At 45.7% G+C, this 131051-nt stretch overlaps 1 protein-coding gene across 6 annotated transcripts; it reads left to right on the forward strand.

Annotated features, from left to right (window-relative positions):
- Nucleotides 1-19775: 19775 nt before the first annotated feature.
- Nucleotides 19776-119703, forward strand: SYT17 (synaptotagmin 17). 6 transcript variants are annotated; one of them, XM_034939957.3, is made up of 8 exons: nucleotides 19776-19874; nucleotides 24480-24497; nucleotides 25150-25298; nucleotides 32112-32260; nucleotides 35234-35853; nucleotides 74315-74435; nucleotides 75959-76114; nucleotides 118248-119703. In XM_034939957.3, the coding sequence occupies exons 4-8, from the start codon at nucleotides 32113-32115 to the stop codon at nucleotides 118442-118444; spliced, it is 1242 nt and encodes a 413-aa protein (XP_034795848.1). In that variant the 5' UTR covers nucleotides 19776-19874; nucleotides 24480-24497; nucleotides 25150-25298; nucleotide 32112; the 3' UTR covers nucleotides 118445-119703. The 6 variants fall into 6 exon arrangements, with proteins under 6 accessions (XP_034795848.1, XP_003830613.1, XP_008954266.1 ...); XM_003830565.7 differs by lacking the exon at nucleotides 19776-19874 and adding an exon at nucleotides 19969-20391; XM_008956018.5 differs by lacking the exon at nucleotides 19776-19874 and adding an exon at nucleotides 19986-20391 and having other exon boundaries at nucleotides 24475-24497.
- Nucleotides 119704-131051: the final 11348 nt, after the last annotated feature.

A 131051-nucleotide genomic window follows, 5' to 3' on the forward strand; every position in this document is an offset into this window, starting at 1 on the left:
CATCCCATAGCTTAGCTCCCACTTATAAATGAGAACATATGGTATTTGGTTTTCCATTCCTGAGTTACTTTGCTTAGAATAACGGCCTCTAGCTCCATCCAAGTTGCTGCAAAAGACGTTATTTTGTCCCTTTTTATGGCTGAGTAGTATTCCATGGAGTAGATATACCACATTTTCTTTATCCACTCATTGGTCAACAGACATTTAGGTTGGTTCCATGTCTTTCCAGTTATGAATTGGGCTGCAATAACCATAGGTGTGCATGTGTCTTTTTCATATGACTTCTTTTCCTTTGCTAGATACTCAGTAGTGGGATTGCTGGACCGAATGGTAGATCTACTTTTAGTTCTTTAAGGAATCTCCATACTGTTTTCCATAGAGGTTGTACTAATTTACATAGAAATCAGTAATTTTTAAGAGCTCACCCAGGTGATTCTAAGGCAGCCAGAATGGAGGACCATTGATTCAGACCCTAGAGCAGTGGTTCTCAGTCTTGAGCATGCATCAGAATCCCTTGCAGGGCTTATTAAAACATAGATTGCTGGGTTCCAGCCCCAGAGATTGTGACTCAGAAGGCTTGGGTTAGGTGCTAAGAATCTGCATTTTTTATAAGATCCCAGATGATGCTGATGCTGCTGGTCTAGAGACCATACTTTTGGGAACTACTGCACAAAGAGAAAATAGTCATGAAGCAATGATAAAAGGAGATTTCTATAAGATAATGAGGAAGCAAAGTATCTATTGGGCAGGGAGGAGGAAAAAGAGAGAAGAAATAAGGTAAGAGATTAGATTCAAGAACCCTCACTCCCTATTTCCTGGAGGAGGTAGCAAGGACAAGTGTGTTGTAGAAATCTCCAGAGAGGTTTAGCGGGATCTGAGAGAGTTGGGGGTGTTGTCCAGCTTTCCATGGCACAACCTAGAGAGAGGTTTAGTATGTGGCTCACACCTGTAATCCCAGCACCTTGGGAGGCTGAGGCAAGAGAATTGCTTGAGGCCAGGAGTTCAAGACCAGCCTGGGCAAGAGAATGAGACCCCATCTCTACAATAAATAAATTAAAACAAAATTAGCTAGGCGTGGTAGTGTGCACCTGTGGTCCTAGCTACTTGGGAGGCTGAGATGGGAGGATGGCTTACACCAGGAGTTTGAGGCTGCAAAACTCTCTCTCTAAACAAATTTTATGTTTGATATGGTTTGGCTCTGTGTCCCTACCCAAATCTCATCTTGAATTGTAATTCCCATGTGTCAAGGGAGGGACCTGTAGTCCCCAGGTGTCAAGGGAGGGAGGTGATTGGATCATGGGGGCAGTTTCCCCCATGCTGTTCTTGTGATAGTGAGTTTGTTCTTACAAGATTTCATGGTTTTACATGTGGTTAGAAATTCTTCCTTCACTCTTCTCTCTTCTGCCACCATGTGAAGGTCCTTGCTTCCCCTTCCCCTTCCACCATCATTGTAAGTTTCCTGAGGCCTCCTCAACCATGTTAGAACTGCGAGTCAATTAAACCTCTTTCCTTTATAAATCACCCAGTCTCGGGTATTTCTTTATAGCAGTGTATCAATGAACGAATACAATATTTAAAAAGAAAAGAAAAAAGGTGAGAGATTGCAGGTCTCAGAGTAATGTGCTTTGGCAGGGCACCACATTCAAGATGGTGTGGGAATGGGAGATGAACAGAGGGAAGATGTGGAGTGGAGATGAACTTAAGGACAGCCTCCTGGACCCCGGACTGGTGCTGAACTCCCCAACCCCAGGGGCTTACAACACTCCTCGCATTCCAGACCCAGATGAGAAGAATTATGGAATTAAAAAATCTTGCTCATTTTGCACAACTGAATCATAGGGGATAAGTGTCAAGTTTGCTATGGAGTATTTCACAGTTGACTAAGTTGCACCAAAAGGTTTTGGTAAATAAAGATGATCTGTCTGAGACTAGAAAGGGTCTGTGCCTTATAAGGCTTGGGTTTGCAGGGGAGGGGTTGGTAGGAGGCTCAGATATACCTATAAGGATCCCAAGTAAGACCTGATAGGCAGTTAGGTGGGGGTAGACATGGCTTTCTCGAAGAAGCTGGCTGAACTGACAGCATTAGAGTCAACTTGCAATCAAGGGGACCAGCCCCATTTACTAACTACATGGTTACTCACTGCAGCATTTTCTTTGGAGGTGGGAATTGAGAGGCAGGAAATGTCTCTCTGGGTCACTCCAGATCCAGGGGAAAGGCTTACAGTTATTGGCTGAACTTACTCCAATGTGAAGATTGAAGGGTATGCACTTGGGTGTTGGATGCCATTCTTTCTGAGACTGTGGTGGGGGATCCACTCTCCTCATCAGGGAGGTCTGGTGGTCAGGGAGGCAAAATGTGGTCTATCAGTGAAGACAGCCCAACCACAAAGAGTCACTGTTTTGTTTTGTTTTGTTTTGTTTTTTTCTGCAAGACGGAGTCTTGCTCTGTCGCCCAGGCTGGAGTGCAGTGGCACGATCTCGGCTCACTGCAACCTCTGCCTCCCAGGTTTAAATGATTCTCCTGCCTCAGCCTCCGGAGTAGCTGGGATTACATGTGCACGCACCATGCCCAGCTAATTTTTGTATTTTCAGTAGAGATGGGGTTTCACCATGTTGGCCAGGCTGGTCTCAAACTCCTGACCTCGTGATCCGCCCACCTCTGCCTCACAAAGTGCTGGGATTACAGGCGTGAGCCACAGCCCGGCCCCACAGAGTCACTATTAACTCAGGGTATGACAGTCAGGAGACACTTCCCCCTTCCGAAAGCCCAACACCGCTCTTTCAATTCAGCTCTCTCTTTATCATCCTTCCCCTTCTCCCGGTTTCCGTGCATTGTATACATGCCCTCTACCAGAGGGGTGAAGCCTACAAAGCCATGAATGCTGGGCAATGGGAGCATGAAAGCTTCTTTTTTAAATTTTGAGACGGGGTCTTGCCCTGTCATCTGGGCTGGAGTGCAGTGGCACAATCACAGTTCACTGCAGGCTTAACCTCCTGGGCTTAAGCAATTCTCCCTCCTCAGCCTCCCAAATAGCTGGGATTACAGGTGCCTGCCACCATGCCAGCTTTTTTTTCTTTTTTTTTTCTTCTTTCTTTTTTTTTTTTCTTCTTTTTTTTTGTAGAGACTTGGTCTCTCTATGTTGCCCAGGGCAGTTAAACTCCTAGTCTCAAGCAATCTTCCTGCCTTGGCCTCCTGAAGTGCTGGGATTACAGGCATGAGGCACTGTGCCTGGCCAGTGCTTGGAAACTTCTGAGCTAAGCAGTGGCATGGTTTGTATTCTCCATATCCCGCCCCCAGGGCAGTGCTGGCTCATAGAAATTCATGCTCATTGCACCTTGTGGAATAAATGATCCAAGCAACGTTTTAGGAAGACCTGGGAAAGTTTCCTCTATTTTAGTGCATTCTCTTCTCCGGTGACCTAAAACGATTTCTGACCCATCCTGTCTCTGAAGGATGGTTTATGCTTCTTCATTTTTACTGATCTCCTGTTTGGCTTATTCACTAAGATGAGTGGCTTGAGCTTCATTGGTCTTAACTCTGAACCCACAGATATCTAGAACAATGGGGAATCAGTTAGGCTTTGACACTGAGCCCCACCAAAAATGCTTTGGTTGGCCTATCTTTGACATTTTTTCCATGATAACTTTCAAGGTTCATCAATTTTAACATAATTTGACTATTGCAAAAGGAATCAAAATGCAGCTCAAGATATAGTGTCTTCATTTGCCCTGTGTTGAGACTTCAGGGGTTAGAAATAGAATGATCAGGCCAGGAGAGGTGGATCACTCCTATAATCCCAGCACTTTGGGAGGCTGAGGTGAGAGGATCACTTGAGTCCAAGAGTTTGAGACCAGCCTGTGCAATATAGCAAGACCCTGTCTTGACAAAACAAAAACAAAAACAACAACAACAAAAAACCCAACCAGGTTTGGTGGCATAAACCTATAGTCCCAGCTACTTGGGAGGCTGAGGAAGGAGGATTGCTTGAGTCTGACAAGTTGAGGCTGTAGTGAGCTGTGATTGCACAACTGCACTCCAGCCTGAGTGATAGAGTGAGACCCTGTCTCAAAGAAAACCCCAAACTGAACAAACAAAATAAATAGAATGATCAAATGTTGTTTGGTGTAGCAGAAACCCTCTGTCAGATCTGGATTCAAATCCTACTCTGTCACTTACTAGCCGTCTGGCCTCATTTTCTTTTTTTTTTTAACGGGAATAGTAGTTTTTTTCTGTCTCTGTGCCTGGCTTGCAGAGTTGGTGTGAGAATGGAAAGGCATACCTATATGCAAATATCTTAAGGCAGTGTTTTGTCAAATAGTAAGGGTTCAATAGACGAAAATTGGTTTTGCTTTGTTTTGTTTTGAGACAGGGTCTCACTCTGTTGCCCAGGCTGGAGTGCAGTGGCACGATCTTGGCTCACTGCAACCTCTGCCTCCTGGGCTCAAGCCATCCTCCCACCTCAGCCTCCTGAGTAGCTGGGACTACAGTTGCATGCCACCACGCCCGGCGAATTTTTGTATTTTTTGGAGATGGGGTTTTGCCATGTTGCCCAGGATGGTCTCAAATTCTGAGCTCCAGTGACCCACCCACCTTGGCCTCCCAAGGTGCTAGGACTACAGGCGTGAGCCACCGTGCCCAGCAAAAATCGTTATTACTAAACACCATGAAGTGGTGGCAGCCCTTGTGATTGGGGCTCCATCCTGGATGCTACTCTCTTCATTGTCTTCCACCCAAGTCCCACAAAGAATACTGGAGTTATTTCTGGGCAAGGATGAGAGTAAACACCATGAGACACTTTAAGAATATACTATTTTTTTAAATTTAATTTTTAAGTTTTTGAGAGACAGAGTCTGACTCTGTTACCTAGGCTGGAGTACAGTGGTGGCACCATAGCTCATTGCAGCCTTCAACTCCCAGGCTCAAGCCATCCTCCTGCCTCAGCCCCCGAGTAGCTGGGACTGCAGATGCACCCCATGATGCCCAGCTAAAGAATAAACTCTTAAACATGTGAATTTCTTTTCCTCACAGAGTTCTCTAGCCTCAAAGATATTTGGATTTAAACTTGCAGAGGGAAGTGGCTGTCTTGATCTTTTGGTTTTTTTGTTTCCGATTTTAGTTCTTAATTCTGTGTAAGCGGGTGTGCTGTGGATGAAGGAAGAGGTAGTGCAGGAGTGACTCAGAGGAGGAGGGGAGAAGGTACTGTTGTCCCCTAGGTGGGACAAGGAGGAAGAAATTTATGTCATGAGGACAGGACTGGTGATGTGAGCATAGGACCTGGGCAATGGCGCAAGTCCAGTGCTCAGAGGGATCCCCTACTTGGTTTGATGCATTGCTGTGGTCATCTTGCAATCCTTAATAATTTTGAATTAGGGGTCTTGAATTTTCATCTTGCACAGGATCCTGCTAATTTTTTGTAGCCAGATCTGCACAAGCGTAAGTCTGAGAAGTGGAAGGGAACTCGCGTTGAGCCGCCTACCATGTGGGTCATCCAGGGACCATCACCTTTGCAACACATGCCCTCCCAGAGTCCTCAACACGTGTATGTCCCCTTGAATGGAGACAGAAGACTTGGATGGGTACAAGGCTCACTTTAATCAGAGGTCTTGCTATAACCAGGGCACTGCCCCATGAGCATCTGTTAAACTGTCACTTACAATACCAACTGCCCTTATCCCCAGAGTATCTTGACCCATTATGATTTTTCTGCACATTGGAATAACATAAGTTACCTGATGTTTCTGTCTCATCATTTTATTTCCTTTTGTGGGACCTATCCATCTCTTGTTCTACATGTTTCTAGTGGGGCTACAAATCTTGGTGCACTACCCCTCGCCATAGGCACGGACACGTGACACAGGCTGGGCCAATTGCAGTGCTACATCCTCCTTTGCACCTGCCATTGATCCAGGGTAGCACTTTAAGGGCTACCAAAGTTGAGATTACCTCCATCCTCCTTTGATTGCATTGAAATGGAAATTGCAGGTCACTACAAGACAGGCAAATCAGAGCATTTTACTCTTCCTCAATCCCCAGTAGTCACAATGCAAGACTTTGCTTTCACTATTCCTGTTTTCTATGTGAATGTGGCATTTGTCAGTTGCTTTGATGGGCAATGGTCCTTGGAGCTGGTGCAGTTCACTCAGTGATGAGGTCAGACAACGATGGCTCTGCAAACATGACCAGAAAATCATTTCAAAAGTCAGAATGTTATGGCCCCTTTTATTGCCTTACACAGGGCAGAAATCAGGCCATTTAGAAGTATTCATTAATTTATTTATAAGCTTCATTTATATTTTTGAGACACTGAAGGGACCTTTTACATTGATCTTTCATAGAAACATCTAAAAAGGAAGGAAGCATAATTCTCAAAGACAATTTGACAGAGGATCCTTTCAACATAGAATTTAAAAAAATTTAGCAAGAGCTTTTCATTTTTTTTCTTTTTAAAAACACCTTTGTTGACATATAATTTACATACCATAAAATTCACCCATTTTAAGTGCACAATTTAATGATCTACAGTGATTCACAAAGTCATGCAACCATCACCATAGTACAGTTTTAGAACGTTTCCATCACCACCGCTACCCCCCCAATCTTTTGTGCTGTCTACATTCATTCCCCATTTCCCATTCCCAGCCCTGGGAAACCACTAGTTTATCTTGTGTCTTTATAGATTTCCCTTTTCTGGATATTTCATATAAATGGAGCCATACAATATGTGCGGGTTTTCTTAATTTTTATTTTTTGAGGCAGGGGCAGTGGTGCAGCTGGCTTCTTTCACTTAGTATGATGTGTTTCAGGTAATCTAAGTTGAAGCATGCATTAGTAGTTCCTTCCCTTTTATTGCAGAAAAGCATTCCATTGTATGACTATACCACATTTTGTTTATCCATTAGCCTATCAATGGACTTCTGGATTGTTTCCACTTATTGACAATTATGAATAATGCTGTTGTGAACATTGGCATGTAAATCTTTGTGCAGAGTGATGGCTCTTTAGACAATACTGAATTCTTCCTCACCTAGAGAAACAAGCTCTTCCTGGAATAGTACATAGGTAGAACTCATTGAGCCTTATTTGAGAACAATGGATAAAGTGTTAAAACTCTTCTGCTACTCTTGAGAAGGCAAAATTGTTATGGGAGTGTCAGAAGATCTCAGGCTTTACTTAGGACATTTTCCCATGTTTCTCTTAACAAAGAGGGACAAGACCCAAGTAGGGCCAATTGGGTTTTTTCTGGATAGATATAGATGGATGTCTGCAAAAATATCTTTTCTCATTGGGATTGCTGTGCTAAGAAATTGTAGAGCTGACATCCATTAGTGCAATTTGTCCGCTTTTGTGGAAGGAGACTGTCAACAGAATTCATTCATTCATTGATTCATTCATTCATCTGACAATATTATTGGGTAGCTTCTACATGTTAGGCACTGTTCTAGATATTAGTGATTCAACTGTGGAAGAAATAAAACCCCTGTGCTCAAAGAGTTTACTTCTAGTTGACGAAACATACTACAAAAAAATATAAAATATATATTTTTATATGATATGTCACATGGTGATATGTATTATGGAGAAAAATTAGGCAAAGCAGGGGAACTGGGAGCTCCTAGGCAAGAGTAAAGGTTGCTATTTTAAAGAGAAAAGTCAAAGAAGATTGGACTGAGAAGGTCAAGTATTATTTAATGCTGTTTAACAAATTACCATACATTTAGCTGCTAAAAGAACAGATATTTATTAACTTACAGTTTCTGTGGTCCAGGAGTTGGGCATAGCTTAGCTCGATCTTCTACTTTAGGATCTCTCACAAGTCTTTAATCAAGGTGCTGGCTGGGCTGTGTTCTTATCTGAAGGCTCAATGAGGGAAGGATCAGCTTCCAAGCTCACGTGTTTGTTCACAGAATTTCAGTTCCTCTAGGTCTGCTGGATTGAGGGTCTCAGTTCCTAGCTAGACACCCTCATTTCTTTGCCATGTGGGTCTGTCCAACATGCCAACTTGCTTCCCCAAAGCCAGGAAGGGAGGGAATCTGCTGCCAAGACAGAAGTTACTGCCTTACGTTGCCTAATCACAGAAGTGACATCCATCACTTGTGATAGGTCCTGCCCACACTCAATGGGAGGAGATTACACAGGGGTGTTAATACCAGGAGGAGGATCACTGTGGGCCATCTTAAAAGCTGCCTGTTATAGAGATGAAGGAGTGAGCCATGGGGGATTTCAGAGGGGTGAGTGAAACAGGCAGAAAGTTCAAGTGCAGAGGCCCTGGGCTGGGAGCTTGCCTGGTGCTCGAGGAACAGCAAGGAGGCTGGTGTGGCTGGAATGGAGTGAGGGGATGGTAGTAAAGATGAGAACAAAGAGGTAGATGATGGAGGGCCAGGTTATGTGGAATCTTTTTGACTTTACTTTAACTGAGTAAATTACTCAGTTAAAGTAAATTTACTGAAGGGCTTTGAGTAGAGGAATGACATAGTATGACTTAATGTTTCTACAGCTCATGTGGGCTGCTGGTTGAGAATAGAGTATCAGGTAGGAGTTGGTGATGGAGAAAATGGAGAGTCCAGTTAGGAAGCTACTGAAATAATCCAGGGGAAAGATAATGGGACCTCAACATCTCTCATGGGACCTCATGGGAAATGATGATAAATTGTCAGATTCTGGGTATATTTGGAATGTAAAGAGGACAAGATTTAACAGGGCTTTTCTGATTGGGTGTAGGGTACAAGAGAATCTATATCTATATTTTTATATCTATATCTCAAGGATGGCTCCAAGGGTTCTGACTTGAGTAACTTGGAGAGGGAAGACAGTGGAAGAAGCAGGTTTAGGGGATTAAGGGGCAGGTGAGAAATTTGGTCTTGGAATACAAAACTTGTTATGCTTCTTAGACAGGGGTTGGAATTTTTTTTTCTGTAAAGGGCCAGATAGCAAATATTTTGGGCTTTGCAAGCCATACAGTCTCTGTCACAACAACTCAACCCTGCCACTGCTGCATGAAAACTCCCGTAGAAAATGTGTGTTCCCAATAAAACTGTATTTACAAAAAAAAGTGAGAAACTGTGTTTAAGCATAATTTGAATATCCTTTCTTAAACATGCAGCTGGAGAAGAAACGGCAGTTATATATGGTGCCTTGGAGTTCAGAGAAGGCATCCGGGCTGGGAACACATTTTGGAGATTTGTGTAGATAGGCCAAAGGAAAAATGAGAAGTGGAGAGGCAGAGAACCAGCTTCATGGTTTGAGCTCCTGAGTCCAGATCTATCAGAAACTCAGGTACATCAGTAAGTCATGTAGATTCTAGCTGGGCAGCTACATGCCCAGCCATAACTCTATTTCCATAAGAGAAAGGAAGATGGACTTTGGTGGGTACCTTGCATTTTCTGCTAGATAGCAGGGCTCTAGAAGGCAGGCAGTTGGTCAAGGCAGAAGGAGAGAAAGACAGAACACCTTGTTAATGTTGGTGTTGGCATGACTAATGGGTGCCCTCAATCATGATAGGCCCCAGACCATCACATGAGACCTGATCATTCAGAGGAAGGGGAACTATATGGCAGAGTGGGTACCACATGGCAGACACTATGCCAGCAGCTTCCAACTCCTTCACTTCATCTTGCATGTCATACGTCCCAGGAAAGCAGATTACATGCCCACTTACTGATGAAGAAACCGAGGCTCAGAAAACTGGTGAGCAACATAGTCCCTATTTGAACTGAGGTCTCTGTGACTCCACATTCTTTCAACTGTGTCCCACCTGCCTTGGGACAGGGTCTGTCTGCCTTCTGGTCCTTTTCATGCTCCCTATGGAAGCGGGCTGAGCCCTCACGTGTGTGCAGGGGTAAATGCATCTATTCTAGATCCTTGCTACTTAATCTGTGGTCTGTGGACTAGCAGCATCAGCATCACATAGAGCTTGTAAGCCATGCAGAAACTCCCAGCAATCCCATTACTGGGTATATACCCAAAGGAAAATAAATCATTCTACCGAAAAGGCACTCGTATCTTCATGGCAGCGCTATTTACAGTAGCAAAGACAGGGGATCAACCTAAGTGCCCATCAGTGGTGGATTGAAAAAGAAAATGTGGGAAATATACACCACAGAATACTATGCAGCCACAAAAAGAATACAATAACATCCTCGGCAGCAATAGGGATGCAGCTGGGGGCCATTATCCTAAGTGAATTAATGCAGAAACAGAAAACCAAACACAGAATGTTCTTACTTATAAGTGGGAGCTAAACACTGGGTACACATGGACATAAATATGGGAACAATAAGCACTGGAGACCCCAAAAGGGAGGAGAAGGAAGGGGGGCAATGGTTGAAAAACAACCTATTGGGTACTGTGTTTACTATCTGGGCAACGGGATCATTATAAGCCCAAACCTCAGCATCATACAATATACCTATGTAACAAAACTGCACAGGTACACTTGAACCTAAATTAAAAAAAAATAGCTTTTAAAAACGCAGAATCTCAGGCCATGACCCAGACTTATTGACTCTTTCACAAGATTCCCTGAGTGAAATGCACAGTAAATTTGAAAGCTTCATGGTTCTCACACTTCAGCCAGCATTAGAATCACCTGGAAGATTTCTTGGCCCCTAGAGGCTCTGATTCAGTCCGTATAGGAAGGACCTGGGATTCTGCATTTCTGACAAGGTCCCAGGTGATGCTGATGCTGCTGGTCCAGGGACCATGCTTTGAGAACCACTGGTCTACAGAGTGCCTGGTGCCAGGGATCTGGGCTCAGCAAGCCAAAATCCCTGTCTCAAAGTTGCTCACAGCCTCATGCCCTCCTCCCTGCCTCTAAAGGAAACACCACATCAGATCCAACGCTTCTTCCCTTTTCATAAGTCCCAGGAAAGCAGATTTCACATGCCGCCTCTTGTAACCACATCAGTGCTACCAATGCTTATGCCTACACTGAAGCTCTCTTTGGTTTCTGCAGGTAAATCCTACCTCTCTTCATCCTAGCAGCGGCGGAGAGAGGGAACAGGTGGTCACCAGCTTCCTGCTAATAACCCTTCATATGTTTGCAGCCCATTATTAAATTGCCCTCACATTTTCCTTCTTGAAGATTACATAATTAGCTACCCTTTTCTGAATCATGGGGTGGAGAGGGTTTGGCTGACTGTAGCTACCAGCCTCAGACAGGAACATCTGTAGTGGAAATTCTTGAACCAGTGTGGAGGCTGGAGGTAGGATGGCATGGGGGCTTCAGAGGGTTTCAAAGGTGAGACCATCAGACCCCTTCCCCTAAGCAAGATCCTTAGGAGTGATATCAGCAGACAGCATGCAAGATGAAGAGATGTCTGGTAGGACGCAGGGACTGGCTGGAGGTCAATCATCATGGGTGAGTCAAACACCTTCAGGGCTTTATGGGCACCATTAGGCCCATCCTCCCGCTCTGTGCAATCTCCCACCCTGACCTGTTTTAGCCAATGGAACATCCTTTGGGGTAGGGGGCCACGGGTGCAGCCTGGCTGGTGGTGGGCATTGTCCTAGGTAGGAAGTGTGTGCACATCACCAAAATGATGTCCCAGCATGCTAAGGTCAAGGTCAAAGTTTAGACCACCTGCGTCAGCATCTCTAGGGAAGCTCGTTAGGAAATGCAAATCCCCAAACCTCACTTCTAAATCTACTGCATCACAATCTCTGGGTGAGGAGTCTGAAAATAAGGAGTTCCAGAATATAGCACAGCTCCCTACTCTCTATGCACAGTCAAGTTTGATGAATGGCTGTCCTCCTGTCTGATGTGTTGTTCTGTCTTGTCAACCTTTCTTTCTTGTTTTTTTTTTTTTTGTTTGTTTTTTGACACGGTCTCACTCTGTTACCCAAGCTGGAGTGCAGTGGCACAATCTTGGCTCACTGCAGCCTCAACCTCCTAGGCTCAAGTAATCCTCCCACCTCAGCCTCCCAAGTTGCTGGGAAAACAGGTGCACACCACCACACCTGGCTAATTTCGTATTTTTTGTAGAGACAGAATTTCATTATGTTGCCCAGGCTGGTCTTGAACTTCTGGGCTCAAGTGATCTATCTGCCTCCGCCTTCCAAAGTGCTGGGATTACAGGTGTGAGCCACAAAGAAAACAAGAAAATTGTTCAGAGAAAATAAAGTACCAGTATAATGGCTAGTAATAATATAACCTGTCTGTGTGATGTGTTTATATTTTCAAAATAACAAATAGTACTAGCTAGCATTTATTGAGTAAATAAATGGTGGCAGGCGCTGTGCTAAGGGATAAATCTAGATTGGCCCACTCAATCTTTACTTCCACTAAACGGTGGCTGTTAGTATCCTGTTCACTGAGGAGGAAGCTGAGCCACACAGAGAAGCATGTCCAAGGTCACACAGCTAGTAAGTGGCAGGCTGACTCCGAAGTCCAGGATTTTAACTTCCATGTTATCCCTTCTTCCTCCCTAGCATGATCTTCTCTTCCAACTATAAAATTAAAAAAAGAGGGGGCCGGGTATATCAGCTCATGCCTGTAATCCCAACACTTTGGGAGACCGAGGCAGGAGAATCGCTTGAGCCCAGGAGTTCGAGACCAGCCTGGGCAACATAGCAAGGCCTCATCTCTGCAAAAAAAAAATTGAAAATTAGCCAGGCATGGTGGCGTGTGCTTGTAGTCTGAACTACTTGAGAGACTGATATGGGAGGATCACTTGAGCCCTGGAGATCAAGGCTATAGTGAGTTGTGACTGTACCACTGCACTCCAGCCTGGGTGACAGAGTGAGACCCTGCCTTGAAAAGAAAAGAAAATGAAAAGAAATAAAAATAAACTTATGCTTTTAAGCAGAAGAAACAGAGAACTACTACTCGTGAACTACATGTCAGTGTTTCAAGTATATTTTCCTCTTTTGCTTTATCTTTCACCAGCCTGGTAGGGGAGTATACCCATTCTGCAGATGAGGAAAACTGAGGCTCACAGAGGTGAAGTGACTTACTCGAGGTCACACAGCTATCACGTAAGCAAGGCTGGACTAGAAGTCGGATCTTTTTTTTTTTTTTTTTTTTTTTGAGACGGAGTCTTGCTCTGTCACCAGGCTAGAGTGCAGTGGAGCGATCTGGGCTCACTGCAACCTCCGCCTCCCGGGTTCAAGTGATTTCCCTGCCTCAGCCTTCTGAGTAGCTGGGATTACAGGTGTGCACCACCATACCCAGCTAATTTTCTGTATTTTGGTAGAGACGGGGTTTCACCATGTTGGCCAGGATGGTCTTGATCTCCTAACCTCGTGACCTGCCCACCTCGGCCTCCCAAAGTGCTGGGATTACAGGCATGCGCCACGGCGCCTGGCCCAAGTCAGATCTCTTGCTATCAAACCACACAGCCCGTGTGGAGGATGGAGATGAAAGGAGTCGGACTTCCATGTGGGGTTACTTGGTTATGTCTGCTCTTGGGATCATAGTTAACAAGAGGCTGCCATTCCTATTTCAGACTAAGCTATTTAATTAGCCTGGGGCCTTCTTACTTCCCTGGCATTCAAAAACACTGCCCAGGGTTACAGGTATAGCTAAAATAGGATCTGAATAGCATGTTTGGGAAGCTGTATAATTAAAACTGACTTAGGAGACAAGTGCCATCAGCTTGTATGGCAGAAATAGAAAGTCACCTAACCAGAATCTGTGTTGTTCGTATGGATGCGAGGGGCTGCTTTTGCAATTCTGGTGCTTTTTAATTATAATAGGTATTTTCAGGACCGTGGTTTGCTTTGGCACCTCTAACTACCTATCTAAGGATCCTGAAGAGAAGACCATTATTATATGCTTGTCTCTGCCATCCAGGGCTGGGTGGGTGGGTGTTCAAGGGAAGAAGGTGAAAGGCCTGGTTCCTTTTAGAAGCTGGAGATAAAAATGAGCCCCTGGATACCTTCAGGAAGTGACTGAGGCCTCATTCCCTGCTCATCAGCTCTGAATGTCATTCTGTGTTAAGAGGGGTTGAATTCCAGAACCGTCTAATCTTCCCATTGCACATCTCTGCCTGAGTGTTCCAATGTGATCTCATCGTGGCCATGTTTTTTGTTTTTGTCTCCCAGCAGCTGTTCTTAGAGAACTAACTCCGCCCCTCTCTGCAGCCCTTGTGGGATCAGAGCTCATGGTGCTCACACATCCCTGTCCACCTGGTCACTTGGTCCAGGCCGACCGAAGCAGAGTACAGGGTCCTCTGGACAACAGTAGGCATGAGACCTAAGCAGGGCCCGAAGTTTTCCATTAGATTTGGTATAAATATCTCTTTTCTTGCCGGGCACAGTGGTTCATGCCTGTAATCCCAGTGCTTTGGGAGGTTAAGGTGGGAGGATTGCTTGAGGCCAGGAGTTTGAGACCAGCCTCAGCGACATAGCGAGACTCCATGACTACAAAATAAAAATTTTAAATTAGCCAGGTGTGGTGGCAGCACCTATAATCCCAGCTACCCAGGAGGCTGAGGTGGGAGGGTTGCCTGAGCCCAGGAGTTGGAGGCGGCAGTGAGCCATGATTGCATCACTGCACTCTAGCCTGGGCAACAGAGTGAGACTCTGTCTCAAAAAAAAAAAAAAAAAAAAAAGGAGTCTCTGGGCAGATCAGCTGAGGTCAGGAGTTCGAGACCAGCCTGCCCAACGTGGTGAAACCTCGTCTGTACTGAAAATACAAAAATTAGCCAGGCATGGTGGCACAAGCCTGTAATCCCAGCTACTTGGGGGGTGAAGGCAGGAGAATTGCTTGAATCTGGGAGGTGGAGGTTGCAGTGAGCTGAGGTCGTGCCACTGCACTCCAGCCTGGGCAACAGAGCAAGACTCTATCTCAAAAAAAAAAAAAAGTCTTTTCTTTTTGGAGCATAAACTGTAAGAATATAAACTGAAGATCACTAGTGGCCATTTCCTGCCATGTAAAGCAAACCTACTCTAGGAAGAAAATATAAAAACCCTGATTTTCAGAGAGATGCTGTAAAGAGGTGGGATATATATAGAGAGAGTGAGCTCTTATGACTTCAGTTGCATCCCTATTTCCAGCCATGCCCACAGGATTTGCTCTTGGACTTTCCAGTTAATGAGCCCATAAATACTTTTCTGCCCAAGTTGGATTGAATTGGACTTCTTCCAGGAACCCTAGATAATACATATCTGAGACTCATATCCAGACACAAACTCCTCCTCCTCCTGCAGCACACCTGCATCTCTCTAGCCTTCCTTGCCTTCCATGACCTCATCACCTCTCACTCTGGTACTGCCATTGGCTCACTGCCATTATCTTGGTTCAGACTCGCATTACTTCTCACCTAGATTGTTGCAACCATCTCCTCACTGGCCTCCCTGCCTCCAGGCTTGTCTGCTCCATGTCCAAAGACAGCCAGGTGGACAGACAGACAGACATGCACACAGCCCTGCCAAAATCTTTCTGATCACAATCCTCTCTGCTTTTCCATGGGGTAACTTAGGAGGCCGCCTGACATCTGGCATCTGCTACCTGTGGAGCCACACCTGGCACCCACCTCTCCCCAGTTCCCATTCTCACCTCTAAGCTAATGCAGAAGCTACCTTCAGGGCTTTCTTACTACTTTCTGTGTCATGAAACCCTGGGCAGTCCATCAAAGCCTATAGAGCCCTCTTGGAATAACGTTTTTAGAATCGTAGAATAGAATACATAGATTGATAATGAAATTATAATGAACACTGATATACAGTTATCAAAATATTTAAACAAATTTAAATATGGTCATGTCTTTGCTTCTTTGTTAACACATTAAATAGACAATTTAGAGGTGGGCCTAATAACTATTTGTAATTTTCAAGCAGTAAATAACATAAATGAAATTTCAAGTCATTTGCAACAACTGCAAGTGTAATGAGATAGACTACACATGATCTTTGTTGGTGACAAAGTCCTGAGTAAGTGCTAAGCTTGTTTTGGTTGGTTGCCTGCAGTCATAATGGAAGGAAACACTAAATTTCAGAAGGAGGTTGGTGACGATGGCGATGTAACTTTTTTTCTTTCTAAGTTCATGGACCTTCCAAATAAGCCCCACTCCCCATCTTTGGTTCTTTGGGACTCAGCTTAATGTCAGCCCCTCTGGGAAACCTTCTGTGATCCTTCATCACACGAGGTTGGGGCTCCTCACCTGTAACCCCACAGTCCCCTGAGCCTCCCTTTATCACACCACAGGTCACATATAATTCCATGCATTTGTCTACCTCCCTGATTGGGGCCTTCTTCATTGCGATCTGTAAAGGTGCCAGCTTTGCAGGCACAGCCTTGATCTGAGTCCAAGTTACATTGAAAAGCTGGACTTCATGTCCCCGTGAAAGGCAGGAGAGGCTTGCAAAGCAGTGGGATCCTGGAACTCATTGACACTCCCCTGATGAAGGACTTAAACTGATTTCTCGTCCATTCTTTCATCTGACGATGGTGCAGCCATGATGAGTTGAGCCTTTATTGCTAACCAGATCTGCATTTTTGTCCTGTCCCTGTCTCTTGTCACCTGTTTACCTTGGGCAACTCACTTTGCTTCTCGTCTCAGGACTTCAGTTTCCTCACCCGTAAACTGGAGACCATGACAGTACCCATCTTGTAAGGCTCCAGTAGGGATGAAACAAAAACGAATGTGAAGGGCTTAACACTCAATCATAATAACCAGTTGTCTGAGAGTTGAAAGTGTCCATGTTAGCTGTTGTTGCAACCCATTTGCTCATTCAACAAACATTTATCAAACACCTATTTTGCCAGGTGCTTTGCATACATTTAAAGCATTTCATAATACCAGAGGCAGGTTCTATTATCCGCATTTTAAATAACCTCTTCTTTTGCTCGAGAGGTGCTTAGTATTCTTGGACAGTTTCAGGTCATAAGGGATTAAGGTACCAAAAAATTTTGGGGATGGGGTCATCCCCCTCCTCCAAGATCAGGCATTATTAGGCAACATGGTGCAGGGGCTAGGGAAAGGATTCAGGTTTAGGTTTGAATCCCAGCTCCTGGAAGCCATACACACCCTGCAGGGCAGACACATTTGACGGCAATAATTGAACTTAGCTTACCCTGCGAACGACCCTATGGTCTAAGAAGAATGTGTATTCACAGTTCAGAGCTAAGGAATCCGGGAGTGGCCAACCTGGAGATTCACTCCTTATCTATGAAGGATGTCTGGGTCCCCTGCCTATCCCTTGGAATGCAGGCTGTACAGGCAATTGAGGCCCTTGGTTTTGGGTTAAAGAGCCAAAACCCTTGGTTAAAGGGCCAAAAGGAAGTTGCTTAGATAGAAGGTGCTAAGCGAAAATGCTATATAAACTGCATGCTTTTTATATAAACATGCTTTTTATGTAAACAATCGAGGCCCTTTGTTTTGGGTTAAAGGGCCAAAAGGAAGTTGCTAGGTGGAGGGTGCTAAGTGAAAATGCTACATAAACTGCATGCTTTTATATAAACAGCAGAGGTTCTCCTGTCCAGCCAGCTGCCACTGGATTGTCCCTGTATGTAAGTTCCCTCAATAAACCCTGTGTCTCGTTCACTGTCTCTAGGTCTCTTTTTGGCCTCCGGACATGGTACTATTCCTAAAGGAGTTAACAGTGGTCTGGCATGACACGCCTTGGGCAAATGACTTCATCTTTTTTTTTTTTTCGAGATGGGGTCTTACTCTGTCATGTAGGCTAGAGTGCAGTGGTGTGATCTCAGCTCACTATAGCCTCAACCTCCTGGGCTCAAGCGATTCTCCAGCCTCAGTCTCCCAAGTAGCTGGGACTACAGGTGTGAGCCACCAATGCCGGGCTAATTTTTGTATTTTGTAAAGAAACTTTTTGTAGGCTGGTCTTGAACTCCTGGCCTCTAGTGATCCACCCACTTTGGCCTCCCAAAGTGCTGGGATTACAGGCATGAGCCACCATGCCTGGCCAACTTCACCTCTTAATGCCTCTTTTTTTCTCACCTAAAGAGTGGGATAGTACTTGTGCCTACCTCATGGTAATCAGAGAATTAAAAGATCAAAATTTGTGTAAAGGGCTGAAAACAGTGCCTGGTACACAGACCTCAAAAAGGGTTAACTTTTTTTTTTTTTGAGATGGTATCTCATTCTGTCACCCAGGCTGGAGTGCAGTGGCACGATCTCAGCTCACTGCAACCTCCGCCTCCCAGGTTCAAGTGATTCTCCTAGCCTCAGCCTCCTGAGTAGTTGGGATTACAGGCACCTGCCACCATGCCCGGCTATTTTTTGTATTTTTAGTAGAGACGGAGTTTCGCCATGTTGGCCAGGCTGATCTCCAACTCCTGACCTCAGGTGAAAAAGGGTTAACTATTTTTACTTATGGGAACACCTAGCAAATTCCTCCAACTCCCTCAAGTGCCCCCAAGGAGCACCCGTTCCAATAGGCATCCTCCTCCGTGAGGCTCACTCCCCACCTGGCATGCCTTGCCATCAGTGCTGGAGAAAGATTGTGGATAAATACCACAAAGTGGTTAGGAGTGGCCACTTTGGGTTCACTGCTGGACTTGTGGGTTCAAAGGTCAGTGCCCTGGGCTACCAGCTGTCAGGCCTTCATAGAGGCTTTACCTGTCTGGACTGCAGTCCCTCATAAATTGGAGATAATCATAGCACCTCCCTCAGGAAGCAGAGTGAATAAGGGCAACAAAAACAATTACGGAGTGCCTACTCTGGCTGGACAGGTGCTACCTGATAGGAGTGATCAAGGTACTGCAGGTTGAAATGAAATAAGGCTTGTGAAGTGTTGAGGCGTGTATGCCTGCAGAATCATAAGCACTCAATATGCGTTACGTGCTATATGCTACAAACTAAATATATCATACTAAAAAATGTATAGGTCTGCTAGATTTTTAGACAAAAAATATATGCATCTGAATATCCATCTTTTGTTACTCCCATATTCATTTTCTCATTTATTCCCACAAATCAGCCCTGGAGGATAGGCAGGGTGGAGATTTTCTCCTGTTTTTACTGAGGAAAAAGAGGCACTGGGAGGTTAAAATTAAAATGCTGATAAGCTGGTGTCCGGCAACAGGAGATGACTGGGCATATTAAAAAGAAAACCGGCCCGGCGCAGTGGCTCACGCCCCTAATCCCAGCACTTTGGGAGGCCGAGGCAGGCAGATCACTTGAGGCCAGGAGTTCGAGACCAGCCTGGCCCACATGGTGAAACCCTTTCTCTACTAAAAATACAAAAATTAGTGGTCGTGGTGGCATTTGCCTGTAGTCCCAACTACTCGGGAGGCTGAGACACGAGAATCCCTTGAACCTGGGAGGCGGAGGTTGCAGTGAGCCAAGATTACCCCAGTGCACTCCAGCCTGGGTGACAGAGTGACACTCTGTGTCAAAAATAAAATAAAATAAGAAATCCAGCGGAGGGCAATGTTCCACCTCGAATCTCTGAGTGGAGAGCCAGAGGCCTTGGGCTGGGAGGTTTGATGGAGGCCTCTGGGTCCAGGGCGCCCCAGCCACGAGGACAGGCAGGAGGGCGGCGGTGGACACGCCCCGGGGCGCACGCTCGCTGGCGGCCGCCTGCCCGTGGGCAGAGGAGCGCACGAGGCCGGGCACGACGCTGGGTGGCGCTGCCGGGCCGCCCCGCGCTAGACCTGTTGCGTCCAGGGCGCAACTCCGGCAGGTTTAGGGTAAAGGGGCGCTCCGCTCTCTCCGCGCGCCCCCTGCAGCCCTGGACGCAGCACCTCCGTTTGGGACGCCCTACGCCCACCTTAACTTGAGGCTCCCATCCACGCAGCCTCTGCAAGCCTCACCGCAACCGTGCTAGGCGCGTCGGGTGGGGCGGGAATAAAGTTTTTCCAACCCAGTTTGGGGAGAGGGCTGGATGGGAAGGACCCTCCCTGCTGCAGACTTCATGGCAGGCTGCACTATGTCCCCTCGGCTCCACGGCTGCCCCGGGGGCGCTGCTTTCGGTAGGTGCCAGCCCCCGTGCCAGCAGGATGGGCTGACCTGTGTACCGCCCCCTCCCACCCCCTTCCCCATCCCCATCCCCTCCCCCGCCTCCCGCGCGCTCGGGCCCCAGCGTCTCCGGCCCCGCCTGCGCTGGGGTCGCTGCAGTCCCCGCAGCTGCCCCGGGCTCCTTGCCCAGGCGCCCCGGCCTTATTCCAGCCTGGGGAGCGCCTCGGCGGGGAGCACGGGACAGCGAGGGAGGCCGAGGCGGGGGCCCTGGGCGCCCGATATCTCCGAACCGGGGAGGCGGCCCCGATTCCGAGAGCCGGAACGCAGGGAAAGGCAAGGACGGGGCGGCCGGCGGAGGGGCGGGCGCCGCTCATCAGCCACGCCAGTCACGTCTGGGGCCACCGGCTGCCTTTTTCTTCCTTTCCCCCTTTGCTTTCTTCCCCCTCCGCTGTTGGCGAGGGCAAAGTGGCCGTGGCGGCGCCATGCCCGGGCCGGAGTGAGTGCGCGCGGGCGAAAATGGCGTACATCCAGGTAGGGCTGAGGCTGGGGGCAAGGTCCGGGGTGCGGGTAGGGGGTGCCGCGCCCCCTCTGGCTGGGAGCGCGCGGAAGGGAGGGCCCACGGCTAGGCTCCCACAAACTTGCTTCGAGAAAAAGGGTGCCCGTGCGCGGGCAACCCGTGCAGCAACAGGGGTGCGCCCCGGGAGGAGAGACTGGGGACCCCCAAACCCCGGGATGGAGGGTCCTATGTGTACTCTGCAACGCGCGCCCTTGCCTCTTGGGGAGGGAATGGGGGGTGGGGCGGACTTTTCTTCTCCCCTGCCCCCTCCCTCTCCTTGGCACCCCACCCCAGGGGAGGGGCCGTGGGGAGGGCGGCCCGGGGCGCGCCAGCCGCCCGGCCCGCCAGCTGCCGTTGCCGTGGTGACGGCTCCGGCTAATTGGCCGGCGGAGCGAGCCTGAGGCAGCTGTTCCGACCAGGAGGGACAAGGACGTCGTCTCTCCTGGGCACTGGGTACTGAGGGGTGGGGGACACCCGGAGGCCAGAGGCGCGCTGGTGAAGAGAAGGGAGCCTGTTACTTTACTCCGCTGCATTGGGGTCTGGGAGATGTGGACCCTCTTCACCTTGAAGAAACGTCCCCCAAGAATCCTTGGGCTGAAATAATTCTGAAATAATTTCTAAGCAGCCTTTTTTGGGGGGAGGGGGCGGAGGGGTGGGCCGGGCTTCTTGGTGAAAAGACCTTTCTCCTCTGCAAGAAGGGAAGTGACCGCAGGTCAGCGCCAAGGTCAAGCAGGCAGACCCGCAGTGAGACCCGTTGAGCTGCTTGCTTCTGGTGCTGGCGCCTCCTAGCTGGGCAGAGAAGCTTACAGACTCCCACGTCCAGGGTGCATCTTGGCTCACATCTTGTCCCCTCAGCCACAGCTGGGGGTGCTGCTGGTCCTCCCATTCCCCTCTGGGTCACATATCCCCTCATCGTGTCCTCAGACGCTTCAGCCTGCCGGGAACTCTGTGCTGTGTCACCTGGCGGAGCCTCTTCCATTCGTCTCCTGCCTTAGATTCCCTGAATTGGCTTCCCTTTCGTGGAATCGCCAGTTTCTCTTCAAGTTCAATGAAGGTCACATTACTGTCCACCCACTGTGTGCTGAATGTTGTCCAGGGGCTATGCAGTAGTCGCCCAACAAACACTTGGGCGACCGCCTACTAAGTGCTGGCACTGGGGATACAGTGATGAAAACAGCACAGTTCCTGCCCCTCTGAGTGCGCAATTTAGTGAGAAATGAACATGATTACCGGCTCCTGGGGTTCTTAATGGCCGCCTTCAGCACAGAGAAATTAAGTGACTTGCCCAAGGCCACATAGCTGCTTAGGGGTCAAGGTGGGATCTCAAGAGGGGACTGTGGTAGATATGTTAAGCATCTCATATGGCGATGACCCAGTGATGTTGGTTTTCCTTCTAGAACAAGGTGTTAAACTTTGTTGTCCTGTAAAGTGCCAGATACTATTTTTTTTCTCTTGGAGGCTCACATGGTCTCTGTCACAACTATTCCACTCTGACTATAGCACCAAAACTGCTATAGACAGTAGTAAATGAGTGGGCGTGGCTGTGTTCCAATAAAACTTTATTTGCAGACACCAAAATTTGAATTTTGTATACTTTGCACGAGTCAAGAGGCATTCATCTTTTTTTTTTCAACCTTTTAAAAACTCACGAATTATTCTTAGCTCAAGGACTGTAGCAAAACAGGCTGCGGGGCTGGTTTTGATCTGCGAGCCTTAGTTTGCCAACCTCTGTTTAGAATGCATGGGTTGTCTTTCTTCCTCTTTCTTTCTGGTGTGAATTGGTTCTCTTCCATAGGTGTCAAACACGTGAGCCCAGGAGACCCAATGCCAGAAAGACTCAACATGCCTGGGAACGTCAGGGCACCCACTTTCATCTTCTTTGCTTTCTCTCTGCTCCTTGACACTCATCTTACACCTGGGCTTTGAGAAAGCTGGGGAGGCTGTTTTTCAGCAGGGCCATGAGGTGACCTTGTCTCTGTTCACTTTGGTTTCATAAATGGCCTCTTTTGACCACCACATGTCTAGGAAATGCTTCCCTATATTCAGAAAATGGTCATAGATTATTATGAAAAAGTATCACTTTATCCTAAACATTCTAAAGCACTTTTTCATGCAAGCCCTATGAGGGTATAATACTTTGCTGTTTTGTGCCCTGCTGTACCTGCCGGGACAATACCCAGTGCCTACTGGGTTCCACTAGGTCTTGACAATCACCTAATTCTCATCACAGAAAGGGTGCATTTTATTTTTCAGCTGGACCGCACGCAAGTATTTGCATAGTCAGTGTCCTGTCCCACCTCAACAGCACGCCTTTGAGGTATAGAGTAGCCTTTCCACTAAAGAAGAGGTAACCGAGGCTCAGAGAGGACCCCTGTCTTGCCCAAGTCACATGATCAGTCGATGGTGAGACTAGGACTCTAGTACTTCCTGGCTCAGCTTGTTGCGTGGCCCCTCAGCACCTTTGGGTCTTGTTCTGTGTATGGTTTGAGTTTTGGCTTTAGAGAGTTTGTGATAAGTGCCTTTGACTATTTCCCAAGCTGTTGCTATTCCCTTACCACTTCGAGGATTTCGATTTTTTCACAAGCCACGTACCACCTATACTATGATGATGATGATGATGATGATGATTATTATTATTATTATTATTTTAGACAGAGTCTCACTCTGTCGCCCAGGCTGGAGTGCAGTGGTGCAATCTCGGCTCACTGCAACCTCTGCTTCCCAGGTTCAAGTGATTCTCCTGCCTCAGCCTCCCCAGCAGCTGGGATTACAGGCGCCTGCCACCATGCCTGGCTAATTTTTTGTATTTTTAGAAAAGAGGGGGTTTCACCATGTTGGCCAGGCTGGTCTCAAACTCCTGACCTCAGGTGATCCACCCGCCTTGGCCTCCCAAAGTACTGTGATTATAGGCATCAGCCACCACGCCCAGCCCTACCTATGCTATTATTAACTTAATTTTTTTTTCTATAAATGGGCTCATTTTTATTTTTACTTTAAAAAAATCATATGAAAAGGAAACATTATGTCACTAATATCATAGGAAACCAAGATCATGTGACATGGCAGAAGGCAACTAGAAGAATAAACCCAATGGGAATAATGCCACATTATTGAATTCTAGGTGGACGTGGCTGTCTCCAAGGCTCTGGACAAGATCTACTTTCTTTGTTTAAAAGAAAGGGGATGGGGAAGGGTGGAAATTGGTAAGTGGTAAAAGATGTTAACATGTAGTGGTACCAAATTGAGACTTTCTCCTCCTTAAAGGAGAATCGGAAAAAAGATAATAACTTTCTCCCTCTTGATTCAAAGTTCTGAGTTTGAGTCCCACCTCAGTTCACCTCTGGGACATGCCCGAGGTTGGGATGCAGTACTTCTAACCTATCTAGCCTACTTGGCCCATTTGGAAAACCACCTTAAAGAGAAGGAGGGGGTCTGTGCCTTGAGAACCCAGGAGACGAAGATGGGGAGGCGGGGTGGGGCCACAACAGGAAGGGAGGACCTCCTTCCTCAAGAGGACCAGATTAGGGCTTCCTTTTTAGTTCCCTCTATTTGTGGGTGGTGATAGGAAACACCCCACCATCACCATTGGAGCAGAATTGGAAGGTAGGGCCTCCGGGAGGGCGGGGGAGCCAAGTAACATCCACTGTGTGCCTGCCTGCATGTTAGCTAATCATGTCCTTTTGGGTTGGCTACATGGCTATTTCTGTATAGGAAGGTTTGCTCTTCTCCTGAAGTGTGGCTGCATTGGATAGCATGACTATCTATCCGCCCGCTCTGATTCATAACAGCATACGGTGCAAATCAAATCGAAATGCTAAAGTTTCCCATTTATTTGGTGTTGGTTAACCAGGAGGCTACCAGCAGCCCCGAAAATAGCAACACCTTGTTAGGATGTTAGGAAGTCAGCTCCCTTCCCAGGATGGTAAGTGGAAATATGCAGGGCTTTTTTTTTTGTAAATATTTTTTGAGTTGCTGGAATATTGCTAAACTGGTCTTGTCTCTCTTTCTTTAACCCCTTCGTTCCCTTACGCCCTTGGCTTCATCGTGGATCTTAAAAGGGCAGTTGGAACCATTAAACGAGGTGGGTTCATTTGATGATTTGTTTGGTCTGGTTTCTAATCAAGAAATGCCTGACTTTCATTTTGGAGTCTTATGTGGGGCTGTGGGGATATTGAATATTCAACAATAACCTGGTGTTAATAACAGCACAGTTTCCATTCCTTTCTACCGAAAGGAGATCCCGGTTTTGAAAAGACACCAGTTGACAAGACAAGTTTCCCTCTCCACCCCTACTTATTCCGTTTGATTATCTCTGTCTGTTTCATGTCACCGAGATTTTTTAAAAATATTTTTTCCCCTGCTTTCAAGAAGACACAGTAATATTCATTGTGTTTCGAACATATCGTATAGCCCTTATGATGTTGTATAAACCACCCACATGTCAAGAAAGACGTTCACATAAACTACAAAAGAAAATACCTGCAAATGTTTTGCTTGCTGCTAACGGCTCCAGCGAGTTGATGTTTGCTATCTTTGTGCCTGCAGTTGGTAAATAGAAATGGAAAACATTTTGTTCTAAGTGCTGAGCAGCAGAGCCAGAACTCCTGAATGTCTGTTTCTCATCCGAGATCGGCTGCTTGTAATTTTGGGTGTTATTTCTCCTCTTCCTCTTCCCCACCCTGCCCACCTCCCCTCTCCCCCATCCCCCCGCCCACCTCCCCCAATGGCCTCAGGGTTTTCTTTCTAGAATCTCTGATCTGCTGCTGTGCAGATGGACCTGCCGGCACTGCTGTCAGAAGTGCTACGAGTCCAGCTGTTGCCAGTCAAGTGAGGATGAAGTTGAAATCCTGGGACCTTTCCCTGCTCAGACCCCTCCCTGGCTGTAAGTAAAACTGCTCTGAACTTCTCTGAAATCAATTTCAAGACTTTTCCTTTTTAATGAGAAGGTGGGTTGGGGGTCTGGGCCACGGGAGGGAGGATTTGGGGGCATGAAAGAGAAGCAGGCTGAGTTTCCAGGGACAACTTTGCTGCAGACTGGGGATATGTTCTGTACCCCTCATTTTGTTCGGCAAGCTGGCGAGACCAGCTGGTGGTGTGGTTTTAGTTCACCTAGTGGCACATCGGGCCTTCTGAGATATGAACCGTGTAATGCTAAGCGTGTGGGCATTTTTAGTCACGTGGAGTGTGGTTCTGAGCAGAAAAGGAGATCTGTGAGCCGAGCCTCTATATTCTTCAGGGGCTGACCGCATTCTGAGGGTTTCCATCCAAGTCAGCGTGACAAGATTCCCTAGCACCCAGCCCAGGGCCTGCGCATAGTAAAAGCTCGATAAATATCCATTGCATGGATGGGTAGACGGAATGAACAAACAAGTGCCTTTTTGCTGCTCCGAACAAGAACTTCAGAAACAGGGAAGCAGAAAAGCACCTCCAGGCTCCATCCTGTCCTCCAACGCTGTTTATGTTCTCTCTGGCATCTTTCGTTTTATTTCTAATTTGCTCTCCTCCCGCGCCTGCATACAACATCTCCATCTGCCAGTCGCTCAGATATTTTGGGAATGCAGTTTTGAAGCTTCTCAGCCACGTGCCTGGTCCACCTCTCCGTGACTGAGAGAGGGACGTGGTCAGAGAGCCTGGGTACAGTCAAGAAGGTCGGGGCTGGGAAGGATCAAGAAGTTATCAAGTGAGCTTGTCATGATTCGGAGGGGCAGGCCCAGAGAGGGAGACAGACAGCGGCCAGGACCCACAGCTGGAGCCTGGCAGAGTGGAAGGAGGCAGCGCTGTTTCAGCTCAGTCCTTGGCCTGAGATTCCAAAAGTCTCTGGTGTCCCATCTTTCCCTCCAAGTTGGGGGCTCATGCCTCAGGCCTCTCATTTTCTCTTCTTAGAAGCAAGTATCAAATATTTCCATAGCAAAATGGTTCTGTATCCAGGCTCTGTGGTCTCAACTACTATTTCTAGTTCTGTGACCTTGGGCAAGTGGTTTGATCTCTGTGTGCCTTGATTTCCCATCTGTGAAATGGGATGATAAAAAGAATAGTATTTCTCTCAGAGTTGTTGAAGGGAGTCGATGAATTTGGAATGTAGAAAAGTAGTTAGGAATGCTCGATACTTTGTTGGTGATCATACATGTAAGTAACTCTGGCTGGGCGCAGTGGCTCATGCCTGTAATCCCAGCATTTTGGGAGGCTGAGGGCAGGTGGATCACTTGAGCTCAGGATTTCGAGACCAGCCTGGGCCACATAGTGAGACCCCCCATGCCCCATCTCGACAAAACATCAAAAAATTAGCCGGATGTGGTGATGTGTGCCTGTGGCCCCAGCTACTCTGGAGGCTGAGGTGGGAGGATCGCTTGAGCCTAGGAGGTTGAGGCCACAGTGAGCTGTGATTGCGCCACTGCACTCCAGCCTGGGAAAGAATGACACCCTGTCTCAAAAATAAATACATAAATAAATAAATGAGATATGCATATAATATGCTTAGCACAGAGCAAAAGTTTTATAAGCATTTATTTCTGTCAGTATTAGGTTTCAATAGAGATGAATTAAACTGATACAAACACAATGTTAAAGAACTCTTCCATTATTCATTATTCATAAGTTGTGGCCTGAATCCTACAGGTGTGTGTAGAGTTGAGATTTTTGGTGAAAGCAACTCATTAATCAAGAGATAATTCACAGCCGGGTGCCGTGGCTCTCATCTGTAATCCCAGTGCTTTGGGAGGCTGAGGTGGGAGGACTGCTTGAGGTCAGGAGTTTAAGACCAGCCTGGGCAACACGATGAGACCCCTATCTCTACAAAAATTTAAAAAATTAGCTGGGCACGTTGGTGCCTAGAGTTCCAGTTCTTCGGGAGGCTGAGTTGGAAGGATCGTTTGAGCCTGGAAAGTCAGGGCTGCAGTGAGCTATAATCACACCACTGCACTCCAGCTTGAGCAACAGAGCAAGACTTAAAAAAAAAAAAAAAAAAAAAAGGATTCTACTGGTCTATGTAGCAGAAGTTAGTTCAGTCCATCTGATGTCCTTAAAGCTATGCTCACAAGAATGCTATCTCCATGTGGGCAGGGAGTTTTGCCTGCCTTGTTCACTCAGAAAAAGTTGTTGACTGCCAGACTATCCTGCAGGCAGAACTTGCATCCTGAAAGTGCCAATCATCGGTTGAAAAGTTAATCTCAGTTCCTTTTGTAGTTATTTCTTAAGTACAGTGTGCCAGGCGCTGTGGTATACACAGGGCTAGATAGGGTCCTGTGACCATGCTCAGGGAATTTTCAGTCTCACGTAGGAGGTAAGGCAGGTATGTAAGTCAGGTTGCCCCCTAGAGTTGTGCATTTACACCCTGCATTCCATATATGACAGTCCTGCATAAGACCTTGTTATGAAAGAATCAGGAATGATGGCTTCAGGCATAGTTGGATCCAGGAGCAGAAATCATGTCATCAGAGCCTTTCTCTCTCTTTCTTTCTCTGTTTCTTCTGTATTGGCCTCATTGTTAAGCTTGTTTTCTCCATGTGGCAGCACTAAACTTGCATTCTGTTGCGGTTGCATAAAAAACGAACAAACAAACAAAACAAAACCAGGAAAGACTCTTATTAGCCTGGCTCGGGTTATGTACCAATCACTTTCACTTGGAGGAAATGGTGCTAGAATCATGCCAGTTACCTGCCCACCCAGGAAACCAGGGAAATGGTCATTTCCACCAGAAACACAGGAACTAAACTATTAGACCAGGGGTTGGCAAACTTTTAAAGGATCAGATAATAAATATATTAGCCTCATGGGCCATATGGTCTCTGTTGCAGCTACTTATTTCTACCATTGTTATGCAGAAGCAGCTGTAGACAGTAAATGAATGGGCACGTCTGTGTTTCATTAACACTTCATTTACAAAATCAGGCAGTGAATTTGGCTTTGTAGTTTGCAGACCCCTGTAATAGACAATTGGGGTAGTGCGACTAGAGAGGAGGAAATTGACTAGAGAGGTGGGCAGACATCACCCCTTGTAGAGATAGGGGTCTCATCGTGTTGCCCAGGCTGGTCTTAAACTCCTGACCTCAAGCAGTCCTCCCACCTCAGCCTCCCAAAGCACTGGGATTACAGGTGAGAGCCACGGCACCCGGCTGTGAATTATCGCTTGATTAATGAGTTGCTTTCACCAAAAATCTCAACTCTACACACACCTGTAGGATTCAGGCCACAACTACATCTAGGAAGAGCTGGGGGAGCCTGCAAGCTCAGGTTGAGTTGCGTCTTGAATGCCAGAGTAAGGAATTTGGATTTTCTTCGATACCAGCGGAGACCCCTCACAGGTGTTGAATATCACAGCCAGGTACCTGTTTGCCCCCGAGATGTCCAAATGTTGAGTGTTACAGATGCACAGCCTAGGTTCTCATGCTGAGCTGGAGGACAGTTGCGTTTTGCCTTGACTGCTGCTAACCCTTTGTGTAAGCAGGGGCAAGGGGGCTGGGACCCTCTGGGAAGATACTTCTTTTGGTTTTGCCACTAGTAGAGAAGTGGACTGGAACTTTCCCAGCAGGGCCAATACACCACAAAATTCCAGGTGGCACCATTCACATGGTGGCCCTTATGAATGGCACCACCTAGGGTTGTGCAGTCTACAGACTGAACAGCTGTGCGTGACCTTTGTGCTTCCCAGGATGAATGAGGTCTCTTCTGAACACTGGGCAGTGCTTAATACAGTTTTGACACTCAGCATAATGCAAAACGGTAAGAGAAATCTGTAAAGGGAAGATGGCTAAATCATTCAGAAAGTAAATTTACAGCTTTGTGTTTTCCCCAGATTTATTTACCAAGTGGGCAGCTGCATGTTATCAAACAGACAGGAAGTGGAAATGTCAAGTGTATGGGCTTTGCAGTGCTGTTCCTACTGCGACATTTGAGCCAAGAAGCATGGGACTTGCCTCTGTGGACTGGCACGTGGCAGATGAGCTGGCCCTTTGTGTGTGCTCTGCGTGTGATCTTGGGGATACAACATTAATTGTCACATATGCTCATGTCCTGTGGGCCCCCAACTTTTCTTGGCTGGGCTGGGCTGGTGAAGACTAGGAAAACTGCACCATCTGACTGGTGCTTTTTGAAGCAATGCCAGAAAGACCCTCATTGAAGAGTGAATTAAAGTCAAGTTGGTTGATTGTTTGTCGAACAAGCACATATTGAATGCCTACAATGTGCAGAGCTCTTACAGCCCTCTCAGAGATGCCCCACTTGGCGATTGGGAGTGTGTGCCATTTAGAGTTTAGCATTACTGGCTTAGCTGGGGTTCTGCCTTTTAACAGTGGTGCAAATTAGTTATTCAGCCTTCTCCCAACCTGTATTAGTTTGTTTTCTGTTGTGATAAAGGGATACCCAAGACTGGGTAAGGTTCAAGTGATTCTCCTTTTTTTTTTTTTTTGAGACGGTGTCTAGCTCTGTCGCCCAGGCTGGAGTGCAGTGGTGCAATCTCGCTCACTGCAAGCTCTGCCTCCCGGGTTCATGCCATTCTCTTGCCTCAGCCTCCTGAGTAGCTGGGACTACAGGCGCCCGCCACCATGCCCGGCTAATTTTTTGTATATTTTTTAGTAGAGATGGGGTTTCACCGTGTTAGCTAGGATGGTCTCGATGTCCTGACCTCGTGATCCACCCGCCTCAGCCTCCCAAAATGCTGGGATTACAGACGTGAGCCACCGTGCCCGCCCAGTTTCAAGTGATTCTCATGCCTCAGCCTCCCAAGTAGCTGGGACTACAAGTGCATGCCACCACGTCAGGTTATTTTTTGTACTTTTAATAGAGATGGGGTTTCGCCATGTCGGCCAGGTTGGTCTCGAACCCCTGACCTCAAGTGATCCACCCACCTCAGCCTCCCAAAGTCCTGGGATTACAGGCATGAGCCACCATGCCTAGCTCCTGATAACACTTTTGAAGAACATCAGATCAGTCTCATCTCATGCACAGGATGCGTCTGAAGACCTCACAGCGTTCAAAACTTGCATTTTTCAAGACGAGTTTTCCCATAGGCTTTAATGTCAAGTTGGGGGGGATGCAGCATCGGAAGGCATAAATCTACAGCCATTATGGCTTAGGAGCATGTTATTAGCAGCATCAGTCTCAAAACGACGTCACCAGCTGTTTTTCTACCTCCTTTCCCATCCCTCCAGCATCCTTACCTAGCTTTATGAGTATTGGGGGGGATCTTAAAGCCACCCCAGTTGTAATAATATCAACTAAGCTGGGCATGGAGGCATGCATCTATAGTCCCAGCTACTCAAGAGGCTGAGGGCGGGAGGATCACTTTGAGCCCAGGAGTTCGAGTCCAGCCTGGGCAACATAGTGAGACCCTGTTTCTTAAAAAAAAAAAACAATGAATTGATCGATCAATCAATAAAAAATGTTTCAAGATGTATTGAGCACCTGTTTACTACGCAACCAAGCACTGTTCTAAGCATTTTATTTATTTTTGAGACAGGGTCTCTTGCTGTGTCACCCAGGCTGGAGTACAGTGGCACAATCATAGCCCACTGCAGCCTCAAACTCCTGGGCTCAAGAAGTCCTCCCGCCTTAGCCTCCCAAGTAACTATGACTACAAACACAGACCACCATGCCCAGCTAATTTAAAAAATTTTTTTGTAGAAACAGAGTTCTGCCATGTTGCCCAGGCTGATCTCAAACTTTCGAGCTCAAATGATCCTCCTGCCTTAGCTTCCCAAAGTTTACATTCTTCACAAAGTTTACAGTTGTGGGCCACCATGCCCAGCCAACTTTCAGTAGAGATGGGTCCTGCTGTGTTGCCCAGGCTGGTCTCAAACTCCTGGCCTCAAGGGATCCTCCTGCCTTGGCCTCCCAAAATGCTGGGATTATATGTGTGAGCCACCATGCTCGGCCTCTACGCATTTTATATGTGTTAACTCATTCAGTGTTTACAACCACCATATAATGTGGGTACTGTCAATATTTCCACTTTACAGATGGGGAAATGGAGGTACGGGAGGGGAAAGGGACTTGCCCCAGCACCCAGCCAGGGTTCAGCCCCAGCGGTTCTCTCAATGACTACCCTGTATCGTCTTCCTTCTCCATCCACCCCTACCTCCTCCTTCCCAATTTCTCAGCAGTTCTTTATTGGGAGCACATTGAGTCACGGCTGCTGCTAATTTATAGCTATTTCTTTACATCAAACTTCTGTTCAGAAATTGTTGATTTTCAGGGCCATTTCTGCCGCGCAAAGAACCCTTGAGTGACATTGTTATAGGATATTTTTAAAAGATCTTAAATTATAGACACAGTGACTGTTGAAATATCAGGACACTTGTAACCAAAAGCAGAAGTTTGGATGCCTATAAAACAACCAGACGGTTCACTCCAGACTGGAGATTGACAGGTCTCGGGCTTCACTGAGCCAAAGTGGCGCCCCCACGTGGCGACAGCTTAAGTTTACACAGCTCTCCACCCAACCCCAGCTTTGAAATTATGCAAGTTCTTGACAGATTGTTCTAAATTGGGGAATATTTCTTCATATCATTTCACATTTTGTGCAAAAAGCAAGACGTTGTTGAGAGTTTAAGGACACCACACTGTTTCAAATTTGCATTATTCCATGTTGCATAAAATGAGTCTGAGAGCGGTTTCATCGTGGGTCTTAACCCCCAAGGGACAGAGATGCCAGTCCCCGGGGATTCCTGGACAGCTACTGAGACCTCTTCCCTTCCTATAGGATGGCCAGCCGGAGCAGTGACAAGGATGGTGACTCTGTCCACACGGCCAGCGAAGTCCCGCTGACCCCACGGACCAATTCCCCAGATGGAAGACGCTCGTCCTCAGACACATCCAAGTCTACATACAGCCTGACGCGGAGGATTTCGAGTAAGTATCTCTGCTTTACCTTTCTGGGGGCCCTGGCTGGCTTTCCCAGACACTCTCCCACGGAGAGTCATGAAGGGCAGTGTTATTGCTGGGGGAGGGCGGCAGAGTGGGATGACAGTCCAGGAGACAGGGCGAGAGAGAGATAATGATGGTGTTACAGAGGAGGGCATCACACCTGATTGCTGCTGAGTTTAATCAAAAGCAATCATTTTGATTGATTTTTGCTTTATTAATTTTAAGTTTGATTGAATTGGCTGAATTGATTAACATTGTCAGTGTATATCATTTCAGATTCTGAAAGATGAGTGTGGCTATATTATATAGCAGGGCTTGTCAATTCTGGTGACTTTGGGAGCTAGGCGGGTTGCATCAGTGGCCAAGTGCAGAGGTTGCATAGAGATAAACATTGCCTGAGTGCAGTGACAAATGGCAGCTGCCGCTCTGTCTGGAGAGTTACTAGGGCAGGGTGGGGACTTCGGTCAATTGAAAAGCGAATGCCCCATTGAAAGGGGGGCAGGGTGTCTGCTACTCAGCTCTGGCCAATGGTAGCTGTATGGGATTGCGGGCTCCGTATTGTCTGATCTTTGTAAAGAGATATTGGCAATCTGGGTTTTTTTATGTGAAACATTCTTACTTTCAAGCCTAAACAAAATGTATGTGTGGCCATCAAATTTGACCACCCAATTTGTCCACTCTGTTGTGTGGCGTATGTGTTTGACCAAACAGCATGATTTGGGTGAGGAGGAAAAAGGAGGACAAACACCCAGAGGCTCCCAACCTCCTTCTGCTCCACAAAAGTATCTCTGCTCTGTGTGAACCGATGTCTGAAATTCACCAGACAGAGGGAAAAGCTTCAAATGCATGAAACAAATCCATTCAGGTGGAGATCATTGGTGTCCAACCTTTCCTGGGGATGGAGGGAAAAGAAAAAAGTAGAAAAAAAAAAAAGAGTTCAAGGGCATGAAATAGTGAAACAGAGGGAGCACTGGATTTCTTTAGGCCTCAGTCTTCCCATCTGTAAAATGAGAGGGCTGGTCTAGAGCTGCACTGTCTGGTATAACAATCACTAGACACACGTAGCTGTTGAGCACGTAAATGGTGTGAGACTGAATCTTACTGATGTTCTGTAAGTGCAAAATAAATACTGGACTTTCAGGACAGTGAGGAAAAAAAAAAAAGTCTGGGCACGGTGGCTCATGCCTGTAATCCCAGCACTTTGGGAGGCCGAGGCGGGAGGATCACCTGAGGTCAGGAGTTCGAGACCAGCCTGGCTAACATGGTGAAACCCCATCTCTACTAAAAATACAAAATTAGACGGGCATGGTAGCGCATGCCTGTAATCCCAGCTACTTGGGAGGCTGAGGCAGGAGAATCGGTTGAACCCGGGAGGTGGAGGTTGCAGTGAGCCGAGATTGCACCACTACACTCCAGCTCAGGCAACAAAAATGAAACTCTGTCTCAAAAAAAAAAGAGAGAGAGGATTTAAAGTATCTCACTAAAATATTTTTATATTGGTTCCATGTTGAAATGAGTATACATTGGATATAGTGGGTTAAATAAAATAAAATATTAAAATTAATTTTGCAGGCTGGGCGTGGTGGCTCACGCCTGTAATCCCAGCACTTTGGGAGGCCGAGGCAGGCAGATCGCTTGAGGCCAGGAGTTCAAGACCATCCTGGCCAACATGATGAAATTCCATCTCTACTAAAAATGCAAAAATGGGCCAGGTGTGGTGGTATACAACTGTAGTCCCAGCTACTTGAGAGGCTGAGCCATGAGATTCACTTGCACCTGGAAGGTGGAGGTTGCAGTGAGCCGAGATCCGCCACTGCACTCCAGCCTGGACGATAGAGCAAGACTCTGTCTCAAAATAAATAAATAAAATTAAATGAATTTTGCCCTTTTATTTGCATATTTTAAAAGTTGTGGCTGCCAGAACATTTTAAGTTACATGTGTGGCTTGCATTTCTGGCTTGCGTTATCTTTCTATGGACAGTGTGGGCCTAGATAATTTCTAAGTCTCATGCCCAGCTCTGAACACAGGTTATCTCCATTTAGCATACATCTATCAGAGTACCTCCCATGCCTCTGGCAAATGTCTCATAAAGACAACTGTTTGGGCAATTAGCAAGAATGCCATGAGCTCATTGCTAGAAGAGAGGGATGTGCAAAGGTTGGAATAATGAACTTGGGATCAATGCACTCTGCTGGTTCATGGAAGGGAGAGAGGCGGCCCGTAAGCGATGAGGTTTGAATATGAACCTTGAAGAAGTATAGTCGTTCCCATTTATTGGTCTGTGCCTACAGGCACATTCTGTGCCATGCTCTTTTCATGCCTTGGCTCTTCACCACATTCTTTGAGGTAGGTGCCGTTATTGACTCTATTTTACTGATGGGAAAACAGAGTCCCAGAGAGTCAAAAGAATATACCCGGAGTCACATGGCTCACTGGTAATGAGTACACGAGTAGTGAGTAAGTGGCTGAGATGGAATTCCACCCAGGCACTCTGGTCCCAGAGCTCACTCTCTTAAAGTGGAGACATCGTAGGATAATGGTTAGAGCCAGACTCTGGGGTCAGCTAGACCAGCCTGACCCCTGGCTCCTACACTTGCAAGTGTGTGACCTTCAGAAAGTTACTTAAAGCTTCTGTTTCCTCATCTATAAAGTGGGGATAATAGTAATTATCTAATAATTCAAGGGGATGTGAAGATTGTGATTGCACATATGCGATGATGTAGTGTACACAGTCCATTAGAGCAGTGCCTGGCGCTTAGCTGCTGTGATGATGGCAAGGTGACAATAGTGCCACCAAACTATCTGTCACAGAATCAGTGAGTATTTCAGAGTGTGGAGAAAGATGGCAAAGGTCATTTTGAAGCAGAGTAAACAGTGCAAGAATCTGCTTACCTGCAAAGTGGCCCAGGTCTGCCCCATATGTGACTGTCTTCATTGTTATTTCTGGTGGCTCTCAGGTCTTGAGTCAAGACGTCCCAGCTCTCCACTCATCGATATTAAACCCATCGAGTTTGGCGTTCTCAGCGCCAAGAAGGAGCCCATCCAACCTTCGGTGCTCAGACGGACCTATAACCCCGACGACTATTTCAGGAAGTTCGAACCCCACCTGTACTCCCTCGACTCCAACAGCGACGACGTGGACTCTCTGACAGACGAGGAGATCCTGTCCAAGTACCAGCTGGGCATGCTGCACTTCAGCACTCAGTACGACCTGCTGCACAACCACCTCACCGTGCGGGTGATCGAGGCCAGGGACCTGCCACCTCCTATCTCCCACGACGGCTCGCGCCAGGACATGGCGCACTCCAACCCCTACGTCAAGATCTGTCTCCTGCCGGACCAGAAGAACTCAAAGCAGACCGGGGTCAAACGCAAGACCCAGAAGCCCGTGTTTGAGGAGCGCTACACCTTCGAGATCCCCTTCCTGGAGGCCCAGAGGAGGACCCTGCTCCTGACCGTGGTGGATTTTGATAAGTTCTCCCGCCACTGTGTCATTGGGAAAGTTTCTGTGCCTTTGTGTGAAGTTGACCTGGTCAAGGGCGGGCACTGGTGGAAGGCGCTGATTCCCAGTTCTCAGGTAAGGGATGGCTTTGTGGTGTTTCCTCCTGGGAGCTTTTTTAAAAAGTGATTATTTTTATTTTATTTTACTGTTTAAAAGGCTTTCTTGGATTTTTAAAACTTTTTATTTTGAAATAATATTTGACTCACAAGAGGTTGCAAAAATAGCAGAGAGTTCCTGTGTCCTCTTGATCCAGCATGATAGCATCTTACGCAACCAGGAAATAGATGTTGGTAACTAACCTAGAGCTTACTCAGATTTCACTAGTTTTCTTTTTTTTTTGAGACGCTCTGTCACCTAGGCTGGAGCGCCATGGCGTGATCTTGGCTCACTGCAAACTCCACCTCCCAGGTTCACGCCATTCTCCTGCCTCAGCCTCCTGAGTAGCTGGGACTATAGGCGCCCGCCACCACGCCCTGCTAATTTTTTTGTATTTTTTTTTTTTTAGTAGAGATGAGGTTTTCCGTGTTATCCAGGATGGTCTCGATCTCCTGACCTCAAGATTTCACTACTTTTTATGTGCATCACTCGTGTGTGTCGTTCTGTGAAAATTTATCACATGTATAGATTCCTGTAACCACCACCACTCTGGAAGCCTTTTTAAAATCATCGATGCTGAGTTATTTAATAAGGAGAATGATTGCACAGGGTATAAAGCTATCAATCATTTTGACTTTCAGAAATTGATTTTTTTGGGGAAAAAGTGAAGGCTGGAAAACAGGATGAGGCATGGATGTTTTTCAGGCCAACTGTTAGATTGGCTTCCTTCCCCCTGTCCAGCCCAGGGAAATGTGGTTGGCTGCTCGGGAAGCCACCCACGGACCAGGCTGTGTCTCCAGTTGGCTGTTGGGCATTCCTGTCTACCCATTGTAGGTAGAAGGATGTGGGGAGCCCAAGGAAAGGAAAAGACCCAGCCACTCCTTCCTCCCTCCCTCCCTTCCCGCTTCTCTCTTCACTCCCTCCCCCTCCCTTCCTTCCCTGCTACCCTCTTCCCTCCCTTTCTCCCTCCTTCCCCTCCTTCCTCCCTCCCCTCCTCCCCTCTTCCCTTCCTTCTCTCCCTGTCCTGTGGGATGGCTGTTGTAGGAACAGGGACGGGAGATGGAGAAACAGGGGAGGGGGCTTTGGCCACCATGAGGTCAATAAGAGCTGCCTTCCAGGCCAGGCGCAGTGGCTTATGCCTGTAATCCCAGCACTTTGGGAGGCTGAGGCAGGAGAATCACTTGAGTCTAGGCATTCAAGACCAGCCTGGGCAACACAGTGAGACCCCGTCTCTACAAAAAACAATTTAAAAATTAGCTAGGCATGGTAGTGCACATCTGTAATTCTAGCTACTTGGGAGGCTGAGGCAGGAGGATCTCTTGAGCCTAGAGTTTGAGGCTGCAGTGAGCTATGATCGAGCCACTGCACTCACTCCAGCTCACTCCAGCCTGGTTGACAGAGTGAGACCCTGTCTCTTAAAAAAAAGAAAAAAGTTGCCTTTCCATGGGGAGCCATTTGGTGACGTGCAGAGAAAATGGCCTTGGGTCCAAGCTGCAACCTTCCTCCCAGTGCCTAGCTGTTGCTGGGCCCCTGTGCTCCCTCACCTCACTTCAGGTGAAGTGGAGGTAGTAACACCACCTCGCAGCGAGGGCCTGGCGGGTGGCGAGCACTCCACAGTGGCAGGCCCAGTTGTCAGGAGACGACGTCTTCTATTGTGAACCCATTCAGAGTGAGCCTGTAATGCGTCGCCTTCCAGTGCACTAAGCGGTAATCACACCTGGTGAATATCTAATTGGGCAGACAAGAGGCGGGGAGTGTTCCCGTTCACTCCTGATGCTGAGCCTTCTTGCGGCAGAGGAGCTGGCGTCTCCTCAGCTGAGTTAATCTCAGGGCTGCCGTCTCCTTTCCATTTGAAGAGGGACAGCCAGGCCTGTTTCAGGTCACTGCGGGAGCAGGTTTCTCCCAGACAAGGGCTGGCTCCTCACCCTTGATAGAGCTGCAGGCCGTGCCTTAGTTTCATGGGGACCTTTCAGTGCCTCTATAAATTAAAAGTATTCATGTGTATAGGGCTGAGTGCAATGGCTCACACCTGTAATCCCAGCACTTTGGGAGGTTGAGGTGGGAGAATGGCTTGAGCCCAACAGTTCGAGACCAGCCTGGGCAACATAGTGACACCCTATTTCTACAAAACATTAAAAAAAAAAAAATTAGCCAGGCATGGTGGCATGTGCCTGTAGTCCCAGCTACTTGGGAGGCTGAGGCAGGAGGATTGCTTGAGCCCAGGAGTTTGAGGCTGCAGTGAGCTATGATTGCGCCAATGCACTCCAGCCTGGTCAATAGAGTGAGGCCTTGTCTCTAAAAAAATAAAATAACAAAAGTGTGTATAAAGTTGAAATATTGCAGGCAGGTCAACTGCTCTAATTGCTCATCTGATTTACACTCTGGTCTGTCACACTCGGGCTTCCAGCCTTGCTGGTGCTATTATCAGCCAAGTAGTGGCTGTTAATGCCTTTAATTGTGGGTTTGACTCTTAAATCCTGGCTGTAAATGCCTTCTGTCTCTCATTCCTGATGATGATGAGTGTTTTCTTAGTACTGTTCAAAATAGTTTTTGGAAGCGTCATCTGGACCCTTAAGATATTTGTTTTCCTTCTCTTCTCCCCTCTTTATTATTCTTTGTTTTTTCTTCTCTGATCTGCTCATTTCTTCATTCTGTTTTTCTTGAGGTCCTATTATATGCCCGGCATTTCTAGTTGGATTAATAAAAATGAATACCATACCATTCCTAGCAGCAGGAAACTTCCAGTCTAGTGGGAAAGACAGTTTGGTAAACAGCAAGCCATAATGCAGTGTGCTGCATGCGGTAATAAATGGGCAATCAGGACTCATTTGCTTTTTTAAAATTATTATTATTATTTTTTATTTTTAGAAACAGGGTCTTGCTCAGTCGCCCAGGCTGGAATGCAGTGGTGCAATCACAGCTCACTGCAGCCCCAAACTCCTGGGCTCAAGAGATCCTCCCACCTCAGCCTCCCGAGTAGCTAGGACTACAGTTGTATGCCGCTGCACCTGGTTAGTTTTTAAAAAAATATATTTTGCAGAGATGGGGATTTCGCTATGTTGCCTAGGCTGGTCTCCAACTCCTAGTCTCAAGTGATCCTCTCACCTCGGCCTCCTAAAGTTTACTGGGATTATCGGCATGAGCTACTGAGCCCTGCCAAGACTCGTTTTATTAAGAATGATCAAAATTGGCCTTGAAAATGGGCACCATATTGAAGACTGAGGTACCATCTCTCAGTAATTCCAATATAGCAGGTCTTGCACCGTTGGAGTGGATCAGGATGTATTTGCTCACATTTGGGGAGCAAATGTATTTCAGGCAGAAGTTTTAAATGATGGAATCCACTAGGAAGGTCATGCTATATGAGTATTTCACTTTGAATACCAGACTCATACTAGTGAGGCAAGAAGCTCACACAAAGAGAGGCACTGGAGACTCTGACTGAGGGAAGAATATGCTCCTATTGCCCAGCTAATGCTTACTCTGGAAATTACGCTCTTTGAGTGGAAAAGCCGGTTGTCTTACATGCTGCCAACAATCATATGAAAAAGAGCTCATCACTGATCATTAGAGAAATGCAAATCAACACTACAATGAGATACCATCTCATACCAGTCAGAATGGCTACTATTAAAAAGTCCAAAATAACAGATGCTGGTGAGGTTATAGAGAAAAAGGAATGCTTATACACTGTTGGTGGGAGTGTAAATTAGTTCAGCCATAGCGGAAGACAGTGTCGCAATTCCTCAAAGACCTAAAGACAGAAATACCTTTCCACCCAGCAATCTCATTACTGGGCATATACCCAAAGGAATATAAATTGTTCTATTATAAAGACACATGCATGCGTTATGTTCATTGCAGCACTATTCACAATAGAAAAGGCATGGAATCGACCTAAATGTCCATCAGTGATAGACTGGATAAAGAAAATGTGGTACATATATACCATGGAATACTATGCAGTCATGAAAAAGAACAAGATCATGTCCTTTGCAAGAACATGGATGGAGCTGGAGGCCATTATCCTCAGCAAACTAACCCAGGAATGGAAAACCAAATACTCCGTGTTCTCACTTGTAAGTGGGAGCTAAATGCTGAGAACACATGGACACAGAGAGGGGAACAACACACAGTGGGGCCTTTCACAGAATGGAGGGTGGGAGGAGGGAGAGGATCAGGAAAAACAACTAATGGGTACTAGGCTTAATACCTGGGTGATGAAATAATCTAGACAACAATCCCCCATGACACAAGTTTACCTATGTAACAAACCTGCGCTTATACTCCTGAACTTAAAATAAAAGTTAAAAAAAATTAAGTTCTGCAAAAAAAAAAAAAAAAAGAAAGAAAGAAAGAAACAAGCTGGTTGTCTTTGGCCGGGTTCCCTAGAAGCAGAGCCGGAGATGGGGATTTGGATGTAGATTTGTTGCCAGGGCTGCCATAACAGAGTACTACAAATTGAGTGGCTTAAAGCAACAAAAATTTATTGTCTCACAGGCCTGGAGGCAAGGAGTCCCAGATCAAGGCATTAGCAGAGTCATGTCCCCTCTGAAACCTGGAGGGGAAGCCTTCCTTGCTCCTCCTCGCTTCTGGTGGTTGCAGGCAGTCCTTGGAATTCCTCAGCTGGAGCTGCGTTGCTCTAATCCCTGCTCTAACATCACATGGACATTTTTGCCCTGTGTGTGTCTGTGTCTCTTCTCTTCTTTTTTTTTGAGACGAGTGCTGCTCTGTCGCCCAGGCTAGAGTGCAGTGGTGCGATCTCGGCTCACTGCAAGCTCCACCTCCCGGGTTCACGCCATTCTCCTGGCTCAGCCTCCCGAGTTGCTGGGACTACAGGTGCCCACCACCACGCCTGGCTAATTTTTCGTAATTTTAGGAGAGATGGGGTTTCACCGTGTTAGCCAGGATGTTCTCGATCTCCTGACCTCATGATCCACCTGCCTCGGCCTCCCAAAGTGCTGGGATTACAGGCGTCAGCCACGTCTTTCTCTTCTTATAAGGACACCGGACACCAGTCATATTGAATTAGGACTTACCCTACTCCAGTGTGACCTCATCTTAATTTAAATAACGACATATACAATGACCCAATTTCCAAATAAGGTCCCATTCTGAGATACTGGGGGTTAGGACCTCAACCTGTCTTTTTTTTTTTTTTTTCTGAGACAGGGTCTTGCTCTGTCACCCAGGCTGGAGTGCAGTGGTGTAATCATGGCTCAATGCAGCCTTGAACTCCTGGGCTCAAGCAATCCTCCTACCTCAGCCTTTCAAGTGGCTGGGACCATGTGGTACCACAAGTGTACACCAACATGCTCAGATAATTTTTTATTTTTTGTAGAGATGGAGTCTCATTATTTTGCCCAGGTTGGTCTTAAACCACTGGGTTCAAGCGATCCTCCTGCCTTGGGAGGATCCCAAGTGCTGGGATTAAAGACGTGAGCCAGAATAGCTGCCCTGATTGCTGATTTTTGTTAGAAGCTAACATCTGCCTTCACCAAATTGGTTGGTTGGTCAGTGGAATGGAAAGGAGAGGAGGCAGTTGTGTAATGGTATACAAGACAAAACTATTCAATTTCTTACTTTTAGCCTATTCTAATGGAGTGTGGAGTTGAGCTAATGCTTAGTGTCTAGTTATACTTTCTTCTTGGAAAACCCATGTGGAAGATGAATGGGTGGCTTGTGGGGCCAGCATATAGGCACCTCCTGGTTCAAGGCAGAACATCCCATCTGTCTTGCAACATCCTATCTGACTGCATCTTTGATCTTGGCATTCGGGAAACTGGCAGCTAATGGAGCTATGGCATTTTTGGGGTCTCAGTGATAAGGTTGGCCGGAAGATAATGAAAATAAGACCATACAGTGAGTAGGACGAGGGGATTGACATAGACATGAAATTACACTGGCTATTTAGAGAAATTCTGCTCATCGGAATGGATTGAAAGCCATTGAAATCTGTGTAGGCTCAACTCTTTTAAAAAATTATTAGCCAACATGGTGAAACCCCGTCTCTACTAAAAATACAAAAAGTTAGTGAAGTGTGGTGGCGGGCACCTATAATCCCAGCTTCTTGGAAGGCTGAGGCAGGAGAAATGCTTGAACGTGGGAGGTGGAGGTAGCAGTGAGCTGAGATCGCGCCATTGCACTCTGGCCTGGGCAACAAGAGTGAAACTCCATCTCGAAATTAAAAAAAAAAATTATTAGTTTTAATTGTGGGAAAATACACACACCATGAAATTTACCGTCTTAACCATTTTTGCCTGTACAGTTCAGTGGCATTAAGTACATTCACATTGTTGTGTAACCATCACCACCATCCCTCTCCAGAACTCTTGCAAAACTGAAACCCTACACCCATTAATCAATAACTCCCCATCTCCCTCTCCCCCCAGCCCCTGACAACCATCATTCTACTTTCTATGAATCTGACAATTCTAGGTACCTCATATAAGTAGAGTCATAGATTATTTTTCCTGTGGCTGGCTTGTTTCACTCGGGATAATGTCTTCAAGGTTCATCTGTGTTGTAGCATGAGTCAGAATTTCCTTCCTTTTTAAGGCTGAACTGAATAATATTCCTGTGTGTGTGTGTGTGTGTGTGTCTGTGTGTGATATTTTGTTGATTCATTCATCCTTTAATGGACACTTGGGTTGCCTCCACCGTTTGGCTATTATAAATAATACTGCTATGAACATGGGTGTGCAGATGGCTTTTTGACCAACTGTGTGTGTGTTTTTAAGCCGTAAAAATATCCACGATGTAGGTGGTTCATTTTCTCTTGAGTTCATGTGGTTTGGGGAAGGAATAACAAGGGCAGTGGAGAGATTAGATGCCCCGTGGCCATGCGGGAACCTTTCTGAGCGTTAGGAAGGATACACAGTTGTATCCATTTGGCAAGGCTCATCCAGTATTCCTAAAGTTTGTGCATTTCACTGCATATAAGTTTAATCTAAAAAAAAAAAACCCACCATAAACAAACACTGAACTCTGGTTAATGATATGCCGAAATGTGTATGGGTGCCATGGTCTGAAGTTTTCCTAAATTCGTATGTTGAAATCCTAACCCCGAGGGGATGGTATTCAGACGGCCTTTGGGGCGGTGGTTAGGCCATGAGGGCAGAGCCATTCTCAATGGGATTAGCGCTCTTGTAAAGAGGCTCCAGAGAGTTGCCTTGCCCCTTCCTCCATGTGGGGCAAAACCAAAAGGTCCCATCTATGAGGAATGGTCCTCAGCAGACGTGAAATCAGCTGGTGGCTTGATCTTGGACTTCTCAGCCTCCAGAAGGGTGAGAAATAAATTTCTGTTGTTTTCAAGCCACCCAGTTGATAGTATTTTTGTTACAGCAGCCTGAATGGACTAAGACAGTGAGGAAGTGTACCAATGTCAGCCACTTATTTTGAAATGCGTTCAAAAAAGATAGAGTGATAGATGGATAGGGAAGAAGCAAATAGAGCATATTTTAAATATAATTACAACATTGTTAATATCAGTAACTGTTCATTTCAGAATCTAGGGGATGTATCTAAGAGTGTGCACTGTACAGTTCTTTTGTTTTGTTTTGTTTTGTTTTTTTTGAGACTGTGTCTCACTTTGTCGCCAGACTGGAGTGTAGTGGCATGATCTCGGCTCACTGCAACCTCTGCCTCTCGGGTTCAAGTGATTCTCCTGCCCCAGCCTCTCAAGTTGCTGGGACTACAGGTGCCCGCCACCACACCCAGCTAATTTTTTGTATTTTTAGTAGAGATGGGGTTTCACCATGTTAGCCAGGATGGTCTCAATCTTCTGACCTCGTGATCTGCCCATCTTGGCTCCCAAAGTGTTGGGATTACAGGCGCGAGCCACCGCGTGGCCGCACTGTACAATTCTTTAAGCCTCTCTGTATTTGAAAGTGTTGAGAGTGTAAGCCACGGCCAGGCACGGTGCCTCACATCTGTAATTCCAGCACCTTGGGAGACTTAGGAGGGAGGATCACTTGAGGCCAGGAGTTCGAGATCAGCCTGGCCAACATGGTGAAATCCCATCTCTACTTTTTAGTACAAAAATTAGCTAGGTGTGGTGGCGCATGCCTGTAGTCCTGGCTACTCGGGAAGCTGAGGCATGAGAATCGCTTGAATCCGGGAGACAGAGGCTGCAGTGAGCCAAGATCGCACCACTGCACTCCAGTCTGGACGGCAGAGCGAGACCCTGTCTCATAGAAAAAAAAAGAAATGTAGACTGGGTGTGGTGGCTCATGCCTAAAATCCCAACACTTTGGGAAGCCAAGTGGGAGGACTGCTTGAGGCCAGGAGTTCGAGACCAGCCTGGGCAACATGAAGAGACCCTGTTTCTACAGGGAAAAGGGAGAGAGAGAACGTTCATAGGAAAATGCTGAGGAGCAAAAGACAAGAAGTACCGGTGCCAGTTAGGAAAAATTGCTGTGGTCTCTTAGGTGAGAGGTGGTGATGATCTGGACCCCGTGTAAGGTGGCGGTGACAAAGGATGCAATTTGAAAGCAGAGGCTTTGATGCCCAGAAGCAGCCTTTGAGGAAACTATAAACAAGGAATATCAAACAGTGCGGGGTCGGTTGGGGGTGGTCAAGTGGGTTTCTACTACTGTGATGGTTCTCTTACTTTAACAAGCATCCGAATCAGGTGGGAGCTGTGACTGTGGAGCCTCCAGACCTCAGCCTCCCTAATTCTGATTTCCCACATCCTGGGTGAGAGGCCCATGAATCTGCACTTGAGCCAATGGGCTGGGAGATTCTAATGTAGGTAAACTCTGGACCTCGTTCCGAGAAACACTGGGTGGCTGGTGGAAGGTGAAAGGTGAAAGGTGGAAGGTGGAAAGGGTTCGGACATTTGACCTGCCCAGACTTGCATCTAAAACTTGGCTCTGCCACTTAGGGGTTGGATGTTGTGATGGTTTCATAAGCTGGCGTGGCAAGTGCTGTGCCCAGCTGCTTCAGTGGCCGGTGTGCAGGGTGCACCCCATACAGGGCTGCCACTAAGATGATATTTTATGGAGCCGTTCTGGGAAGGAGTAGATTCAAGTTAAAGTGCTCTTAGGCATTCATGTAGAAGAGTTCTGAGTCATGTCAGGATGCAGTATCTTACATTACAAAGCCAGATTGCCCACTGAAGAGGAATGTTTGATTTGGGCCTGGAAGAAGAAAATATGTTTAGTCAAAAGTGATATTTGCACACTGGAATGTTGGATATTTATGTTTCCGAACATTGCTTCAACCTGAGATTTGCACTGCCCAAATGAAAGCCTTTTAGACCTTTGATGTCTAGAATTCAGAGCATTGTGGCTTAGGAAGCAGAGTCTGTGCATGTGGCCACTAACCAAGCTGTCTTCTCCAGTGTCTGCTGACACCTGGGAAAGTCATCTGTTATCCTAGGTTGGGTTCCTCTAAAGACAAAGATTTGAGTGCATGCATTTTCTTTAGGAAGTGATGCTGAGAAACACCAGAAGAGAAGGGAGGAAATGAGACCAATAAAGTGTCTCACCATTGTGGGCAACTAGAGCTTAATCATACTGGGGAACTCAGTGTAGCCTACCCCAGGGGTGAGGGAGCTGGGGTATTTATTCGCCGAGTTCCCATGTGGCATGGGTTGCAGGATGCTCCCAAAAGTCCTTAATTCCCTGGGCACCTCCAACTTGCCTTGTGGGCACAAGTAGGAAAGACTCCACTGGCCGAGAGACCTAAGCAGAGATGTAGGGCTGACAGTAGGCAGTCAACGAAGTCTGTTCTGGTCGGGGCTAGGTGCTGTGGTGGGCACCTTTAGCATTGCTACACTTTCTCTTGCCACCCTCAGGGCTCAGAATGCAGCATCTTCCATGCCTCACCTTCTCCCTGCTTGCCATCTCTCTTCATTTCCCCTTTCTTCTGATCAGGAAGGTGCAATGCAGATGAATAAGAACATTGGCTAAGCGGAAACCTGTAAAGAAAAAGATGCCAGTCCCCCCTTCTTATAGAGGTGCCCAATCTTTGCAAGTGACTGTCTTGGCAGCCATGTCTCTCTCTGAGCTTTTGGGGGAACGGATGACAAAGAAAATCTATAGCTGTCTCCACTCAGCCAATGCTCCCTCTCCCCTCATCCCTTTTACACGTAGATACTGGGAGTAGGGAGGATTGTGAACGCTGCAGAACCACCTCTCCACCTCTCACAAATCGCAGAGAGAGATGTTGTGTCCCACATGTTGCTGGCCCCTGGGTACTTCTCCTTGGTCTTCACTTTGGGCCAGGGCAGCGTGTTCTGGGGTCAACAGGAAACACCCTCACTCAGCATCCTGCTGATGTACAGGAAAAGGTTTGGCCAGCCCCTGGGGCAGAGTAAATACCCCATAGACATCAGCATTTGTTGTTATTTCGTGTTGGTATCTTTATTTATTGATGTATTAGAGACAGGGTCTCACGCTGTCACCGAGGCTGGAGTGCAGTGGTGCGATCATGATCACTGCAGCCTCAAACTCCTGGGCTCAAGTGATCCTCCCGCCTCAGCCTTCCAAGGAGCTTGGACCACAGGTGTGAATTACCACGCCCAGCTAATTTTTAAATTATTTTTTGTAGTGACGGAGTCTTACTGTGTTGCCCAGGCTGGTCTCGAACTCCTGACCTCAAGCAATCCTCCTGCCTTGGCCTCCCGAAGTCCTGAGATTGCAGATGTGAGCCATCACGCCCAGCCAAATAAAAGGGTTCTAGTCTTGGTATCTTTGGCACTTGGAAGGAACTCAATAGATGTCTTCTGAATTGAACAAATACTGTGTAAAGAGCATGCGCTTTTGAATGAGACTGATCTGGTTAAAAGTTCCAGCTTCACCATTTCCCAGCTGTGTGAACTTGGGTCTAACTCCTAGGCTGTACATTAGGGATAATAATTCTTACTGCATGGGGATCTGGGGGAGCACTGTGAGGAGAGTGATGGTGGCAAGCTCTCACATAGCACTCACTGTGCACTGGGCATTCTGCTAAGTGCTTTTATTGTGTCAACTATTATTATCACCCCATTTTATAGATGAAGAAACTGAGGCATGCATTAAGCAACCCATCCAAGCCACAGAACTGGGACTTGAACCCATGTCATCCAGCTGCAGAGGCTGTACTCTCAGCCACTCTCCTCCATGGCACTGCTTCTTTCATTTATTTATTTAACCTTTTTTTAAAAAACAAAACAAAACAAAACAAACCTTTTTTTTTTTTTTTAAGAGATTGGGGAGTGGGGGCAGGCATGGTGGCTCACACCTGTAATCCCACCACTTTGAGAGGCTGAGGCAGGCAGATCACCTGAGGTCAGGAGATCGAGACCAGCCTGGCCAACATGGTGAAACCTCATCTTTACTAAAAATACAAAAATTAGCTGGGCATGGTGGTGGGCACCTCTAATCCTACCTAGCTACTCAGCAGGCTGAAGCAGGAGAATCGCTTGAACCCGAGAAGTGGAGGTTACAGTGAGCTGAGATCGCGCCACTGCACTCCAGCCAGGGTGAAGGAGCAAGACTCCATCTCACTCCTGTAATCCTAGCACTTTGGGAGGCCAAGGCGGGGGGATTATGTGAGTCAGGAGTTCAAGACCAGCCCAGAGAAAAAGAGTGAGATCCCCATCTCTATAAAAAATTTAAAAATTAGCCTGATGTGGTGATGCACATCCACAGTCGCAGCAACTCGGGAGGCTAAGGTGGGAGGATCACTTGAGCATGGGAGGTGGAGGCTGCTGTGAGCTATGATGGCAACACTGCACTCCAGCCTGGGTGACAGAGCCGGACCCTGTCTCAAAAGAAAAAACCCACCAAAACCAAAAAGACTCAAAAAAAAGATGGAGTCATGCTATATATGCTGAATAAATGGTGATTGGGAACCCAGGTGCCAGAAGGTCACAGGGAGGGACCCAAGGAAGGAACGCACCGAGAAGGGGGGAGATTGAGACACAATTGAGATTGAAACCAGAAGGAATTGGCTTAGAATCTGATTTGTGTTTCAATTTATACTACTTTGGTCATAACCATGCCCCAGGCAGACAGTCGATAGAAGAATTTTTTTTTTTTTTAAAGACAGAGTCTTGCTCTGTTGTCTAGGCTGGAGTGCAATGGCATGATCTCGGCTCACTGCAACCTCCGCCTCCCGATTTCAAGCATTTCTCCTGCCTCAGCCTCCTGACTAGCTGGGATTACAGGCATGCACCACCACACCTGGCTAATTTTTGTATTTTTAGTAGAGACAAGGTTTCACCATGTTGGCCGGGCTGGTCTCGAACTCCTGACCTCATGTGATCCACCCGCCTTGGCCTCCCAAAGTGCTGGAATTACAGATGTGAGCCACCAGCACCCAGCTGAATAATTTTTTTTTAAAATGACTTTATTTTTTAGGGTGGTCTTAGGTTTATAGGAAAATTGAGAGGAAGGGACAAAGGTTTCCCATATACACCCTGCCTCTACACGTATGTAATCTCCTTTGTTATCAGCATCTCCTACCAGAATGGTACATTTGTTACAACTGATAAACCTACACTGACACATCATTATTACCCCAAATCCATAATTTACATTAGGATGCTCTGGGCGTTGTGCATTCTGTGGGTTTGGACAAATGTATAATGACATGGGTCCACCATTGTAATGTCATCCAGAATAGTTTCTCTGGGACTTTTTTTTTAAGCCAAAATACTTGATAATTTGAGGTGCTCAGAGTTATGTGCTCATTGGACCCGATACTTGGAAACTGCCTGGAGTTACAAACGCCCCCAGCCTGCCTTGTCAGCTGCCAAAAACCGCCTGGTAAACAGAGACATCTTACTGCATTTTGTATTTTGAGATCACTCACCACCTGGTACCTTACCAGACGAGGCTTTTGACAAGGCAAATGCCAGGTTTCTTAATGAGAAATCCCTCTTTAACTTGCCCTGAGCTGCTGTCAGCCTTGACCCTCTCTGTAGAGTCCTGGCCTTTGTGTGTATATTAAAATTGTTTCCTGCTCAGGTTCTGATGGACAGCAGTGTTTTGGCAATGTTGTGTGGCCAGAGCTGGGCCCAGGCCAGCGTCTTACAAAGCAGCCATTAACTAGAAGTTTCTTTTCATGCGGTCCTTCATGTTTTCTTCCTCCTTAAATAGAAATTGATTTTGCATTTTAGATATCAACGTGCACTTTTTTGTTTGTTTTGATTTGTTTTTTTAGAGACAGGGCCTCTAAAGAAAGAGGACAGGTTTTTTTTGTTTTGTTTTGTTTGTTTGTTTGTTTGTTATTATTATTATTTTTTTGAGACAGGGTCTCACTCTGTTGCCCAGAATGGAGTGCAGTGGTGCAGTAAGAGTTCACTGCAGCTTCTACCTCCTTGGCTCAAGCAATCCTCCTGCCTCAGCCTCCTGAGTAGCTGGGACCACAGTCGTGAGCCACCATGCCTGGCTAATTTGCTCAGCCATGTTGCTCAGGCTGGTCTTGAGCTTCTAGCTCAAGCAATCCACCTGCCTTGGCCTCCCAAAGTGCAAGGATTACAGGCATGAACCACCGTGACCGGCCTCAACATGGACTTTTGATTCCTAGTTATAAAATGAACTAGAAGAGGAACCAGAGGTGATTTGGACCAACTTTCCTGTTATATAGACTAGAGAACTGCAGCACAGAGAGGTTGAGTGACTTGTCCAATGTCACATGGCTTTCGGGCAGGAGGTCTTGCTGTACTGTACCAACACTCACTGTACTAACTTCTATACCCCACAAGGGAGGCGATCTCATGATAGCTAAGAGCATAGACCCTGCAGTCATACAGACTTGGCTTCAAGTCTTGGCTTTGACATCCACTAGAGGTGTAGGCTCAGGTGAGTTACTTGTCATCTCTAAGCCTCAATTTCCTTGTCTGTAAATGGGGATTGTGTGGTGTGCTGGCTCCCAGAGCCAATTGTTAAGTTTTCAAGAATTTTGCAAGCTGGTTAACATCATCACATTGATAGCTGGAGACCAGCTATTGTGTATGAAATTGACCAGTGTCATAAGTTAGAACCTCTGCCCACCCCACTCCAAGAACTAAAGATTTACCACCACAACACTGATCGCAGTAGTACTTACTTTAAAGGGTTATTGTGGGCAATCAGACTTAGTCGTTATGAAGCATGAAGATCAGAGAGCCTGGCACATGTTTACAGTGGTGCCATATCATGGTCAAAAGCACAGACCTAGTGTCCTTTAATTTTCAGGTCAGAGCCAGCCCAACCACTTCCAGCAGTGTGACCTTGGGTAATTACTCAATGTCATTGATAATAATCATTGCTAGCTCTCCCTGAGTGCTTACCATGGATCATTTACTGTTCTAAGGGTTTTCATTTCCACCCAGGGGCTATTATTATTCCCATTTTACAGTTAAAGAAACTCAGGCACAGAAAGTTTGAGTAACTTACCCAAGGCCATGAAGTTAGTGAATGGAGGAGGCTGTGTTCCATTGAACATGAGGAGGCTGTGTTAACTGTTGCCCTGTCTCACTGAGGCTCAGCTTGTTGGAAAATGGCAAGAATAACAACCCCAACATCAAGGGTCATAGTTAGGCTGTCATCTGATAATGCCTGTGGCATGAGGCAAGGCCTCAATTAATGTGAACTTCCTACTGGTAACACTAAATAAATGTCAATGTCAGTCATTACCATGATAATTACATTGAAGTCTTCCTAGCCAAGAAATTTCAACTCAGTTTGATTGAGGAGAATAAAGTAATAATTGTCATCCAAGCAATTCATCAACTTCATGTGGGATTGAGAAGATGAGGCTATGAGCTCTGAGTGGTCGGTGGGTGGGTGGCCTAGGTTTCTGGTGGTAAGCTTCAGAGAGAACATGAAGGGCTTTGTTCAGAGAGGGAGAAGCTGAATGTTTCCAAGGGCTGTCAACATTGATTGACCACATATGTATGGCAGGTTCCGGGCTATAAACATGAGTGAGAGCCTGGTCCCTGCCCTTGAGACTCTCATCGTAGTGTAATAAGTATGAGCATTTGTCAGATGTGTCCTGTTTCCTGACACTGTGCAAAGTGTTTTCTATATGTGGTCCCACTGCAGACTCACTCAAGCCTGTGAGGTATGGTGACCCTCCTTCATTCTACACAGGAGGAAACTGAGGTCCTGGTTAATGAGTGACTCACCTAAAGTTATTCACCGAATGGTGGAGCTTGGACATGAACTTAAACAGGGTGACTTCTGAGCTCAATATTCTTATTACCTGAAGTTGCCTTTGAAAAACAGCCATGGCCCTCAATATCTATCATATTAGGCTGGGCACAGTGGCTCACACCTGTAAACCCAGCTCTTTGGGAGGCCAAGGCAGGAGGATGCTTGAGGCCAGGAATTCAAACCAGCCTGGGCAACAAATCAAGACCCCTTCTCTACAAAATAAAAAATTAACCAGGAATGTTGGCGCACACCTATAGTCCTAGTTACTTGAGAGGCTGAGGCAGGTAGATCCCCTGAGCCCAGGAGTTCAAGGCTGCAGTGAGTTATGATTGCACCACTGCACTTCCAACCTGAGTGACAGAGCAAGACCCTGTCTCAAGAAAACAAACAAACAAACAAACAAAAAAGGATGACATTGATATCTATGAATGAGAAAACTAATGGGGCTATAAGAAAAAGGTCTTTACATTTCAAGCAGCAGCAAAACTGACTTTGGCAGCTTAAGGAAATGATGAATAAGATGATGATAGGCTCATTTATTAAATCTGGGCTGTAAGCCCTTCACATATATTAACCCATTTAATTCCCACAGCAACTATATGATTGGTGTCCTTACTATCCCTATTGTACAGATAAGAAAACTCAGGCCAGGGAGTTAGGAAACTTGCCCACAGTCATCCAGTTAGTAAATGGCAGAGCCAGGACTCATGTCAGACTCTCTGGGAGAAAGAGAGGGTGGTATTGAAAGGATAGTGGAGCAGTTTATAGTATCAAAAGAAGTGAATCACCAAGCCCTCAGGGTAGCTCTGGGAATCTCTAGACTAGGTGCCCATGGACTTCTCTCTAGAGCAGTGCAGCCCAACAAATACAACATGGGCTGCATATTAATGGGCCATATACATGGGCCCATATACATGACCCTAACTTTAAATTCCTAGGAAACACATTTTAGAAACTAAAAAGAAATAGGTGAAATTTACTGTAATATTATTTTATGGAACCCGATACATCCAAAGTGTTATCATTTCCACAAGTCATCAAAGTAAAATAGTATTGATGTGAAATTTTACATTCATTTTTCACACTAAATGGTTGAATCCATTGCCTCTTTTACATTCACAGCACATCTCAATTTGCACTAGCCATATTCAAGTGTGCAGCAGCCATAAGAGGCAAGGGGTTCCTCTACTGACAGCAAAGCCTTAGAAGGATCAGATTAATTGACTCGGCTCCATGGACTGAGGTCACTCCCTCTTCATTTCTCTCCATTCGAGTTTTATTTCTAGGTGATAGAGAATCCAGTGGGTTTCCCCCTTGGGCAGGGTGTCCAGGGCAGGTGCAGTCAGATATGTCTAGATGGTGTGGCTAGAAGGTGTTTGATCTTGACTTTTACTACAGCTGGTGTTGGCCTCAAGATGTGTGTAAACCCAGTGTTGAGAGAAAGAAGAGAAGAGGAGAGGTGAGATTGAGGGTTTAGTTTCAAAAGAGCTTCTGTCCATGCTGGTGACCCTATGACCTTCCTTAGGGAATTAAACTGGGCAACCGAGAGGTGATGTGTGGAGGCAGAAGGTCGGATCAGCTCATCAACATCACTGGAATAAAGGCTGCACATTCCGGTGGGGAGACCAGCTGGGGGGCAGCTCTGACTCCCCACCACCCAGGGCTCTCTCAATGGTCCCTCAGTGTTCTTGAGGCCAACAGTAGAGGTCTGCTTCAGCACCAGGTCCCACTGAGGCCCCAGCTACTGCCGGACAGTCCAGGGGACCACATCACCTGCACATAGAACCTGTGTGAGAGAGGAAATTGGTTTCTGGGTGGCACAAAGGTGGTCATGGAGGCCTGTTTATCTGTGGCATGGAAGGACTTGCCTCCCGAGATTTGTGTGATGTGTCAGGACCCTTTGGGTCACCAGGGACACAGCCCCAACTCAGGCTTCCTTCATGGGGGACAGGGGAAGAGGTACTTAGGGAACTGAGAACCCTAGGAGTTCCCTGAGCTTCAGGCACAGCTAAATTCAGGGACTCAAACCTTGTCATCAGATAGACTCTTACACAGTAGATTGTCAGAATCAGTGACCACCAGCTGACTCCTGTACAAATGCCCAGTGTCAGCCCCACCCAAATCACAGCCAAAGAGCTTCTGACACTGGAAAAAGTGGGGAGGGGAGGAGTGCTAAACAAATAGAAGCCACAGATATCTCTTCTGTGGCCCCCCAAAACCACAGACTGAGAGAAGGTGCCATTTTTGATAATAGGGAGGGCTTCTAAGGGCAGCAGACATAAGAAAGGAAAGTAGCTACAAGGGATGCCTCTGCTTAAAAAAAAAAAAAAAGACCAATAGATCTATTAGATTCTTACAGTGTGCCAGTATAGTGGGTAAGGGGGTGGGCTTTAAAATCTGACAGACCCAAGTTCCAACCCTGACTTGACCACTGACACCTTCATTCATTCAACAGATACTTACTGAGCACTTGCTTAGTCCAGGCATTAGTGTTCCAGGGGATACTCACTGTGTGACATCGGGGAAGTTACTTGACTTCTCTGAGCCTCAATTTTCAGTAGGAAAAGTGGGAGTAAAAGCCAAAAAGCATAGTTTTCAAGAGTTCAGGATCTGGAGTTAGTTTCTTTATATTCATACCTTGTAAACTGTTTTTACTCACTCTTCTGACACCAAGTTTGTGGGTTTTTTTCCCTCATACCAACCACTTCTCCATTTCTCTGGACACCAACTTGGTGTCCTTCAATTCAATTCATATGGACACTAAATACCTGGAGTTAGTGCAGACCCCACAGGTTAAGATCTCAGTCCCATAAGATTGCCCCTGCTTCAGATACCAGTCAAAAGCCCCAGGGTGCCACCTGTACCTCTGACTGACCTGGCTAATAAATTGGGAGTTCCCACGACCCCCTCCTCAAGTTCAATAATTTGCTAGAAAGGCTCACAGAACTCAGGAAAGCACTTTACTTACTATGACCAGTTTATTATAAATGACACAACCTAGGAACAGCCAAGTAGAAAGGATGCATAGGGCAAGGCATGAGGCAGGGGGTTGTGTGTGGAGCTTTCACGCCCTCAACGGGCACAGCACCCTCCCAGCACCTTGATGTATTCACTAACCTAGAAGCTTTCTGAATCCCTTCATTTAGGGTTTTTATGGAGATACCATTGTATGGGCAGGATGGATTAAACCATTGGCCATTGGTGTCAGAACTCAACCTCCAGCCCCTCCCCTCCCTGGAGGTCTGGGAGTGCAGCTGAAAGTTCCAACCTTTTAATCATGCTTTGATCTTTCTGAAGACCAGTCCCATCCAGTCATCTCATTAACATACAAAAGACACTCTGATCATTCTGGAGATTCCGGGCATTTTATTTTTATTTTCATTTGAGACAGGGTCTTGCTCTGTCACCTAGGCTGGAGTGCAGTGGCACAGTGATGGCTCACTGCAGCCTTGACCTCCAGGTTCAAGCAATCCTCCCACCTCAGCCTCCAGAATAGCTGGGACTACAGGCATGCACCACCATGCCTTGCTAATTTTTTTCTATTTTTTGTAGAGATGGGGTTGCCCAGGCTGGTCTCAAGCTTGTGAGCTCAAGCTATCCCTCCACCTCGACCTCTGTAAGTGTTCAGGGGTTTTGGAAGGTCTTTGCCAGCAACGGGGACAAAGATCCAATATGTATTTTCTATTCACACCCTGGCTCTGCCACCTACTTACAATGTGATGTCAGCACATGCCTGGACCTTTCAGGCATAAAAGATCCCTTTACTGTCATATATTATGAGGATAATAACAGTAACTCTCCCATAGGGTTGCTGTGAAGATTAAAGGGGAAAATAAAGGAAAGCACTTGGCCAGGCGCAGTGGCTCACGCCTGTAATCCCAGCAGTTTGGGAGGCCGAGGAGGCTGGATCACTTGAGGTCAGGAGTTCAAGACCAGCCTAGCCAACATGGTGAAACCCCGTCTCTACTAACAATACAAAAAAAAAAAATAGCTGGGCGTGGTGGTGCATGCCTGTAGTCCCAGCTACTCAGCAGGCTGAGGTAGGAGAATCGCTTGAGCCTGCACCATCATCGAAGGGCCCTTTGAGAACTGAATGACATAATGTGATAAGAAGCAAGGTGCTCAGCCCCAAGTGTGGTACAGAAGTGATTGGTCAATGTTTCCGCTATGGTTATCATTTGTTTATTTAGTCAGCATGTTAGGGGGTTGCCCATATGTCGGCTCTGGCTTGGGTCTTGGGGATAAAGTGGTAAGTGAAGGGCTCGCAGTCTAGGCTGAAGGCCACAGTTAGAACCCAGAATCCTGAGTGGTTCCCTCCGCTGCAGGGACTCAGTCACGGCTCTGTGCCCAATGCAGCACCTTTGCCTGGCACAGGGTGGAGTTTCTGCTGGTAGAATAAACAGCCACGTGTTCACTGAAAGAGGTAAATCTCAGGCTCACAGGAAAGCACGTGGCAGGGACACCTGCCCTGCTGTGGGTGCGCATGGGATGGGGGTTGGTGGATGGTCTGGAATGTTCTGTTTACCTGGCACATAGTTTTACCGTGTGGGCAATGGTGCAACATAAGATTGACGGAAGTGGAAGCTGGGGAATGAAAAGCCTCAGACCAGGCCATGGATCTTAGCACTCATCCTGAGGGGGATGGGAGCCGTTACAAGACAAAAAATAGGGGAGGCCCTGGTCAGATTTGAATTTGAGGTTGCTGTTTCTGGAGCAGAGCACGAGGTGGACCTAGAGCAGGGATTCTCAGCTTTGGCACTCGTCACACCTTGGGCTGGACCATTCTGTGTTGTAGATGCCGTCCTGTGGATTGTTGGAGATTTAGCAGTACCCCTGGACCCACCCATTAGATGCTAGTAACTCCCTCTCCCCGACTTGTCACCACCCAAAATATCTCCAGACATTGCCACATGCCCCCTGCAGGGCACAATCACCCCCTTGAGAACCACTGATTTGAGAATGTTTGAGAACAGGGCAAGGTGACCTTAGATGTGGTGGGGGAGGGATCCAGGAGTGATTTTGGACAGGCATGGGGGGCTTGGAGGATTTTTTGGAGTTGGAAACGACACGAGGGCAGAGGGTGAGGGAGGTCTCTAGAGCCTCACTCAGCTTTCGGGGTCGAGGGGCTTGCTGGTTAGGGGTGCTGGACAGTGAGACAGGAGGAGCAGGTGAGGATGGGGCAGGGTGGTGCTGATGAGCTAAGTTTGGGGTGCAGGGTGTTGAGGATGAGCACCCCTGAGGAGGCTTCCAGTGGACTTAACTAAAGATACCTGAGTGATCTCATCTGATGCCGTGGCTTGAAACACCAGTGTTATCAGTATTTCCGGGGCACTTGTGAAACATTCTGATTCCCAGGCCCCTCCCCTGAAGAATCTGATCAAGTAGGCTCTGGGAGGCCCCAGGAATCTGTATTTACAAGCACCCTCAGTGGCTCTGTTGAGGGCAGCTTTGGAAACACTGAACTTAGTTTGCCGCCTGCTGGAGTGGCTGGCTCATGTCTCACTCCTACCCTGGACTGTTGATTTTGCCCCATATTGCTCCTCCGCCGGTGTTCCCCATATCCATCAGTGACACCCGCATTTATCCCCAAACCCAGGAGTCATAGCCTACACTCATCAGCAAATCAGGCCAGCCCCATCAACCCCTTCAAACCCTTCTACTCCTACAACCAGGTCCAGGCCACCTTCACTTCTCACCTGCAGTGTTAGGACACCCCTCATGGGTCTCCCTGCTTCATTCCTTTGCATTGCATTTCTCAACCCAGCAGCCAGGGGAATACAGTAAAATAAATGTCAGTTCATGTCTTACTCCTGCATCTAACCTTCTAATGGCTTCCTGTCTCATTCAACATAAAATCTAAATGAGACTCAGCCCCTGTATCTCCCTCCAACTTTATTTCCCTGGTCAGTGGCCTCCTGGACTCTGCTTTGGCCACATCAACTTTGCTGGGTATCTCAGGCACACCTAGCGTGGCCCTACCTCAGGGCCTTTGCACTACCATGTCTCTCCTTGGAATGCTGTCCCCCCAGATACCTTCATGGCTCCCTCCTTTCTTCACTCAGGTTACCATCTCAGAGAGGCCTTCCTTGACTTTTTTTTTTTTTCTTTTGAGACAAGGTCTCACTCTGTCACCCAGGCTGGAGTACAGTGGCGTGATCTCAGCTCCCTGCAACCCCTGCCTCCCAGGTTAAAGTGATTCTCGTGCCTCAGCCTCCTGAGTATCTGGGACTACAGGTACATCCACCACACCCAGCTACTTTTTGTATCTTTAGTATAAAGATACAAAGATACTTTTTGTGTCTTTAGTAGAGGCAGCGTTTCACCATGTTGACCAGGCTGGTCTTGAACTCCTGACCTCAAGTGATCCACCGGCCTTGGCCTCCCAAAGTGCTGGGATTATGGGCGTGAGCCACTGCACCCAGCCCCTTGACTTTCCTTTTAAAGAGCAGCCCTATCACTTTCTATCCCCGATGCCAGCTTTGTTTTTCTTCCTAGCACTTAACTGCTATCAGACACTACATATTAATTTCCTTATTATGTTTCTTCCCCTTTAATGTGAACTCCAAAAGGAGGGGGATTTTTTTCTGTCTTGTTCCCTAGTGGTACATAATACATGTTCAATAAATATTTATGGAAGGGAAGGAAAAACAGGAAAGGAGAAAGAGAAAAAAAGAAGGCGTAGGCAGGACTAGAACTCATAAAGAAAGTATATTTGGGTTACATAGTCAGTGTGATAGTAGAAATGACAGGCGTCAAGAAAATTGCCAAAAACACCATATAAAGTAAAGTAAAGGTGACTAGGAGTTGAATTCTGGGGGAAACTACATTTAAGGGCAGGAGAGAAGAAACAAGAACTGTGGAGACCAAGAAATAGAAGCTAGAAGGTAAGAGGAAGAGCAGGAGCAGACAGTGTCATGTGAACAAACGGAAATATTTCAAGAAAGATCAGCCTTCTCCACTAGAACTTCGTGGAGTATATGGTATGTGTCCTCCTTTTCTTAGGAGGAAAGGAATGAGGCTCAGAGAGGTTCAGCGTCATGGCTGAGGTCACACACTCAGTGTGTGTGGGAGAGCTGCGATTGCAATGGAGGTCTGTAACTCTTTGTCTTTTGTCTTAATCTACCAGTGTGTTAGTTTTCTGGGGCCACTGTAATACACACTGGGTGCCTTAAAACAACAGGAATTTATTCCCTCACAACTCTGGAGGCTCATAGTCCAAATTCAGGGTGTCAGCCGAGTTGATTCCTTGCAGATCTCTACAGGAGAAACCACCCCAGGCCTCTCCTGTGGCTTCTGATGGCTGCCAGCAATCCTGGTACTCCTTGGCTGAGAGATGCATCCCTCCAGCCTCCACCTCTGTCCTCACCTGGCATTCTCCCCTGTGTGTCTTAGTCCATGTTTCTTCCCCCATTTCATAAATCCAGTCCTATGGGATATAGGGCCCACCCTACTCCTGTACGACCTCATCTTGACTCAATTACATCTGCAAAACCCCTATTTCCAAATAAGGACTGTGGACCCCCATTGCTATAGTTTGGATGTGTTTCCTCTGCCAAACCTGATGTTGAAATGTGATCCCCAATGTTGGAGGTGGGACCTAATGGGAGGTATTGGGTCATGGGGGTGGATCCCTCATGACTGACTAGGTGCCATCCTCATGGTAGTAAGTGAGTTCTTGCTCTGTTAGTTCTGCACAAGAGCTGGTTGTTTCAAAGAGCCTCGTGCCTTCCCCATTTCTCTTGCTTCCTCTCGTGCCCTGTGATCTCTGCACACGACAGCTCCCTTTCCCCTTCTGACAAAAGTGGAAGCAGCCTGAGACCCTCACCAGAAGCAGAGGAGATGCTGGTGCCATGCTTCTTATACAGCCTGCAGCACCACGAGCCACTTAATCCTCTTTTCTTTATAAATTACCCAGCCTCAGTTATTCTTCTATAGCAATGCGAAATGGACTAAGACAGTCATATTTACAGGTGTTTTTAGTCTGTTCTCACACTGCTATAAGAAATACCTGAGACTGGGTAATTTATAAAGAAGAGGTTTAATTGACTCACAGTTCTGTAGGCTGCATAGGAAGCATGGCTGGGGAGGCCTCAGGAAACTTACAATCATGGTGGAAGGCAAGGGGGGCAAAGAGATACCTCATATGGCCAGAGCAGGAGGAAGAGACAGAGAATGGGGAGGTGCCACACACTTTTAAACAACCAGATCTCCTGAGAACTCTATCATGAGAACAGCACCAAAGGGGGAAATCCACCTCCACGGTCCAATCACCTCCCACCAGGCCTCACCTCCAACATTGGGGGAAAGTTATGTAAGGTCACTACCCTCAATGAGCTCACAGCTTCGTGGAGCAGAAAGATAGGGAACAAGGTGGCCACTCCCTCAAAAATGAAAATGGGGCCAGGCACAGTGGCTCATACCTATAATCCTTTGGGAGGCCAGGGCAAGAGGATCACTCGAGGCCAGGAGTTCAAGGCTGCGAGCTGTGATCACACCACTGCACTCCAGCTTGGGTGACACAGTGAGACCCCGTCTGTAACAAAACAGGAAAAAAAAAAAAAAAAGAAAGAAAGAAAATGGAGCCTTACCTCATAACGCAGACCAAAATCAAATCCTGATGGTCAGGAACTGATGAATGGCCAAACTTTAAGTTTTATAAGGAAATAAAGATCTTTATGAGCTTAGTATAGCAAAGCACCTCTTTAAAAAGTCAGAAAATAAAGTATGAACCAATGAAGGCAAAGAGGGATGCATCCTACCACATTAAAATGATGAACTTCTGCTTATCAGGAAACATAGTAAAAAGAATTAAAAGGCAAGCCACAGACTGGGAGGATACGTTTGCTATACACATATATTAGTTTTCTAGGGCTGTTGTAAGAAAATGCCGCAAACTGGTGGCTTGAAGAACATAAATTTACTCTCTGCAATTATTGGAGGTGTATTAGTCCTTCACACTGCTATAAAGAACCACCTGAGACTGGGCACTACTAAGAAAAGAGGTTCCGTTGACTCACCGTTCTGCATGGCTGGGGAGGCCCAGGAAACTTACAATCATGGTGGAAGGTGAAGGGGAAGCAAAGCATGGCTTACATGGCAGCAGGAGAGTGAGGGGGGAAGTGCCACACATTTTTAAACTGTCAGATCTCATGAGAACTCACTCACTGTTATGAGAACAGCATGGGGAAATCCACCCCACAATCCAATCACCTCCCACCAGGTCCCTCCCCTGACATGTGGGGATTAAAATTCCACATGAGATTTGGGTGGGGACAAAGAGCCAAATCATGTCAGGAAGGTGTTGGCAAAGCTATTATCTGTTCCAGGCCTCTGTCACAGTGTCTGGTGGTTGGCTGGCAATATTTGGTGTCTATTGGCTTATAGATCTCTGCCTTCATCTTCACGTGGTATTCTCCCTGCGTGCATGTCTAAATGTCCTCTTTTCATCAGGACATCAGTCATTGGATTAAGGCCTACCCTACTCCAGTATAACCTTATCTTATTTAATCACTTCTACAAGGACCTTCTTTTTTTTTTTTTGAGACAGAGTCTCGCGCTGTCACCCAGGCTGGAGTGCAGTTGTACGATCTTGGCTCACTGCAATCTCTGCCTTTCGGGTTCAAGGGAGCTGGGATTACAGACACCCACCACCACACCTGCCTAATTTTTTGTATTTTTAGTAGAGATGGAGTTTCACCATGTTGGTCAGGCTGGTCTCGAACTTCTGACCTCGAGTGATCTGCCTGCCTCAGCCTCTTAAAGTGATGGGATTATAGGCGCGAGCCACTGCACCCTGCCAGGACATTATTTCTAAATAAGGTCACATTCAGAGATCCTGGGGATTGGAAATTAAATATGAATTTTGGGGAGGGAAATAATTCAACCCATAAAAACATGTAATTGCTGAATAATAGTATCCATAATGCTTAAAGGCCCTTCTAGAAATTAATAAGAGAAAGACAAATACACAATGATCAAAAAGAAATGAGCAGGGTTTTCATAGATGAGAAAGCATAAGTAGCTGATAACACAACAAGGTGCTCACCTCTTTAGCAGTCAGGGAAACCCAGATTAAACCCACAAGATACCCATCAGATGAGACTAATGAAAAGCCTGACAATAACAGACCAATATAATCCAGTGTGAAATGCAGCTTGTCAGCCTCACTGGGGGCTTATGGAGGAAGGGCATTGCACTCACATAGAAAGTCAACATTTCAGCTGGGCGCGGTGGCTCACGCCTGTAATCCCAGCACTTTGGGAGACCGAGGTGGGCGGATCACAAGGTCAGGAGATCGAGACCATCCTGGCTAACATGGTGAAACCCTGTCTTTACTAAAAAATACAAAAAAAAAAAAAAAAAAAAAAATTAGCCGGGCGTGGTGGTGGGCGCCTGTAGTCCCAGCTACTCGGGAGGCTGAGGTAGGAGAATGGCGTGAACCCGGGAGGTGGAACTTGCAGTGAGCTGAGATCGTGCCACTGCACTCCAGCCTGGGAGACAGAGCAAGACTCTGTCTCAAAACAAAACAAAACAAAACAAAACAACAACAACAACAAAAAACCCTAAGTATCTAGCAATAGGAAAATGGTTAATATAAGTTACAGTATTTCAGCCTAATGGAATGTTGTACGTGAACATTTATAATGACACTTATAATGTCTAGATAGTCACATGGAAAATGTGTGTGTAATTCTTTTAGTTTTATTATATTTTATTATTTTATTTTTATTAGTACAAATTTATGAGGTACACATGAAATTTTGTTACATATGTAATACATAGTGATAAAGTCATAGTATTTAGGGCTTCTATCATTCTGGTACAATACATTTTTGTTAAATATAGTAACACTACTCTACTATCAAACATTTATTATTATTATTTTTTAATTGAGACGGAGTCTTGCTTGAGGCAGGAGTCCTGAACTCCCGGCCTCAAGTGATCCTGCCACCTTGGCCTCCCGAAGTGCTTGGATTACAAGCGTGAGTCACCGTGCCCAGCCCCAAACATTGAATTTTTTCCTTCTCACTAACTGTATGTTTGTACCCTTTAACTCACTTCTCTTTATCCTCTCCCCTCTGATCTAAGGGTTTTTTTTTTAAAAGGGTATTTTTTAAAGGGTATTTTTTTTTAAATACCCTTTTTTTTTCTTAAAGGGTATTTCAGAATGTGACTGTATTGTCAATGCAGCTATGCAAATACAGGGTTGAGGTATTGACAAGGACTGGGAAAAAAAGTGAAGAGAAGAAAGAAGAAGAAAGACAAAGAAATGAAAGCATTTGATGAAATGTGGAAAGCACTGGCATTGCGGTTGGAGTTTGCTTTTTTAAAAATCCATTTCTATTTTAATGTTGTTTGTGCAGCAGATTAAGAGACAATAGACTTTATCCAACCGGTGAGAGCAAAGGCATAAGGGGGCGCAGAGCAGCTGTGTTTGGGCTTCACTAAAATTTGTGTGCGCACATTTGAAACCCTTTGCTAGGTGAGAGAGAGCGAAAGGACCATAGAGAAGGAGTTCAAAGCAAACCTGTCAGGAGGAGAGCTGGGCTCTTGCTATCTCCAGAAAATGTCTTTTGTCCCAGTTGATTTTCTTTGATTTCCTTTTTATTGATTAGAAATTAACTGTGTTGAAAGGCTGCCGGAAGAGAGAATTTTTGTCTGGGTAGAGAGGAGAGAGCTGAGCCACATTTGCCCAAGCCGGCTGCTGGATTCATCTGAGTAATTTACAGATTGTCTATTTTGGTTCTCCCTAGCCCACCCCACGTGGTTCGACCAAATTAAGCGCATCGGGCTCTTACAAGAAAGGAAATGAGGCCTGTTTATTTGTGACATCGCTTCCACAAGGGACGAGGTAGAAGTGGGCCTGTCACCCAGTTCCTTCTCCTGTCTTGGCTTCGATTCTCTGGGGGTTGGATAGGACAGGGGGTGGAACATCGTGCTGACAACCCCTCTCGGCCCGTGGTGTGGCAGCAGCTCAGCCTGTGTGTTGGGGGCTGCACTGCTTGATCTTGGATTTGTTTCTGGTGCTGTGAATATAGTAGTGGACACATGGGCACTTTCTTTGCCTTTATGGAGAAAAAGGTAAGGACCAAGTACCATGAAGGAAATGACAAGGTGGTGTGATGGAAAGTGATGGAGGCAGAGGGGTGTTTTCAACTGAGTGTTAATGGGAAGCTTAGATGAGGAGGTGACTGTTGAGTTGAGATTCCCAGGGAATAGCAAGTTCAAGCCTTGGGGCAGGTATGATCTTGCATTTTTTTTTTTTTTTTTTTTTTTGAGACAGAGTCTCGCTCTGTCGCCGAGGCTGGAGTGCAGTGGCGGGATCTCAGCTCACCGCAAGCTCCGCTCCACCTCCTGGGTTCACGCCATTCCCCTGCCTCAGCCTCCCAAGTAGCTGGGACTACAGGTGCCTGCCACCAAGCCCGGCTAATATCTTTGTATTTTTAGCAGAGACTCGGTTTCATTGTGTTAGCCAGGATGGTCTCGATCTCCTGACCTCGTGATCCACCCACCTCAGCCTCCCAAAATGCTGGGATTACAGGTGTGAGCCACCATGCCTGGCCGATGATCTTGTATTTTTAAAGAATAGAAAGAAGGCAGAGGCGGTTGGTGAGTGAAGTCTCAGAGGTAGGCAGGGATCAAATCATTTGGATCAAATCATTTCGATCCTGTAGATAAATTATTTTAGAGACCATTAGTTCTCAACTGGGTGATTTTTGCCCTCAGTGGACATTTGACGATGTCTGGAGACATTTTGAGACTTTACCATTGGGGAGAGGGGTGATGCCGCTGGCATCCAGTGTGTAGAGGCCAGGGATGCTGCTAAACTTCCTGTAACGCACAGGACAGCTCCCACAACACAGAATGCTCCAGCCCAAAGTGGGAATAGTGCTGAGGTTGACAAACCCTGTTGTTGACTAGGCTAAGCACTTTGAATTTTATTTTGAGAGATGGAGGGTTTTAAACAGGGAAGTGAGGCCGGGTATGGTGGCTCACACCTGTAATCCCAGCACTTTGGGAGGCCAAGGTGGGCAGATCACTTGAGGTCAGGAGTTCGAGACCAGCCTGGCCAGCATGGTGAAACCCTATCTCTACTAAAAATACAAAAATTAGCTAGGCATGGTGGCTCATGCCTGTAATCGCAGCTACTCGGGAGGCTGAGGCACAAGAATCACTTGAACCCAGGAGGCAGAGGCAACAGTGAGCCAAGATTGTGCCAGAGCACTCCAACTTGAGCCACAGAGCGAGATTCCTGTCACAATAAATAAATAAGAAATAAACAGGGAAGTGAGGTAATGGCATGGTTCCGTTTTCTTTTAGAAAACCAGAATATTGGTCTAAATTATTTCAGCTGTGACATTCCAACCTTATCTCACTAAATTTGGATAAGGAAGACTTCACAGAGTTGGAGATCCTACCAGAACAAGCAATCCATTTTCCTTGGGAGGGCTGAACCCACTTCCTAGGAGGATTTTTGTATTTGGTGCTTGGATGTCCACTTTGCAGTGAAAAAGAATGGCTTAAGGAGAAAGAAGAAGGAAGGAAATCTTAGCTGGATCTTTCTGGGCTCTGGATTGTGGCTGGTGCTTTGGCCTCTTCAGATCCAGAGGGGACTGAAGACAGACTCAGTGGAGGCAGTGAATAGACTTTTCTTTCTTCTTAAGAGACAGGGTCTTGCCATGCCTCCCAGGCTAGAGCGCAGGGGTTCAATCATAGCTTACTAAAGCCTTGTTAGAAACAAATGCTCAGTGTCGCAAAGAAAATGAGCACTAAAACAAAGGATTTCCCAGCAAGGCAAAATTTACTTCTGTAGGAAGGTGTTTCTCACAGGTCTAGTCATCACGAGAGTGCACTGAACAAAGGAGGGAAGGGGTTTTTATCCCTAACGTAGCTTGTCCCTGCTACTGTGTCCTGCCTCCACAGGTTGGAGTTGGACCACACAATCTAAGCTGAACCTGGTTGGCTAACTTGGAAAGTGCAGGAATGCGGTTACACTGGCGGGAAGGACAGTTTTGGTGGGAAGAGCCGCTGTGATGGGAGGGGTAATTTACAGAGTGGGTAGTAGATGTAGGCTCTGTAGATAAGGACCAGTGGAAGAGTTGTTTACTGAAACCAAGACAGGGAGGTACAGAGAGCAAGGAAGTTTGGCCTTAAAAGTAGAGAACAAAGAACAAGGAAACTAAACAAGCTAAACCTTTGAAGAGGGGCTTCTTGCATCAGATAGCCTCAAACTCTTGGCTTCAAGCATTCCTCCTGGCTCAGCCTCCTGAGTATCTGGGACCACAGATGCATGCCACCATGCTAAGCTAATTAAAAAATAAAAATAAAAAAAGTTTAGAAATGGAAGGTGGGAAGGTTTTGCTTTGTTGCCCAGGCTGGCCTCAAACTCCTGGCCTCAACCCATCTTCCCACCTCAGCCTCCCGAGTAGTTGGGATTAGAGGCTCAAGCCACTGCATCTGACGAACTGTTCTTATACCAAAAGTTCCAAGTCTTCAGTTCCTGTTAAAATTTTGTTCAGGGTACAGTTATGTATTTAAAAAATCTGAATCAGCCCAAGATTTATAGGCTTAGTGCAGGATTTCTCACCTTTGGCACTAGTGATATTTTGGGCCAGACCATTCCTTGTTTGGGGGGGGGCTGTCTTGTACCTTGTGGGATGTTTGGCAGCATCCCTGGTCTCTCTCTACCCGCTAGATGCCAGTAGCAGACCCTACCCTATTCCCCAGTTATGACAACTAAAACATCTCCAGATATTGCCAAATGTCCCTGGAGGTGGCAGCAGAGAGGACAAAATTACCCCAGGTTGATGCAAGTTGGATGTCCTAGCACCTCATGGATGTCTGTAAAGATCACCATTAATTTCATGATCTTTCTAAGTGGGGCAAGTTGAGGAGCTGCTGGACTAGATGGTCCTGCTTTCTGTTCCTACATTCTAAGCTCCTTATCAGCTGGCTCCTGGTCAGCTTTTTTTGTTTTGTTTTAAATTAGAGACCAAGTGTTGCTCTGTTGCCCAGGCTGGAGTGCAGTGGCACCACCAACATTCACTGCAGCTCCGAACTCCTGGGCTCAATTGATCTTCCCACTTTGACCTCCTAAAGCTCTTGGATTATAGGCATGAGCCACCATGCTTGGCCCTCGTCAGCTTTTAGATGTAGCATCTGATACTTCTAGGGAAGAAGGACTGAGAAGATACTGGCTCCAGGAACACCCCAGGGACATTTTTGTCCCTAGATTGTTAGAGCTGACATTTATGATGCCCGAGTGAACGGTGTTATTCATACGTACAACATATTCTGGGGCAGAGACCCTGAGTGTGATGGCAACTCTCCTTTTCCTCCAGGGCTGGGTTAGGATAAGGCTTTGAGGCCCCCAAGCCCTGAAAATTATGGCGCTGCTCACCATATGTCATTCAAGATAATAATAATTCTCTTTTTTTTTTTTTTGAAACAGAGTCTTGCTCTGTTGCCCAGGCTGGTGTGCAGTGGTGCAATCTCAGCTCACTGAAACTTCCGCCTTCTGGGTCAAGGGAGTCTCCCACCTCAGCCTCCTGAGCAACTGGGATTACAGGCACCCGCCCCACACACAGCTACTTTTTGTATTTTTAGTAGAGATGGGGTTTCACCATGTTGGCCAGACTGATCTCGAACTCCTGACCTCAAGTGATCTGCCTGCCTCGGCCTCCCAAAGTGCTGGGATTACAGGCATGAGCCACCATGCCTGGACAAAAAGGACTGCTGCAATAATTCTCAAATGTAAATCTCAGCAATGTTCTGATTTCTCAACGGGAACTGCAGTGCTATTTCTGAAATACCAAATTCTTGCCAAAAATTATATTTCTCTTTTTTTAAAATTTATTTGATGTAGAAGTGGGGAGGGCATCATCCACTCCTAAGTGGCCAAGAGCACACACCTGTTCTGAGGGAGAAACCAGTATTGTCTTTAACACTTAACAACAACAACAAACCAGGAATGTAAATGGGTGAAGGTGATGTTGTTTCTAAGGAGAATCCTCACTAATTTATCTCAAACATCCAAATTATTAACCATCTTTGGCTGCTTTATTTTATTTACTTATTTTTAAGATAGGGTCTTTCTCAGTTGCCAAGGCTCTATCATAGCTCACTGCAGCCTCAAACCTCTGGGCTCATGCAGTCCTCCCACATTTGCCTCTTACATAGCTGGGACCACAGGCACTCACCACCACAGCTGGCTAATTTTTTAATTTTTTTGTAGCAAAGTGGGGCATCTCACCATGTTTTCCAGGCTGGTCTTGAACTCCTGGCCTCAAGCAATCCTCCAGCCTTGGCCTCCCAAAGTACTGGGATTACAGACATGAGCTACTGCACCCAGCCAACTTTATTATTAATAATAAGTTACTTGGCCTTGTATTAGTCTGTTTTCATGCTGCTGATAAAGACATACCTGAGACTAGGCAATTTACAAAAGAAGGAGTTTTAATTAGACTTACAATTCCACGTGGCTGGGGAAGCCTTGCAATCATGGCAGAAGGCAAGGAGAGCAAGTCACGTCTTACATGGATGGCAGCAGGCAAACAGAGAGAACTTGTGCAGGGAAACTCCTCTTTTTAAGACCATCAGATCTCGTGAGACTTATTCACTATCACGGGAACAACATGGGAAAGACTTGCCTCCATGATTCAATTACCTCCCACCAGGCCCTTCCCACTATATGTGGGAATTCAAGATGAGATTTGAGTGGGGACACATCCAAACCATATCAACTTTTATATAGTAATATTGATAAATTCAGGATCAGAACACAACAAAGAGTATTGGGGCTTTAGTGAAGGCTTCCCTCATTCTGTTCCATCTGTATGGGGCACCTTTCCCTGCAATATTTGCTGGACTAAATCCTACTTATCAAGGCTTAACTCAAATGCCTCCTCCTCCATGAAGACTTCCTTGACCATGCCCCTCCCAAGAATAGATTGTGCTTCAGTCTGTCTTGGGTTTCATTTATATGGCTGATTAATACTTGAGCCCTACAATTATTTCTTTTTTTTTTTTTTATTATACTTTAAGTTCTGGGGTACCTGTGCAGAATGTGCAGGTTTGTTACATAGGTATACACATGCCATGGTGGTTTGCTGCACCCATCAACCTGTCATCTACATGAGGTATTTCTCCTCATGCTATCCCTCCCTTAGCCCCCCAACCCCCAACAGATCCTGGTATGCGATATTCCCCTCCCTGTGTCCATGTGTTCTTATTGTTCAACTCTCACTTATGAGTGAGAACATGCGGTGTTTGGTTTTCTGTTCCTGTGTTAGTTTGCTGAGGATGATGGTCTCCAGCTTCATCCATGTCCCTGCAAAGACATGAACTCATCCTTTTTTATGGCTGCGTAGTATTCCATGGTGTATATGTGCTACATTTTCTTTATCCTGTCTTTCATTGTTGGACATTGGGGTTGGTTCCAAGTCCTTGCTATTGTGAATATTGCCACAATAAACATACATGTGCATGTGTCTTTATAGTGGAATGATTTATAATCCTTGGATATATACCCAGTAATGGGATTGCTGGGTCAAATGGTATTTCTGGCTCTAGATCCTTGATGAATCTCCACACTGTCTTCCACAATGGTTGAACTAATTTACACTCCTACTAACAGTGTAAAAGCTTTCCTATTTCTTCACATCCTCTCCAGCATCTGCTGTTTCCTGACTTTTTAATGATCGCCATTTTAACTGGTGTAAGATGATATCTCATTGTGGTTTTGATTTGCATTTCTCTAATAACCAGTGATGATGAGCTTTTTTCCATATGTTTGCAATTATTTCTTAATTGAGGTGAAATTCACATAGTATAAATGTAATCATTTTAAATATACAATTCAGTGGCATTTAGTAAATTCTCAGTGGTGTGCAACCATCACCTCTATCTAATTCCAGTTCTGGAATTATGGAATTCCATAATTGGAATGTTCCATATGGAACATTCCCATCACCCAAAGGAGACCCTGTATCCATTAAGCAGTCACTCCATATTTCCCCCACCTCCCAGATCCTAGCAATCACTCATCTACTTTCTATCTCTATGGATTTACCTATTCTGGATATTTTATCAATGGAACTGTACAATATGTGATTTTTTGTGTCTGGCTTCTTTCACTTTTTTGAGGTTTGTCTACATTGTATCAATGCTTCATTGTTTTTATGAATGAATAACCTACCATTGCATAGATAGGTGATGTTTTGTTTATCTATCTGTTGATGGACATTTAGGCTGCTTCCACTTTTGTCTATTGTGAATAGTGCTGCTATGAACATCTGCGTACAAGTTTTCATGTGGACATGTTTCCTGTTCTCTTAGGTATACACCTAGGAATTGAACTGCTGGGTCATACACCAACCTGTTTACCAAAGCAGCTGCACCAGTTTTCATTACCACCAGCAGTATACAGCGTTCTTGTTTACCACATCCTGGCCAACACTTCTTATGATTTTGTGTGTGTGTGTTTATTATAGCCATCCTAGTGGGTGTGCAGCCCCTGGAATTTTGCTTTGTTTTTATATCTTCCTTGTTCTCCACCAGTAGATAGTGAGTTGCTTGATGTCTGGGATTGCTGCTTAATCACCAGAAACCTTGTGTAAGAGTTAACCATGGGCTGAGTTTGAACCTTGTTCTTTTTGTTTATGATATATGATCTTGAGCAAGTCATGCAGCTCAAGCTCTCTAAGCTTGAATTCTTTCATCTGCAAGACGGAAGCCTCTGGAGTTGTTAAGGAAAAGAAATGCGATTCAGCTTTAGTGCCAGGACAGTGCCTGGACTATGGTGATTTCTCCATAAAGGTTTGCTGTAACAATCATGATCGTGACATCCCCAAGTGCTTGGACCTAGTACCTGTTACATGAGCGTTTATTAAATGAATCAATGAATCCTTTGCTATTGCACAATTAGCCCTCTTTTTCACTTTCTATCAACTGCTCCCCTGACTCCAGACAACAGTGTTACAAATTGATCACTCCCCAGATAAGGCAGACAGAAACAGTGGCCGGATCAATGGGAATGGTTCCCTGGAAAAGTACAACCTGAAATCCCTGTTGTGCATGCTGTGTATGGAGGATGGGATGGGTAGAGAGTACAGCAAGCTTGTATCTGCAAAGGGAAGAAGGAATAAAAGAGCTTTGCTTTCTTAAGATGAAAAACACTCAGTCTTCTTAGAAAAAGGATGACTTCAGGAAGTGCCTTGTTGAAGGTTCGATCAATGGCCCTAGGGGAGGGAAGGAACAATTCTATCCACACTTGAAGGCTGCAGAGGTGGCTTGAGGGGCTCTTAGGTATTGAGGGCCCAGAAGATGGCCTCACCACCTCCTTCCAGTTCTGTGAAGACTGCCAGGATTGGGCAGAGCCCCTGGGATCAACCACTGGGCAGCTTGCCTTTGTTCCTGTAGGCGTCTCTAGAATCCATTCATTCTGCCCACACTGGCCTTCTCTTTGTTCCTTTGAACACACCGACTGAGTGATGCCGGGTTTATTCCTCCCTCCCACCATCCCAGACCTTGCACATGTTGTTCCCTCTGACCCATGAGTCCCTATCCCTCTTTCCTCCCTCATTCCTCTTCAAAGCTCGCCTCTCAGAGAAACCCTACCCCATCCACCGACTGAAAGGGCAGCTCCCACATGAACCCCATCTATTCTCTTACACTGCCTAATTTGTCTTGTTTTCCTTTTTCATATTTATTTTATGTTTTTAATGGGAATATTTCCCACATAAAATAATAAAACAAACACCCATGTGTCCATCTCCCAGATGTCGTAAGTCGCCAATATTTTGCCACATTTGCTTACTTCAAATTACCCCCTTTCAATCAACTGTATTGAGGCGGAACTTACTGTTTGTTGATTTTTGGCAAATGCACACGTAACTGCTACCACAATCAAGATATAGCATATTGCTATCACCCAAGAAAGGTTCTTCCTTTCTCTCACTCTGCTATATTTTTCTTCCTAATACTTAGCATTACCTGAAATCATCTTATTTATGTATTTTTAAAAATCTGTGTGCTGTCCATCCCCCCAACAGGAGTGTATGTTCCATAAAGTCAGGGATGGGTCTCACTGGTGTATCCCTAGTCCTGGTACATAGTAAACTGTTTTTTTTTGTTTTTTTTTTTTGTTTTTTTTTTTAAATAAAAGGAAATATCACTGTGACTTATAAACCTGGGAGGAGCAAACTCCAGGAGGACCTGGATGGCCTGGGCTCCTGAGAATTCTCCGCATTGCTCATACTAGAGTAGATGTGTCATCAGGGTCATGCCCTAAAGACACCGCATCTTCCAAGCCCTTGAGAAGCAGCAGGAAACCCCTAGCAACAGTGCAAAAGGGGCTGAACTTCTTTTATTACTCAAGACACTCAGTTGACCATTCCTATTTTGAAAATCTCCATACTTGGATACCCAGGGCAGGGCAGCAGGAATGTAAAGGGGCAGAAATGGACAGATGAGGTATGATGTGAAGGGGGCAGGTCCCATCTAAAGGAGCACTGCACTGCTCTGTGGCTACATGTTGGGTTAAAGAAAATTATTCAATGACATTTCTTTCTTTCTTTCTTTCTTTTTTTTGAGATGAAGTCTCGCTCTGGTGCCTGGGCTGCAGTGCAGTGGTGTGATTTCGGCTCACTGCAACCTCCGCCTCCTGGATTCAAGTGATCTGCCTCAGCCTCCCAAGTAGCTGGGATCACAGGTGCACACCACCATGTCTGATTAATTTTTGTATTTTTACTAGAGATGGGGTTTCACCATGTTGGCCAGGTTGGTCTTGAACTCGTGACCTTAGATGATCCACCCACGTTGGCCTCCCAAAGTGCTGGGGTTACAGGCATGAGCCACTGCACCTGGCCCTCAATGACACTTCTTGAAGTATGGCAAGGCAGAATTTATTGAGGACCATCATGATATGTACAGGGACCACAGTAATGGGATTTTTCAGTCACAGAGAGAGACTGGGCTCAGCCTCAAATACAGCATAGACAAATGGGAATCTATAGCCATGGAGCAAAGTGGGGGGTCAGGGATTTTTTAAAAACATTACTAAGAGGAAGCATCAGAGGAGTAAGGGGGACTCTGGCTAAATCAACCTAGCAGGATTTTTGCTGGAGACAGGCCAGGGTGATCAGACATTACCTGAGGGATGACGAAGAATGAAGAACCTGTCTGGGCATGATGGCTCATGCCTGTTATCCCAACAGTTTGGGAGGCTAAGGCAGGAGGATCACTTGAGGCCAGGATTTCAAGACCAGCCTGGGTAACATAGGAAGACTTCAACTCTTAAAAAAAAAAAAAAATCATCCAGGCATAGTGGCACATGCCGTAATCCCAGCTATTCAGGATGTTAAGGTAGTAGGATCCCTTGAGCCCAGGAATTTGAGGTTGCAGGGAGCTATGATCATGCCATTGTTCCAGACTGAGTGACAGGGTGAGACCTTGTCTCAAAAAAAAAAAAAAAAAAAAAAAAGAGAGAGAATGAGGAACCTGACCAAACTGACTTAGCAGAGTTCTTTGCAGAAACTGGATTTTACAAGGTGGTGCACTGATGGGCCTAGGAGGTTTAGGAGCCTGACTAAAGTTTGGTCAAGTAAAGAATCTTTGTCACTTGCCTGGTGGGAATGCCGGCGTTACCAGATCTTCCTGTTTTTCAAGCAAGGCAAGAAATCCACATTTTTAAAAAATGTGAAATAGCTTGATTCTTGAATTGTATAATAATTAACAAGTAATTATAAGTTAAAATGTGATGTGGGGCAAACAAAATACACCTGCAGGCTGTTTGTTAGCAACTTCTGAGTTAACATACGAGATTGTTTCTTGTTTGTTTGGGGACTAACTCACTCAGTACAGGAATCTTTTGGTTTGACTGTTCACCCTGTCAGTAGATGTTTATTAAGTATCTACTATGTGCTAGGCATTGTTCTAGAGCCGCTGGGTATTGTGCTAGGCATTTGGCATTAATTTGTTGAAATGACCGGCATCAAAAAAGATAGAGATGAAAGATAGATGATAAAGATAGATAATAGACATAGATAAATAGATGACTGACAGATAATAGATGGTTAGATTATAGATAGATGAGACAGTTAGATAGATAGATAGAGATGTTACCCTTTAAAGATACATATTGAAATATTACAAATAATATAATGACTGGGAGTTACTTCAGAGGAATATGGGGAGTTGAATGAAGGTGTAAGTGAGGGGAGATTCACCATGGGATGAGAATTTTTGAAGCTGAATGATGTTTGGGTATGAAGATGATGGGGTATACTCTTCTGTCTGGTTTTGAATATGACTGGAAATTTCTCACACTAAAATGCTTGTTTTAATGTCCTCATCAGTTAAAGATGCATTCTGAAGGATATACAGGTACAATGACACCATATCGAGGGCTAAGTTTAAAATATTCAGCTAAAACGTTTCACAAGTCAGAATATAGGTGAAACACCATTTGGCAAAATGTCGATAATTGTTACAATTTTGTGATGGATGGAGATTTGTTATGCTAGTCTATTGTTTTGTATATGGCTGAAATTTTCTACAATACTTTTTTTTTAAAAGGGGACAGAGAAGTGGGAGGCCTCCTGTTTTCTAGGTACTTTTGGCAGTATGGAGTCATGCACTTAGGTGTTCATGGGAATTTTCCACAGTGTGACAGAGCTGACATCAAGGGGATGGGTACTCTTCAACAAGGGATGTCACTGTGCCGAGTGTTGCTATCGTGAGGTTAGAAGCGTGGGATCTGTTGGGGACTCCAGGTTAAGAACAGATTTCTCACTCAGATAGTTCCTCTGCAGGGCATTCTACCTCCCAGGTATCCTATTGGATGGCAGAATAACAGCAGTCAGAGTATCTGGAACCAAATCAGCCTCCCTGGGTCTAAGTACCAGCTCTACCACTTTCTTGCTGTGGCTTTGGACATGTTATTTAACCCTGTGAACCTCGGTTTCCTCATCTGTTAAACAGAGTTAATACTAATACCTCACAGACTCATTAGTCATTACATGTAAAGCGCTTAGCATAGTACATGGCAGTGAAGCATTTTTAAAAAAATTATTGCTGCTTTCGTTGTTATTGTTGTCGCTGTTGAGTGATCTAAGAGCGGAAAAAACTCAGAGATAGATGGACCACAATAATTGGAGGCAGAGATGAAAAGAAGTCACACACAGAGGCTCCCACTGTCAACTGATGCACCCACAGCAACCTGTTTGTGAGCTGCTGCAATCAATTTCTTGTATGGTGGGTGCAAAAGGAATAAAAGGAGAAGGCAATTTCCTGATCATTTCCTTTCTCTACAGAATGAAGTGGAGCTGGGGGAGCTGCTTCTGTCACTGAATTATCTCCCAAGTGCTGGCAGACTGAATGTTGATGTCATTCGAGCCAAGCAACTTCTTCAGACAGATGTGAGCCAAGGTTCAGGTACCGTGTGATTCCCCCCTTCTCTCACTTTATTAATGGGGCATCTGTGTTTGTGTAGAGGACCCAGTTTTCTTTTTCTGTATCCTGGATGAGCATTACTCATCTCAGGATGAGGCAGGTAAATGATGCCATCTTAGTAACCCTATTGGAATTGGGGAGTTGACTGAGACTGGTTGTGATAACTACTGGAAACTTAAATCCTATTTGAACCCAAGGAAGTGACTTGGCCTTTCCAAATGCTATTCCTGCAATGTAGACGCCATCCTGCAGGTGGCGATAGTGTGCATTGACTATCCATTCTAATCAATGAGCGTGGAGGACATACCCTAAGATTTTTCGCCAGCTCATTTCATGTGTGCCATAAATCTTTATGAATTCCAACTCTGAAAAGACTTGTATTTAAAGTGTGTATATTATAGCAAAAACCATTCAAACATGACTTTTAATGGAACGGAACAGATTCCATTCCATCTGTATGTTGCTTCTCCCATGACAGCAAAGGATATTACTGTGAAAGCAGCTGTAGTCACAGGGATCTGTTCAGCTCAGTGGTGGAATTATTGTCTTCTCTAAGTGCGGTAGCTAAAATAAATTACTTTTGCAATAAGGTGACAGCTAGAGGACACCTTGCATTCTCAAAAGCCACATTATAAAAACAGAGGCTTAGAAAGGGCCAGTGGAGGCAATGGTATTAAGACTGAAGAGTTTCAGACTCACCACGATGGGAGAGTCAGTATGATAAAATCATTAAGGGTTTAGGAGTCAAATGATGTGGCTTACAAATGATGTGGCTTTAGGGAAGTTACTTAACCACTATGTGCCTCAATTTCTCAATCTCAAAAACTGACATAATAACAGTATTCATCTTGATAAGTTGTTTAAACAAATATTAAATTAGATAATGTACATGAATCCCTTTGTAAACTGTAAAATGATCTAAAAATGAATTATAATTCTGCCATCTCTATTCACCTGTATATGGGCTATGGGCTCACTGAAATGATAATGGGTTTCCACAGACAGAAATCCAGGGCAGGCTCTGAGTCTGGTTCTGTGTCCACCAGCAAGATCTTTAAAAACTGATTTCTCACCTTGAGTCCTCAGCTTTCTTATCTGTAAAATGAACACAATACTGACATATGGGAGGAGCTCAACAAATATTAGATGGCTAAAGGAAGAAGGAAGGGGATAAGCAGATGAATGGGAAAATGGATGGATAATAGATGGATGGATGGTTGAACTGTCAAATAGATGAGAAATTGGCTGGATAGAAAATGGATAGATAAAAGTATGGTGAGATGATGAATGGATCAGTGAACTGACAGATGGATGGAAAGATGGATGGATGGATAAACAGGTGGATGAATGGACGGACTATGAGATGAATGAAAAGTTGAATGGGTGGATGGATAGAAGAATGGAGGAATAAAAAGACAGATGGATGGGAGGTTGAATGGCAGAATGACTAGACGGATTAGGTTTCATGATCTCCAACATTCTATGATGCTGTGTCTAATTTTCAGACCCCTTTGTGAAAATCCAGCTGGTGCATGGACTCAAACTTGTGAAAACCAAGAAGACATCCTTCTTAAGAGGCACAATTGATCCTTTCTACAATGAATCCTTCAGCTTCAAAGTTCCCCAAGAAGAACTGGAAAATGCCAGCCTAGTGTTTACAGGTAGGTAGCATTCCAAAACCTGATGAACTCCAGGTGAGGCACGTCAAACTTACTGTCCTAGAGCCAGAAGGCATCTAGAGAGAGTTACATTTAAGAACTTTATGTCTGGCATTCAACTACCTGGGTTTGAACCCACTTAACATCTATGAACCGGGGCAGGACTCATAGAGCCCTATAATATAATTGTTAGAAATGTGGACTTGAGCCAAATTTCCTCAGACTGCCACATAATAACTGAGGTCTTTGGCAAGTTACTTAACTCCTCTGAGCTTCAGTTTCCTCATCTACAAAATGTGAACAATAATAGTACGTGTGGCATAGGTTTGTTGTGAACAGTAAATGACTTACGACTTTGCAATATACTTGGTACATAATAAGTACTCACTATGTGTAAGTACTCACTATGTGTTAGTTTTGATGATGATGGTGGTGATGATTCAAGTTCCCTGCAGTCAAATAGAGAAGCATATGAAAAAACAGGGTCACCTAACTCAGAGAAAGGGATTTTTAAAGTCTTCCCAGAGGATATAGTATTTAAGTAGAGGCTTCATGTGCCACTGTCTGGTAGAATTTAGTCCATTTTTCCAGGGTGTAATCTAATGTAGTATTTCCAGGGTATATTAGTTATTTATTGCAGCATAATAAATCACCCCAAAATTTAGTAGCTTGAAACAACAAACATTTATATCTCATAGTCCCTGTGGGTCAGAAATTCAGGCATACAAAGCTTTGCTGTATAGTTCTGTGTGAATACCTCTGACAAGGCTGCAATCAAGGTATTGGCTGAGGCTGCAGCCTCATCTGAAGGCTCAACTGGGGGAGGATCTCTTTTCAAGCTCACTCACAGTTTTCAGCATGATTTAGTTCCCTGCAGGCTGTCGAACTGGGGACCTCAGTTCCTTCCTGGTTGTTGGCCGGTGACCTTCCTCAATTCCTTGCCACATGGGCTTTACCATAGAACAACTCACAACGTGACTTTCATCAGAGTGGTCAAGTGAGGGAGCAAGAATGGCAAGGAAGAGTCTTTTTGTAATCTAATACTGGAAATGACATCCTATTACTTTCATTATATTCTATTCACTAGAAGCAATTCACTAGGTCCAGCCCACACTCAAGAGGAAGGGATTACACAAGGGTATGAAGAGTGGGAGGTGGGAACCACTGGTAGTCATCTTGGAAGCTCCTCACCACAACAGGGATAGAGTTAGTAGGAGTAATGGTTATTCTTTCTTGTGTTCTAATTACAGTATGTACTTCCCTATATCATTGCTAACATTCACCATAACCCACCCTGTCAAGTTGATATCTTCATCCTCAACTTACAGATCTAGGGACTGAGGCTTAAAACCTAAACAACCTACACAAAGTCTCAAGCTGATGGAATCAGGATTCAAGCTCTGGTCTTGCCAGCTCCACATATCAAGGGATCTATATTTCCTCAAGCACCCAGGTAGGGCTACCATTGGGGATCTGACATCATCCTTTGAGACATCCTTCTCCAGGGTAACTGGAAACTCTCCTCTGGTTAGATCTTGTCTAGAACCCTGGGCTCCAGGTCTCCCAAGAAATCAATCTATGGCTGAAAAACTCTTGCATACAAGATTTCCCCTATATAAACTTATTGCTCCTTCTCACCAAGATTGCAAATGTCTATCCTCTGAGACCCCTTCGAAGCAGGTTGGTTCTGGGTTTTCTCAAGGCCTGTCACCCATAGAGTCTGCGCTGAATCAGGGGATGCCTGCCATATGCAGATATAATGATCCCTTCTAATGCAGTCTGTGATGGCTGCTGTCCGGATGGAGTTACAAATAGACAAGGGCCTCACTCTCTCCTAGGTTTCAGGCCAACACAGAAGACCGTCACCACTGACTCCTTAAATGGTGGACAGGCAGGCAGTGGGGCCTATTGTATATTAAACCAAGACGCAGATAAAAAATGAAGTCTCTTTTCCCAAGTCCCTGCTGAGAATAAGGGGCCTCCTATTGTAAGCTTAGATGAGGAGAGGACCCCAGGGGAAACTGAGAGCCCCCATGGAAAGCCCTGACACTTCATATTTTACTTAACATTTTATGATAAATGTAGCACACACGTGTTATAATGAGTGACACCATGAAAAGATGTGTAAGGACAGAGAATCAGAGGAGAACAGGGATTATGTGCCTGTGCTGGGGAGCTGGTGTCTGGGTCCTGGCTTTACCACTCACCTACTTTGGTGACCCTGGGCAAGATCTGCGTGCTTAGGTTTTCTCAGCTGTAAAATGGGGATAACAATACAGGACACTTCACAGGATTGTTATTTGCATTCAGTGAGATCAATAAACACACGGTGCTGAGCACTGTGCCGCCCATAGTAAGCACTCTAGAACTGTTAACTGTTATTAAAGGGAAAGTTTAATGTTTTCCTTTTTTCTCCCACGCCCGTGGGGCAGCCACCACCTTCTCACTCCCTCATGCAGTTTTGTTTATTTCAGAGTGTTTTCTTGCTGTGGAATCCTTCTCCCCGCTTTTTTTTTTTTTTGAGACAATCTCATTCTGATGCCCAGCTGGAGTGCCGTGGCATGATCTCGGCTCACTGCAAGCTCTACCTCCCAGGCTCAAGCAATTCTCGTGCCTCAGCCTCCTCAGTACTTGGGATTATAGGTGCACGCCACCATGCCTGGATAATTTTTTGTATTTTTTGTAGAGACGGGGTTTTACCATGTTGGCCAGGCCAGTCTCAAACTCCTGACCTCAAGCAATCCGCCCACCTCGGCCTCCCAAAGTGCTGGGATTACAGGCATGAGCCACCACGCCTGGCCTAATGTCTTCCTTTAATGCCTTCCCCTTTCCAGTTCCTTCTCCCTGAAGTCATGCCTTTAATGTTCTGCTGTGTAGCATTCCACACTTTTTTCCTTGTTCACACAAACAATATCCACATACAGAGGGTTCTGTTCCTTTAAAACATTATTCATGAATTCAGCAAGTGTGTATTAAACACCTTCTGTGCCAGGCAGTGCTTCCAAGTTCTGGGAATAGAGCAGTGAACAAAACAGACCTAATCCCTGCCCTGGCGGAGCTTACCAGGACATTCCATGGATACCACACTGACACTTGCTTTGGTTTAATTAACAATGAATGTGTTCGTTGCCTTCAGATCAATATGAATACAAATGGATTTAACTTTTCATTTTTAATAACTGCATTAGATACTGTTGCATGATGTAGTGTGATAAAAGCTGAGGTTATTTATTCTGGGGGTGGGGGGTATGACAGAGCTTCAGGGATTGTGATTAGAACTCCAGAAAAATACATGGAAGTATGGAAAATTTTGCATATAGTTGCAGAGGTTTTTTCGAATTCCTTGAATTCCATATGGTTACCTCATAAGGCTCAAACTACAAGGGTAGTCACACCACACCCCCTCCCCATACATCTTTTATTCAATCCACAGCACTTCAGGTGGCAACTGTCAGCTGGGGCAGTGGTCAGCTGATGCTGTCAGGGAAGTCCTGTACTCTCCATTCACAGAAGACCCGCTTCTCTCCTGTAAGTTTTGGGGCCCTGACTTGGAAGTTCAGGCTCCTCTGGTTAAAAGCTCGTTGAAAATATTCTTTCTGGAGAAGGAAGCATTGCCTGCCTGCCCCCTTAAATCAGGGATTCTCAACCCTGGCTGTACCTTAGAATTACCTGGGAGCTTTAAAATGCTACCAATGGCTGCACTGCATTCCGCAGAGACTCTAAAGCAACTGGACTAGGCTGAGGCACTGAGCATCTGTAAGTAGCTATTTTTTAAAAACACCCCAGATATTTCTATTGCTCATTCATTGTTCCGAACCACAGCTGTGAGTGGAAATCCCAGCTAGGGTGGCAATTTACATAAAGGATGCTGGCTGGAATAATATGAGAAAGGTGTCTTAAGCCAGTATGTATCTCAGCAAAGCTACAGTTCTCCTGAACTCAAATTCATAAGGTTCTAACCTGCTTTATTTGTCCACTGAGAGAAAGAGCTGTCACCTCTAGGCCGAGGAACCAAAGCCCAGCCTATTAGCATGTTTCCAAACACTTCATAACAAAAGTAAGGTTGGTCTGCAATTTAGCATTTGCCGTGAATCCCTGGTAAAAGCCTGTAATTAGCTGGTAAGCTGGACTTTCTGAACACTTGTTTTCCTGTGTGGGAGGAGGATTCGTCTGCAATTTTCTATCAGGTGGTTTCTGCAGCTGAAGTTTAAAAATAAAAAATGAAAAGAGGGGTAAAATTGCTTTTCACCGCCCAAGATAGCAACACACAGCCCAGAGGGCTTCCAGGAAATTCAGGAAGGTTTACTGAACCAAAGTAAAGTGGAGCTGGCCACTGAGGTGATTGGGCTTTTACTGGATGTTGGGAAAAAGAAGGAAAGAAAGCGTATTAGTCCGTTCTCACATTGTTACAATGAAATACCGAAGACTGGGTAATTTATAAAGAAAAGAGTTTAATTGGCTCATGGGTCCTCAGGCTGTACAGGAAGCATCAGGCTGGCATCTGCTTGGCTTCCCAGGAGGCCTCAGGAAACGTACAATCATGGAGGAAGGGAAAGAGGGATCGTGCACCTGACATGGCTAGAGCAGGAAGAAGAGAGTGAAGGGGGAGGTGCCACACACTTTTAAACAAGCAGATCTCAGGAGAACTCACTCACTATATAGTACCAAGGGAGATGATGCTAAACCATTCATGAGAAATCCACTCTTATGATCCATCACCTCCCACCAGGCCCCACCTCCAACATTAGTGTTTACAATTTCACATGAGATTTGGGTGGGGACACAGAGGCAAACCATATCAGAAAGGCAGAAAAAAGAAATGCAGCTTGATGGCAAACCTTCAAAAAGTTAAAAATAGAATTAGCATGTGATCTAGCAATTGCACTTGTAGGTATATACCCAAAAGAATTGAAAGCAGGGACTCAAACTCTTATTTGTACACCTACGTTCATAGCAGCTTTCCTTACAACCACCAACAGGTGGAAGCAACCTGAACGTGCATCGACGGATAAATGGGTAAACAAAGTGGTGCATACATACAATGGAATATTACTCAGTCTTGAATAGGAAGGAAATTCTGACCCATGCTACAACATGGATGAAGCTGGAAGACATTATGCTAAGTGAAACAAGCCAGATATGAGAGGACAAATGCCATATCATTTCATTTATGTGAAATACCTAGAGTAGTCAAACTCATAGACAGAAAGTAGAATAGAGATTATCAGGGGCTGGGGGAAGGACAGGATGGGGAGTTATTATTTAATGGGTGCAGACTTTCATTTGGGGAAGATAAGAAAAGTTCTGGAGGCCAGGCATGGTGGCCTGTTCCTGTAATCCCAGCACTTTGGGAGGCCGAAGTGGGTGGATCACCTGAGGTGAGGAGTTTGAGACCAGCCTGGCCAATATGGTGAAACCCCATCTCTATAAAAATACAAAAATTAGCCAGGCGTGGTAGTGGGCACCTGTAATTCCAGCTACTCGGGAGGCTGAGGTAGGAGAATCACTTGAACCTGGGAGGCAGAGGTTGCAATGAGCCGAGATCACGCCATTGCACTCCAGCCTGGGCAACAAGAGTGAAACTCTTTAAAAAAAAAAAAAAATTCTGGAGATGGATGGTTGTGATGGTTACACAACACTGTGAATATACTTAATGCCACTGAACTGTATACCTAAAAATGGTTACTTTTATGTTACACGTATGTTGCTATAATTAGAAGGAAAGAAAAAATAAGTAAATGAAGCTTCAGCCCGGGAGATCCTGAGCAATTCAGAGAAGTACCTGGATGCTGATGCTGGAACCTGGAATACTGTTCTTTTCCCTGAGAAAAGAATGTTCTTTCATTGCCACTTTGAGGGAATAGTTAGGCGTAATAGTTAGGAACCAGACCTTAGCTTGGGTTCATATTTGTGACTTACTTGCTGTGTAATCTTGGCACTTTGCTTGGCCTCTCTTTGCCTCAGCTTCCTCACCTGTAAAATGGGGATAATGGTACTTACTTCGGTGAATTGTTGCAAAGTCCAAATGGGTAAATAGACATAAAGGCTTAGAGCAATGCTTGGCTCAGAGAAAGTCCTCTTTAAATATGAGACGTTATTATTATTACTTGAAAGACATCCAATTTATGCAGCTAGATGCCACCTTGAGCTTATCTGAAGAAAGGCTACATATATATACATAAATAAATAATATAGTTTATCTACGTTGTCTACATAGAGTCTGAGATTCTGTGGAAAACCCAAAGAGGGAAGGAAAAAATTATTTTGCAGAATTACCTGGGTAGGGTATTGTCTTCCCTCTCGATGTTAGAGAAAGGCCATCTGTCTTCTTGGAGGTAAAGTTTTGGAGAAATCCCTAAATTTGAAAGAACCAAATGTCATGTGTTGAGCCTCTAGCCTTCTCCCTCCCTCAGTTTCCCCTAAGTGGCCAGGGTTTCCTGTCCTTCTGAAAGGCACTCAAAACCCTCTGTATGCTGGGCACAGTGGCTCATGCCTGTAATTCCAACACTGTGGGAGGCCAAGGCGGGTGGATCACCTGAGGTCAGGAGTTCGGGACTAGCCTGGCCAACATGGTGTAACCCCGTTTCTACTAAAAATACAAAAAATTAGCTGGGCATGGTGGCGGGTGCCTGTTATCCCAGCTACTCGGGAGGCTAAGATCATGCCATAGCACTTCAGCCTGGGCAACAAGAGTGAAACTCCATCTCAAAAAAAAAAAAAAAAAAAAGAAAAGAAAAAAGTCTTGTTCCCTTGGCAAACTTGATCAAGAGGCCCTTGGCTAAGGAAGCGTTTCCAAAGCCTGGGGGAAGGCAGGTGGAGGAACTGCTGCTTGCTGGCCACCTGTTATGGCTGAGGTGGGAGGGGGTGGGACCAGCTCCCTGGGGCTGGAGCTGACCATGTGTCTGTCCTTACTGATTAAATTTTTGGAGCACCTACTATGTACCTGGCACCATGCTAGATGTTATGTATTCGACAGAGAACCAGACATTCACGGCTTGTGTTCTCATGGAGCTTAATTCTAGTAGAGGCAGACGGACATTAATTAAATGCCACACCAATAATGATTGAATTGTAAATTGGTCTAAGGGCTCTGAAGGAGAGATGCAGGGCACATTTCAGAGTGTCTGACCCAGTCTGTGGAGTGAGAGGAGCTGACACGTGAGCTGGGAGCTGAAGGACAAGGAGGTATTAATCAGCAGAGAAGATTGCAGGGGATGCAGAGAGGTCGGCCGGGCTCCAGCCCCAGAAGAGAAATTGAGGCTGACGTCATACTTCAACCTGGGAGCTAAAACTGCCAGGGATTGGCATGAAAGACCCCCACACCCTGCTGCCTGTTGCAGGAATTGACCAGGGCATAGGCTTAGAGGGGCCTCATCAATCATAACCAGTGCAGGACAGCTATGGAATACACAGAAAAGAAACAAGGCAATGACAGACATGCCTCAATTTTTGCCAACCTTTGGTGTTTCTCTAAGACTAGAGAATGTGGCGTCTCTATTTTCACATGCATCTGCGTCGCCCAGGGATTTGTTAAAATGCAAATTCTGACTCAGTAACTCAGGAGGCCAAGGTGGGCCTGGAATTCTGCATTTCTAACAGTTCCCAGGTGATGCCGATGCTGTGGGGCTGCAGACCACATTTTGGGAAACAAATAGACCCAGGAAGGGCATCAGGGTGAGTGATGATTGATTGTGCCAGTGCATTAATAAGAATTAAACCCTCGGCCCGGTGCGGTGGCTCACACCTCTAATCCCAGCACTTTGAGAGGCTGAAGGGGGCGGATCGTTTGAGTCCAGGAGTTTGAGACCAGCCTGGGCAGCATGGCAAACCCCCATCTCTACTAAAATTACAAAAATTAGCTGGTCATGGTGGTGCATGCCTGTAGTCCCAGCTGCTCGGGAGGCTTAGGTGGGAGCATTGCTTGAGCCTTGGGAGGTGGAGGTTGCAGTGAACCGAGATCACGGCACTGCACTCCAGTCTAGGTGACAGAGCCAGTCCCTATCTCAAAAACATAAACAAACAAACAAACTCTCTAGCACTGGTCCCTACCCCTGCACATTGTTTGACTCCCTAACCCTGTCTGTACGTTAGTATTACTCAGGGACTTTAAAAAAAATTCTGATGCCCAGTTCCCAGAACAGATAAACTGAATCAACCCAGGCGTCTGGGTTTTTTGGGGTTTTGGAAGGCATCTGTATTCTTCAAAGCTCCCAGGTGGCTCTCTTGTGCAGGCTGGGTTGGCCAATCTTTGCCTCTACTGTTCCGCCTCCCTCTCGCCCTGCTGTCTGTCTGGAGGCCTCCCAGACCCCTCTGTGAGAGCGAGTGCCAAGGCACCTGGTCTGTGTTCCATAATTGCTTGGCTTTCTGCAGCTGTAGCATCAAATCGGCTAATTGAATCTGCTGGTGAGATGAGATGGGTGGGAAGGCGCGGCGGGGAATGGATGGGAGGGCTGGAGGGCAGCATGCCAGCCTCTTGCTTGGAAAGACCCCAGGTCAAATGGGTACTGGAGGATGTTCTTTAAAGGGGTTGGGGTCAGGCACGGTGACTCACATGTATAATCCCAGTACTTTGGGAGGCCGAGGCAGGAGAATCACTTGAGTACAAGAGATCGAGACCAGCCTGGGCACATAGCAAAATCCCATTTCTAAAAAAAAAAAAATTAAAAATTAGCTAGGCATGGTGGTGCATGTCTGTCATCCCAGCTACTCAGGAGGCTGAGGTGGGAGGATCACTTGAGTCCAGGAGGTCAAGGCTGCAGTGAGCTAGGATCATGCCACTGCACTCCAACCTGGGCAACAGAGTGACACTCTGTCTCAAAAAATAAAATTAAATTTAAAATAAAAAGTGTTGGAGTTTGGGAAGCAGGACAGTGGAGAGGCAGAGGGTCTCCAGCAGAGAAGAGAAAAGGAAGGAATTCTGAGTGGGGCAGAGCATTCTGAGAGAGCCTGAAATTCTCCTGGGATGGAGAGATGTGTGGGCTTGTTCCAGGGCACAGATGCTTCCCCACAGCCCCACCCTGGCCACAGCCCACCCATGACATACCTTCTCTCTGCAGCCATGCAGCAGCCTCTGTCTTTTCCCCTTCTAGCCTGACTTAGTGAGCACCAGGCTCAGCTCTGCCTCCTAGAGAGAAGGTTGCATGGCTATTCAGAGTATGGATTGGAGTGAGCTACAGTTTGGTTCAAATTTCACCTTTTGGCCATTCACAGTGGTTCACACCTCATACCTATAATCCCAGCACTATGGGGGGCCTAGGCAGGAGGATTGCTTGAGGCCAGGAGTTCAAGACCAGCCTGGGCAACATAGCGAGACCTTACCTCCACAAAAAATTAAAAAATTACCCAGGCATGGTGGTGCTTGCCTGTAGTCCCAGCTACTCAGGAGGCTGAGTTGGGAGGATCGCTTGAACCCAGGAGTCCAAGGCTGCAGTAAACTATGATCACACCACTGCACTCCAGCCTGGGGGACAGTATGAGACCCTGTCTCAAGAAAAGAAAAGAAAGAAAGAAATTCACCATTACCACCTAGACAGTGTATGGGCATCGGGCAAACTATTCTTTTGATGGATCTCAGGTTTCTTCTCTGTTATGAGCTTCCAATCTCAATTTTTATTTTATATATTTATTTTTACCTTTCCTCTAATGCTGAAAATCTCACTATTTTATATAAAAAGCTTTAGAAAGTGCCTTGTACAGTTAGTGCTCAATAAATGTGAAATATGATTGATGATGATGATAATTGATGGACCCTGCCATAGAAGAGCAGGACCTGGAATTACACAGACTTGAGTTTGAATCTTGGCCCCATGATAAATCAGCTGTGTGACCTCAAGCAAGTGACACTGCCTCTCTGAGCTCCAGCTTACTTTTGTGTAAAATGTAGCAATCATTCTTTTTATGGGGGTTAAAGGCAAATCAGCCTGTGGGCCCATCCAGAAGTGGCCACTTGGAAAATTGTATCTGCTGTTTTAATCATTGCAGTCTATGAAAGAGTTGAAAACCTGGTGCTTTGGAGGTATTTAATAGCTCAGCCCAGCAGCCTGTGGTTGTTGCCCCAGCATCTCCCTCACCTGTTCACCATCATTCCAAGGCTGCCAGTGGTATGATGTCTGGGAGCCAGGAATTGACACCAAATCTGTGCCAACTTAGATGCAGAACCAGGCATTTGTGCTCCCTGAAGTTCCTTGGGATTGGCAGTATGGGGAGATAGGTCAGAGCAAGACCTGGCAGTAGGCACTCAGTGCCAGACCAGTCATGGGAAGTGAGCTGCAGAGTGAAGGGATTAAAGCCAGAGGACCACAAAAGTGAGCCCCTGAGAGCTACAGTATGGGGAGTATTATAAAGGGGAAGAACTTAAGAATAGATTCCATAAAACTGTGTATGTACTACTGGACTCATCTCCAAGCTACACAAGTGGATATTATTCTAAACAGTCTACTAAAGACACTGAAAACCAAACTATAGGGTGGCTCACCACCAAGGTCCCTTGGGGACACATCTGAGGGGCAGATACAAATAGCATTGCAAAGCCTTTGAAAACTGAACTGACATCAAAATAACAGCAAACAGAAGGCAGGATAGAACTTGTAGCCTGAACTTTTCCATGTCAATTTCTTAAAAAGTCAACATATTCAATAGGATTTAAGCAAGACCTAGAGTCTCATAATATTAAAAATGGCCAGGATACAACCCCAAATGACTTGATTTACGAAGAATTAGCAAAATCTGGCAAATTCTTAGAGAAAGTGTAATCAACAGATGCCAACCACAAGATGGCCCAGATGTTGGAATTATCAGATGAAGACTTTGAAGCAACTATTATAACCATGCTCCAATAAGTAAGGGTGAACCCTCTTGAAAAGAATGATAAGGTAGAAAATGTCAGCAGATCAACAGAGAAATAGAAGATATTAGAATTACGTGGAAATTTTAGAACTGAAAAAGTACAATCACTGAAATAAAATATTTGCTGGATGGACTCAATAGCAGAATGGAGGTGACAGAGGAAGGTGTTAGTGGGCTCGAAGACAGATCCAGAGAAATTATGCAACAGAGAGTGAAAAAAATCAGGGGGAAAGAAAAGGGTGGGAAGACCTATGGAGAAATATCAAAAAGGTTTAATGTTCATGTCACATGGATTCCAGAACATTTATGTCACATGAATCCCAGAAGGAAAGAAGAAAAAACAGTGGGGAGCATTGGCATGGAGACAGGCGACTCACCCCAGACAACCCCTGAGTTCCTTACCAGATTGCTGGGCTCCTGGCTTAACCAAACCACTCTTGTTCTTCCCTTCTCAGAAACATTAGCAATTCATGAGGAAGCTGTGTGGCACCATGGTCAAAGTCAGCCAGAGCTGGCTTCTGTGTGATTGCGGGCAAGTTGCTTTACCACGCTGAACCTCGGTTTTTTTCTTGTCCGAACAATGGGGACAGTAATACTTCTATTTATCATGAACCACCTGTATGTTGATTTTCTCATTTAATCTTTCAACAAACATATAAGTTATGATCTATTTTATGATCATTTTTCAGCTGGGGAAACTCGAAGCTTAGGGACGGGAAGTGCAATGAGTATAGCCAACTGCAGAGTGAGAGAACAGTTCACCCAAAACTGCCCTCACTTCAGATACCAGCTGTAAGTTCTGAGGTCTCTAGGACTACCTCCCTTCAGACCAGTTGGTTACAATTTCAGGGCCCCTGTGACCTCCCTCAGGTTCAATAATTTGCTAGAAAGACTACTAGAACTCAGGAAAGTGCTACTTATGACTACAGTTTTATTACAGCAAAAGGGTGCAAATTAAAATCAGCCAAGGGAGGAGATGCATAGGGCAGAGTCCAGGAGGGGTCAAACTCTGAGACTCTAGTCATCTGTCTGCCTTGTGAGTCACAAACAGCATTTACCTCTACTCAGTCACTGTGTGCGACAATGCACACAGTATAGCCAGCCAGAGAAGCTTGTCACGCCTTTGGCATCCAGAGATTTTACTGAGCCTCAATCACATACTGCTCAGGTGGCTGATCTTCAGTCTCTATCCCCTCCCAGAGGTCTGGGTAAGACCTTTCATGATCAGTTTCTCCATAAGTCTGAATTGATACTATGTGATCCTAGAGCCCCAATCATAAATCACATTGCTAGGCTAGCCAAGAGTCAAAGCCCCTAGGCAAACAAAGATACTCTTCTTAGGCAGAACATTCCAGGGACCTAGAGATCAGTCCGTAGGAGCCAAAGACAAAGGCTAGGCCTCTTTTTGGGTAAGATTACTTTTTCACTGTTTAGGTAGTAACTAGCAACCGTGCAAAGTCATCCAGCTGGTGAGTGGTTAAGCTGAGCTTCCAACTTAAAGCTGCATGGTTCCAAAGCTCTTTTCACTCACTCTTAACCACGACATTGATGTTCCTGTGAATCAACTGGGGGTCTTGTTAAAATGTGGTTTCTGATTCCATAAGCCTGAGGAGGCACCTGAGCATCTGTATTCTAATAAGTTCCAGGTGACACCTGTGCTGGTCTGAGACCCACACTTTTGAGGCAGGAGGTGGGACTTGGACACTGGACCAAATTGAGGGCTAGCTAAAACAGGGATGGGGGAAAACAGCTTTCCATAAGACACACCCAACAGTGCGCCATCTCAGTTTACCATTGCCATGGCAACACCTGGAAGTTCCCGTCCCTTTCCACGGCAATGACCCGACAACCCAAAAGTTACCACTCTTTTCCTAGAAATTTCTGCATAATCCACCCTTTAATCTACATGTAATTAAACGTAGGTATAAATGTGATTACAAAACTGCCCTGAGCTGCTACTCAGCACACTGCCTACGGGGTAGCACTGCTCTGCAGGAGCAGTCACAGAGCTGTCACACTGCTGCTTCAATAAAGCTGTTTTCTTCTACCCTACCACCAGCTCACCCTTTAATTCTTTCCCGGGCAAAGCCAGGAACCCTCATGGACTAAGCCCTACTTTGGGGCTCATCTGCCCTGCACTACTTTGAATAGCTAGGAGACCCTTCCTCTGTTCTCCCGTGTCACCCCAATATGGCCAGAGCAGGGTTGGGGGACTATGAGTTTGCAGAAATATCAGTGGGGAGATCAAGTAGAGCCTGCAGGATAAGAAGTTGATGGTTTTTTCTAAGTACATTGAGACATCTTTGGAGGATGTTGACCAGAGAAGTGATGTGGCTTAGATGTTTGAAAAATATCCTTCCAGCTGTTGAGAGGAGAATCATCTGAAAGACCACTGTGTTAATGGCAGATTGGACTGGAGAGGTGGCAGAAGGGTTTCAGAGAGTCACTCACTGGACTATAATGTTGGAGGTAGGATCAGCAGAACATGCTGATGGATCAGATGTAAAGGACCATTCCCTATCTTGGCCAAGTTACTTATCTCTTCTGAATCAGGATTTCTTGTCTGTAGATCTCAGTTCCCACCTCACAGGCTATTGTGGGGACAAAAGGAAATAATGTATAAATGGGCTCAGTGCAGTGCTTGGCATAAAGCAAGGGCTCAGTTGATTGTGGTGTTGAACCTGGATGTGGGCAGAGGCCATAACTCTAGCCAGGCGGTCAGGAGATAGAAGCATAGACCTGACCTGTTATCCTGGGGTTCTCCTGGCAGAGCCCCCAATAGCACTCTGACCTCAACTTCTCCTCCTGTGAGCTCCTTGAGTCTGCCAACATCCACCAGGTGGTAGAACTTGGCTGGATCGTACACATCCATTATGGGTTCCAATGGCAGCCTTTGAAGATCAGGCCAGCTGCCAGGGCTCCTGAGGGTTTTTATTCCACTTGAATGGCTGTTTAATGACTCTGGTGCCTTTGGATGGAACCTTGTTCCAGGCAGATCCCCATGGGGGACAGCATCAGGGAGCTGAGGGTTTATCCAACCACATATGTGCCTGCAGGGCCTAAGCTATATGAGGGGTCCAGCAGAGGCCAGATTTCAGGCTTGCTTTGTGCCTCGGTGGTGGCAAGATGCAATCTTATGCTCAGAAGCCAATGCCAGCACCTGGGTAGGTTCGAGATGAAGGCTTATGCAGGAAATCAAATCAGAAACCAAGAGTATGCTTTCAGACATCCCTTCTATCCATCGTCTCATTCTGACTTTCCCAACCCAGAGCTGCCAGTCAGCAGAATGCTTAACTTTTAAAATGCCAGGGCCTGGCCAGGTGCCATGGCTTGTACCTGTAATCCCAGCACTTTGGAAGGCTGGGGCAGGAGGATTGCTCGGGGCTGGGAGTTTAAGACCAGTCTGGGCAACACAGAAAGACACCATCTCTACAAAAAGTAAATGAAAAAAATTAGCTGGACATATGGTGTTGTGTGGCTGTAGTCCCAGCTACTCAGGAGGCCAAAGTGGGAGGATCACAGGAGTTGGAGGCTGCAGTGAGCTATAATCATACCACTGCACTCCAGCCTGGACAACGGAGCAAGACCCTGTCTCAAAATTAATTAATTAATTAATTAAACATTTAAAATATATGTATAATAAAATTTTAAAATGCCAGGGCCTGCAGGGCACAGCTTCTAGTGTCACCTGTCTGCCTACATTTTGAGGAAACGTGCTGTAGTGGAAATAGCTTTGGCTTAGAAATCAGAAAACCAGACTCCCAGAGTTTAGTGCTGTATCATTTTGAGCAGAACCTTTTAATCTCTTTCAGCCTCTATTTTTCTTCTATCAGATGCATATAAAATCTATCTCAGGGTTGTTCATGCAGTATTTGATGGTAATAACGGCAAACACTTAAATAGTGCTTCCTGTGTGCCAGGCACTGCTCCAAGTATTTCAAATGAATTAACTCATTTAATCTGCATAGAAACGCTATGACATAGTGTTACGAGATCATTGAGGGTGTTGCTTTTCTGGCCGGAAACCACTGTGCCTGGTGGCGCCTTTGTCTGAGTTTTGCCTGGACCCACTGGGCCCACTCATCCTGGCAGGCTGTGCTCGGCTCATGCTACCAGGCTGGATCCCATGCCTCTGAAGAGACTGGAGCAGAGTAGCAAGGGTTATGTGAGCAAACGAGCATGGGGTTCAGCCACTGTGCACAGTCAGGCACACCAGCTGCTGCAGTGGGGCAGGCAGTTCCAGGTGCCAGCATGGGTGTCGGCTCACTGCGAGGCTGTGGCTGGACCAGGATCACCACAAGCAGCTTCAACGGCTGGCACCAGGGAACACAGTGGTGCCCAGAAGCTTGGAGACACCAGGAACCACAGGGCCCCAAAGGGGAAGTCACAAACCTGGCTTGGGGAGCTCCTGGGCCTGGGCCCTCTGAAGGGCTGCAGCTCTCCTCTTCTTCTTTCTTCCCTCCTTCTTGTTGCCTGTAGTGTGGCAAACAAGGGGCGTGTTTCAGCCCTGTTTGTGTTACAGCTCTTTTAGCCCTGCCATTTGGCAGGCCCTGAGTTCTTGTCCTGCATCCAGGAAGAATGAGGTATGCAGACAAGCGGAGGGTGAGCAAGACGAAGAGGAGCTTTATTGAGCAATACAACAGCTCAGAGGGGACCCGTAACAGGTAGCTCCTCTCTGTAGCCAGCGTGTCCCAACGAGTGTTCAGCTCTCAGCAGAGAGGGTAGCTTCTCTCTGCTAGGCAGGTCATCCAAGTGTCCAGCTGTCAGCAGCTGGTCAGCCTGTAGTCTACCCATCGTCTCTCTGTTCTCTACCCTGAGTCTGGCTGAGTCCAGGGTTTTTATGGGCCTCAGAGGGGAGGAAGTGTATGCTGATTGGTCCATGGGCAGCCATGGGCTGGCCCAGGGAAAAGCACCAGAGGTTTCCACTCTGGTCCACGGGACTGGTGGCCTGGTCCCCAGGCTTCAGGCCCTCCCTGGTTTGAAGGTGGGGCTTCACCAGGTACCAGCCCTCTTCTGCCCAGAAGCCTGTCTGTCTCCTGCTGCTCATGCCAGGTTGCTCATGGCGCTCAGGCTGTTCATGCCGAGAGGCACCTGCAGGCCAGTGGTAGACTGTCCTTGGCCCCTCCTCAGCCTCCCCATCATACTTGCTGGCACCCAAAGTCTGGAAGGGGCCGAGGCATCAGGGGGCTGTCATGTCAGCACTGCCCCAAGCATGTGCACACCCGGCCAGGCTGCCACAGCACCTAGGCTCAGTTCTGACTTTGCTCCGAGATAGGAGTGGGTGCTGAAAGCAGGGAGGAGCCAGGCAGCAAAGGTGGGGTGGGAGATTGGGGGCGGGGAGGGAAGGGTGTCTTCCTGCACCCCCAAGAGTGCATAGATGCCTGGGTCTGCAGCTGTAGCTAGGTGGCTGCAGCTGCACCCAGGAAGCTCCCTCCCTGCCATTTTAGAAGAGGCAGGGCTCCCGCTTGTGACTGCTCCCACCCACTCTGTGGAGCATGCTGGAGCGTGCAGCCCTGGCTGCACCTCCTGGCAGCCTGGGGCGGGGGCCCAGGTCCTCACTGGGTCACTCTCTGCCCACTCCTCCATGCCTGACTGCATTGCTCTCCCACTGGTGGAGGGCTCAGCCCAGTCCCATTGCAGTGGCCCCTAGGGCAGCAGGCTCTAGTGGAGGTTCCTGGGGGCAGGCTCTGAGGACCATCCACCTCCTTCCTGTGCCCTCCCCACAGCTACGGCAGGGCAGAGAGAGGTGATGCATGCCAGGGTCGGGAGTCACAGAGGCTCTGGGCCTAGGAGTGTGTCCCATCCAGTCATACAAGGGTGGGGACAGCACAGTTGGCTGCCTTGGGCACGTGGGGCACAGGGACACAGGGTACAGGGGTCCCACCACCACTGCTGCCACTCCTGCAGTCTCTCCCACCACCACTGCCCGTTCCCCGCACCTGCCCCCCACCACCACAGCCAGAGCAGTGGCAGTGGCTGCTCCGGATGGCCCTTCACTATCATCAATAGGAGTCATTATTGCCATTTTATGGAAGAGGAAAGTGAGGGAACAATAGGGTGGGAAGTAGCTTACCTAGGATCCTGGAGCCAGGATTCAAACCCTGGTCATCTGGACTAGAATCTGAGCTCTCAGTTACTGGGTTATATGTCTCAAGTGTTTAGCCCCTGCTTTGTTGAGGTGCTGCATTAGTTGCTGAAGAAACACAGAAAAACAGAAAAAATCCATCCTTTCATGACCTTGACATTCTAGTTGGGGTGAGATAAATGATAAATAAACGAACAGCTAAATAATAGTGGAGTGAGCCAACAGAGAAGGCCAGGAAAATTACTCTAAATTTGATATATAAGCTGAGAAAGGGCCAGCAGTGGAAGGATGTAGGAAAGGAGCATTCTAGGCAGAGGGAATTGTGCAAAGGCCCTGGAGCAGGAATGAGCTTATTTTGTTCAAAGAAGAGAAGGAAAGCCAGAGTGTCCAAAACAGTGATCTCATGGAGTGAATTAGGCAATGAGGTCTGAGCAATTAGCAGAGACTATAGCAAGGAACTTAGATGATACATTTTTTTTTAATTAAAAAAAATTTTTTTGAGATGGGGTCTCACTCTGTTGCCCAGGCTGGAGTGCAGTGGCACAATCTCAGCTCACTGCAGCCTCGACCTCCCTAGGCTCAAGTGATCCTCTCACCTCAGCCTCCTAAGTAGCTGGGACTATAGGTGTGTGCCACCATGCCCGGCTAATTTTTGTACTTTTTTTTATAGAGATGGGGTTTCGCCATGTTGCCCAGGCTGGTCTTGAACTCCTGGGCTCAAGCAATCTGCCCGTCTCGGCCTCCCAAAGTCCTAGGATTACAGGTGTGAGCCACCACACTCAGCCTTAGATGGTGAGTGTTTATTGAACACCCATAGTGTGCCTAAGGCTGATAGGCATGGAGGAAACAGAACTGAAGAAGAGATGTGGCTCCTGGCTCCATGAAGAACTGGGTGAGATGACATGCATGCAAGGACTTAGCACACGGCAGATGCTCAGTGGGTGTAATTTTCTCTCTCTTCCTATTTGTGAGTCGACATGACAACTGCTTCTCTGGGTTTCTGCCTCCCCCCATGCCCTGCATTAGAGCAGGACAGAATGTAGTTGGCTTATCATGGAACTTATTTTTAGAAACAGCCATAGGCAAGGGCATTATTTACGAAGCAAAACAAAGCAAACAGGTGGGTGAAGAGTCAGTAGGGCGGGCAGTGGGCAAAAGATCTTTGCCTCTGTCTTCATGAGCAGATGCCTACACTGGCCACAGGAGGCTCTTTGGGGCCTGTTGCTCACTTTCTTGAGGATCTTGAGTGGCTGGTCCAGGAACCAGGGAGAGTATCTGCTGATGTGGCAAGCAAAATTCCCCTTAGATGTCTGCTTTGGGATCTTATTCTGCTTAATTGTATTTGGGCTGGAGAAGCAGAGGGGAGGCAGCCTTTGGATGACTTGTGGGTGGGTTCCTCTTCCATCCTTGTGCAAGGTCACCCTTGCCTTCTTGGTGACCTCTCTGCTAAGGAGAAGCCAGGACACTTAAGATATGCCTCATCTGGCTGGGCGCGGTGGCTCATGCCTATAATCCCAGCACTTTGGGAGGACGAGGCTGGCGGATCACCTGAGGTTGGGAGTTCAAGACCAGCTGACCAGCCTGACCAACATGGAGAAGCCCTGTCTCTACTAAAAGTAGACAATTAGCCAGGCATGGTGGCGCATGCCTGTAATCCCAGCTACTCGGGAGGCTGAGGCAGGAGAATCACTTGAACCTGGGAGGCAGAGGTTGTGGTGAGCCAAGATCACGCCATTGCACTCCAGCCTGGGCAACAAGAGTGAAAAAACTACATCAAAAAAAAAAAAAAAAAGATATGCCCTGACAACCTTGTGATAAAATAAGGGCCCCAGCCTCATTACAAGAAGCGCCTCTAAGACTCAATAAGTTCCTAAGGCACTTGAGGACTAGGGCAAGTTGTACTTTTCCAAGTTATTAAGTGTGGCTTGGAAAAGAAGGCACAAAAGACATCATGGGAAGAGCTCGTAACTTGGGCGAGGGGCAGGAGTTTAGTGGTAGCTCTTATAATAAAAATAGCCAACATTTATTAAAGTCTTAGAATCCTCCACGTGCTGTCCCAAGTACTTTATAAGCACTGTCTCAACTCATCACACAACAACCAGACGAGGTAGGTTCTGATGTTATCCCATTTTACGGGGAAAGAAACTGAAGCTCAGAGATCTCATATGACTCACTACAAAGCTAGAAGTCACTGTATCAGTTAAGGTGTGGCTAGCTGCTATAACAGATCAGCTGCCAAGGTTTTGTGGTTTGACACCACAGAAGCTTATTTCTTTTCTTTTCTTTATTATTATTATTATTTTTTGAGACAGGGTCTTGCTCTGTCGCCCAGGCTGGAATGCAGTGGCACAATCTTAGCTCACTGCAGCCTTGAACTCCTGGGCTCAAGTGATCCTCCCGCCTCTGTGTCCTGAGTAACTGGGACTACAGGTATGTGCCACCGTGCCTGCCATTTTTAAAATTTTTTTGTAGAGATGGGGGTCTCACTATTTTGCCCAAGCTGGTCTTGAACTCCTGGCCTCAGGCAATTTTCCCATCTCAGCCTCCCAAAGTGCTGGGATTACAGGCATGAGCCACCCAGCCTGGACCAGAATCTTATTTCTTTCTTGCACCATGGTCCTTCGAGGATCCTGTCATGAGTGACCTTCCATGTGGCGATTCAGCGGCCCAGGCGCCTTCCATCTCATGGCTCTGCCATCTTCTCTGGCCTTGGGGAGTTTCATCTCTAGCTGGTGGTTGGGGAGGAAAGAGAGTTGAGGACTGCATGGGAACTGTTCATGGGCTGAGCCTAGAAGTAATGTACATCACTTCCACTTCCAATTCTATTCATATTCTACTGGCTGAAACTCTGAAGGAGAGGCTGGGAAATGTAGTCCAGCTACATGTTGAGGGAGAGAGTGAACAGGCTTTGGTGACCACACAGCCATCTCTGCTCAGATACCCAAGGAGGCAAATAGAAGAGCCAGTCCATGCCTTCAACATGCTTGCTCCACGACCTCCCTGAGCACCTGTGGCCTCTGAGTTTATGGTCAGGGTCAACAGTGGGGGAATCTCATGCCACCAAATTCCAGGCTGGCAAGAGCCTGGAAAACCTTTTGGCTGGAGAGCCCGGGTCACCTGCTGACTTATGAAAGCAGTTAAACCAGTGGTTCTCAACCTGGGGTGACATTGTCTCCCTAGAGGACATTTGGCAATGTCTGGAGGCATTTTTATTGTCACAGCTCAGGGACGCTACTGGCATCTAGTGGGTAGCGGCCAGGGATGCTGCTAAATATCCTACAGTGAACACGTAACCCCTCACAACAGAAAATCATCCAGCCCCAAATACCTATGGGGCCAAAGTTAAGAAACCCTGAGCTAGAATGATGGGATTCTGTGGGTCCCCTGAGGTTTTTGGGGTGAGGTGGTGATCTCCACCAGGCGCTGAGAAGGGCAGGTTTGCCTGGGCTCAGAGCCAGTCAGCACCTGTTCTGCACCTGTTTGAGGCTTGTTTACTCTCCTTATGGCATTTTAACCTCTCATCATTCCCAGTGGCTTCTCTTTAACTGCCTGAGTGTGAAGAGCTCAGATCCAGAGCATGCTGAGTGAGTCCACGCTCATCTGTGCAGATTTTTCAAATGGCTTCCCTGTCTCCACCCATAAAAACGTAGGCAAACAGAAATACCTTGCTCTGCAAACAAGCCCCATCCCCCAGGTGGCAGGGCCTGGGCAGATGGACTGCAGCTCAGCCCAGCTTGAGAGGGAGCGGGGAGCCCTCTTGGGAAGATGAGCAGAATATCACCTGAATGCGGTGACGTGAAGGGGTTACATGGGAAAGGGCAGTACTGATGGCTTTTTAGTATTGCTGTTATAAAAGATATAATTTTTCCATACTATATGTATGTATATATGTGCATATATATGCATATGCATGTATGCATATTATTATTTAGATATAATTCCTATATTTTGTATATTATATATATATTTTTTTTTGAGACAGAGTCTCACCCTGTCATCCGGGCTGGAGTGCAGTGGTGCGATCTTGGCTCACTGCAACCTCTGCCTGCTGGGTTCAAGAGGCATCCCAACTAGCTGGGATTACAGGCGCCCACCAGCAAGCCCAGATAATTTTTGTATTTTTAGTAGAATCGGGGTTTCACCATGTTGGCCAGGCTGGTCTCGAACTCTTGGCCTCAGGTGATCTGCCCGCCTCAGCCTCCTAAAGTGCTGGGATTGCAGGTGTGAGCCGCCATATCTGGCCTATAATTTATATGTGTATATTGTATGTACTATTTCTATAAATATTAGCCACCAATATATTAATAATGAATATTAATAAATTGATACCCATTAATGAATATTTGCAATATGAATATGTAAAAATGAATATCACTTATATATTATTCAAATATCTAGAAACTACACACACATATATTATGTGCAACCGTAAATGGGGAGAAATAAAACAAAAAGTAAAAGTCCCTAATTTCCCCTACTTAGAGCTAACCACTTGTAACATCTAGGCTCTTTCCAGGAATGTATGCACTAATAAGTGTATATACGTACACATATGTGTGTGCGTCGTATGTATACGTATGTGTGTGCGTGTATATGTGCACATCTGGGTATGTGTATGTCTATATCTCTACTCTCTTTTGTTAGCATCCAAAATGTATATGCTTTACTGCCACTTGCTCTTCTCACTTCGTACATCTTAGACAGTTTTCCAAATTAGCACCTATTTATTCATTTAACAAATATTCATGAGTCCCTCTTATGAGCCAGGCACTGTGGCTATGACAGTGAGCAAATTAGACAAAAATCCCAGGTTCAGCAGGCTAATGCTTTAATGTGGGAAGACAGGCAATAAACAAAACAAATAACTGAATTTTGCAGTTGAGAGGTGATGTTAAATCCAAATGAGAAAACGGAAGCAGAGAAAGGGGGTCGTGATGCATGGGGTGAGGGTGACAGTTATTAAAGGGTGGCCAGGGGGAAGGTGACCTTTGATCCTAGCCTTTTAGGAGATCAGAGATATACCATGTGGATGTTTGTGGGAAGAGCATTCCAGCCAGAGGGAACAGCAACACAAAGGCGCTGGCAGGAGAAACAGCAAAGAGATCAAGTGATTGAGGTGGAGATGTATAAAGCCCTCTCATTATTATGGCCGCATGATATCCCATTCAGTCAATTAGTTGAAGAGTAATCTATTTGGTAGGTCTCCTGTTGGTAAACCTTGAGGTTAATCACTTTTTCTGTGCTTAGAAACATTGTTAGAGTGAGCATCCTCACATATATCTCTGCTGATGTGTCCAAATGTACTGTGACCTAAATCCTAGCAGTGGGATGGCTGGATCAAAGCATACATGTTGGTCAATTTTGATAGATATCGTCAAATTTGCAATTTTTAAAAAAATGGCACATCCTTGCCCCAAGCAACCCTCCTGTCCCGGCCTCCCAAGGTGCTGCTGGGATTATAGGCATGAGCCACTGCAACCGGCCAGTGGCACAATTTTTACTTTGTTGTGTCTTCTTGAAGCATCCAATTGAGACAGATGACTTGGGAAAATGTTTTAGCTCAGGGAGGTCCCAACTCCTTGCCCCGCAGAAGATTCTTGTAAGAATGACATAAGCAAGCTTTGAAAATTGTTAAGTTCTGAACAACCATTTTTTATCATCCCTCTTTACCTTTAAAATCATCTTTATTTTTAATTATGTAATAATCTCAGATTTGACTTTAGTTTTATTTTATAGTTGGCATAGACAAAGCAGTTCTAAAGGTTACTGCCTTCCAAAATCCAGTGTGTGGATTATTATTTTTGCAATGAGTGAAAAAGTGATAAATGGACTTCAACAGGATTGAAAACCTTTGCTCTTCAAAAGACATAGTCAAGAAAATAAAAAGCCAAGCCATGCCCTGAGAGAAATTTTTGGCAAAACATATATCCAACAAAGAGCCCATATCCGGAATATATAAAGAGCTCTTGTAACTCAATAAGACAGTCCACACCCCAAGAAAAATGGGCAAAAGCTTTGAAAAGGCACACCGCACAAAAAGAGAATACATAGATAGCAAAGAAGCATATGAAAAGATGCTGCTCTTCATCAGTCAACAGAAATGCAAATTAAAACCACAATACATTACCACTGCACACCCACAGGTACAGTTAAGTTTAAAAGATGGAAAACAAGAAGTGTTGGTGAGAATATGAAGCAACTGGAACTCTCATGCATTTCTGGTGGGAATGCAAGATGCTACAGCCACTTTGAAAACAGTTATGAACGGGGCTTATAAGGGTAAATATATATTTACCATCCAACCCATGAATTATACTCCTAGGTATTTACCCAAGAGAAATAAAAACATATGTCTACAAAAAAAGGCATGTATGCAGATGTTCCTGGAAGCATTATTTGTAATCACCAAAAAAGTGGAAATGATCTGAATGTCCATCAGCTGATGAATGGATAAACAAATTGTGAGACATTCATACATTAGAATACTACTGGGCCGGGCGTGGTGGCTCACGCTTGTAATCCCCACACTTTGGGAGGCTGAGGTGGATGGATCACTTGAGGTCAGGAGTTTGAGACCAGCCTGGCCAACATGGCGAAACCCCATCTCTACTAAAAATACAAAAAATTAGCTGGGCATGGTGGTGGGTGCCTGTAATCCCAGGTACTTTGGAGGCTGAGGCAGGAGAATCACTTGAATCTGGGAGGCGGAGGTTGCAGTGAGCTGAGATCGCGCCACTGGACTCCAGCCTGGGTGACAGAGCAAGACTCTGTCTCAACAACAACAACAACAAAAAGAATATTACTCAGCAGTAAAAAGGAAGGACATATTAGTACACATACACATGGCCGAATCTCAAAAACATTATGCTAAGTGAATGCAAATGACTATATACTGTGTGACTCCATTTATATGGATTTCTACTAAAGGCAAAACTATGGTAAAAGAGGCCAGTGCGGTGGCTCACGCCTGTAATCCCAGCACTTTGGGAGGCCGAGGCGGGTGGATCACAAGGTCAGGAGATCGAGACCATCCTGGCTAACATGGTGAAACCCCGTCTCTACTAAAAATACAAAAAATTAGCCAGGCGTGGTGGCAGGCGACTGTAGTCCCAGCTACTCAGGAGGCTGAGGCAGGAGAATGGTGTGAACCCAGAAGGTGGAGCTTGCAGTGAGCTGAGATCGCGCCACGGCACTCCAGCCTGGGCGACAGAGCGAGACTCTGTCTCAAAAATAAATAAATAAATAAATAAATAAATAAATAAATAAATAAGTAAATAAACTATGGTGAAAGAAAGCAGCAGACAAGGTACTACTACCTGTGTCCAGCCAACTTGAGCCAGGGAGGGGATGGAGTGGAAAGGGACAAGAAGAAGGAACTTTCTTTGGGGAAAGAGCTATATCTTGATTATCTATGGTGGTACTTACACAATCATAGGCAGTGATTAAAATTCATCAAATTAGATACTTGGAAATGGATGGATTTTATTCTGTGTAAATAAGACTTTAATAAGACTGCGGGGATATTTTTTTAAAATGAAACAAGTGGTTGTGGGTTTAATTTGCATTTTCTCATGACTGTTGGTGTGGAACATCTTTCCAAGTGCTTTTCATGTGGAAGGTGGAAGGCATTAAAGGCAGGAGAGGGCTCTGAGCAGGATCCAGTGTGCTCATTGGTACAAAGGACCGTTGAACCTTTGTTTGGTGTTTTGGGTAGACAAAATATGAAGGTTTCAGACTCTTTGGTTCAGGCCCTGGTTGGTGTTTCTGGCCATGCGTGGTCTGTTATTGGAGTCATTGGGATAACCTGGAGTCACTGGGGGCTCCATACTTTCATCTAGGTCGTCTTGTCTTGCTCACTCCCTTGTCCCCAGCAGATTCACCAAGTCCTCTTTTTGCTCTAGGATCCAACAGCCCCATACCAGCCTGCGAACTGAGTAGTCACCCAGCTCATGGTATCAGTCCTTGAATACCCTCACCTGGAAATGAACATTTCCATGGCATAAAGAAGCAAGTAAAGGCAATAAAAGTAGAATGATTGAGTTGGTTGTGTGTCTGGTTGCTTTTATTTTAAAGGCTTTAGTTTAACATTTTATTTAAAATTTTTTTAACATATTGAAAGAATTGTCCCATGAACACCCATATTTCTACCCATCAGATTCTGTAATGAACATTTTGCTATTTGCTTTATCAGACATCTTTCCAACTCTCTCTCTCGACTCATATTTTTATCATACATTTCAAAGTCAGTTGCTGATGTTAATCCCATTTCAATGTGGGGCAGACTCTCGGGGTAATTTCAAAAAGATGTCTCAAACGTGTGTGTGTGTGTGTGTGTGTGTGTGTGTGTGTGTGTGTGTGTTTGGAGACAGGGTCTCACTCTATTGCCCAGGCTGGAGTGCAGTGGTGCCATCATGGCTCACTGCAGTCTCGACCTCCCAGACTTAAGCAATCCTTCCCAAATAGCTGGGACTCCAGGGGCACCCCACTATATTCAGCTAATTTTAAATCTTTTTTGTAAAGGTCTTGCTGTGTTCCCAGGGCTGGTCTCGAACTCCTGGGCTCAAGTGATCCTCTTGCCTCAGCCTCCCATAGTGTTGGGATTACAGGCATGACCTTGCCTCAGCCTCCCACAGTGCTGGGATTACAGGCGTGAACCACCATGCGTGGCCCCATTAGTTCTTTTTTAAGGTGACTTTTTATTGAAGTCCAACACACGTACAGAAAGGTGCATCAATTCATGAATTTATACAAAATTAACGCTCCCATGTGACCAGTACTCAGATTAAGAACCAGAAACATTCTCAGAAATTCCCTAATAGCCCATGTCAGTTACTTCCCTCTCCCCCAGGGCAGCCATCATCCTGACCTTTCCTGCCATATATTCATTTTGCCTCTTTTTGACCTTTATGTAAATGGGATCACACCCCTTCCTTCATTCAGCATTATCTTTGTGAAATTTGTGTCATTGTGTGTAGTAGTCATTTTTCTATTCACATTTTGAGGATAATAGTGTTTCAGAGTGTCACTATACCACAATTTACATATCCATTCTAGTAATAGGGTGATTTTTAAAACATGCTAGAATTTGCCCATCAAAACAGGTGGCATTTCTTTCAGAGCATAATTTGGGATGCCGCATATGCCAAGAGCTGAGGTTAGGAGTTGGAACTCACTCATAAAAGGTCATCAGGACCTGAATTCAAATCCCGCTCTACCACTGGACCACAGGCTGGGTCCCAGGTGGGCCTCCTCCTGTCACTGGGATTTGACACCTTGTCTTGCACAAGGATTCCAGACACATGCCACATTAACCCACAGTATAGGTTAAGGAATTGACTCTGTTGGGGAATAAGGAAAAGGCCTGTAGGACAGGCATTGGCAAGAAAGGAAGAAGCTTGAATTCCCTTTCCGTAACCACCATCCTTTGGAGAGATGCTGCAGGTCTGTGGTATGCGTCTGAGTTCTAGGGCCAGGACTTTATGCCCACCATCCCACCATTTTATAGCGCAAGCATGAGCAGGCAGCCTTGTCAGTGGGGGCAGGTGGGTCAGCACCAGTGACCAGAGACCTTAGGGCCCATGGGAAATGACAGCTTCCTCTTCCCAGGGGAGGAAGCCACCAGGGTGGGAGGAAAGCTGGTCCCAGACAGTTCGTGGTCCAGATGTTTCGCCTAAGCTCCTAGAGCCTCTTTTGGACAATTCCGCTCATTGTACTTACACCCTGAGCCTCCATCTATTTCTCTGGAAAGTGGGAGCATCTCACAACCTTCTTCCTAGGCTGCTGTGAGGGTGGAAAGGGATTGCGCATACACAGGGCCACACGGCCTCTACATGTGGCCTATTGATCTTTAAGGGATGTTACCGCTGTTCAAAACATGTTTGAGCTGAGTGTAGTGGCTCACACCTGTAATCCCAGCACTTTGGGAGGCCGAGGCAGGCAGATCATTTGAGGTCAGGAGTTCGAGAGCAGCCTGGCTAACATGGCAAAACCCCGTCTCCACTAAAAATACAAAAATTAGCTGGAGGTGCTTGCTTGAACCCAGGAGGCGGAAGTTGCAGTGAGCTGACATCATGCCACTGCACTCCAGCCTGGGCGACAGAGCAAAACTGTCTCAAAACAAAACAAAACAAAAAAACCATGTTTGAGACATCTTTTTGAAATTACCTCAAGAAACTGCCCCACATTGAAAGAAAACATAAATGTGGCAGAATTCTTCATCCTTTGAAATGAAACATATATGTTTTTGTTTGTTTGTTTGTTTTGAGACAGGGTCTCACTCTGTCACCCAGGCTGCAGTGCAGTGCTGCCATCTTGGCTCACTGCAACCTCTGCCTCCCAGGCTCAAGCAATTCTCCCACCTCAGCCTCCCAAGTTGCTGGGACTACAGGTGCACACAACTATGCCCAGCTAATTTTTGTATTTTTAATAGAGACGGAGTTTCACCATATTGCCCAGGCTGGTCTCGAACTCTTGAGCTCCAGCGATCCACCCTCCTTGGCCTCCCAAAGTGCTGGGATTCCAGGAGTGAGCCACCGTGTGTGGCTGAGACATATATACATATATATATATATTTTTTTTTTTTAAATAACTTGAGGTCATGGAAAGCTGAATGGTTCATCTAGATTAAGCTCAGCAGCACCTTTAAAAAATTAGAAATGAAGCATCATTCTAAAGAAATGAGGCTGATTTCTTTGGATGTTTTGAAGAGGATTCTATTCCTCAACTTAATGTTTGCATGAGGCACTTACCCTAAGCCAGTGAATCTCAAACCCGGCTACACATTAGGGTCACTGGAAAAACTTTAAAAAGCTGGGATGGATGTTTGGGTGCCACCTCCAGAGATTGTGTCAATTGGCCAGGAAGATCCCCTCCCCCATCACTATAGTCTAAAAAGCTCCCTAGGTGGTTATGTGTAGTCCTGCTAAACCCCAGCGTGCATCAGAATCACCCAGAGACTTGTTAAAACAGACTGCTGAGCCCCTGCCCGACAGTTTCTGATTCAGTATAGCTGTGTGGGCTTGAGAATTCGCATTTCTAACAGGTTTCCAGGTGATGCTGCTACTGCTGGTGTGGACATCACACTTCGGGAACCACTGCTTTAGACAGACCAGAGGTCAGCAAACTACAGCCCACTCCCTGATTTTGTAAATAAAGTTTTATTGGAATACAGCCATGTGCATTCATCAACATGCTGTTTGTGGCTGCTTTCTGCTAGTGCAGCAAAGTTGAATGCTTCCAATAGAGGCCACAGGTGGCCCTCAAAGCCTAAAATATTTACTCTCTGGCCCTTTATAGAAAAAGTATGTTGGCCTGGTATGGTGGCTCATGCTTGTAATCCCAAGACTTTGGGAGGCCGAGGTGGGAGGACAGCATGAGCTCAGGAGTTCAAGATAAGCCTGGGCAGCAAAGTGAGAACCTGAATATTAAAAAAAAATTTTTTTTAATAGTTTTTAATTAGCTAAGTGTGGTTGCGTGTGCCTGTAGTCCCAGCTCCTTGGGAGGCTGAGGCAGGCAGGTCCCAGAAAGAAGAGGAGAGCAAGAAGACCTTTAACAACTTAGTCCCATCCCACAGAGATTGGAAACTCTAGATTGAGCCTGGGAGTTTGAGATTGCAGTGAGCTATGATAATGTCACTGCACTCCAGCCTGGACAATGGAGCAAGACCCTGCTTCTTAAGAAAAGAAAAGAAAGAGAAAAAGTGTGCCTACCCTGGCCCTAGAGTAACACCTCTGGACTCTCTTTCAATTCTTTTTTTTTTTCTTCTTGAGACGGAGTTTCACTCTTGTTGCCCAGGCTGGAGTACAGGTGGCACGATCTCGGCTCACTGTAACCTCTGTCTCCTGGGTTCAAGAGATTCTCCTGTCTCAGCCTCCCGAGTAACTAGGATTACAGGCGCCTGCCACCATGCCTGGCTAATTTTTTGTATTTTTAGTAGAGATGGGGTTTCACCATGTTGACCAGGCTGGTCTCAAACTCCTGACCTCAGGTGATCCACCTGCTTTGGCCTCCCAAAGTGGTGGGATTACAGGGGTGAACCACCGCACCCAGTCCTCTTTCAATTCTTTATTTGTTCTTTCCAGGTAAGAGGTGACTTACGTAATGGAGAACATAATAACTGTGCATGTAGAGGTCCCAATCTCTGTGGGATGGGACTAAGTTGTTAAAGGTCTTCTTGCTCTCCTCTTCTTTCTGGGACCTGCCTGCCTACCATAGGCACCACCCTCTGCAACTCCCTGAGTGAGTCTGCTGGACAGGCTTCACCTTGCAGGGACAAAACCTGCACAGTTATGATCAGAGAGTTTTAAATCAAGAAGAGGAAATAGTAGGATCGGGCCCCTTTCTACAACCCAGCTAAGCCACCAGTCAACTCATATTTTGATTCTGCATCTAAGCTGACTGCACATGAGATTCACTCGGGGAGCATTTGAAAACCAGTGCCACCCAGGCCCCCAACCCCAAACCAATCAACAGAATCTCTTGGGGGTAAAGCTGGGCACTGACGGGGGAAGATCTGATTTATTATCCCCTAAAGACAAAAATGAAATTGGAAGATCACAACATAACATTCTAATGATATCACCACACTTGCTCAGGTGCTCATGGTGAACCTGGAATTTGATTCCAGACCTTCTGCAGGCCTTACGTCATCCCCAAAGCTCATGATATAGATGAAATATTGTAACTAGCTTGTAGACAGTTTGCAGTGTACATTTCATGACATAGATGAAATATTGTAACTAGCTTGTAGACAGTTTGCAGTGTACATTTCATGACATAGATGAAATATTGTAACTAGCTTGTAGACAGTTTGCAGTGTACATTTCATGACATAGATGAAATATTGTAACTAGCTCTGTAGACAGTTTGCAGTGTACATTTCATGACATAGATGAAATATTGTAACTAGCTCTGTAGACAGTTTGCAGTGTACATTTCATGACATAGATGAAATATTGTAACTAGCTCTGTAGACAGTTTGTAGTGTACATCTTCCCCCAAGCGATGCCAGCTTCTCTGAAACAAATGTAGAGCGGACCCTCAGTCAGATGTATACATTTTTGGTTGTTCATGTCAAAACAAGCACGTTGCTTTATAGTGACACCTTTAAGTGTGCTTCCTTCTAGTTGGTGTGATTCACACGTGGATCTGAAAGTGATTCTTCAACCCATATGTCATCTTCAGTGCAGGCTCCATGTGGCTCAATCTCCACACTGAGGCATAAAGAAAGGGGTCCCACAGCCCCAAAGGAATTTTAAAAGAAATTTCAACCTTGACTTTCATCTCTTGAGGAAGGAGAAAGAGATCTCATTCATAAGCCAAAGCAGCATTTCTCCGTATGCCAAAGCAGCATTTCTCCGAGGTTTCTCCTCCACTCCCCCGTTTCTCTCCCCTTAAATTCGCTCTAAATTTGTTTTCTGTGCTGAGCTCCCAAGCTCTGTCTAGCTCAGTGGAGGTGACTTTCCTCCCACCTGCTCCTGAGTCTCCCAGCTCCTTTACCCTGTGAATCTGCCATAGTCTTTTGAATCTCAGTGGCTTTCCTTTGGTTGGGAGAGGGGAGGCTTCGGTTTTAATGAAGGGAACTCCCATCGTTGCTGCTTTTCCCTTAAGGCAGAGGTTTTCTACCTCCACACTTACACTGATATTTGGGGCTGGATTATTCTTCACTGTAGGGCCTGTCCTGTGCATTGTAGGATGGTGGGCAGATCCCTGAGCTCTACCCGCTAGAGGCCAGCAGCACCCCTCCCTCCAAGACATGACAATCAAAAATGCCTCCAGATTGTGGGGTAAAATTGGCCCCTGTTGAAAACAACTGCATTAAAAAAATTCAGGCTGGGCACAGTGGCTCACATCTGTAATCCAACACTTTGGGAGGCTGAGGAGAGTAAGATTGCTTGAAGCCGGGAGTCCAAGATCAGCCTGGACAACGTAGCGAGACCCCATGTCTAAAAAAAAAAATTAATTAGCTGGGCGTGGTGAGGTGCCCCTGTAGTCCCAGCTACTCAGGAACCTGAGCCAGGAGGATCACTTGAGCCCAGGAGGTTGAGGCTGCAGTGAGCTATAATCATGCCACGCCACTGCACTCCACTGTACTCTCTTAAAATAAAAATTAAATAATTCGTTCTAAGCCAATATTGCCTGCAGACCAGGACAAAGAGGGCTTCTACCTTGGGCCTCATGCTGTAAATGGGAGGAGGCAAGAAATTCATGGAGTGAGGAGTCCAGGCATCAAGGAGCCCACATCTTCCTTTCTAGATCATCTCCAAATACTGGGATCCCAGAATTTCCCACCCAAACAGCCCAAGCCTATTTCCAGGGCCTGCTCAAGGCTGGTCTAGGTCAGTCCCCAGGACGATGCATCATGCTGTCAGTGTGTGCCCTCTAGGCTCAAGGAAATAATAAAATAGAGGTAATCATAGTACAAACCTCATAGATTTGTTGTGCGGATTAAATTTGTGTACTGAAATCCACAGGACAGGGCTGGTATGTGATAAGCACTATAGAACTGTTGGGTGCTATCATTGTATTTTTCATAGCAACAGTCTTTCATATAGGGCATCTTCCTTCCTTATCTGCTGCTTGACTGAACAGGCAGCCACTCATTCAAAAGTCAGAGCCAATCCTGACCGTGCTGGACCCTAGAGAGATGGCGAGAAGGGCCCCAACATGGCGCCTTTATGAGGATTTTCACGGGACTTTCCAGGGCCATTCTGACTGTTGGCCTTTTCCCTTATATGCTGGTTGAGGTTTTAACCCCTCTTCAAACACACACACACACACACACACACACACACACACACACACACGTACCATACATCTCTATTACCCAATCTGGCCCTTATCACAGGAGAGGGTCAAGGGAAGTAGGAAATGGGTGAGACTATTATTATTATTATTATTATTATTGAGGCAGGGTCTTACTCTTTCGACCAGGCTGGAGTGCAGTGGTATGATCATGCCTCACTGCAATCTCAACCTCCCGGGCTCAAGCAGTCCTCCCGCCTCAGCCTCCCAAGTAGCTGGGACCACAGGCGTGCACCAACATGCCCAGCTACTTTTTAAATTTTTTTATAGAGACAGTCTCATTATGTAACCCAGGCTGGTCTTGAATTCCTGGGCTCAAGCAATCCTCCCACCTTGGCCTCTCGAAGTGCTGGGATTACAGGCCTCAGCCACTGTGCTTGGCCTCTTCTTTTTGAGATAAAGGAAGAAATTAGGCTGGACTTTGAGTTTCAATTTCTACTATGCCTCGTGCTGGCTGGGTGGCTTTGAGCACTCAACCTCTTAACGTCTCCGAGCCTCAAATTCCCCATCTGCAAAATGGCAATAAAAATAGGGCTGTGATATGGATTTAAGTTTAAAAAAGAAAAACAACGACATATATAAAGTGCTTTTCTCAGTTCGTAGTACACAGACCTCAAGATTTGCTGTTACTGATTTTTAATTATTATAATAAAGTTAACTGAATCGTCATTATGACTGTTGGAAGGAAAAACATGAAAAAAAAGTTCTGTCCCAGCAGCTGCTGTGAATCACGAAGTGAGCCAGAAAAGCTTGAAAAACATCACCCTTAAGTCATGGATGAAACTTCTTAGAACCAAAGAAATGTCATAGCTAAAAAAGAACTCAAAATCTACATATAACTGCTCATTGTATAAAGGGGGAAACTGAGGCCCAGGGAAGGGATATGATGTACCTTGTTTTGAAAAAAAAACAAACAAAACAAAAACCTGAAAAAGCTTCTAGGTTTCTGAAAGAAGAAAAAAAAGAGAGTGCTCCAGTGAGAAGAGGTTTTGCAAAAGTTGGAAAGACAGTGAGGGCCACCTGTGTTGCAGTGTGTCAGAGCTGCCCTGTAGGAAGAAAGAAAAGGGGAAGAAGCAGGCCTGTGTAGACTGCGTTATGTCTCCTCCAACAGTTAAGCTAACTCATGAACACCCTGATGATGGGCTGTGGGGACCTCTCGGCCATGAGGAAGTAGGCAGGACTATGAAACAGCCCAGGGTGGTCTTGCTGGCTTTGTGCATTTTTTCTTTTCAGGAATAGGGGAACATCTTAACCCAGCATCAAAGAGGTAGATCGCCGGGTACAGTGATGAGGTTTCGGGGTGCCAGCCATAATCTGGGGGTGTCCCTGCACTGTGCTGTCAGACTCAGAGTTGCATATGGGAGCAGTGAGAGCCTAGGGCACAAATGAGAGTCCTTCATTACCTTGTGAACCAAATATGCAAAATGAGAAGCTGTTGAGTCTGCTCCCATTGGTAAAGATGTTTTTTTTTTTCCTTTTAATTTGCAGTGTTTATTACACCCACATTCTAAGTCATCCAGCTTCCCTTCCAGAACCGTCTGCCTTGGCAAACTAAATTAGCGACCAAAGAATTTAGCTCCTATGGTGAGGAGCAAATTCGTTTTTACAGCAGATATCAACAGGTGAAAGCCTCAGTTTGACCCTGACTCATTCAGGGTACTCAGGTTTTGACTGGAGCAGTGAGTGATCTCCCTTCACCCTCTAGAACTCACTCTTCTCAGCTGTAAAATGAGCCAGTGAAAGCAACTGCCTTAAAGCACTTCTCAAATGTGGGAGGTGGGGGGCAGGAAGGGTGGCAATTGTGTCCCCAGGGTACATCTGGCAATGTCTAGAGATACTTTTGGCAGTCACAAGGGAGATAGAGGAGGCCAGGCACGGTGGCTCACGTCTGTAACCCCAGCACATCAGGAGGCTGAGGCAGGTGAATCACCTGATGTCAGGTGTTCGAGACCAGCCTGGCCAACATGGTGAAACCCCGTCTCTACTAAAAAACACAAAAATTAGCCAGGCGGTGCATACCTGTAGTCCCAGCTACTCAGGAGGCTGAGGCAGGAGAATCACTTCAACCCGGGAGGCAGAGGTTGCAGTGAGCTGAGATCATACCACTGCACTCCAGCCTGGGCGACAGAGCAAGACTCCATCTCAAAAATAAAATAAAATAAAATAAAATAAAATAAAATAAAATAAAATAACAGAAACAGGGGAGATGGAGGAATTGCTACTGATATTAGTGTGAGATGATAGGAGCTACCAAACATTTTAGAGTGCCTAGGACAGCACCGCAAAACACAGAATGATCTGGCCCATAATGTCAGCAGTATCAAGGGTGAGAAACCCTGCTCTGGAGGCTTGATGTGATGATTAAATGAGTCAATCCACTGACGTCCTTAGCCCTGGCCCTAATACACAGTAGGTGCTTAATAAACTGATCTTTATCCCAGGCTCCTTCAAAGCCTGATCTTTGAGCCCTGGTGGATGCCTCCTACCACACTTTTGTTTCCTGGTTGTGTTTCCCCAACTTGAATTGCTATGATACGGTGGAAATAGACAGAAATGTTAAGAACTCTACAGGTAAGTCGGGTCTCAAATTCCTAAAAGTGGAATAGGCAGGGTGTGTCCATGCATTGTCTGAAGAAGGGAACTGGACTTCCGGGTACTTGCCTGTCCCCAGAGGGTAGCCTTAGGGTGCTGGAGATTAAGCGAAATCGGAAGAGAAAACATTAGAGCAAGCTACTGTGCAAGGTGTTACTCTATAGTCATTGGAGGAGGAGAACTAAGAGCATTTTGTGAGAGTAAAGTTTCCACTTACTGATCCCTTTCCCCATAAGCTTTAAACAAGGCTTAACATTTTTTAACTGTGTTTGCTACCAAAATTCCCATACTTCCTTTGATCCATTCAGCAGGCATTCTAATGGATTCATGATCATAATTATAAAAATAAATGATCACACTGCAAATAGCCGCCAGCCCTGTGAAGGAGGAAAATGTTATTTGCCTCTTCACCAAATGGTTCCATTCTATTGTAGTTTTTTGAGTTCTTGTATCTGTCTGGTACTCACAATCCACTATATTAAGTTACTCCAGATGGGAAAACCAGATGACTGAGTTTATTTGAATTATGTCTAAATCCATGAGCATTAAATAGGTTCTTAGAGAAAGCCCTCTTCATGGATTTTGTACATAGACTTGTGACATCAATTCTGAATGTTTTGATTTTTTTTTTCTTGCCACACTCCAGATTATACAGGTTGTTGAGAAATTGCTTCCAGATGACTAGGGTACACTTAGAGTGTGTACATTTTGTAAACCAAAAAGTGTCTGAGACAAGTTGCAATCAGTTTAGAAGTTTATTTTCCAAGGTTACGGACCTGTGCATGAAACAGCCTCAGGAGGTCCAGAGGACATGCGCCCAAGGTGGTCAGGCTACAACTTGGTTTTATACATTTTAGGGAGACATAAGGCATCAATCCATACATGTAAGAGGTACATTGGTTCAGTCCAGAAAGATGGGACAGCTGGAAACAGGGACTGGGGAGTGTGTGGGGTGACTTCCAGGTCTTAGGTGGATTCAAAGACTGGCAATTGGTTATTATCTAAAGACCTGAAATCAATGTCTAAATTACATTAAAGGTTTGTGGACACCAAGGTTTTATCATGCAGATAAAGCCTCTAGATAGCAGGCTTCAGAGAGAATAGATGGTAAATGTTTCTTACCAGACTTAAAGAGTCTCTTCTGCCTGGGCGCAATGGCTCACACCTGTAATCCCGACACTTTGAGAGGCCAAGGCGGGAAGATCACTTGAGCTCAGGAGTTAGAGACCAGCCTGAGCAACATGGTGAAACCCCATCTCTACAGAAAATACCAAAAAAAAAAAAAAAAAGCCAGGCATAGTGGTGTGCACCTGTGGTCCCAGCTAGTTGGGAAGCTGAGGTAGAAGGATCACTTGAGCCTGGGAGGCAGAGGTTGCAGTGACCTGAGATCATGCCACTGCACCTGGGTAACAGAGAGAGACCTTGCCTCAAAAAAAAAAAAAAAAAAGGAAAGAAAAAAAAAAAGAATTAGTTCTATCAGTCTTAAGATCTGTCTTGATGTTAATGTTGGCATGTCTGACTTCCCCTTCCCACCACAGCCTGAACTAGCTTTTCAGGTCACCTTTGGAATGCCCTTGACCAAGAGGAGGGGCCCATTCAGATGGTTAGGGGGCTTACAATTGTATTTTTGGCTTACAATATCCAGAAATATATTAGTGACTACATTTAAAAGCGTCCCCCATAACCATCAGTAGAAATATTTGGTGGAGGTACTTTACAACCAAATTTTTAGTTATGGATGTTTCTAAAGAGAAGGAATTTAGGAATGTGGTTATAAGGAATTGGCTTCATTCACAGATTATTCAAATACTGCAGATTTTATCACCAATTAGCTATGTGACTTGGTTTCCTTACCTATAACATGGAGAGGGCTGGGTTATCTGACCCACTGTCCCTAAGCCCCTTTCTGGATTCCACATGTCTAGTCTTTAAAAAAAAATTGTAGAAAGAGAGTCTTACTATGTTGCCCAAGCTGGTCTCGAACTCCTGGGCTCAAGAGATCCTCCCACCTTGACCTCCCAAAGTGCTGGGATTACAGGTGTGAGCCACTGCACCTGGCCCCTGACAGGTCTAGTTTTAATTCTCTATTTTCTCCAACACACTTAGAATTTACAGTGATGGCAATCTTGATATTCTCCCAGGCAACTTTCTAATAGAAGTTATTACTTATCTTCAGCTTCACTTTATTATAATTTGCATTTTAAATTTTTTAAGACTGTTAAGATTGCCATAACTTTACCAAGTGATTTGCAAGTTACAGTGCCTGCTAATTAACTCAGATGGCCATGGCAGGAACTGCCTCCCATCAGAAAGGCTGAATCACTCAAGCGCTCCCACCTTTCAAGGGCCAAGTGATTCACCAGCCAAGTTACTTTACAAATTGGGATGACGAGCATAGGATATTAGACTTCCTTTTAGTTTTCATCCTTTCTGGTGATTTAGTTGTGGATTCTCTAACAGTGACTTATTTTTCCTTTGTTTTCTTTCCAAAATAATATGTACTTGCTGTAAGAAGTTCAAACTGTACATACTTATTGATACAGAAAGTGGACATTTTCCTCTGTTTCCCCCTTCCCAGAGAGAGCCACTCTGAACAGTGTGGTGAACATCCATATTGTTTTCTTTAGGTATATTAAAATTCTTTTTAACAAAAAGATTGTGCTTACATATACTGTTTTGTAATGTGCTTTTGTCTCCTAGCAATATGTGTTGGAGATTTTTCCATTTCATATAGATAAGTCTGTCTCATTTTTAATGGCAACATGGATTTCCATGGTATTATTATCTCAGAAGTTATTTAATTCATTTCCTCCAGTCTTATTCTAGGTACCTCCCAGAGACAAACTTAGTGACATGAGCTCAAGTAGGCTACTAGGAGGTGATCTCAGGAAGCTTGAATAAGGGAATGGCAAATGAGACAGGAAAAGGAGGAAAACAAATTAAGGATGTTTGGCGAGTGGATATCTGCAGTATAGGGGGTCTTCAAAATCACCCTCAGGTCCAATGATTCACCACAGAACTTGGAAAAACTGTTATTCTCATGGTTACAGTTTATTACAGAAAAAGCATACAGACCAAAATCAGCAAAGTGAAAGATTGCTGCTATGGTCTGAATGTTTCGTTCCCCCAAAATTCTTATGTTGAATCCTAATCCCCATGTGGGAGGTGATTAGACCATGAAGGCTCTGTCCTCATGAATGGGGTTGGTTCCCTTATAACAGAAACCCAAGAGAACTGCCTTGCTGATTCTATTGCATGAGAAGGCACCACCTATGAAGGAGAGCAAGCCCTCACCAGACACCGAATCTGCTGGTACCTTGATCTGGGACTTCCTAGCTTCTGGAACCATTAGGAAATAAATTCCTGTGGTTTATAAGCCTCCCTGTTTATGGTAATTTGTTATAGCAGCCCAGCAGACTAAGAAAGGGGAAAGAGTCCTCTTTGTCATAGGAAAAAGTCCAAGAGAGACCAGATGCAAACTTCCAGTTGTTCTCCTCAACTGGAGTTATACGAGCAGTGCCTAATTCTCCTTGCAAGGATGTGTGACAACACACTTAGGGTATTGCCACCCAAGAAGACTCACCTGAGTCTTGGTGTCCAGCGTAGTTAGAAGACGTTGGTCATATAGTCATGGCTGACCATCTGGGTAGCTGAGCCTCCTTGCAGAGGTAGCTTGCAGAGGTCAAGCTAATGTTGAGTGGCCCAAGGTCCTCACCATAAATCACAGTTAGCACAGACAAGCTGGCATGTTTCAGGCAGGAAGCTGCAGGTGCTTGAGGCAGGACACTATCTATAGAAACCATGAGTAGCCTCCAATGTGGGCTGAGGGGTAGGCAGGGCACCAACAGCCCCAGCTACACTCCCTCAGGGACAGTCTTGCCATTTCCCGTTTTTCATTCTTATAAACAATGCCCTGGTGCAGGGGTCAGCAAACTTTTCTATAAGGAGTCAGATAATCTTTTTTTTTTGTATTCCCTTTTGGCAATTTGTTTAATTGAGATAAAATTCACATAACTTAAAACTCACCATTTTGGTGTATATGATTCAGTGCTTTTTAGTATATTTTCAAGGTTGTGCAACCAACACCACTATCTAATTCCAGAACATTTTTATCACCCCAAAAAGGAGCCCTGTGCCAATTAGCTATCACACTCCATTCCCTCTTTCCTCTATCCTTGATAACCACTAATGGTAATTTCTGTCTCTAAAGATCTGCCTATTCTGGACATTTCATAAAAATGGATCATAATATATGACCTTAAAAACTTGGTACATAGGCCAGCCATGGTGGCTTATGCCTGTAATCCCAGCATTTTGGAAGGCCGAGGTGGGCGGATCACCTGAGGTCAGGAGTTCAAGACCAGCCTGCCCAATGTGGCAAAACCCTGTCTCTACTAAAAATACAAAAATTAGCCAGGCATGGTGGTGGGCATCTGTACCCAGCTACTTGGGAGTCTGAGGCAGGAGAATCACTTGAGCCCGGGAGGCAGAGGTTGCAGTGAGCCGAGATCGCGCCACTGCATCCCAGCCTGGGTGACAACAGTGAAATTACAACTCAAAAAAAAAAAAAAAAAAAAGAAAAGAAAAGAAAAAAAAAACTTGGACATAAATGTTTACAGTAGCATTATCCATAATAATACTCAAAATGTGGAAACAACCCAAATGTCCATCATCTGATGAATAGATAAGCAAAACATGGCATATCCATACAATGGAACGTTAGCTGGCCATAAAAAGTAACACTACAACATGGATGAACCAGACAGATAGCAGATATGTGAGGCTTTGAGAGCCACATGGCCTCCAAATTATTCAGCTGCTGTGGTCTGAATAGTTGTCCCCCACCCTGCCAAATTTATATGTTGAATTCCTAACCCACAAAGTGATGGCATTAGGAGGCAGGACCTTTGGGAGATGATTAGGTCATGAAGGTTGGAGCCCTCATAATTGGGATTAGTGCCCTTATAGAAGATGCCCCAGAGAACTAGCCTGTCCCTTCCACCATGTGGGGACTCAGTGAGAAGATACCACCTATGAGGAAGCAGCTTCTCACCAGACACCGAATTTGCCAGTGGCTTGATCTTGAACTTCCCAGCCTCCAGAACTGTGAGCAATAAGTTTTTGTTGTTTATAAGCCACCCAGTTTATGGCATTTTGTTACAGCGGCCTGAATGGACTAAGACATCAACTCTGCCCTTTTTGCACAAAAGCAGCATTATGTAAACAAATGGGTTTGACTGTGTTCCAATAAAACTTTATTTACAAAAACAGGTAGTAGTCCATATTTGACTGGGAGGCTCTAGTTTGCCCATTCCTGCTATATAAAATATCCTTGTATGTGTATTTTTGTCCATTTGTGCAGAAAATTCTATGGGATCAATTCCTAGAAGTGAAATTGCTGAGTCATGAGTTATGACATATTTATTTTGAACAGACGCTGTGAACCACCCCAAAATTTGAACCAACTTGCTTTTCCACCAGTGGCACATGAGAGTACGTGAGACTGAGATTCCCCCACCTTTTTTTTTTTTTTTTTTTTTTTTGAGACAAGCAAGGTCACTTTGCTACCCAGGCTAGAGCCAGTGCAGTGGCACCATCGCTGCAGCCTTGACTTCCCTGGACTCAGGTGATCCTCCCACCTCAGCCTCCTGAGTAGCTGGGACTACAGGCACACACCACTATGTCTGGCTGATTTTTTGTATTTTTTAGTAAAGGCGGGGTTTCTCCATGTTGCCCAGACTAGTCTCAGACTCCTGGGCTCAAGCGATCCACCTGCCTCAGCCTCCCAAAGTGCTGGGATTACAGATGCGAGCCACCGTGCCCAGTCAGAATTTCCTTTCTTAAAGCCCTTTCACAAAGAAGTAGAACCCATACCCATTTAGAAGGGAAGTTTCTGCATTGTCATCCTTGAGCTTTGGAGAGGAAGAAGAAGATAGAACATTTTGCCCCCAAAGAAGAAAACTAAATGGGGCCTGAAGTGGTCTCATAATAGTATCTTATTTTAGATTTGAGGCTCACAGGGAAGGGGACTCTGGTAACTTGTCCTCATTTGGTGAGATCAAACCTTACACTGCCCACTAATTGTCATTCCTAAAAGCCTTGAGTGTTACCTGTTCAATTATTTTTTCAAATGCAGAGAGCTCCTTAGCAATTTCATTTATTAAGCAAAGCTTCCATTCCTATTATTTCTCTTTGTAAGTAATTTGCATGTAAATGAGGTCCACCTATGCATACTGAGCATGTTACCAAATGTACAAAAAATATACATGGTCTAATTTTTCTCCACAGAGCTGACAGGTACCCATCCCTCTTGCTGAAGATGACATAGTATTTCACGTAGCCTAGTTTTCCCTAAGTCTTTTTGGCTTTTGGACGATGGATGGAGTTTTTGTTTTTATTTTTCCATTTTTCTTTTTTCTCCCTCATTTTCATCATTTGGAATTCGTGGTGTGAAACCCACAGGGGAGAACAGAGGCTCATTAGCATTCAAGCTCTGTTTTTGGCAGCATATTTTAGTTGGTTTATATGATATTCAGCATCCCTCCTGGGATCTAGCCTGCCTTTGCTCGGCTCACGCTGGGTGAATCTGTGATATTTCCCATTCTGTAGCCCTTCATTTATAACACAGGCATAGCCTGCTTTCCCATTAGTGAGGTGGCATGCCTGGACTACCCACACACAGATCAAGAATTAGGCGGAACTTGGCCGGGAAGATAAATCAAGTTAACCATCTCATTAGGCTTGAAAGACACAAATTAAGCTGAAGTTGGGATTAACAGAGAAGCCTTTCAAAGAGACATGCAGCACAACAAGGGGTGGAAGAAGTTGCCGTAGCCATTACGCTCAGAAAATTTCCACCATTTGATGGAACAGAGGAAACATGAAGTCTCTTTTATAAAAGGTCAACAGACAGAAATTTAGGATCAAAATAGCAGTATAACATTTGTTGAGCTCTTACCACTTGCTTGGCACTGTGTGCTGAGAGCTTTACACACATTATTTCATAGAAATTGCACATTGACCTAGAGAGAAGCACTACTAAAATTCCTGTTTAACTAATAAAGAAACTGAGGCTCAGAGAGGTTACTTCGCCTGCCTCGGAGTCACAGAGCTTGGTCAAATGATACAGCCAGGATTCACCGCCAGGATATTTGGTCCCATGGCCCATGGCTTAACCTAGTGGTTCCCATTTGGGATGCATTGGCCTCCACAGGGGACATTTGGCCATGTCCGAAGACATTTTGGGTTGTCACAGCTGTAGAGAGAGCTGCTACCAGCTTCTAGTACGTAGGTACCAGGAATGCTGCTAAACATCCTACAATCCACAGGACAGTTACGGCAAAGGATTATCCCGCCCATAATGTCAACAGTTCCATGATTGAGAAACCCTTGTTTAATCGCTCAACTGGACTACATTGACAGGCTCACTGTTCCACTAGAACTGTCCACTTACGGAGCTCTATATGCAGTGTGGTGATGCCGTGGGACATACGTTTAAGGCTGCATATTGCAGGCGGTGCAGCTATCTGGCAGAAGGAACAGCCAATGCCAAGGCTGAGAGGTAAGAATCTGGCTGGCATGGGATGGCAGGAAACCAGGTGCAGCTGTTGCAGAGACTCACAGGAGGATGAGATGAGGGAGTTGGAGTTCTCACCAAGAAAAGGAAAAAGACAGCGTGCCCTAAACGATGACCCCCATGTTTGCAGTTGACAAATGTGTAGATTAATGGCCTCTTGTCTTCTCCCTGCCTTCCTGTTCTGTTCCCCTCCTTCCTCTTGCCTCCCTCCTGCCCTCGACTCTCTGGCTCCCTAGTTTTCGGCCACAACATGAAGAGCAGCAACGACTTCATCGGGAGGATCGTCATTGGCCAGTACTCTTCAGGCCCCTCTGAGACCAACCACTGGAGGCGCATGCTCAACACGCACCGCACAGCCGTGGAGCAGTGGCATAGCCTGAGGTCCCGAGCTGAGTGTGACCGCGTGTCTCCTGCCTCCCTGGAGGTGACCTGAGGGCTGCAGGGAAGGCAGCTTTCATTTGTTTTAAAAAAAAAAAAAGACGGAAAAAAATGTGTCACATACTATTACATCCACACCTGCATACACACTCGCAACATGTCTACACACGTCCACACACACAGACACACAGACACCCCAAATCCTCTCAGAACTGAGAGGAAGCTGACTATTGATCACAAAATGGCCACCCTCAGTGAGTGAGGCCTAGGAACTTTCCGGAAGCCCCATCCATAGATCACAAGCTCAGTGGGCTCTGCCGTGGGACTTATTGGCAGTGCCTGCTCTTGTCAATACTCCTGCCCCAAAATGCACTTTCAACCCTCAGGCCAGAGAAAGGACCTCCCAAAGGGTGCCAACCTCCATCAAGACTAAATTTACCAAGAATTTGGCCAGTGTGTGGGAGACTTGAACACCCCCCACTCCCAAAACACACACCCACTGGGTAACTTCTGAACAGGCTGCTGTTCCCTGGGGTTCTTCAAACCTGATACCTTTCTCCAAAGGTGTAAGTATCTTTGTCTTCTCCTTAGTAAATGTGATAACTAGATTATGGACCATTTGGAGAAACCAAATGGCAACCAAAACTATTCCAGTGTCAGAAGCCTCTCCTGGCTTAACGGAATTGTCCTTGTGTTAGCTCATCCCAGGGAACTCCCTGTGGGTATTTATGTGTATGTCCTCGTGCATGTGCCCTCACAGGCGAACACGTGTGTGCTTATGTGTCCTCTTGGAGAGCATGGCGATGGGCCAGGACCTCAGCCCTGAGCACTGCCTTCTCTCTGCCTCTCCTGTCCAGTGAGAGTCCAACCAGTGTCCTCCTGTCTGTCAGAGATCCCACTTTGGATAACAGTAGTGTGTGTGTGTGTGTGTGTGTGTGTGTGTGTGTGTGTGTAAAGTAAATAGGATATGATAGAGCAAAAGTAACATTTTTTGACCGAATCCTGGTGATTGTGACCCACGAAAGACATACAAAGACCTGATACATGGATTAAAATGGCCATCACACCCCATCCATGATGATCTTCTTCCTTAATCACACTCTGAGGATCTTTCTGTGTTTGTCTGTGAACGAATGTCACGTCTCTCGTGCTAAGGAATTAGTGTAGTTAGAATAGATCTCTCTCTCTCTCTCTCTTTCTCTCTCTCCCTTTCCTCTCTCTCTGTTGGATGCTTCTATATCTTTTTCCACAGCATAATGTCTGGTGTGATGGGGAGCTATTTATTGAAATTAAAGATTATTTATTTGTGCCATGCATTCGAGTTATCTTTTTCTTCATGAACACAGGACATAGAAGGTGGGAGGGCATTGCAGCTAGTACTGCTGTGTAACAAACCATACTGAACAAGTCAAAACAATGATTTTTTTTTTTTTTGAGACAAAGTCTCACTCTGTTGTCCAGGCTGGAGGGTAGTGGTGCAGTCTCTGCTCACTGCAACCTCTGCCTCCTGCATTCAAGCAATTCTCCTGCCTCAGCCTCCCGAGTGGCTGGGATTACAGGTGTGCACCACCACGCCTGGCTAATTTTTGTATTTTTAGTAGAGACAGAGTTTCACCATGTTGGCCAGGCTGGAATTGAACTCCTGGCCTCAAGTGATCCACCTGCCTCAGCCTCAGCCTCATCCTCCCAAAGTGCTGGAATTACAGGCATGAGCCACTGCACCCAGCCTCAAAACAATGATATTTATTATACTGATAAATTTTGGGGGTCAAGAATGTTGAGTATTTGCAATATGTCTGTCGGACTTGAGCAGTGTACTAATGCCAATTATTCCAGTTTTGCTCTTCTATATAAAACTTTTCACTTCCTCAGGGCAAGATTCACGGCTTATTTAGCATTTTATTGGCCAAGCCCTGCTAAGGGCATGACCCAGGTAGCTGCTCCATGGGCTAAAATGGCTTCACCCCTCAGGCTACATTGGGTATTGCAGAGAGAACCTCATGGTGTCTCCCATTCTGGAGTGGAAGTGTTGTGGAGGTCAAGGGGGAGAAACAGGAAGGCTGGGTTAGGTTGATGTATTCATCCATTTTGCATTGCTGTAAAGGAGTACCTGAGACTGGGTAACTTATAAAGAGGTTTATTTGGCTCATGGTTCTGCAGGCTATACAGGAAGCATAGTGCTGGCATCTGTGTGGCTTCTGTTGAGGCCTCAGGAAGCTTACAATCATGGTAGAGGGCAAAGGGTGAACAGGCGTGTCACATGGCAAGAGAGGAAGTGAGAGAGGAAGAGAAGGAGGTGCCAGGCTCATTTAAACAACCAGCTCTAATAGAGTGAGAACTCACTCATCACCAAGCCGTTCATGAGGGATCCACCCCCATTACCCAAATACCTTCCACCAGGCCCCACCTCCAACATTGGAGATCACATTTCAACATGAGATTTGGAGGGGAAACAACATCCAAACCATATCAGTTAAGTTCTCAGAAAAGAAAAGGAGAAGTGTTTTCCTTCTCTATGAAATGGCTTCATTACTGTGGTTTACAGTAGAAGATAAAAGCATAAAAGAACAAACAAAATGAGTGAAGACAGGTACATAATAAGCACTTAGAACTAGAGGTGGAGTCATTGGTGATGAGGCCCAAGGGCTTTGGGCCCAAGAAACCATAGTTCAAATCCCAGGCCCACCACTCCTTAACTGTGTACTGGGGCACAAACCACGTAAGTCTTCTAAGCCTCAATTTCCTTGTTGTCTTAGGGTGCCTCAAAAACAGACCTTGACATGAGGACTTGGGTGCAGACGACCCCAGAAAGCATAAGTGAAGAATAAGGGAAAGGAGAAAAGCAAAAGTCTTCATGAATTAGTACTGTGAGCTCAGTCATACTGAGGACCCCTGTAGAAAACACTAAAGAATTATCATTATGCAGAAGCTGGAGTATTTAATTACTGATGCTTGTCCCTCCTCATGGCTTGAGGGCTGCCCTGAAAGCATTAAATGTTTGGCACTTCAGAATTTTCCAGTGTGGTCTGTATGAGCTCCCATAACACCAGAGAAATCTCTGGGCAGAGGAAGAGGCACATGTGCTTGATGAGGTCAGCTGTGTATGTGTACAACACAGCTCCCTACAGGCACAGGGGAGCCAGGTGGACTGAGGGATATGAGGCAGGGCATCCCCAGCATTAGACACCTTCATTAGTAATAACAAGAGGGCTGACTAGCACCACACGAGGTGCCAAACATCACATTTAAGCCTCATGCAGCAACCTTCAGGGGTGTAGAAGAGATGTTAATCTCCTTTTACAAATGGGGAGGCCAAGATTTTTTTTTTTTTTTTTTGAGGCAAAAAATTGCTCCGTCTCCCAGGTTGGAGTGCAGTGGTGGGATCACGGCTCACAGCACTGGGCTCAAGCAATCCTCCCATCTCAGCCCCCCAAGTAGCTGGGATCATAGGCCTGGCTAACTTCTTAATTTTTTTGTAGCGATGAGCTCTCATTATATTGTACAGGCTGGCCTTGAATTGCTGGGCTCAAGTGATCCTTCTGCCTCGGCCTCCCATAAGTGCTGAAATTACAGGCATGAGCCACTGCGCCCAGCTGGAAGTCAAGATTTAATAAGTTTAAGTGTCAGGTCACTGCAATAGAGATAAAAAGCCAGCCCAGGCCCAGCTGCCTACCCTGTTATGGGTTGGTGATTTGCTGGAGTCCTAACCTCAGACTGTGGCCTTATTTGGAGAGAGGGTCTTTACAAAGGTGATCAGGTTGAAGTGAGGTCATGAGGTGAGCCCTCATCTGATATGACTGGAGTCCTTATAAGAAGAGGAAATTTGGCCAGACACAATGGCTCATGCCTGTAATCCCAGCATTTTGGGAGGCCAAGGCAGGAAGATCACTTGAGGTCAGGAGTTCGAGACCAGCCTGGCCAACATGGTGAAACCCAACTTTACTAAAAATACAAAAAATTATCCAGGCATGGTGGCACATGCTAGTAATCCCAGCTATTTGGGAGGCTGAGGCAGGAGAATCACTTGAACCCAGGAGGCAAATGTTGCAGTGAGCTGAGATCGTGACAGCCTGGGTAACAGAGTGAGACTCCGTCTCAAAAAAAGAAAGAAAAAAGAAGAGGAAATTTGAATGCAGAGACAGACACAGAGGGAAGAAGATGTGAAGAGACAGGGAGAAGAAAGCCATCTACAAGCCAAGGAGAGAGGACTGGAACAAATCTCTCACAGCCCTCAGAAGGAACCAACCCTGTTGACACCTCAATCTCAGACTTCCAGCCTCCAGAACTGTGAGACAATGAATTTCTGTTGTTTAAGCCCCAGTCTGTGGCACTTTATTAAGGCAGCCCTAGCAAACTAAGTCAGAGCCAGTGTAGCTAAACACTCCACTGGGCTGTGTCATCTAAAAATAGGATGACAATTCTTTTTTTTTAAATTTTGAGACAGGATCTCACTATGTTACCCAATCTGGTCTCGAACTCCTGGGCTCAATCAATCCTCCTGCCTCAGCTCCCCAAGTAGCTGGAACTACAGGCACACACCACCATGTCCGGAAATAGGGTGACGGTTGTTACCCCTTAGGGTTAATTAGCTGGGAAAATGCCTGCAGAGAGTTTGTTTGTTTAGTTGTGTTGTTGTTTTGTTGTTGTTGTTGTTGTTTTGCCTGCAAAGTTTTACCATAACCCTTGGCACACTGCGTGATGGTGATGAGTGCTAGCACACATCAGGCAGTGCTTGCTGGATGATCAGAGGTAACAGTGGTGGACAGATCAGAGCCTTTCACATCTCCAGGAACAGAGCTCGTCAGGAGACGAGAGGGATGTGTTGAAAGGTGAAGGAAGGACTGAGTTTCTGTAGAAACCTGTGCCCAAGGTGCCCTGTTGTGGGCTGCCCACTCGTTTAAATTGGCATCCTCCTCCTCTTCAGGTAGGAGGTGGGAAAAGAGATACACAGACCACTTAAACACCCTCTTTGGAATGGGAACTTGAGTTCAAAGGAAAAAAGCTGGGTTGGGGATTTTTAAACCCACTTCTACTTTCCCAGGACCATCCAAGAGTCTGCTCATCTTCTTGGGTGAAGCAACATCCCCCTTTCCCTCCTTGGCAGTGACTCGGAGCTCACGGCTGACTCCAGGGCATCCCAGGATTCCAGCCCACACCTTGGACTTGGCAGAAGCTAATGACCCCTGCCCAGCTCTGCTCACATAGGATGGGTCCCAGGGCGTCAGGAATAGCTATTTCCTGGGTACTGATATTTCGCTCCCAGAAAGCTGGGAATCACTGCAAGAAAATTCCTTTCTTTTCCTTTCTGGGTGGACTGTCATCCACTGGCAGTGGGATATCTGCCCTTTTTATGATCAAAAATGCCATTTAAAAATAACTCTGGGATGTTTGTAGGTAAAAACTGAAAACTTAGGCCTAGAAAAAAGACTGGATGGCAATGCCCTACAGGTTGGCAGCAGCGGTCCTTTGGGTCATTCTTTTACTACCTAACTGTATTAGTCAGGGCTGTCGGAGAGACAGTACCAGTAGGAAATATGGAAGGGGATTTAATTAGGGGGGATTGCCTCACATGATCACAGAGGCAGAGAAATCTCAGGATAGGCCAACTGCAAGCTGGAGAACTGGAGAACTGGGAGCGTGGCTCAAAGCTGGGAGTGTGGCTCAGTCCAAATCCAAAGCCTCATAACCAGGGAAACCAAGAGTGCAGTCCCCAGTTAGACCCAAGAGGCCCCTGAAGGATGCTGGTACAAGTCCTGGAGTCCAAAAACCGAAGAACCTGGAGTCTGATGTTCCTTTAAAGGCAAAAAGAGGGAAACTGTCCCACTCTGGAAAGGAGAGAGAGATCAGAAAGGGCCAATCCCCTTTCTGCCCTTTTGTTCCAGCCAGACCACCAGCCAACTGGATGGCATCCACCACACTGAAGGTGTCTCCCTCTCTCAGACCACTGACTCACACATCAATCTCCTCTGTAAACGACCCCTGCAAGACATGCCCAGAAACAAGGCTTCCCCAGCCGTCTAGGAATCCTCAATCCAGTCAAGATGACACCTAAAATTAACCATCATAAGCCTACACCTTGTCAACCTGGTACTCCTGCATGTCTCCTTAAACCATACTTAATCTCCACATAAAGACAATTACAACGTCATAATTCCACATAACATGATACAGCTATCCAAAGTACAACCAAAAATGTGTGAACCCCGTCCCCAGAAGAGGAGGTAAAGTTCTTGAGTGATGTTTACTCTTCTCCTAATATTCCATAACTGAAATACCAGGATGTAAAATTAACAATGCTTAAATGCTGATATAAAGTTAATAAATCTAGCTGGGTGTGGTGGCTCACGCCTGTGATCCCAGCACTTTGGGAGGCTGAGGTGGGCTGATCACTTGAGGCCAGGAGTTCGAGACCAGCCCGGCCAACATAGCGAAGCCCTGTCTCTATTAAAAAATACAAAAGTTAGCCAGGCATGGTGGCGCATCCCTGTAGTCCCAGCTACTTGGGAGGCTGAGGCAGGAGAATTGCTTGAACCCGGGAGGTGGAGGTTGCAATGAGCCGAGATGGTGCCACTGTGCTCCAGCCTGGGCAACAGAGCGAGACTCTGTCTCAAAAATAAATAAATAAAAATATAGTTGATAAATCTTATGTTACATGATAAAAGAATAAGGCAGAAGAGAAAACAAAGATATTTGCTTAATATATGTATATATATGCACAAGGGATTGAGAGATGCCCTGTATATATAATGGTTTCTTAACCAAGTAGGGAGAAAAAGGCTCATATAATTATAATCATCATTTCTGTAACTGGTGCAGGTCATAGTTGATTGTTCATAACTACCTTCTACTACCCAATCTGTATTCCCTTTGCTTTCAGCAAACACCTCAGCTGGTCATGATTTTTTTGTTTTTGTTTTTGTTTTGTTTTTATAGAGACAGGGTCTCCCTGTGTTGCCCAGGCTGGTCTTGAACTCCTAGACTCAAGCAATCCTTCCACCTCAGCCTCCCAAAGTGCTGGGTTATAGGTGTGAGCCACTGCTCTCAGCCTGCTCATGGTTTTTAATGGAGCAGGGTGACCCAAACTTTCATTTCTGAAGGGTCTGGGCCATTCATAGTTCTGCCTAGATTGGGTTATTGTAGTTTCCCATCATCCTTGATTCCAAGGCATTAACAAGACACTCTATGGGATCCTCCTGTGTGCCAGACATATTTTCCCTTTTCTCCATTGTAGAGTAGTATCCAGTTTCCCCTTGGTAGTCCAGATCAATCACCCTACCCAACACCATAACTCCCATCTTAGCCTGTAGACTCAGAGGCATGAGCAGCCCAAAGTGGCCAGGTGGCAGTCTTAACTTTCAGGTCAATAGAATCACTATTGTGTTTCCTGGTAGAAGCATTCTTCCCTCTGCAACTAAGATCTCTAGGGCAGCAGAACATAATATCATGGAACAGGAAGCAAAACACACACACACAAAAAACTGCTAGTGGGTCAGTAGGAGTAATAGTGAGTGGAGCTATTCCTATGCTCACTCCTTGATTCCTGGACCCGTGAATACTAGCTACCAGAGAAACAACACCATATCTGATTCAGAGTATATACAGCCTTCTGGAGAACCTTGCCCCACCCCTATAAAGTATTGTTAACTAGCTGGCTGTGATTTCAAAAGACCATTCCACTGTTCCATCAAGCCAGCTGCTTCAGGATGGTAGAGAAGATGGTAAGATCAGTGAATTCCATGAGCATGAGCCCACTACCACACTTCTTTGGGTGTAAAGTGAGTTCCTTGGTCAGAAGCAATGTTGTGTGGAATACCATGATGGTGGACAAAGCATTCTGTAAGTCCACGCATGGTAGTTTTGTCAGAAGCATTGCGTGGAAGGAAGGCAAATCCATATTCAGAGTCAGTGTCTATTCCAATAAGGACAAATTGCTGCCTCTTCGATGATGGAAGTGGTCCAATATAATCAAACTGCCACCAGGTAGTTAGCTGATCACCCCAAGGAATGATGCCATATTGGGTGCTCAGTGCTGGGTTCTGCTGCTGGCTGATTGAGGACTCAGCAGTGGCCACTGTAGCCAGGTCAGCCTTGGTGAGTGGAAGTCCATGTTGCTGAATCCATGTATAACCTCCATCCCTGCCACCATGGCCACTTTGTTCATGAGCCCATTGGGCAACGATGGGGTGGCTGGGGAAAGAGGCTGCCTGGTATTCACAGAACAGGTCATCCTATTGACATGATTATTAAAATCCTCCTCTGCTGAGGCCACCCTTTGGTAAGTATTCAGCTGGGACACAAATAGTCTCACATTTTTTGCCCACTCGGAGAGGTCTATTCACATACCTCATTCCTAAATTTATTTGTTACCAATTTTCCAGTCATGTTCTTTCCAAGTTCCTGACTATTCAGCCAAACCATTGGCTGTAGCCCATGAATAATATATAGTCCCATGTCTGGCCACTTCTCCTTCCAAGCAAAGTGCACAACCAGGTGCACTGCCCAAGGTTGTGCCAATTGAGAAGATGTCCCTTCACCATTATCCATCAGAAATGTCCCAGAAACTGACTGTACTGCTGCAGCTGTCCACTTCTGGGTGATGCCTGCATATTATGCAGAAATATCTGTAAACCAGACCCCAATCTTCTCTTTTCTTGTCATCTGATCATAGGGTACTCCCCATGAGCCCAAAGGTGCAGGCTGGGAGAGAGAAGATAGTGTAGCAGGAGTGGGGAGCATGGGCATCTGGTCCACTTCTTCTTGTAAGGTACTTGTGCCTTCAGGACCTGCTTAGGCCTGGTCACATACATACCACTTCCATTTGATGAGGGAGTGCTGCTGTGCATGTCCAACTTTATGGTTTGGTGGATCAGATAACACCTAATTCATGATGGGCAGCTCTAGTGGCATGAGAGCTTGGTGACCCATAGTCAAGCGTTCAGTTTCTACTAAGGCCAAGTATCACGCCAAGAGCCATCTCTCAACAGGAGAGGAGTTATCTGTGGATGATGCACGGCCTTGCTCCAAACTCCAAACAGCATCCCCATCTGCCACTGACACCTTAGGCACCACTAGATCTGCTGGATCGTAAGACCCAAGTGGCAGAGCAGCTTTAACAGGAGTCTGGACCTGTTACCAAGCCTTCTCCTGTTTTGAGCCCCACTTAGAATCAATGGCTTTTTGGGTCACTCAGTGAATGGGCCAGAGTAACACAACCAAATGAGGAGTGTGTTGCCTCCAAAATCCAAATAGGCCCACAAGGCATCATGCCTATTTCTTGGTTGTAGAAAAGGCCAAATGCAACAATTTATCCTTTACCTTAGAAGAAGTATCTCAACAGGCCCCTCACCACAGGATTCCTAGAAATTTCACTGATGTAGAAGTTCCTTGAATTTTAGTTGAATTTATATTCCACCCACTGTCATACAAATATCTTACCAATAAGTTCAGAGTGGTCGCTACTTCTCACTATGTCCAATCAGCATAATGTCATCAATGTAATGGACCAATGTGATACTTTGTAAAAGGGAAAGGCAGTCAAAATACCTGCAAACAAAATTATGATATAGGGCTGGAGAACTGATGTATCCCTGAGGGAGGGCAGTAAAGCTATATTGCCGGCCTTGTCAGCTGAAAGCAAACTACAGTGGATCCTATGGACGGATATGGTAAAAAATGCATTTGTCAGGTCAATAGTTGCATACTAGGTACCAGGAGATGTGTTAATTTGCTCAAGCAATGAAGCCACATCTGGTACAGCAGCTGCAATTGGAGTCACCAGTTGCTTAAGCTTATGATAATCTACTGTCATTCTCCAAGATCCATCTGTCTTCTGCACCAGCCAAATAAGAGAGTTGAATGGAGATGTGTTCTCCATCCAAACTGAACACAGAATGGAGAATCACCACCCCTGTGTCTTTCAAGTCCTTGATGATGGCACTAATCTCTGCAGTCTCTCCAAGGATGCAATATTGTTTTTGATTTACTATTTTTCTGTATAGAGGCAGCTCAATGGCTTCCATTTGGCCTTTCCATAATAGTCCTCTCTCCACAAGTTAGGGGGTCCATGTGGGGATTCTGCCAGCTGCTAAGTATGTCTATTTCAATTAAGCATTCTGGAACTAGGGAATGTTTAATAACCATGGGATGGGTTCCAGGACCCACTGGACCCACTGTCAGTTGGACCTGAGCTAAAGCTCCACTAATCACCTGACCTCTGTAAACCAAAAAGTGTGTGAGACAGGTCTCAATCAATTTAGAGGTTTATTTTGCTAAGGTTGAGGATGAGTCTGGAAAAAAGAGACACAAGTTAGAGTGGAATCTACAGCCTGTGCTTTTTCCCAAGACAATTTTGAGGACTTCAATATTTAAAGGGAAAAGAGGGGGCAGGAGGGGAAGGAGGAAAGAAACAAGGAGGGGGAAGATACACAGTGAAGGGAGTGGTCACATTCTTGTGAGGCTCTGACCAGTGCTCAGTGAATCCACATTTTACATGTGAAAAGGAATGAGTGAGGGGAAAAGTCAATTATGTATTCATCTCACACTCAGTAGATCTACATTTTACATAAGATAAAATAAGCATGTGAAGTTATAGCTATCTGGTTAGGAACAAAAGAAAGGCAGTTTTTGCATTACTCAATTCCCAAGCTTAACTTTTCTCTTTGGCATAGTGAGTTTGGGGTCCTTAGATTTTATTTTTCTTTGACACCTCCAAAAGCCCTTACTTTGACTGGAGGGCCACAGTGCCCTTTTTGGGTCTCCTGGAATCAATGTCAGTTAGAGCCAGTATTGTAGTCCCCAAAGGTCTGATTATTTCCCTTTCCCCAGTGCACAGTTACCTATGGTAAAAGGCCATAGGTCCCTTTGGGGAAGGATGGGGAAAAGATTAACAGCATAAATCTTCAGTAGTGTACCAGGGTCCTTCCTCAGGGAGACTCAGCCTCCCCTTCTTTCAAGGGGTTCTGGGGTCTGTAGGCTAACTCAAGTCTGGAAAATGATTGAGGGACCATGATTCTCTGTTTTTATGATTTAAATTACTTTTGTTCACTTGAACTGAAAGTTTTCTGCTTACACAGATCAAGTAAGAATGTAGTAGACTTCCAGGGCCAGACAAGGTGACACACATCTGTAGTACTAGCTACTTGGGAGGCTGAGGAGGGAGGCTCACTTGAGCCCAGGAGATCAAGGCTGCAGTGAACTGTGATTGTACCACTGCACCCCAGCGTGGATGATAAAACAAGATCCTGTCTCTTAAAAAAATTTTTTAATAGCTAAAAAAATTAAAATTTTAAAAATAAAAATAATTAAACAAATAAAAGAATGTGGTAGGCTTCCCATCTATTTCACTTCTAGGATCACCATGATTAATTAACCAATGCCAACAGGAACACCATGATTAATTAGCCAGTGCCATAAGTCAACAGGAGGCCAACTCTTCTGGTTGTTGCTTTGCCTTTGTGATCCATTATGGTAACCACGCCTATCTTGCCTTTGATGGTTAGTGCTGCCACTTGGCTCCTGCCACCCCGGAATCAATTATTCCCATTGCATTTAAGTTTTCCAGTTGAGTGACTGCAGTTCCCACTGTAAGGTCTGGCCTACAGAGAAGAACAATTACAGAGCTCTTCAAGGATGCTAGTGTTCCCCTCACAAATCTATTTCTCAAGCATTAGTCAAAGGCATATTTTCTGGTCCCTCCCAGTGTGAGCGTGTGACAAATCTACTCTATCATCCCAATCTCCCTAAACCTTTAAATCTCTTCTTGCATTAAACCAGGGGAGATCAGGCATCTCCAGCTCCATCATGGTGGGCCATCTTTTGATCCATGTTTCAGCCAACCAGTCAAGGAATCAAACTATTAACATCTTTTCTAACTCCCCAAGCTGCAACAATAATGCAGACTCTCTGCTTAGTGAGCCTGTGTTAGTAAATTTGGCCTGATCTAACTTTCTGTTCCTTCCACCATTATCCCACACCCTGAATATTCTTTCCCACACATGTTCTCCAGATTTCTGTGTGTATAAATTAGAAAACTCATGTAGTTCTCTTGGTGTGTAGCCTACCTTCTCATGGGTCACACTTTGTGCCTCACTTTTATGGGCCTGCTGGGATTAGAGACAGGTTATAGGTCTAGAAGTAAAAAGGGGTGGTGGAGCTAGGTCCAGAGGAGAATCAGCATTGTCTTGCCTGGCAACTGCCTCGGAGGAGGCCGCTTCTGTTTCCTCAAGCAATGCAGGGTTTAATCCCCCTAGACAAGGGGGATTAACTTATAAAACCTATAAGTGGTATAAGACCTATACCACTGCAGACAGGGAGGTCACTTCACTTGGGAAATAAGACTCATCAGAATTTAAGAGCTCAGTGCAGTAAGCTATGATTGTGCCATGGCATTCCAGCCTGAGCAACAGAGCAAGACCCTGTCTCTCTTTTTGAGATGGAGTCTTGCTGGGTCATCCGGGCTGGAGTGCAGTGGTGCCATCTCAGCTTTCTGCAACCTCCGCCTCCCAGGCTCAAGCAATTCTCCTGCCTCAGCCTCCCGAGTTGCTGAGATTACAGGCGCTGGCCACCATGCCTGGCTAATTTTGGTGTGTTTTGTTTGTTTGTTTGTTTTGTTTTTTTTGAGACGGAGTCTGGCTCTGTCACCCAGCCTGGAGTTCAGTGGCGCG

This window comes from Pan paniscus, chromosome 18 (assembly GCF_029289425.2).
Source record: "Pan paniscus chromosome 18, NHGRI_mPanPan1-v2.0_pri, whole genome shotgun sequence".
Classification (NCBI taxonomy): domain Eukaryota; kingdom Metazoa; phylum Chordata; class Mammalia; order Primates; family Hominidae; genus Pan; species Pan paniscus.

What these genes read in the sequence shown, in the direction of transcription:
- SYT17 (XM_034939956.3), top strand. Translation starts at nt 24,308, where the DNA reads ATGTTAGGAAGTCAGCTCCCTTCCCAGGATG. An exon ending in GCTCAGACCCCTCCCTGGCT is followed by an intron (nt 25,299 to 32,111) that starts GTAAGTAAAACT and finishes CCCTTCCTATAG; the next exon opens with GATGGCCAGCCGGAGCAGTG. An exon ending in TGCCAGCCTAGTGTTTACAG is followed by an intron (nt 76,115 to 118,247) that starts GTAGGTAGCATT and finishes CTGGCTCCCTAG; the next exon opens with TTTTCGGCCACAACATGAAG.